Source organism: Oryza sativa, chromosome 11, assembly GCF_034140825.1.
Source record: "Oryza sativa Japonica Group chromosome 11, ASM3414082v1".
Lineage (NCBI taxonomy): Eukaryota > Viridiplantae > Streptophyta > Magnoliopsida > Poales > Poaceae > Oryza > Oryza sativa.
The window spans coordinates 3,651,659-3,779,122 of record NC_089045.1 but is presented as its reverse complement, the minus strand read 5'-3'; the positions used below and the strand labels follow the sequence as shown (position 1 = coordinate 3,779,122).

The window sequence follows — 127,464 nt, the reverse complement described above, 5'->3', positions numbered from 1 at the left end:
AACAAACGCAGCCGTACTGCAGCCGTACTGATCGAGCGGGGGTCGTTGGTTCGTTGAGATTTTTTTTTGGAATAAGTCCACTTTGACTTTCTTAACTAGTGCCCGAATCTGATTCGTATCCCTACACTATAATACCGGATATCTTGACCCCCTAACTATTAAAATCGGTGCAATTTGACTCCTCCGACGGTTTTGGAGAACGGTTTCGCTGACGTGGCGTCCACGTGGCATCTCAGTCATCAAATAAATTTAAAAATAAAGTGAAGGGCCCACCCTAAATTAAAAAATAAAGCGGCCCGCGGCGTCGGTGGCGATTACGCGAGTGGTGGCCGCCAGAGCTGGGCGGTGGCGGTGATGCTCGTGCTGTCATGCGCTGAGAAGAAGAAAGAAGGAGAGAGAGAGGGGAGGGGGGAGGATGGGAGAGAGGTAGAGGAAGAAGATGACAGGTGGGGCCCACTCTATTTTTAATTTATTTGATGACTGGGATGCCACATGGACGTCATGTGGACCCCCGATTTTGGAAATCGGAAATCATCTGTGTTTATCCGTACCAATCCCTGGATCAGTAGTTGGTACACACATAGTTGAATCACAACATATCACGAATGAATTCAGGCTAAAAGATTTAAATACTTACATTAGGGCCAGGTAGGCCAACAACTATCAGAGAACAACAGCGGAAGACCAAATAATATAAGGGCCCGGTTAACATGCCACAGGCAGTCGACTGGGGAATGAGACCTAGAACAAGACCGCACTCCGATCATCTTGTTGGATACGCAAGCGTACCGACAAGGGCTTCTCTTCAACACTCTCCTAAAAGATATATAATTAGCAAGGGTGAGTACCAACCGTACTCAGCAAGCCACCACAGCAACGATGCATATGATAGAGGGTATTTCAAGGAATGGCTTCAGGTTCTTTTGCATAAAGCTAGTTTTGCAGTTCTTTTCACAAGCCTAAGACCTAGCATAGACTGATCAAATTTTAGTACCAGTATTCACATTAAACAACGACGGTTCTGTCCACTATCCATTATGATCCCAAGGATAGCTTCCCGCCATTGAGTCGTTATGGTTTTCTGAGGACGTCCACATTCCCGCCTCTCAGGAAGTGGCTCCATCAGCATAAAAATCATCATGCAATATCCCATCCCACACAAGTTAAAGAATTTAGAGTCTAGCCAAGTGTAATACATGTCCCGGTGCTCAATAACCGCGAGCACGGCTATTCGAATAGATCTGGTTTACTCACACTGCAGTGGATGTACACTTTACCCGCACTCCGCGACTGCCCAACACATGAGCCTCGTCCCAACACATGAGACGCGTCACGGCAAAGCTTTTCGATAACCTTGCATTGGCAGTACCCGCTCCATGAACTTAAATCCTCATGCACTCTAGGCATCCATGTTTCTAGCAGTGAGAGGAGTTCTGGCGCTCCCGGGGAAAGAGAAGTCTCACACGCATATTAAATTATGGTTCAAGTTAAGTTCTCTCTCTCACACACTCATGGCAGTCCTACCAATGGCAACACCGATGTAGGGCACGCCTCTCGGCCCTACCTCAACGGCTGTCCCATCGTAGCGCACCTGCCTCACTCAGGGGTGAACCATCTATGCAGGGATACTGCCTCCGCTCGGCTATCTAATCTGCTAGGTCTATACCCATTCGAGAAGTACGGTTGTACGGGAGTCGTTTCATGCTTAACTTCATGGCTCGGTCCTTAATTGACTGGGGACGGTACTAGCCTTTTCCAGATACCACCCAAATCCTCCGTCCGCCCCAGTCGAAAACAGTTGTTTTAATTTTATTTCTCCTTTCACAAATCATGTCATCAACATCATGGCAATGTGGCGCTCATGTCTCCACATGCCGCATCTCAATTACCTTCCCGAAGGTAATTGCCCAAGCATATAGCATTTGATAAATATGAGTATGCATGATTCTAGAATAGCATTTCTAAGCAATTGTCATAGTTGACTAGGGACTCATACGTAAACATGGTTACAAAGATTTAAGGGTAAACAATAATCAAGGCATGGCATAATCACAAGTAGGATGTTCATCATTGCATGCAATTTTTACTTGTAAACAAAACAATTTCGCAATTAGGATCAACATGTTCGAGGAATAGTGATGACTTGCCTTGCTCAGGATAGTCCTTATTCTTGATATAATTCTTGATCAACCTTCACCTCCTGGAAGTTGCTGACATTGCCTCACGACTAACCGATACACAAAGTCTATAATACGCGAGAAAAACCAATATTCAAGCAACAATCAAATATGCACAAACAAAATATATTTGTTGAGGTTGAACCTAAGGTTGCTCATATTATTCGCGCTTGCTAATGGTTTCCAACATGCTAAGGGCTAAAGTTTCTTAATCTTTCTGTTATCATGGTGGTCTATTTAGGAGCTAGCCAATGTAGTATGAATGAGATACGTATCTGGCTACTATGTGGTTTAGTCTAGCAAATGGCTATTCATGCATCTATCTAGATAGAACGGTTATACACTAGAGGTTTTGTTGCCGGATGGATTTGGATCGGTCAAATAATTACTGTGAATCATTTGTATTATTATTTTATTGATGGAGGCTTTATTTTAATTATGTACATATTTTACTTGTCAAAATAAATTATAAAGGTTAACAATTACCCTTGCTTTGTATGTTAGAATTGTTTAGGTTAATCATAGTATGGTTACAGATTATCCCATCACATAATTTTACAATGAATAATCCTAATTTACAGTTGAACTATAATTATAATTATATGAGGTCAAGATTTATAACTAGTATTTATCTAATATACATGTTTGTCATACACTCCCTCTTAATTTCATATATGCAATACGCAAATTAATACTATACCGTACCACTATAATGGGATGTATAGTATATGTGTAAGCAACAATATCTTATTATTGGATCATATATTTGAGTAGTTTCTTTTTACTGTAAGCTATACAATACATGTTGATTTTAAGATGGCTCTATTTGGTTAACTAATGGATATCAACCGACTATATATATATATTCTACTTCACATGACATTGTATCAACTAATTTTTTTAAGTGGTCCAGATACAACTAGCTCTGTGATTACTCTCCTAAACAAGTTAAAGACTCATCTATGTGTGTTTATATTTTAGTTACAAAATATGAGGCTAAACTTTATGTAAATAATTTATAAGTCATGGAATTAGTTATATTCGGACATAGGCTAGTAAATGGCACTAACATTTTCCTTTACACCCATTAATTTGAAGGATTGATTATAACTAATTTATTTGGTTGCTACAGTGACAAGACATATTAAAGATAATTATGCTACTGTACAATATCCATTTTTTTTATTTATTGGCACACTATTTAGGTTAACTATTATCTAATCATTTGATATTAATTAATTTATAATTATAAATATATTTTATTGAATAGTGAATTATATATCATTGGAAAGCTTATGAATTTAGATGAATTTAGGTTCAAGTTTCACTCAAATCCGAGTTAAAATGAATAAGTTATGCTAGTGTAAAGATTCAACTTTGAATTAATCCGAGAAATTGCGAAAAGCTACTGTTCATAAACGATTTATTTTTAATCCAAGACATATCCATTGACAAGTGGGACCCCGGGTTTATTCCTTTTTCCTACCGAATTATTTTCTAAAGGGAAATAGGAAGAGCTAATAACAAGTGGGGCCCACATGTCATGAACTCGAGACCATAAAACTTCTATAATTTGATTTTTAACCACCCGGACCCACATGTAATAGACTCAACTAATAAAGATTAAGAAGGGGATTACTATTCACTAAACACGTGGGGCCCACTCTAATCTCTCCTCTCCTTTTTCTCTCCCTTTTCTTTTCTTTTCCTTTCTCTCTCTTTTCTTTTCTTCTCCTTTCTCCCTCTTTTCTTTTCTTCTCCTTTCTCTCTCTCCTTTCCGGTTTCTCTCCTCCTTCCCTCTTCTTTCTCTCCCTCGGCTTCTCCCTTCCTCTCTCTTTCTTGGCTCCCTCTCTACCCGGCGGCACGACGACAAATAGGGGGGCAGCGGCTCACCGACGGCGGCGACGACGGCGCACGGCGCGGCACACTGAGGCGGCAGCGCGGCGGTCACGAATGCGGCGGCACGACAGCACGAGGGCGGTGGCGCGGCGGCGCGTGGAGAGGGGGAAGAGGGAGAGGAGGGGGAAGATGGAGTGAGGAGAGGGGAGAACGGTGGCTCTTATAGGGGAGAGAGGGAATAAGGGGAAGAGGGAAGAGAAGGGAGGGGGTGACGCGACGGCGGCGCGGCGGCGCGGGGCTCGGGACGGCGCGGGGCTCGGCGCGCGGTGAGGGCGACGGGCGACACGACGACGACGGCGGAGCGTCGACGGGACGGCGACACGGCGACGGGACGGCGACGCGGCGACGGGACGGCGCGGCACGGCACGGGGCTCGGCGCGCGGCGATGGCGACAGGGCGGCGCGGGGCTCGAGATGACGGCGACACGACGGACGCGACGCGCGGGCGCAGGACGGCGTGACAGCGGCGGCGCGCGGCGCGAGGCAGTGACGGCGACGGCAGCGCGGGGCAGGGACGGCGATGGCGACGTCGGCGCGGTGGCAGGCGACAGAGAGAGGGGGAAAGAGGAGGGGCTGGGTTAGGGGACCACGTCGAACACCTGGCGGCCGATGAATAGTGTCTTTTCCTATTTAATCCCCATTTTAGCCTATTTTTTGTGTAAATTTGATTTTATAAATCCTAGATTTTGTATAAAGAAGTTTACCCAATATTTGTGTCATTCCAACCAATGGATTTATTCTAGATTAATATTACTCATATTTTATTTATATAATTTATTTGAATTTTTAATTAGGGTTAATTCTTATTATTATTATATATTTTTCAAAGTTTTCCTATTTTTCTTCTTTTAGGGTTTTGGTTGATTTATAAATTGAGAAAAGTTGCAAATTAAATTTGTATTTACTCCCAAGCATTTAGGTGACCGTATTAAGTGTTCAAATGTGAATTTTTCCCAAAATTTAATATTGTCCAATATTTAAGGTTTATTAAAGATTCTATAATTTTCTAATGAGACCGTTATTAACACAATAGCACATTAGCTCAATTTATCTATATGTTAGTTTATTTTATATGGAGGGGTTTAATATATCAAATTTCAATCCCTAAATGCAATTAGGAACTTGGTGCAAAATCGATCTACATATCGAATTAAATACTCCCGTAATTCTATTATATATACAGAGAGCTCAGTTTATTTGAATGATCATCATTTCATGTGTACACATATTATGGCACCCACCTACATTATTCAAATATTTTAATATTTGATAAAATAGGTTAATAATAACTTTTCTTTTATTTGATTTTAATATCTTGTGCATAATTATTTGTAGGATTAAATATATTCCCGTAAATCATATCTATTGCTTAAATGTAGTTCTTTTCTTTACTTTCTTGGTGATCATTTACGGTTTGGCAAGTAATAGCAATCATAACAACCAGCATGATGCAAAAGTTTTAAAAAGTTCGAAATTTTCGTGATTTTCATTGTCTTGAATTTTCAGGATGTTACACGTCACGTCAGCGAAACCGCTCTCTAAAACTGTTGATGGAGTCAAATTGCAACTGTTTTAATAGTTGGGAGTCGAGATATCCGGTATTATGATTCAAGGATGCGAATCAGATTTGGCAATTAGTTAGAGTCAAAGTGGACTTATTTCTTTTTTTTTTTGCCCCCGGGCCGGGGTTCAGAGTGGATTGGGCCGAAACCCCTGTCAAACCCGGCCTAACTAAAATCAGGCAGAATTCCGTGGAGCCCCGAACACAGCCGGGTGCGGGTGCAGAGCCTCTCGCCGCCGCCATCGCCGCTCATCGAAACCCTAGAGCCCTTGGCGATGCCGGCGGCCAGAGATTCAGGCCTCAGGCTACCACCCACCCAGGGTGGGTGATGCTCGAGGTCGTCGACGGCGATGGCGCCAATCACCGAGGCGACCTCCCGCTCCTCCTCCGGCCATCTCGTCCGCGTCTCCTTCCGCCCCGAGCTGACACTACTACAGATCCGGGCTTCAGTGACGGGTCATCTGTGACGGGCCAACGTAACTCGTCAAAGATGAGTCATCTCTGACGGGCCGAAAAAATATCCTCTTCAATATATGGCTACCAGGGAGGACCCGTCACAGATGTAAAGTCATCTGTGACGGCTTGCACTTGTAACCCGTCACAGATCGTCTGTGACGGGTCACAACCATGGCTCGTCACAAATGACATGTCATTTGTGACGGGTGTAGTATTATGAACCATCACAAAAGAGACCACTCATCTCTGACGGGTCTTTAACTAACACACGTCACAGATAACGTTATCTCTGACGGGTGGTGGTTATGACCCGTCAGTGATGAGTGAAAATTCAAATTTGTAAATTTTGCAAAAAAACCTCGGATTGAAACATGTCCTATATAAAAGTTGTAGCTCTCAATGATATCCACAACTTTATAACTAACAACATTTCTATTAGAGATCGTTTACATCCCCGAACATGCATTACAAGTGATCAGATCTACTTTTAAAAACAAAATTTTGAGTTTTTTTTCAAATGACATGGATGGATACATGCCCCGTATCAAAGTCATAGAACTCAATCAGATCTACAACATTATAATTGAAAATATTTTCATTTCACAAAATTTACATGTTATAAAGTGAGATATATTTTTAAAAATGAAATTTTGAATTCTTCAAACAACATCGGATGAAGATATTTTCTATGTAAAAGTTATAAAACACGATGAGATAACTATTTAGTTGATAATATTTTCATTTGAAGTCATTTAGGGTGTTAAATATATGTTAAATGATTCAGACAAGCATAGACAAAATAATAACATTGGGTTAGTAGTCAATATGTGTTGAGTAGGTGAGTTGGTAAGAGAGCTCTATATGGAGGTTGAGGTCTGAGTTCGAATCTCACTTGTAGCATACAAGTTATATTGCGTGAAAAATTGTGAATTTGTAGGTAGTGATGTGTAACCATGTATAGGATTGCTAGTAAAATTCAAAATATTTTTTTGAGGTTTTTTGTTGCGTTTAAAATTCAAAAATTATATTTCTTACTTTGTCATCAGTGACGGGTCGTAAGTTACAACCCGTCAGAGATGAGTCATCAGTGACGGTCAGGTAGTTACGACACGTCACTGATGACTCATCTGTGACGGGTGACAAGTTTTAACCCGTCAGAGATGACTTATATACCGGTCAGAGATGGGTTATCTGTGACGGGTGTTTCATCCGTCACAGGTGATTTTGTCATCAGTGACCACTAATCACTGACCAAGACCAAACCCGTCAAAGGTGAGGGTTTGGGCCCGTCAGAGATGACCTGGTCCGGCGTAGTGTGAGCTTCCGCTGCTCCCCGTGCGGCAAGGACGGACCCTCGATGGACCTCGTCGCTGACCACGACGACCACTCCGTAGTGCTCCTCGAGATGCGTTACGACAAGGAAGGCTACGACGAATTCGGGATCGATTACTTCGTCTACAATTACGCCGCCGCCGACGACGACGGCGACGACGATGACCCACCACGGCCGCCGTCGTTGTCGCTGCTCCCGTCCTACTGGGATCCATTGGACGAGGACGAAAGAAGGCGGCGTCAGGATCCGAAGGTGCACCAGCTGGACGCAGATAGCACCGGCCTCCTCCGCCGCCGCCGCCGCCGCCACGGCGAGGACGACCTCGTGGTGGCGGAGCTCATCACCACCAGGGAGAGCGAGAGCAGCAAGCTGGAGGAGGTCAAGCTCCTCGTGCTCCGCTCCGGCGAGTGGAGCGTCACGCGGGCGGAGATCATCCACGACGGCAGCAAGGGCGAGGAGCTCTCCTACTGGGAGACCGACATGGCCGTCCCCGTCGGCGACCGGCGGCTCTGCTGGGTCGACCTGTACCGCGGCGTCATCCTCTGCGGCGACGACCTGTTCGACGAAATTCCCCCGCGGCTGCAGTACGTGCCGCTCCCCGTGGAGGCCCCCGCCGGCGAATTCGAGGAGGACAGCGACGACGAGAGCACGCGGAGATGCCTGATGGCGAGCTCAAGTTCATCGACGTCTTCCCCCGCTGCTGCTGCGGCGACCCCGGCGCCACCCTCTGCGACCATTCTCGCCACGCCTTCGTCATCAACATCTGGACACTCAGGATCGACGGCGACGGCGACCACACCATGTTGTCATGGACCATGGACGCCATGATCGACGCCACCGAGCTCTGGTCCCTCGACGCCTACGCCGGCATCCCACGTGTCATCCCGGAGTACCCTGTCATCAGCACAGACGACGCTGACGTCATCTGCTTCCTCGTGACCGAGCCATACAATCACAAACAGGGGAAACCCTATTTCGAAAGAACGACATGGGAGATGACGATGGACACCAAGAACAAGACACTGCTATCAGTATGCACATACGATGATGATATTTCCCAACGAGAGCCATCTTATGGACACACTTACATTCCAAACAATTTTGCTACAAAGCCACCACCGGCCATCATCTGCGAGGCAACGACGACGATCACAACCGAAATCAACGGTAATAATCTGTCGCAATCTTTGCCATCTGCCAAACATCTGCAGGTGTCAAGGATGGCTCCTGAGGAGATATTGGTAGCACTTGAAGAGATTCCTGAGCTTTCTCGCGATGATTTGCTGAAAGCGTATAGTATTCTTTGCCGTGACAATGGCCGCCTATTTAGGTCTCTTCTTGGGCTCCCAATGAGTCTGAGGAAGAAGTGGCTGTTGATAGAAATTAAGGCTTGTCGAGATTGTCCCGTCTGCAGTGCATGTACAACTGATGGCCTATAACATGATTGATTAAAATATTTGTTATAGTGGTACTTGTATACACTTGTGGGATTAACTGTGCTAATTCTGCTGAATTAAGTTCCTTATTTGTTGTTTTTATTACACTTTGAAAAGACCGATGCCAATATTTATTACGAACTTGGGGTTGTCAAGGTAGAAAAAAACTGACTGTTTATTTTTTTTACTAACTGCTTAGATATAAAGTGACCTAATATTAAGGTAGAAAAAACATAGTGCCCGAAAATTCCATTCAAATAACTATTAATCAAAGTTCAGACTAAAAAAAAATAGTGCAGTGACAACATATAAATATATAATTGTCCCATGTCCCATATAGGTCATTTCAAGAAACAAAAATCCAATTTATCAAGATTTGCATGATGATACACCGTAATTTGCAGTCTTACATGCATGTATATAACTAGCAAACATACGCCCGTGCGTTGTAACGGGATATCTAAATTATATATAAGTATTATCCAAGCGATCAGCTGAGGTAAAGCATCAATTATTGCAGGCCGTAGATACATGTTTTTTTTAAAAAAAAGAATAACTCTTTTTTTAACAGTCCATGCATACATTTTTGTTTGCCAAATATATTAATTTTCTGTAACAGTACATTAACAATATGAGGCAAAACAATCATCAGTCTAATTGTGTAACTTAATTACTGGACGAACTGATACTTCGAGATCGTATACCGGACATATATATGAATCTGCTCCATTAGAATTCAGAAGAGAATCTGCTGGTGACAAACAGCCCTCCGAAGTCCGAACAAGGGATGCACATCAAACGACAAACGAATCCAAAGCTGCCAGCACGTCGTAGGAAACACTTAATTAGCTCGTAATAGAAGGTTGTTCAATAACAGCCAATAAAATTCTGAAACGCAACAAGTAGCATATAGAGGACTCTGACCAAAAGCAACACAATTACTTGTTTTAGCCCTGCTACAGTGGTTTACGGATAAACAAAAGGGACCGTGTACATATATATCTATTGATAAATGAAATGCTAACCGTGCTTCTATGGCTTCTGTAGCAGCAACTGCTAGGTTGCCTTGATAAGACATTAGGCTTGTGTTCATTGGTTAATGTAAAAACTCTTTAGCATGACTTGTGATGATTTTGTTATGGAAACAAATGTTGATATTAACAATTTTTTTGTTATGAATGAAATGAGAGTGAAGGTCAGCAGTTCTTATAATTTCATTTTGAAAATGACAATTCAAACAAAATGAGAACCAAGGAGGGCAATTTGCTTGCACTAAAAGAAGTTCCTTATCAATATCACATAAACGTCAGTGGCTTAGGAGGATGTTATCAGTTTATAACTACTATTGTCCATGGAAATTGAAATGAATTTATATATTTTTGTCTTGTAACATATACTAGGTAACGTGCGTTGCACGTGCATGATTACTAGTCTATTGATAAAAAATCCCACATCTCATCTTTCGAATTTTGGACTGTTAGATATGCTTTAAGATTCGTGCAAAGCCCTTAATCCTAACTCCTCTCCTCCCGTTCCCTTCAAGCATTCTGCCACCGCAAGCCCGATCCCCTACCACTACCGCGCCACCGCCTGACTCTCCGACTGGCCGGAAAACGTCAAAGAAAAACATGAGATTGACATCTCACGACTATATAATTACATAGCAATTATTACAGATATAATTCAAGAGATGCAAACATTTTCAGAGACGCATGACAATCCATTTCTAAACTGGGTTTTCCTCTTGGAAAGGCAAAAAATTTCGGTGGGCACCAATTCTGAAATTTCGGGAAATTTTTTTAGATATTTCGAATGATTTTTTTTGAAATTTTAATAAATTTTATTGAATTTGAATAAATTATGACCAAATTCACAAATTTGAAAAAAATCCAAAAAGTTTGCTCAAAATATTTGCTTGCAGGAGAGGGGCAAAATTCTTCCGAAATTTCCATCCTTGTTGCTAATACACATATATGTACATTTTGAGGGGTTATACACAATCGGATTCATACAACTATTTCAGACAGTAATTATACAACAAAATGCAAATGCAAATGCAAGGGACGAAACATTATGAACAAATCAGAGATTAAAGAGGTGGGGGAGGAGAGGAACAAATAAACAAGAGATTTGCTCCGGTCCAGCCAAAAGTATCTCGAGGTACTGTACCCAAGGTTTGAAATTTTGAAACTAAGATTTCTGCCGCAGGTGGGTGAAAGAATCGAAATTTTGGATTTTTTTCGTGCGAATTTTTTTGAAATTTTGACTGATTTTTGAATAAATTTGAATAAAATATGAGCAAATTCAAAAAAATGTAAAAAACCGAAAATTTCGGGCGAGATGCATGTAAGCATTTCGGTCCTGTCCTATATATCCGAATAAGGCGTAATTAAAATCAGAGTTCCGTCGAGCCCTGAGCACAAGTCAGCCTCTCGCCGCCACTCATCGAAACCCTACAACCACCGGCGACGATGGCAGCCGCATGCTACCACCCTGTGCAACCATTCTAGCAACGCCTTCGTCATCAACACATGGACGCTAAGGATGAACGACGACGACGACGGCATGGAGTGGACCATGGACGCCATTGTCGACGCCACCAAGCTCTGGTCCCTCGACGCCTACGCCAGCATCCCACGTATCACCCCAGAGCACCTATCGTCGGCATAGACGACTCTGACGTCATCTGCTTTTCTACGTCAACGTGACGATATGGAAGATCATGATGAACACGAAGGACAAGACATTGCTGTCAGTATGCCGATATGATAATGATGTTTACCAACAAAAGCCATCTTATGGACACACTTACATTCCTTGCAAGATCTCCACTTTATACACAAACCATAGTAGCAACAATGGTGTTACAAAGCCACCAGTAGGTCGTCAGCAAGCCATCAACAATTACAACTGAAATCAACGGTAATCAGTCGCAATTTTTGTCACCGGAGTCATCTGCCAAACATCTGCAGGTGTCAAGGATAGCTTCTCCCGAGGAGATCTTGGTGGCGCTCGAAGCGATTCCCGATCATGCTTGTGATGATTTGCTGAAAGCGTATATCATTCTTTGCCGTGACAATGGCCGCCTATTTAGGTCTCTTCTCGGGCTCCCAATGGGTCTAAGGAAGAAATGGTTGATGATAGAAATCAAGGCTTATCAAAACATTTACTCTACATGTACAAGTACAACAAATGACTTACATCATGATTGATTGAAATATTTGATTTAAATTAACTGTTGGATTGCGTTGGTTCTGCTGAACTGTGTTCCTTCACTACTACAATATCGATTTTTCATTACGTCAACATTTTTTTTGGCGGCCACACACGATCACCGCCAGCGAAAATACTCCAACGGTATAGGTGGGAAACCGTCCGCTAGTCTCCCCGTATTGCTTTACAATCTCCACACAACGCCTATCACCTAATAGTTCTTTTAGCATTACACTAGCTCATTCATGAGCAAGGTTTTAAATCTCCAACTATACCTGCTATCTCCCCACTATCTCCAGGTACAAATTGTTCAAGCAAGAACTAGCTATTTGTTGTCATATGCAATGTAATTGCTGTTAATCAATACAGCCCACTATTAATTGTATGAGAGACTGATAGCTAAATGTCGTATCAATCGATTTAAAATGCTGCTCGTGGGCTACCATATTACAGTACTCCTTCCGTCCCAAAATAAACCAACTTTTAGTGTTTGAAATTTGTCCTAAAATAAACCAGCTTCTACCTTCCTACCTACCATCAATCTGTAAATCGAGAAGCTTTATCTCTTCAATACCCCTCATATACCCGCTCATCAATATAACTTTGCTATTAATTAGGGCCATTTTGGTCCTTTGTCTCTCCTCTTATATCCACCTTGGGAAGCTAGGGTTGGAATTTTTGTGGGACAAAGGGAGTACGTCTCAAGGCAACATTTTGTAGTCATTATCTTGGACTATATACAAAAATAATGTGGAAAAGTTAAACGTGATGGAGCCGCATTATTTCTAGGACGTGTCTACAACGAGGCCGTGCGCTGGATTGTCATAACCAGCTATCCCAATCTCATACCTAGTTGCTACTAGTACACCTAAAATTGCATGCATTTTTTTCTTCTTATAGAATTTTCTCTTGAATTACACCATTACGTTCGTTGCAATTAAATCTTTAGAACAAGATCTTATGTGACTATATTTTTATAAAAGAAATATCTATGTTGTAAATTACTTTTATTATATATGTATAAGTTACTTTTTGATTTTACTAAATTACTTCTCATACATTCATAATGTTGTGAGTTGTTTATTTTATAATCATTTTTAGTTAATAACATAATTTGTGCTAATTAAATTTAATTTCTATATAGACTCATGTTTTTACCTTCATAATAGATTTACTTTTAATGTCGTGACAAAGTTACTTTCTTTTTGTTTTAAGTTACTTCCATAATATATGTAAATTACTTTTAGGCTTTATTAAATTTATTTTTATATTCAAACATATTATTAATTTAAAAATAATTCATTTAAATTGTAAAAGTAAGTTAGTTATGCAATAGAACTCTCTATAACATTAGAAGTAAGTATATTATGACTAAGTTGTAGTGAGAGACTGTGGAGTAAATTCATAAGCAGTGTAGAGAATATTTTCAAGTAAATACATTTGTGAAAGTAAGTTCAATAAAATCTGAAAGTAATTTACATAAATCATAAAAGTAACTTAGCATAAAATAGAAGTAAGTTGTTAGTACAACATTATAAGTAAATCTGTTGTAGGGATAAAAATGTGAGTCTATCTAAAAATTTAATTTAATCAGGATAAATTATGGAATTGACTAAAAACAATAATAAAGGTAATCAACTCGGAGCATTACGAATATATAAGAAGTAATTTAATCAAATTTGAATGTAATTTATATATATGATAAAAGTAACTTACATATATAATAAAAATAATTTACAAACATAAATATTTTTTCATCATAATATAATCATGTAAGATCTTGTTACGAAGATGCAATGAGCACAAAGATATAATCGGATCGTAGATCAAATAAGTAATTTAAGACAATATTTTATAAGAAGAAAAAAAACATGTATCACTTAATAACAAAAAAGGAAGATGTGTAGTATAACATCTCTCTTTTCTCTCTCTCCTGCTCCTGCTATGTGCATGTGGGCCTCCCTGTGATAAAAAGTAGAGAAAGCTACAGACTAGTGAAGAAGATCGAATGGTTGTGAGTCGTGTCGCGTGATAGGACTAAAACGAGAGACTTCTCGATTTAAATTTCACGTTATTCCTAATCAAACTCATTTCAGGTTTTTTTTGTTGAGTCCAAAACGAAACATGTCTAGGTTTTATAACTCCGTGGATCTACCGTGTTAATTAAGGACGAACTGCACGCGATCTGCGTGACTAACCGATCGATCAATCTGCTCGCCGCCCATGGAAACCCAATCGACGGCGACACCGTCTCCTGGTGCTTCGTCGGCGACCGGAGGCGGAGGCGGCGGTGCCTACCCACGGTGGGTGATCCTCGAGCAGCGAGCCGTTCACGACGACAAAGAGGACGACGACGGCGAGGACGACTCCCGCTGCTCCGCCGCCGACGTCAAGATCAACACCGAGGCAGCCTGCCGCTCCTCCGACGGCCATCTCGTCCGCGTCTACTTCCGCCGCCTCGTGGCTCCGCCGGCGGCGTCGCGCGTATGCTTCCGCTGCTCCCCGCCGTGCGGCACCGGCACCGGGAGAGAGAGAGAGCCAGATGCGACAAGCCATTCTTGTGCGTCGTCGCCGCCGCCGGCGACTCCCTCCTCCTCCAGATGACATACAATGGTCAGCTCGATCGCTTCGTCTACAGCGCCGCCGACTCGCCGACGTTGACGCTGCTCCCGACCCACGCGCGGCGGCAGCACTGGCTGGACGTGAAAACCACCGGCCTCCTGCGTCGCCGCCGCCGCGACGGCGAACTCGTGGTGGCGGAGCTCACCGTGAAGAAGGGCGACACCGACGACACACCGGAGGATGCCGAGCTCGTCGTGCTCCGCTCTGGCGAGTGGACCGTCACGCGGGCGCCGATCATCCACGACGACGGTAAGGCCGAGGAGGTGTCCCGCTGGCGAACCGACATGGTCGTCCCCGTGGGCGACACGCTCCTCTGCTGGGTCGACTTATGCCGTGGCGTCATCCTCCTCTCCGCCTCCGACCTGTTCGACGAAAGTCGTCCCCGCCGGCTAAAGTACACGTCACTCCCCGTCGAGGCTCCCGCCAAGAAATTCGACGACGACGACGGCGGAGAGTACGCGATCAACCCACGAGGATACCCGGAGAGAAACCGGAGCGTCTGCGTCACCGGCGGCGGCGCCGCGCTGAAGTTCATCGACGTCTCGCCGCGCTGCTGCTGCGGCAGCCCAGGCGCCACCACCCTCTGCCACAACTCTAGCGGCGCGTTCGTCATCAAGACATGGACACTCATGATGAACGACGACGACGACACGACGTCGACGACATGGGCGATGGACGCCATGGTCAACGCCGCCGAGCTCTGGTCCCTCGACGCCTACGCCGGCCCACCACGCCTGAGACCAGTATACCCCATTGTTAGCATGGACAACCCACACATCATTTGCTTCATGGTTTGCAAGGAACACTGGGAGTCATGCTTCCACTGCGAAAGGACAATATGGAAGATCATCTTCGACATGAAGAGCAAGAAACTACTCTCAATTCGCTACTACGATGAGTCCCAGTGTCAAACTTGGGGGGTACATTATGGAGATGATTACCTTCCTAGCATGATCTCTGATTACTTCAATTCTAATGGCAAATATACAAGTCATAATGCGACAACAAGCATTAACGATCTCATCGTCACTAATTATTTACCGCAGTCATCTCACAAAGGTTTGAAGGTGGTGTCATCAGAGGTACAAGTTTCTGATGAGGAGATCTTTGCGGCGCTTGAAGAGATACCTGACTTGGGTTGTGATGATTTGCTGAAGGCATATAGCATTCTTAGTCATGACATTGGTCAACACCGGTTTAGATCTCTTTTGGGCCTCCCAATGAGTTTGAGGAAGAAATGGCTATTGATAGAAATCAAGAGTAGAGAAGCTAGTTCCATCTGCTCTGCATGTGCAGCAAACATGCAACATTTACATGCTTGAAACTCTTGGTGTACAATTGGAGTACTTTTGCTGGTGGTAGTAGATTAATTGTGTGCTGAACGTACGGTTGTATTGTGTGGAATTGTAAATTGGAGTACTACTACTTTTGACACTTGACACTTAACAACGTATATTTTGGTATTGAAGTTGCATTCACAAAACCACACTATCGACGAATGCATCCACATGTGAGATAACGTAATTTTTTATCTACATATATTTAGGATGTGGACGTGGCATCGCAAATGTTTCACTTAGGAAGAAGCTCCCAAATCAACATTCTAGGAGGAACAACCATATCATCTTGCGGGTGGACCTGCTCATTGATAGTGTAATTTTCTAAAACTTCAATATAAAATATACTCCCTCCAGTTTTTTTTGTTTGACGTTGCCGACCGGTTCGATTAAATTAAGGAAGCTGTGAATTGACTTGTTTGCCCTTCACCCTTATCCCTTTGCACTGATACGTTTCGTCTCTGCAGGGGGGAGAGGGGAAATTTGCGGACGGGAGGAGGGCTTCTGAACTGCGAGCGTCAAACAAAAAAAAACACCTTTTGAGTATGAACTGGAACGTCAAACAAAAAAAATAGAGTATGTAGTTAAGTGTCAAGTGTCAAAATGTGTTGTTTTCTGCAACTTGGACCATAAAATATGTAGCTTTGTGAAATTATTCTTTCATGTGACACTAATTTATATAGTTGCTAATAATATAATATGAAATACATTAATAGTTAAAGGATATCGCTAAAGACCGTGTAAAAAGGAGAAAAAGGACAATACGCCATTCCATTTGGTGGGTTTCGACGAAATACCACCCAATACGATGCAAAGCATAAAATGCCACTCAATAGGTTATCTTTAATTAGGATATTTTGCCACTTTGAGAGGTTTTAAAACCAACCCTGGAGAGAGAGGAAGAGAGGGGAGGGGGAGGGGAGCACCGGCGAACGTTGAAGGCGGCAGCGTCCGTTCTCGTCGCCGATGAGTGCTAAGCGCGAGCGGTCAGCACGTGTGGGCGGTGCCGGAGGCGGTGAGCGCCCGTAGGCAGCGTCGGAGGCGAGCTGCGAGCACACGCACGGGCAGCGTTGGAGAGCCCTCCCCGTCGTCGTCGTCGTCGCCTCCTCCTCCCTCCCGTCGGCGTTGCCCTCCTCCCACATCGCCGTCGCTGTCCTCCCTGATCAGCGCCGTCGTCTTCCTCCCCCATCGCAGTCGCCGTCTTCCTCCCTCATCGCAGCCGCCGTCTTCCTCCCTCGTCGCCACCGTTTTCCTCCTTCCGTCTGCCCATTGCAGCCCGCCCCCGTGTGCTCGCCGCCCGCCGCCAGCGAGCTTGAGTGTCATCCAACTCAAACTTCCCCGCTCCTCCCTCTTCCTCTCTCGGTCCTCCCTCTTCCTCTCTATCCATAGATAGGAGTATTTTAGTCCTAAAAACCTCTAAAGTGGTAAAATATACTGAAAGTAGTCTATTGAGTGGTATTTTATCTTTTGCAATGTATTAGGTGGAATTTTGTCGAAACCCACCGAATAAAGTGGTGGCATATTGTCCTATTCTCGTAAAAAAATGGGAAAGTATAGGTTTATAATTTAGGACACAAAACGAGTTCTACGTACACGCAAGCAAATCTGTTTTTCGATTCCTAGTCAAACTCAAGTATAGTAAGTTCGTAAATTAATCCAAAACGAAGCCCCGTCTACATAAACTCCGTGGGCCCCACACCAAACCAACCAGTGTAAATACGGATTACCACATCCATCTTTCTCCGCCGATCATCTCGCCGCCGCGCGCCCATGGAGGCTCAACCGACGGCGGCGACGCTTCCTAATAATTCCGGCGGCCCATCGCCGGCGGGAGGCGGCGGCTACCCTCAGTGGGTCATCCTCGCCGAACACGTTCCTCTCGAGGACGAGGACGAGGGCGGCGACGACCCTAACTCCTGCTTCACCGCCGACGCCGCTAGCAAGGTCACCGACACCGAGACCGAGGCGGCCTCCCGCTCCTCCGCCGGAAATCACGTCGGCGTCTCCTTCCTCCTCAAGGCGCCGCCGGCGGTGTCACGCCTACGCTTCCGTTGCGTCCCAAGCGGCAGCCGCGGAGGCGATAGACGGTTCCCCTCGATGCGTGTCGTCGCCGTCCACCGCGACTCCCTGCTCCTCCGGATGCAATATCGGAAAGGGCGCGCCTACGACAACGACATCGGGGTCGACTACTTCCTCTACAACGCCGGCGCCGCCGCCACCGCCGTTGACCCGCCACGGCCGCCGTCGTTGTCGCTGCTCCCGACTTACTGGTAGACATTGCAAAAGGAAGAGGATGATGATGAAGAAGATAAGGAAGATGATGGTGGAGAAGAAACTTATCGTGGTCGTGGGTATCGGCGTTGGGCGGCCCCCAAGCGGTGGGTCCGCGATCTGGGTGTCAAGACCACCGGCATCTTGCACCGCCGCGGCGACGGCGACGACGGCGATCTCGTGGTGGTGGCGGAGCTCATCGCGAAGGAGGAGGACGGCGGGACGCCGGAGGAGCTCCTGGTGCTCCGCTCGGACGGCGAGTGGACCCTCACGCGGCCGCCCGTCGTCCACGACGACGGCAAGGCCGAGGAGGTGTCCCGCTGGAAATCCGACCTCGTCGTCCCCATCGGCGACACGATGCTCTGCTGGGTCGACCTGTATCGCGGCATCATCGTATGTGACCTGTTCGACGAAATTCCCCAGCTGCGATACGTCTCCCTCCCCGTCGATGCCCCCGCCGCCAAATTCGACAACGGCCGCGGCGACTACTCCATCAACCCGCGGATGTGCCCGCGGCAGAAGCGAAGCTTCTGGGTCTCCGACAACGGCGGCGAGCTGAGATTCCTCGACGTCTCGCCCCGCTGCTGCTGCGGCGATCTAGGCGCCACCACATGCAATAACGCCCGCAACGCCTTCGTCATCAGCTCATGGACGCTAAAGATGAACGATATGAGATGGGTGATGGACGCCATGGTCGACGCCACCGAGCTCTGGTCCCTCGACGCCTACACTGGCCATGGCCTCCCGCGCGTCAGACCGGAATACCCTCTCATGATCATGGATGATCCGCGCCTCGTCTTCTTCGTGGTGCAAGAGGAGTACCAACCGGAAATATCATTTTCTGATAGGGGAAAGTGGAGGGTCATGTTCGATATGAGGAGCAAGAAAATATTATCAGTGAGCCAGTACGATGAGTCAGACACGTCGTGGCAGCCATATTCTTGGCTCACTTATTTCCCCAGCAAGATCTCAAATTACTTCACTTCCATTGGAGCTTGTAGCAATGTTGCAAAGAGGCCGCTGATTGTCACTGACAAGCCGGCAGTAAGTTGTATCGTCAGTAGTAATTCATTGCGATCTTCCTCGTCGCGGGAGTCATCTACCAAACATTCTCAGATGTCAAAGGGAGTAGTAGCTTCTCCTGAGGAGATCTTGGCGGCGTTAGAAGAGGTTCCTGAATTGGACTGCGATGATATGCTAAGAGCGTATAGTATTCTTTGCGATGACATTGGCCGACACCGATTTAGATCGCTTTTGGGCCTCCCGGTAAGTCTAAGGAAGAAATGGCTATTGATCGAAATCAAGAGTAGTGAAGATTGTTCTATCTGCTCTCTTTGCACAGCAAACATGCAACGTGGTTGAACTTATTTCATTGTGATGAATTGTACTTTTGATCAATAATTAATCTATGTTTTTTTCCTGGGCGTGCTTATACTTAATTAAACACAAGACGACGGTTCCTTCTTAAAGGCGTTGTTTTCAACTTTGTGTTTTTGTCCGGTGGCTTGAGTTTTTTTTCCTCCTTTTTGATTGTGTGCATCCTGATGTAAGCAGATCTGCCAGAAAGGCAGAAACACAAATAATTTTCGTGAGTGTGGAAAACTGTCATGAAAACTATAAAAAACGCTAGGGATATACTTTGTGTCGGCAAGCCGCCACGCTAAAACACTCACGAGTAGAGCGACAAGGAAAATAAATTTTCTTGGTGGTCAGCCACCCGTGATTATTTTCTTGGTGGAAACCACCGCCAAGGAAATGATGCTATTGTTAGGTTCGTGCAACGCCACGGATATAAATGAAACCACCATGTTAATTCTTTTTCGTGACGGTGTTAATTAAGCCCCCTGGTTTAATCCTTTTCGGTATGGTGCAGATCCGCCAAAGTTTATTCAATTTTTCGTCGGTTCTTTTTTATCCCTCATAAAAATCCTACGCACTAATGAAAATTCAGGTTTCTGGTAGTGGAGGCTAGGTTTTGTTTCATTTACTAATGGCAATCTTCCCATTATCCAAAATATAATATATGTGATCGAATTGTATAATATATGTGATCGAATTGGTAGACGGATGATGAAATAAATATTTAGAGATGTTTTAATTAGGATTCCGAGCTCTGCGGCTGTGTCACTAGGTTTTATACATTTTAGGAGAAAGTCTAAATAACCCCCCCCCAAAACTTTGGATGGAAGACTGTCTAGCACCCTGAACTTTGAAATCGGATATTGAGCCCTCTAAACTTTATAATACCATTTATATATATAACCCCCTAAGGTTGTTTTGCATAGTGATTTTTATCTAATTTGTATATAAGTTGGATGAGTTTGATCACATGACATACACATTAGACATATATATTAAAGTTCTGAGTTAAATATTTCTTTTTACTACTTGTTAACTCTTATTACAAACAAGTACCAGTATAATAATAGTATGACATCACTATATAAGAATAAATTGATGACTAAGCAATAGACGCTTATTTCCGTGTGATCAGTTGATAATTCCTAAACCAACTTGTACAGGTTTTGAATTCCAAAAGTACGGAACACGTCTAGATTAATTTATTTTGGAACATACTCCCTCCGTCATAAAAAAAACGAATCTAGAACTGAATGTGATACATTCTAGTATAATAAATTTAGACAAAGGTATCTCCACATTCGTAGTAATAGAATGTGTCACATCAGTACTAGATTAGTTTTTTATGGGACGGAGGGAGTACTTGGTTAGTTTAATTTTGGAATACGGTAGTAAGTACGAGGGAGAGTAGTAGTATTGTATGATCGATCCGTATCCGATTCACCGTCGTCTTTCCTGTGTGTTTTATAAACGGACCAACAGGTCCTCTAATTAACTCTCTCCGGCTTAACGATAGAACCGATCCATCCATCCATCCTCCTCAGCCCCTCCTTGTCCATGGAAACCCAACCGACGGATGGCCGTGGCGCCGGCGCCGGCTACCCACGGTGGGTGATCCTCGACCGTGAAGCCGAATACCTACACGTCAACCATCCCTGCTCCGCCGCCGCGGATGCCAAGACCGAGGCGGCCACGCTCTCCTCCGGCGGCCACACCGTGCGTGTCTCCCTAGACCTCAGGGCGCCGCCGGCGGCGTCGCGCGTGTGCTACACCTGCTCCGTTCCCGTCGACCCGGCACTAGGGCCACCCTACATGAGCGTCGCCGCCGCCCATGGCGACTCCCTGCTCGTGCTTGTGTCCTTCAGTTACCAAGAAGGGTACGAGCACCACACGGACACGATAGATAAGTACCTCTACAACGCAGGCGCCGCCGCCGCCGCCGACCCGCCTCGGCCGCCGTCGCTGGTGCATCTCCCGGCTTACTACAATGGAGAAGAGACGACCCTTCCGTCGCCGTTGCCGCACGATCTTGATGAGAAGACCACCGGCCTCCTGCGCCGCGGCGAGGCCGAGGCCGATCTGGTGGTGGCAGATCTCATCGTGAAGGATGGGGGTGAAGCTGACGCGCCGAAGGAGGCCGAGCTCCTCGTGCTCCGCTCCGGCGAGTGGAGCGTCGTGCGGGCGCCGATCGTCCACGACGACGGCAAGGCCGAGGAGCTGTCCTTCTGGGAAACCGACATGGTCGTCCCAGTCGGCGACCGGCGGCTGTGCTGGGTCGACCTATGTCGCGGCATCATCCTCTGCGACATGTTCGACGACGGCGACGAGACTCTCCGGCCGCGATACTTCTCGCTCCCCATTGAGCCCCCCGCCGACGACCGAGACCGACGGAGATGCCAGATGTCAAAGAGAAGGGTCTGCGTCACCAATGGCGGAACCGTGCTGAAGCTCGTCGACGTCTCCCCGCGCTGCTGCTGCGGCCGCCGCGGCGCAACGCAGTGCGACCATTCCAGCGGTGTCTTCGTCATCAACACATGGACACTACATATGGACGGCGACGATGATGACATGGCAGCTTATTGGACCATGGACGCCATGGTCGACGCCACCGAGCTCTGGTCCCTCGACGCCTACGCCGGCGTCCCACGCATCAATCCACAATTCCCCATCGTGAGCATGGATGACCCTGATATCATATGCTTCCAAGTGCCCGAAGAACACAAGATTGGAAGAAAAATGCAATCGTGGTACATCATGCTCGACACAAGCAGCAAAACATTGATGTCAGTCTGCCGTCTCGATGAGTCAAGCTCGCTTCAATTGTCTTATGGATATGCTTACTTTGTTAGCACGGTCTCTCACTGCTTTAATTCTTCTGATGATGGGGGGTTCAACAATGATGTAACAAAGCCGGCACTGATGATCATCGATGATAAGGTGGCAACAAAAAATAATATCATCGCTAATGATTCATTGCAATCTTCATGCGAGTCATCTGCCAAAAATTCCAAGGTCAATTCTCCTAAGGAGATTTTGGCTCTTCTCCAAGAGATACCGGAGTTGTCTCGTGATGATTTGCTGAGAGCGTATAGCTTGCTTTGTTATGACAATAATGGCCGCCGGCTCAGTTCACTTTTGGGGCTCCCAATGAGTCTGAGGAAGCCATGGCTGTTGATGGAGATTAAGGCTAGTGAAGCCTGTTCGGTTTGTTGTGCATGTAGAGCAGACATGCAAAATGTGTGAAATACTTTTTGTAGTACATTAAGTGTGTGACTGTGTGCATTGCTGTTTGGTTGATTAATTGCGCTAAATCGAGCAGCTTAATTCTCGTATAATATAGTTTTTATTTTAGGATATTTTATGATTAATTAACGAGAAAAAAATAACAATTGTTTGCAATTTCCATACTGTAGCTATTCTTTTAGCTAATTGTGCTAACTCATCTTCTTCCACCTCTGTGAGCTGAAAACACAAAAAAACTAACACATTTACTATAGGCGTCGGTTAAAAAATAAACCGGCACATTCCACATATAATATAGATGAAAAACTGACACTTATAATATATTATAGGTATCGGCTTTTTTAAAAATAACGCCACCCTTAAATCGAGCCAAGCCGAACCGCACCACACCTTCTCATCCACCGCATCCTCTCCTCCTCATCTCTTCCTCATCCACCCTTCTCTCTTGGCTCTCTCTCTCTCTCTCTAGGTTCCCCCCTCTCTCTCTCTTTCGGCACTCTTAGTCGCAACAACAACGGCAATGGGAGGAGAGGCGGCAGTGGCTGGCGGCGCCACCCCCTCCGCCAAATCCAATGGGAGGAGATGCGACGGCAGCTACGTGTGGCGACAGGAGGTAGGCGGCGGCAATGGCGTGTTGCGGCGGGAGGAGAGGCGACAGCGTTTTGGGTGGTGCCCTCCCCTCCGCCAGATCCGGCGGGAGGGGAGATGACGACAGCAACGTGCGGCGGTAGGAGGCAGGCAGCGATAGTGGTGGCGGCGGCAGACGACGCCTTCCAACGTGCTGCGGGATCCGCTTCTTTGTCATTGCTGATGAGCTGTGTTGCTCATCTGCAGCTCCATCCTCTCCACGGAGGCTGTTGTCCATCCTCTCCATCTTCTTTGTGCTTTGCATTTGTGTTGATGTTCTTGGATCGATGTTTTTGAATTCTTGAAGCCAATTAATTCTATGAATTAAATGTTGGGTAAAATTGGGTGAGGGGGGCACCACGATTCAAGCCGATGAATTGATCCACTTTTCTTTTAGATTTTTGGGATCTTAAAGGTGTCCGTTTTAGAACTGACACCTTTGATTTCTATCATCTGTGCCACTTTTCAGGTTATCCGGCACCTAGTTGGGTTTCCAACCGACACCTATCTAGGTTTGTGTAGTAGTGGAGTTGGATACCAATTGTAGGTTTGTGTACACCATGTATGACAAAACCGCTCTGGATTGGGCCGAGGGGAGGTAATTTGTCGGGTATTAGAAGTTGAGGGTGAACAATGTCTGATTTTCGGATTTAGGGGGTAATTCGGTCGACCACGATAGTTCGGGGGGGGGGGGTAATTCGTACTTTTTCCTTTTGAATTCTTGAAGCCAATTAATTCTATGAACTAAATGTTGGGTGAAGGGGGGCGTTGCGATTCGAACCGATGTATTGAGCCAGTTTTTTTTTTGGGATTTTTAGGATCTCAAAGATGCCGGTTCCAAACCGGCACCTTTGATTTCTATCATCTGTGCCACTTTTTTAGTGTCGGTTGAAAAATCCGGCACCTAGTCGGGTTTCCAACCGATACCTATCTAGGTTTGTGTAGTAGTGGAGGTGGATACCAATTGTAGTCCGACCCAACCGCGTTTTTTGTTTTAAAAATTAAAAAACGGACGAAGCAAATCTCCGTGTACGTGAAGATCAAATCGAGATCGATATCCTCTCGATCGCCACGGTCATGGAGACCCAACCGACGGCGGACCGGCGTCACCGCCGGCGCCGGCTACCCACGGTGTGTGATACTCAGCCGCAACGGCGACGACTCCTCTCCACCCTTGTCCACCCCGGACGACAAGACCGAGACGACCTCCGTCTCCTCCGGCGGCCACCTCGTCCGTGTCTCACTCTTCCTCGATGCGCCGCCGGCTTCGTCGCGCGTATGTTTCGACTGCTTCCCGCGCATCCACCGGGGCGCCAGCCTGATCGTCGTGGCTACCCACGGCGACTCCGTGCTCGTCCGGTTGAGCTACGGAGGACGCGGGTACGGCGATGTCGGCGTGCTCGATTACTTCGTCTACAACGCCGGCGCCGTCGCCGCCGACCCGGCCGCCACAGCCGCCATCGCTGTCGCTGCTCCCTGCCTACGTCACCAAAGCAGCGGACGATGAAGAATGTGAAGAATGGCAAGCATATGAAGAAGAGAGTGAAACCTGGCCGCGCCACCATCATCAGATTCATCACCATCTGGATGAGAAGACCACCGGCCTCCTACGCCGCGGCGACGACGACATGGTGGTGGTGGATCTCGCCGTGCTAGAGGGCCACGGGCTGGAGGAGGAGGGGGACGCCGAGCTCCTCGTTCTCCGCTCCGGCGAGTGGACCGTCACGCGGGCGCCGGTCGCCCACTTCGTCGGTAGAGCCGACAAGCCGCCGTCGTGGATCACTGACATGGCCATCCCCGTCAGCGAGCGGCGGATGTGCTGGGCCGACCTGTACCGCGGCATCATCCTCTGCGACGACGTGTTCGACCAGAATCCACAGCTGCGGTTCGTGCCACTTCCCCCCGAGGCCCTCACCGATGAAACCGACGACGGCTACAAGCGGGATTACGCCATTACGGACCGAAGAGTTTGTGCCACCGACGGCGGCGCCGCGCTCAAGTTCATCTACATCATCTCCCGCTGTTGCTGCGGCCTCCCCGGCACAACCTTCTGCGACAATTCCAAGGAGGCCTTCATCATCAAGACCTGGATACTCAGGATGGACGACGACGACGACATGGTTTGGACGATGGACGCCATGGTCGACGCCACCGAGCTCTGGTCTCTCCATGCCTGCGCTGGCCTCCCACAAGCCAAACCAATATTCCCCGTCGCAAGCATGGACGATCCCCATCTCATCTGCTTCATGGTGCAGGAGCGAGAATTCGAGGGAAGAAGAAGAAGATACTGCCACATCAAGAGAACATGGATGGTCATGTTCGACACAAGGAGCAAGAAACTCTTGTCAGTCTGCAGCTGCCGCGATAGTTGGCTCATATAACGCTCCGCTTTTCACGTGGCGTTAAAAAGCTAATGTACAAAAATCCTAATTGCGAAAATTTAGTTCTTTGAGTGTTGAGTCTAAGTTGTGCCATAGATCTCAATTTAAAATCCCTCTCTTGTCTCAATACCCTGATATCAAAGATCACCTCCTCAAAATTTCCGTTCCAAAATAATCTCGAAGTTTGAATCCTTCTATTCGGATTTCACTGTAGAAACCCTAACCACAGATATCGCCTAATTCCGGAATCCAAAACCAGACTCCAACCCTAAAACCTCTCCAATCAAATTCCCTCCTTGAGCTAGCTCTAACATCCAAGCGTCCCCCTCTCCTCGTCTCCCTCGCTTTATCTATCGTATTCTACCGCCACCTCCTTTGTTTCACCCCGAACATTGATTTCTCCTTTTGATTCCCTCTCAAATAATCCTTGAGCTGCCAAATACAAATATATCCCTAAAATATCAATTCTCGCTTTGAACTTCAACCACCCATCGACATCGAAAATCACGCCTCATCGAAATTCCTTCCCATTTCCGAAAGTATCGAATTCGCTCTTTGAATCCCCTCCTTGGCTTCTCCATATTTTGTTGAGTTCAAATATCCAATTTGAATTCAAATCCAATGTCAAATGCTCCTCAAATTCCTTGAAGAAATTCCCTTGAAAAAGTCTATTTCACCTCCCTCTTGGTCGTTGGGCCGTTTTTCCCTTTTCCGGCCCATCGTCTCCTCTCGGCCGCTCCTCCTCCTCCCCGCACGCACGTGCTCTGCACGCGCCGAGCGAGAGAAGCAGCGCCTCTCTCCTCTCCTTCCTCTCTCTCTCTCTCTCGTCGAACTCCTCTCCCTAGCGCCGATTTCCGCCGCCGCCGTTTGATTTCGCCCGTCGGTTTCCCCCGCGCGCGCGCTCGACGCTCGGTCGCCGCCGCGTTAGCCTCGACGCCGCCCGTGCCCGCGCTGCCGCTCGGCCCCGCTGCTCTGCGCGCATGCGTCCAAGGGCGAGAGCCAGCGCTCGGTCTCGCCCTCTCTTCCTCCTTCACCTTTTTCCCAAAGCGGCATGGAGCAAGCTCCCCTTTTCTCCCTCCTTTTCCCTTTTTTCTCTCCCGAACCGACGTCCTGCCTCCACCGCTTGGCATCTAGCGCCATGGTAGCGAGTGCCCCTGACGCCGCGCGCCAGGTCGCCATGCCCCACCTTGACCACGCCGAGCCGTGCCAGCCCGTGCTCGCGGTTCGATTCCCACCGCACGATCCACCGCCTCCACTGCCCAACGCATCCGCGCCATCCGCTGTTTCGTGCCGCCCACGAAAACGCCGACGTCGCCAGTGAACGCCGGCCGAGCGCCAGCTCGCATGCTCCCCCGAACCGACCTTGACGCTCCCACACCCCCTCTATAAAAACCACCCCGTGCTTCCTCCTCCCCTTGCTTCGTTTCCCCCAAGCGGCGAAGCTCTGCCGCCATGGGAACTCCTGGCCGCCGCGTCGAGCTCCATGTCCGGAGGCATCTCGCCGTCGAGTCGTTCCATCCTCGCCGCGTCCTTCTCCTTCCTTGGCCGAACGACGGTCGTTGCCACCTCACCGCAAAACCCGTCTGTGCCGCCCTGCCCTGTCCCCATATTTCCGGATACCGCGTTGGTCCCGATTCGCCGCCGCCTTCGGAAATCCCGGCCGCACTCCCCCGTCGGCCTTCCCTCTCCCACCACAAAATCGCCGCCGACGTCATTTCCTCTTGCCGGTGAGCCCCGAGCCTAAATCCTTCCCCTACATCTTCTAGCTGCTCACCTCGCCGTGGCTCTATTTTCCGCCGCTGTCGGCCTCTCTCTCCTCTCGCCGTACCTTGCGCCGCCACCCTCCTTGAGTCCCCTTGAGCCACCCCAAAACCGTCGCTCCGCCCGCTGGCCTCCTCTTTTGCTCCTGCGCCGTGCCGTCCTTTCCACCGCCGTCGTGCGCACGGTCGCGCACCGCCGTTGGCCTCCCTCCTCTCTTTGATTCCCGACGCCGCCGCCATCCCCGTGACCCCTGGGACCTCCCAGAAGTGTCGCCGCAGTCGCTAGCCTCGGCCTCTGCGCCCGCGCCGTGCCGCTCCCGCCGCCGCCGCCGGACGCCGTCGCCGGCCCCCTCCGACCCCGGCGCCCTAATCCGAGCCGTGGAATGAGTTCACCTTCTCCTCCTTTTGCCTCCGGCGCCGTCCCCTCCCTCTGGCTCGCTGCCGCTCGCTGGCGCCGTTGCGCCGCCGTGAGCCGTCCGATCTCCGGACGCGCTCCTCCTCTCCCCCTATCTCCTGCCAGCGTGACGACCACTGTCACGCCCCGAACTAGTACCGACCGGAACTAGCCCGTGACGCTCCAAATTAACCTGTTAATCGATACCAGTCCCAGGAAACAGTGCTGGTATCACAGGAAGACGGAATATCACAGCAACAGAGGTCTCTTTATTATAGAGTAGGAATACAGTCATGTTGGGCTGCGGACAGATCCTGAGCTCACAACTGCATTACAAAAGGGAAACGGAAGCCAAGACTTGGGCCAAACAACACAGGCGCGACTTGGGAACTAGGCCGAAACCCTAAAACTCATCGTAGCCGGCTTGCTCCTGGAAGAACTCCTTATCAGCAGGATCCGCTTCATCTTCTTCACCAACTGGGGGGGTGATTATTTATATAGAGCAAGGGTGAGTACGGGAGTACTCAGCAAGCCATGGGAAATAAGTGTTTAATGCAGGCTTCAAGGAAGGCTGTTGTTTTTGCAATTGATTTTATTTGAACTCTTTTCTGAAAACAACTAAGTGAGTGCTTCTCAAACGACACGGATGAGACAGTGCGTCTCGTCCGGTCGGAGTATGTGCAATGTATCAGTCTTTAGAATTGATTCAAGGTTGGCACCCGGCTAACAGCTTCCAAACGGCCACCCGGGCCAACAACTTTCAAACGGCCACCCGGGCCTAGCTGATCCCATCAGCTGCAGGTTTTTCAAACATCGAACCCATTCCACAACAGCAATTTCGCAAAGCAGTAGTCAAACAAAACTACGCTAGGAATCACCTCACATCCGCCCATGACCGTGGGCACGGCTGTTCGAATAGTTTGTTAACCTCTGCAGAGGGGGTACAATTTACCCACACGACATTACTAACCCGGATCACCCAGCCCGTGGGGATCAGCCACGTCGGGAGACCTCCAAGCTTTCATGACAAGGCATTTCCAAAGCGGACACAGGTTTACCATATGCCGACGAGAGGGGTCCCAGACCAACAACAGGTTAGGTCCCAGACCATACTGTGCCAGGAAGCCCAGGGGTCCTCCCCGACACCACCCCGGCGAATCCACATGTCTCCCGGCATCAAGGCTCCCCTGATAAGCTAGTTACTCAGCCAGGGGTGTCCCATTCCACCCATGTGGTCGTACTTGTCTTATATTCGGATGAAATTCCAAGGAAACGGTCCTTAGGTGCGAGAGCAGAAAACCGTACACCCGGTACATTCCCCGGTCCGCGGTTTTGGAAATTCATTTAGTTCGCAAGCACCGACCCAGGTGTCGGGTTTTCCAAGTCTTTAGTAAAGCAAGTTTTACCCAAGGAGTTACTCGCACAGAGTGCACGAATATCGAGGCGCAACTAGATGGTTACAAGGGAACATGGTATAGCAATTAACAAAGGAAGGGTCAAATGCAACAAACTAGGTAGGTCCACCAATCTGCCTTGCAGACGGGACAAACAGATTAAGTGCGATCCTATCAATGCATAATATTTTTCAAGCAACATAATTAAGTTCAAATATAGGCTAAAGATGTTCAAAGGTGGCTTGCCTTGCTCGAGATCTTGAGCTTGATCCTCGAAATCCTCGCACTGCGGGTCTTCGGGCTCCGAAACTACACGCGAAACGGGACAACTTAACAAACAGCGAAAATAAAGCCCTATTAATGACCTCTAAGCGTGACATTAGATAGATCTCGAGATTTGAGGAATTTTGGAAGTTGAACGGAGTCAAACGGATTTATGGTTGGGAAGATATTGAATTTCTAAGATTATTGGATTTTTGGTCTAAAGGAAAAGGATTTAATTAAATCCTTTTTGAAAAAAAAAGAAAAGAAAATAAAAGAGGGAGGGAAATTAGACTTTCCTCGGGCGGCTAGGGCGCGGCCCGAGAGAAATGGAGCGGTTCGGCCGAGCTAAATGGGCCGGCCGGCCCAAGGCGGCCCAAGCACGCGCGCGCGGGAGGGGAGGAGAGAGAGAGCCGGTGGACCAGGCTCACCACGCGTGGTCCCGGGTGGGACCCGCTTGTCAGTGACACGGTTCACCGTGCGGAGCGAGCACGCGGCGCACGCGCGCGGGCGGGGGAGGGACGCGGCGCACGCGCGCGGTTCGCGGTGGACACGGATGCGGCGGGCCTACGCGCAGCCTCACGGCTCGCGGTGGAACGCGCGCACGGGGAGGGGCTGACCGGGGTCGGCTCGACCCGGTCTTGGCCGAGCTGGCGCCGACGTGGCGCCTACGTGGCGCCTACGTGGCTGCCACGCGGGCCGGCGGGAGGTTGACGACTACGCCGGCCGGAACGGACGGCGGACGACAGCGGCGAGCGGCGGAGCGAACCACGGCGATACAGGCGAAAGCGAGCACACCGGGTGGTTGCTCAGGACGAGGGGAGACGAGCCAACGGCTCGGATTCGCCGGAGGGAGTGCGTCGGCGGCGGATTGCGGCGGCGGCAACCGGCGGGGAGGGAAGAGGGAAAAGGCGACGAGGTCACGAGGGGCCGATTCCCGGTGGCGAGAGCATCTACGCGGCTACGGGAATCCGTCCCTTGTTCCGGATTAGGAGGAAACGCATCGAGGGAGGCCGGCGACGAGAGGCGCTTCCGAGCTCGGGCGGCGACGGCGGCGAGTACACGGCGAGCGACGGCAACGGTCGGGGCGGCGCCGGCTAGCTACGGGGAGGCTACTCGTGCTACTACTCGAGTCTAAGGGGAGGAGATGGAACGAGGAGGAAGAACGGAGGGAGGCACTACCGTGCGGGCGGGCGCAGTGACGAGAAGCCAACGGCGCGGGAGTAATCTCTCTGGCCTCGGGCCGGGGAAGAGGAAGGAGAGGGCGCGCCCGGAGTCCCCTTCCGCGTCCTCGCTCGTGCCGGCTCCTCTGACACGCGCAACGACGAACGGTGACGGCGAAACAGAGGGGCAGCAACAATGGAGTGGAGGCGATGGGACAACGAGAGGAGAAGGGAGGGAGGGCGCCTGGGCTTTATAGGATGGCAATGTCGGTTTGGGAGAGGGGAACCGACTTTGGACGGTCAAGCCAGCGAGCTGGCGCTCCGGCTAGCGGCCAAATCGGCGACAGGGCGGAGGGAGGATGACGCCGGCGGGAGGAAAAAGGGGAAAAGGAGGGAGAGAAAGGGGGCTCGCCCCTTGCCTCTTTGGGAAAAGGAGGAGGGGAGCGGGGGCGACGAGCCAGAGGGAGGAGGGGCTCTGCCTCCGTCCCTTGGAGGCTAGCGCGTGGAGTGGCGGGGCCGAGGCGATGACGACGGCGATGACGGCGGGGCGGTTTGGAGCGGAGCGGCGACACGGGCGACAGGCGCGTGCAGAGGCTGACGGCGGCGGCGACCGGGCGGTCGGCCACCACGGCACGCGCACACGGGTTGAAACGGGAGGCGCGGCGGTTTGAGCGGCGCGGCTCGGGCACGCGCGCTGGCTTGCGGGGCCGAGCGGCTGCGTGGCTGCAGGCGCGGCAGGGCAGCGGGGCCGGGCGGCGCAGACGGCGCGACGTGGGCGACGACCACGCGGGCGCGCGCGCGCGAACAACGACGCGCGGGGCCGATTTCGCGGGCGGGGAGCTCGCCAGGGATGGAGGCGGGGAGAGGGAGAGCGAGGGGGAGGCGCTCGGCGCGGCGCGGCTCACGCGCACGCGCGCGCGGCGCGCGGGCGGAGCGGAGGGGGAGGGAGAGAGGGAGAGAGAGAGATAGCCGGGGAGGGAGGGGGAGATGGGCCGAGAGAGATTCGGCCCATCGAACTCGGGGGAGGCAAAATAGACTTTTGCGGAGGAATTGATTTGGGAAGGATTGGGATTCGGGATTGAACTCGACGATGGATCGGGGATTTGAGATCTGAAATGGCACGGACACTAGACAACAAGCAAAGAAACAAATTTCGCAATTAGGGTTTTTAAGAGATAATTTTCCCGCTAGGCGCCACGACGGAACGGGCGCTACAACCACGTGGCCACCACCTCAGCCACCCGGCCCTGCTTGACTCGGTCAGCCGCCTCTTCCCTCTCCCGCTCGTGAGCTCGGCCTACCAGCCGGCCCATATCCTCTCTCACTCTCTCCCGCCAGGCCATGGGCCATTTCCTTGCAGCCACCCATGAACCGAAGTCTATGTTTCCTCCCTCCACCAAATCACTTCTCTTACACAAAAGTCCATCTATCCTCCCCACCGTTTGCTGGCCCCACGTGTCAATGAGTCAAAGATATTCTAGAGAATGTCTTAATCCGGAGATTCCAATAATTCGTCCCCTCGAGCCCGCATGTCAGTGGATGTCAATAATATTCTTGAGAATATTATTTCTATAAATTCCATAAACCATTTCCCGTATTCCAGAAAATTCCGACAAATCATCTCCTTGTTCAGAAAAATTCATTTAAACTTCCAAAATTCATATCCCTTGATCCGTTCGTCCGATTGCCTCCGTTCCACTTCCAATAATTCCATTAAATTGTGATATATCTAATGGCACTATTAATTAGCCTAAATAGGATATTTTATTTGGTCTTTTTTTAGGTTTTTGATTGTTTGCGCCTAGTTGCGGTTACTGGATATTTTTCTTCAAGCGGAATTCTCGAAGATTTGTGAAGCTTCGTGAAGACCCTGAGCAAGGCAAGCCACCTTTGAAAATATTGAGCCTATATTTGAACTTCTATTGTAAATTATTATATCATGTTCCCTTGTAACCATCTAGTTGCGCCTCGATAATTCGTGCACTCTGTGCGAGTATCGACGGTCGCCTTCCAACTTAAAATTTGAGTAACTTCTTGGGTAAAACTTGGTTTACAAAAGCTTTGGAAAACCCGATGCCTGAGTCGGTGCCTTGTGAAAGAAAATGAGTTTTAAAAATGAAACTCGCGACACAAGGCCATTCCTGGGTGGAATACTTGTGCGGTCGCATTTAAGGACCGATTCCTTCGGAATTACATCCGACCATACAACATTGCGACCACATGGGTGTAATGGGACGCCCCTGGCTGAGTTATTAGCTAATCAGGGGAACCATGATGCCAAGAGACATGTGGATTCAACGGGGTGGTGTCGGGGAGAACCCTCGGGCTTCCTGGCACAGTATTGTAGCGCCCGTTCCGTCGTGGCGCCTAGCGGGAAAATTATCTCTTAAAAACCCTAATTGCAAAATTTGTTTCTTTGCTTGATGTCTAGTGTCCGTGCCATCTCAAGATCTCAAATCCCCGATCTATCGTCGAGATCAATTCCGAATCCAAATCCTTCCAAATCAAATTCCTCCGCAAAAGTCTATTTTGCCTCCCCCGGGTTCGATGGGCCGAATCTCTCTCGGCCCATCTCCTCCTCCCTCCCCGGCGCTCTCTCTCTCTCTCCCCCTCCCTCTTCCGCTCTGCCCGCGCGCCGCGCGCTCATGCGCGTGCGCCGCGCCGAGCGCCCCTCCCTCGCTCTGCCCGCGCGTGCGCGAGAGCTGCGTGGTCGCCGCCCGGCCCCGCTGCCCTGCCGCGCCTGCAGCCGCGCAGCCGCTCGGCCCCGCGAGCCAGCGCGCGTGCCCGAGCCGCGCCACTCGAACCACCGCGTCGCCCGTTGCTTCCCGCGCGCGCGTGCCGTGGTGGCCGACCGCCTGGTCGCCGCCGCCGTCAGCCTCTGCCGCGCCTGCCCGCGCCTGCCGCCCGTGTCGTCGCGCCGCTCCAAACCGCCCCGCCGTCATCGCCGTCGTCATAGCCCGGCCCCCGCCACTCCGCGCGCAAGCCGCCAAGGGACGGAGGCAGAGCCCTCCTCCCTCTGCCGCGACGCCCCCGCTCCCCTCCTCCTTTTCCCAAAGAAGAAAGGGGCGAGCCCCCTTTCTCTCCCTCCTTTTTCCCTTTTTTTTTCTCCCACCGGCGTCATCCTCCCTCCGCCTTGTCGCCGTTTGGACGCGAGCGCCGAGCACCAGCTCACGCCTTGACCGCCCAAGTCGGTTCCAAACCGACATTGCCGCCCTTAAAGCCCCGGGCGCCCTCCCCCTCTTCGCCTCCACGCCATTGCCGCCGCCTCCCGTGCTCTGTTCGCCGTCGCCGTTCGTCGTTGCGCGTGTCGGAGGAGCCGGTGCGTTCGTGGACGCGGAAGGGGACTCCGGGCGCTCGTCTTCCTCCTCTTCCCCGGCCCGAGGCCGGAGAGATTACTCCCGCGCCGTCAGCCTCTCGTCACTGCGCCTGCCCGCACGGTAGTGCATCTTCCCGTTCTCCCTCCTCGTTCCATCTCCTCCCCTTAGACTCGGGTAGTAGCACGAGTAGCCTCCCCGTAGCTAGCCGGCGCCGCCCCGACCGTTGCCGTCGCTCGCCGTGTACTCGCCGCCGTCGCCGCCCGAGCTCCGTAGCACCCACTCGTCGCCGGCCTCGCTCGGCGTAGCTCCGCCCAATCCGACGCTAGCAACGGATTCCCGTAGCCACGTAGATGCTCTCACCACCGGGAATTGGCCCCTCGTGACCTCGTCGCCGTTTCCCCCTTCTCCCGCCGCCGGTTGCCGCCGCCGCGATTCGCCGCCGTCAAGCTCCCTCCGGCGAATCCGAGCCGTTGGCTCGTCTCCCCTCGTCTCGTGCAACCACCCGGTGTGCTCGCTTTCGCCTGTATCGCCGTGGTTCGCTCCACCGCTCGCCGCTGTCGTCCGCCGTCCGTTCCGGCCGGTGTCGTCGTCTACCTCCTGCCGGCCCGCGTGGCAGCCACGTAGGCGCCACGTCGGCGCCAGCTCGGCCAAGACCGGGTCGAGCCGACCCCGGTCAGCCCCTCCCCATGCGCGCGTTCCACCGCGAGCCGTGAGGCTGCGCGTGGGCCCGCCGCATCCGCGTCCACCGCGAACCACGCGCATGCACCGCGTCCCTCCCCTGCCCGCGCGCGTACGCCGCGTGCTCGCTCCGCACGGTGAGCCGTGTCACCGACAAGCGGGTCCCACCCGGGACCGCGCACGGTGAGCCCGGTCCACCGGTTCTCTCTCTCCTCCCTCCCGCGCGCGCGCGTCTTGGGCCGCCTTGGGCCGGCCGGCCCATTTAGCTCGGCCGGTCCGCTCCATTTCCCTTGGGCCGCGCCCTAGCCGCCCGAGGAAAGTCTATATTCCCTCCCTCTTTTCTTTACTTTTCTTTTTCTTTTCCAAAAAGGATTTAATTAAATCCTTTTCCTTTAGACCAAAAATCCAATAATCTTAGAAATTCAATATCTTCCCAACCGTAAATCCGTTTGACTCCGTTCAACTTCCAAAATTTCTCAAATCTCGAGATCTATCTAATGGCACGCTTAGAGGTCATTAATAGGGCTTTATTTTCACCGTTTGTTGAGTTGTCCCGTTTCGCGTGTAGTTTCGGAGCCCGAAGACCCGCAGTGCGAGGATTTCGAGGATCAAGCTCCAGATCTCGAGCAAGGCAAGCCACCTTTGAACATCTTGAGCCTATATTTGAAATTTAGTTATGTTGCTTGAAAAATATTATGCATTGATAGGATCGCACTTAATCTGTTGTCCCGTCTGCAAGGCAGATTGGCGGACCTACCTAATTTGTTGCATTTGATCCTTCCTTTGATAATTGTTATATCGTGTCCCCTTGTAACCATCTAGTTGCGTCTCGATATTCGTGCACCCTGTGCGAGTATCGACGGACGCCTTCAAACTTAAAATCTGAAAAACTTCTTGGGTAAAACTTGGGTTTTACAAAAGACTTGGAAAACCCGACACCTGGGTCGGTGCTTGCGAACTAAATGAATTTCCAAAACCGCGGACCGGGGGACGTACCGGGTGTACGGTTTCCCGCTCTCGCACTTAAGGACCGTTTCCTTGGAATTTCATCCAAACATAAGACAAGTATGACCACATGGGTGGAATGGGACACCCCTGGCTGAGTAACTAGCTTATCAGGGGAGCCTTGATGCCGAGAGACATGTGGATTCACCGGGGTGGTGTCGGGGAGGACCCCTGGGCTTCCTGGCACAGTATGGTCTGGGACCTAACCTGTTGTTGGTCTGGGACCCCTCTCGTCGGCATATGGTAAACCTGTGTCGGCTTTCGAAATGCCTTGTCATGAAAGCTTGGAGGTCTCCCGACGTGGCTGATCCCCACGGGCTGGGTGATCCGGGTTAGTAATGTCGTGTGGGTAAAGTGTACCCCCTCTACAGAGGTTAACAAACTGTTCGAACAGCCGTGCCCACGGTCATGGGCGGATGTGAGGTGATTCCTAGCGTAGTTTTGTTTGACTACTGCCTTGTGAGATTGCTGTTGTTGAAAGGGGTTCGATGTTTGAAAAATCTGCTGCTGATGGGATCAGCTAGGCCCAGGTGGCCGTTTGAAAGTTGTTGGCCCGGGTGGCCGTTTGAAAGTTGTTGGCCGGGTGCCAATCTTGAACAATTCTAAAGACTGATACATTGCACATACTCCGACCGGACGAGACGCACTGTCTCATCCGTGTCGTTTGAGAAGCACTCACTTAGTTGTTTTTAGAAAAGAGTTCAAATAAAATCAATTGCAAAAATAACAGCCTTTCCTTGAAGCCTGCATTAAACACTTATTTCCCATGGCTTGCTGAGTACTCCCGTACTCACCCTTGCTCTATATAAATAATCCCCCCCAGTTGCTGAAGAAGATGAAGCGGATCCTACTGATGAGGAGTTCTTCCAGGAGCAAGCCGGCTACGATGAGTTTTAGGGTTTCGGCCTAGTTCCCAAGTCGCGCCTGTGTTGTTTGGTCCAAGTCCTGGCTTCCGTTTCCCTTTTGTAATGCAGTTGTGAGCTCGGGATCTGTCCGCAGCCCAACATGACTGTACCTCTACTCTATAATAAAGAGACCTCTGTTGCTGTGATAATCCGTCTTCCTGTGATACCAGCACTGTTTCCTGGGACTGGTATCGATTAACAGGTTAATTTGGAGCGTCACGGGCTAGTTCCGGTCGGTACTAGTTCGGGGCGTGACAAGTATGGTCTGGGACCTAACCTGTTGTTGGTTTGGGACCCCTCTCGTTGGCATATGGAAACCCTGTGTCGGCTTTAGAAATGCCTTGTCGTGAAAGCCTCAAAGTCGCCAGACGTGGCTGTTCTGCACAGGCTGGGTGACCCAGGTTAGTAACGTCGTGTGGGTAAAGTGTACCCCCTCTGCAGAGGTTATCAAACTGTTCGAACAGTCGTGCCCATGGTCATGGGCGGATGTGAGTTGATTCCTTAGCGTAGTTTTTGTTTTACCCTGTTTTATGAAAAGGTGTTAAGGTTTGGGAAACCTAATGCTTGGGAAGCATTTAGCTGTCCGGGGGACAGCGGGACCGGGAGTCCCTGGAAGTGATTGGTCGTTTGGGGACCACTATTATCGGGAAGTTTGGAAAATTGGTTTGGTTTGGGAAAACCAAATTTGAAGCCAACTCTAGGAGTTGTGCAAATCTTGATAAATAAATTTGTTACTTCTCACCTCCCGACCGAGCTGAGACTTGTCTCGCTCTGGTTGTGGAAAGCACACACTTAGATTGTTGAAAACTTGAAAACAAAACTGTTTGCAAAATAACAGCCTTCCCTTGAAGCTTGCATTAACCACCTAAGTTCCCCTGGCTTGCTGAGTACGTAAGTACTCACCCTTGCTCTCTATATAAATATAGTTCTGCCAGCTCCAAAGATGAAGTTGAAGTGAAGTGAAGATTAGGGTTTCGTCCTAGTTCCCTGCCGTTGCCTGTGGCGTTTGGTGTTAGTCCGTTGGTTGGTTCTGCTGCTGCTGCTGTTGTTGGTGTTTGCCTTGTCCGTGTCGCCGGTTGCATTCTCAGGCTGTCTGAGCTGCAACCTAAGTTAAGGTAAATAAGTCCTCTATTAATTATAAGGATTTGCAATGATTCATGTTTGTCACCGTGGGTACCAGCGCTATGTCCTAGGACTGGTACTGAGATCGCGGTTTCGTAGGACGCGGTTCACGCCGTTTTCCTACGACACGCTCCTGTCAGGTGCCGTTGTACGGTGGTGCCAGATTGGGGTGTGACAGCTCACTCTTCCTAGCAAGATCTCCAGCTACTTCACTTTTGATGATCCAAGTTATTGTAGCAATGCTGCGACATCATCAGAGCCACATGTGGTTGATCATGATACTGTCATCGATGAGTCGGTGCGATCTTCTTCCGAGTCATCTGCTGGTGGCAAACATCTGATCAGAGTGTCAGGAGTGGCTTCCCCTGATGAGATCTTTGCTGCACTGGAATAGATACCGGAGTTGTCTCGTGATGATTTGCTCAGAGCGTATAGCTTGCTTTGTTCTGACAATGGTGGCCGTCGATTCAAATCTCTTTTAGGGCTCCCAATGACCCTGAGGAAGCCATGGCTGTTGATGGAAATCAAGGCCAGTGAAGCTCGTTCTGTTTGGTGTGCATGCAGAGCAGAGCTACAAAATGTATGAAATACTAGTGTTTCCAGCTGTTTGATTGTTCTGAATTATTGTACTATTGCTGCTTGTTAAGAAGAGGACTCTAGTACTCTAATAGTCTACTACTATCCCCATCCCAAAATAAATTTACTTTTAGACGTAAATTTGGACATAGCCTCGTGTCTAAATTCAAGGGTTGTCAATTTCGGTTCGAAATTTCGCCCCCCAGCAAGCAATTATGTCAACCGAAATTTCCAAATTTAACCAAATTTTTGAGAATTTGTTTTTTATGCAAATTAAATTATTTTCAAATAAGCATGTACATGGGCACATGGATATCGTACCCATTAAAATATTTATTTTTGGTTGAATAAGAGAGAAAAACAGTTCTAAATATATGCCCGTAGTTCTAAATACAAATAGAAAAGAAAATTTTCTATTTGTATTTGTATTTTTTAACCCAAAACTGTGGGACCCAACTAACGGCCTTAAAAGTGAGGGCAAACGGTGGGTTCGTTTTCAAAAAGATGGGGCAAAATTGTAAACCCTAAAAAGTAGGATAAAACAACATTTGGGGTTCGAAGTAAGGGCATGCATGCACTTGTCCCATTTTTAATTGGTGCTATTTAATGATTCATTTATTAAATGGTGCCTTTTATATTAGATTAGCGTAAATCCATAGAAGGAATGTGACGTTTTGGATGAACTGTCAGAGAGAAAAAGAGAGGATAACAAGGGAAGAGGGTGGCTTGGCTGGTCTGTTGAGGTTATAGAGGACTAAATAGGCCGCCTGGGCATGACCCAGCCTAAGCACGACCAAGGCTGCGGTTGGCAGCCATGCCCGCTCACGGGCTTCACTTATGGCCCAATAAGACTTAGACCATGTTGTGTCAGCCCAAAGTCACGACCAAATTATTATGCTCGTCCTTAGAATATATTTACTTTGCTTCTCTTTTCTTTTCGGGTCGTGTCTTATATTGGTAGAATAACTTACTAATGATATGTTCCATATAAATCTATCTTGCTAAAAAAAATTTCAATTTCCCCTCTTAGAGTGCTCTACCGTCGGCCACCGGAGAACAGGTCAATTAAGGCAAGGGGAAAGAATTCAAATTATTTAATCCTAAATAAAAAGAAAATTTAAATTGCTCTTATGAAAGACATGTAGGAGTACGTACAACGAGGCGGATTCCTATTATACGATTCATTAGTTTGTTTCATAATCAAACTCTTCTATATAGTCAAACACCTTCTTCTTTTTTTTCGTAAACCGAGGAACCGATCTCTCCGCTTACGTTACGAGACAGATCAAATCGTTTGTTCCGGCCTCTCACCGGCGGCCCATGGAAACCCAACGGACGGCGGACCAAGGCGGCAACGGCGGCGCCGGCGCCGGCGGCTACCCACGGTGGGTGATACTCTGCCGCTACGGCGAGTACCAGGGCTACGAGCGCGACGACTCCTTCCCGCCCTTCTCCACACCGGACGCCAAGACCGAGGCGGCCTCCGTCTTCTCCTCCGGCGGCCACCACGTCCTCGTCTCCCTCTGCCTCGACGCGCCACCGGCGTCGTCGCGCGTATGCTTCGACTTCTTCCCGCGCATCGGCGGGGGGCGGGGCGCCAGCCTGGCCGTCGTGGCTGCCCATGGCGACTCCGTGCTCGTCCGGTTGAGTTACCAAGGAGAAGGATACCGGTACGGCGACGACGGCGTGCTCGACTACTTCGTCTACAACGCCGGCTCCGCCGCCGCAGACCCGCCACGGCCGCCGTCGCTGTCGCTGCTCCCTGCCTACGTCACCACCGACGCGGATGAAGAAGAGAGTGAAACCTGGCGGCCGCGCCACGATCTGGATGAAAGGACCACCGGCCTCCTGCGCCGCGGCGAAGACGACATGGTGGTGGTGGATCTCGCCGTGATGGAGGAGGGCGACGAGCTGGAGGAGGCCGAGCTCCTCGTTCTCCGCTCCGGCGAGTGGACCGTCACACGGGCGCCGGTCGTCCACTTCGACGGTAGAGCCGAGAAGCTGCCGTCGTGGATCACCGACATGGCCGTCCCCGTCGGCGAGCGGCGGATGTGCTGGGCCGACCTGTACCGCGGCATCATCCTCTGCGACGTCGACGACGTGTTCGACCAGAATCCGCAGCTGCGGTTCGTGCCACTTCCCCCCGAGGCCCTCACCGATGAATCCAACGACGACGACGACGACTACGACGACCACACGCGGAAATACGTCATCGCAGAGCGAAGCGTCTGCGTCACCGGCGGCGGCGCCGCGCTGAAGTTCATCGACGTCATCCCCCGCTGCTGCTGCGGCCGCCCCGGCCCGACCTACTGCGGCCATTCTACCGGTGCCTTCATCATCAAGACCTGGATACTCAGGGTAGACGACGGCAGCGGCGACATGGCCTGGACCATGGACGCCATGGTCGACGCCAGCGAGCTCTGGTCATCCCACGCCTACGCCGGCCTCCCACACGCCATTCCAGAACACCCCATCGTGAGCATAGACGATCCCCACCTCATCAGCTTCATGGTGGATGAGCGAGAATCCGAGGGGAGATATTGCCGCATCAAAGAAACATGGATGATCCTCTTCGACACAAGGAGCAAGACACTCTTGTCAGCGATCTCCTGCAGCCATGGACGCAATTTCCTTCCTAGCAAGGTCTCCAGCTACTTCACTTCCTCCAATGGAAGCTGCAGCAATGGCGGAGCGATGTCAGAGCCAGCTGTGATCATCGACAAGGCGCCAACACATGATGCCATCATCGGTGATTCAGTGCGAATTTCATGTGAGTCATCTGGTGCTAAACATTTCAGAGTGTCAGGATCAGTAGCTTCTCCTGATGAGATCTTTGCTGCCCTGGAAGAGATACCGGAGTTGTCTCGTCATGATTTGCTAAGAGCTTATAGCATGCTTTGTCATGATAATGGCCGCCGATTCAAATCTCTTTTGGGGCTTCCGATGAGCCTGAGGAAGACTTGGTTGTTGATGGAAATTCAGACGTGCGAAGATTGCGCTGTCTGCTGTGGTTGCATGACAGACTTGCAAAATGCATGAAATACTTTGTTGTAAACTTGCTTTGGTATTGATAGTATACATGTGCTTACTGCTTAACAGTCGGATTGTGCTTAATTGTACAATTGCTTGGGTACTTTAGGTTTTTTTTTTCAATGATCATAAACGATTTGGTACCATGAGGTACCGGCACCTTGAGATACTTTTTTTTTGACTTGAGCAAATCTCTAAGGGCATCACCAATGTATATGGTAAAGTGATCCATATAGATGGGACCCGCATAAATAGTTTATCCTTATGGCAATCTCCATAACGTATACAGATACAAGGTATCATTAGGAGAAGAGAGAGGAGATAGATAATATAATTTATTTCATATGGGTAGTCCATATGCATATGGGTATCTTTTGCTATTTTTTCTATATGGACTAGTTGCACAATGGTAATAGGTGGCTGAATGGAATATTATATTGCTTATGTACTACTTTTACACCACATTGTGGATGCCCTAATCCATAACATGTGGCGCATATGTCCCGATTAATTTAAAAACAATCCATATGGAGCTTTTCCCATCCATCCAAACATCCATAGAAGGCTAAAGGTAAAAAAAGGGCACCTATAAGGAGACTGGATTTTAAACTTTTGAGGGAATGTCCCCTCGTTATTTGCATGTCACTTAAATATTTAGGAAAAAAAATTAAGAAGATGTATCAATATATGATATATCACTCCAAAAAAATACAAATTAAAATTTAACTTTTACATATCGCAAAGAAAAAAAAGCAAATTTGACTAGCTGTAGTTTAATTTGCATTTTGTTGCAATATGTAAAAAATTAATTTGAACTTGCATGTTTATGGAGTGATATACCGCATATTAATATATTTTTTCAATTTTTCTCATAACCATTTGAGTGATGTAAACAACGAGAGAATATCCCATCGAGAGTTTAGAGTAGTTTCCTTATATATAAGTATCAATATGTGCTGGTCCTCCATAAAAACATATATTCCATCCGTCCCAAAATATAAGCATTTTTAACATAGTGACAAGTCAAACAGTTTTAACTTTGACTATTAATAGAAAGAAAAAAAGATCAACCATGTAAAATTGATGTTACTAGCTAGATTTATCATTACACAAACTATAATAACATGCAACTCTTTTTATTCAAAACGTCTTACTTTTATATATCGTTGACCAAAATAGCATCTCGGAGATCGTGTTAGAATCCAAAAATACTTATATTTTAGGACGGATGGAGTAGTATTTTCTTTAAGATAAACCAACATTATAACAAACTAATTTATAGGTGTCGTGTCGTTTTTTTAAAAAACTTGTACTCGTAAACCGCAAAGCCGAGTCTGAGCCGGGCCTCATCTGTGAACGTGATTAGCTGATCTTTGCTGACAAGCTAGAGAAACTAATTGACGGCCGGACTATCCGTGATTAGCTCGTTTACACTATTTGTGAGGGCATTTCTGTTTCTGCAAGATCAGCTTACGATCCAGCTGATCCTTCTCCCTATTATTCAGATTATTTCCCCCCATAATATCGATCCGTAATTAAGTCAGCAATTAGTAGTTTTTTTTCATTGATGATCTGCAAGTCATACACGAGGTTATATTTGCAATTTAAAGAAGATTACTGTCCATTATATATGGCCTCAGATTTTGTGTCACCCTAAGCTTCCACCAGTCGCCGCCGCCATCGCCGCCGACCATGGAAACCCAACCGACGCCGGCGACTCTCCGACGCGTCGGCTGCTACGACCCACGGTGGGCTTTACTCGAGCGCGACGTCCGACGCAAGCACAAGAAAGGTAGCGATGATCAGGGAGACCGGGACGACTCCTCCAACCCCTGCTCCGCCGCCGGCGGCAGCTGCGCCGAGACCGAGGCGAGCTGCCGCAACTCCGCCGGCCATGTCGTCCGCCTCTCCCTGTGCCGCGAGGCGCCCCCGGCGTCGTCGCGCATGTGGTACACCTCCTCCCCGAGCCACGACGAAGGAGGAGGGCCCCTGGTGTGCGTCGTCGCCGCCCACCGCGACTCCGTGCTCCTCCAGATGCACTATAAAAACGAAGCGCGCCGCGGCGGCGAGTACGGCCTCTATCACTTCGTCTACAGCGCCGGCGATGCCGCCGCCGGTGACCCGCCATCGTTGTCGCTGCTCCCAATTCACTGGGTTCACTACGGGTTGAGTGACAGGACGCCGAACCGGCTGGACGACGCTAGAACCGGCCTCCTGCGCCGCCGCCGCCGCCGCTGCGGCGACAACGACCTTGTGGTGTCGAAGCTCACCGTGACGGAGGGCGACGACGGAGTGGACGCCGAGCTCCTCGTGTTTCGTTCCGGCGAGTGGAGCGTCACGCCGGCGGAGATCATCCACGACGACGGCAAGGCCGACGAGCTATTCCATTGGAAGACCGACATGGTCGTCCCCGTCGGCGACCGGCGGCTGTGCTGGGTCGACCTGTATCGCGGCATCATCCTCTGCGACATGTTCGACGACGATGAGCCTCTCCGGCCGCGGTACGTGTCACTTCCCGTCGAGCCCCCCGCCGGTGAATTCGACGACGACGACTACGGCTACCGCTACTACGAGTACGAGAGCGGCGGCGGCCGCGGCCGCAACCCTCGGCTTTGCCTGATGAAAGATCGAACCGTCTGCGCCACCAACGGCGGCGGCGGCGGCGGCGACACGCTCAAGTTCGTCGACATCTTCCCCCGCTGCTGCTGCGGAGGCCCCGGCGTCACCACCTGCGACCATTCCAGCTCCGCCTTCGTCATCAACACCTGGACACTGAGGACGAGCGACATGACATGGACCATGGACGCCATCGTCGACGCCACCGAGCTCTGGTCCCTCTCCCTCCACGCCGACGCCGGCATCCCACCACACAAAAGACCGTACTACCCCGTCGTGAGTACACGCGACTCTCACATCATCTGCTTCCTGGTTTACGACCACGATTACTGCGTGAAAGAGAAATTTTGGAAGATCATGCTTGACACGACGAACAAGACGCTGCCATCAGTCTTTGCCTACAAAAATCAGTCTTCGCCATGTTTACGGTGCATTCCCAGCGAGATCTCCGGTTACCTCCTCACTTCATGCAGCAGCGATTCAACAAAGCCGGCAGCCATCGTCGTCGACGTACTACCTGCAGCTGCAGCGACGACGACGACGACGACTGCCGTCATCAGTAAGAAATCACATGAACTGTCCACCAATGTGTCAGAGATGGCTTCTCCTGAGGAGATCTTGGCTGCTCTTGAAGAGATACCTGATTTGGGATGTGACGATTTGCTCGAGGCGTATAGCCTTCTTATTAACGATGGCAGTGGACGCCGATTCAGGTCTCTCTTGGTGCTGCCAATGGGTCTCAGGAAGAAATGGCTGCTGATTGAAGTGAAGAATAGCCAGGCTTGTTCCATCTGCTCCGCATGCACAACCCAACCCACAACATGGATGGGGGCTGAAGCTGAACTCCAAGGCTCTGATGTGCTGAGCAAACATCTCTCTCGAGTTTTATGAAGACTGTACTTGATCTAAATTTGCAAGAAAAAGGGGCAAAAGTGTGTGCATGAAATTGCTGCTGGACTACATGTCTTCATCTCCTTAAATTTCATGAAATTTGCTTTTGTTTTATTGTTCCTTTAGATCGATGCAATGTGGTTAAGTGCCTGCTCTTGTATTTGTGCTAGTGGTGGGAACTGGGGATGGCATCATTTTTAGCATAAATTAGATGAGAGGAACGTCCTGGCGCCGTAAAACTTTTGATGTTTCGTTTGAACTCTGTAGTTTTGTTCTCTAATGGAAACGGAGAGGCTTTAATTACCTCTTTCTCTGAAAAACTAAACATGTACATCGATCAAAGGTTTAGAATTTAATTTTTATTTAAAATATAGGTGCCATATATTTTAGTACGAAGGAATATATTACACTGCATTTTTATTGTTTTCTGTAATGGCATATACCACCATCTAGCTAATGTATTTTGCCAGCACGAGAGATATCTCCTGGAGTTAAACGTAACGTATGGTAATTTCTAGTAGACATATTTTTTTGTAGTTTTGTTATCTCAAGGATATTGCCGTGTCAGCTACAAACTCAAGCAGGTAATTTTTTTTTCAAAAAAAAAAAGAAAAAAGACACAAGCTGATCCACTCATCAGGTTTATTGCCACACCCTGCCTTAGCACCACCTAACAATGACACCGGAGAGGGTGCGCCACAGGAAATCGGTGTGAACCGACTCCCACAGAACCACGATGTCGATAGGCACAAGCACTAGTTTCGGCAGTACTGAGATGCATCATTCCAATAAATAAACTATATCTTTTGGAAGTCACATATTCGGAACATGACTGCAAGCTCTATAATCGATAATTAGAGAAGTAGCAGCGAAACTTAGCGCAACTAGACCTAATCCACAAGCAAAGATTTAGTATTAGGAAGGAAACCCTAACCTTCAACTTTACTTTTGTCTTCCCAGGGGAGGGGGAAAACTACAATGGGTGGTTACATGCGAGTATGTCGGCTTCAAAGGATTGATGGGTTTGTTTCGGAGACTTTTGAAAACATTTTCGAAACACTAATTTTGGATCGAGGTGATTGGTAACTCCGTTAACACCGCAAATCATTAGATGAGTTTCACGGAATGCAGAAGGGAGCATAAGGAAATAGATTTTGTAGGGAAGTAGGACATAAAGTGTTTATCTATGCCAAGAAAAGGCCATTTGAAGCCGGCCCAGAGAGAAAAAAATGGAAAAAGAGTGTCCTTTTATTCTCCCAAAAAAGGCGATCAAGTTTGAGAAGGAGATAGATAAGTTCCTTGTGGTCAAAGCTTCGGAAAACCTCATGGCGGCCGGCCGACGTGGAGTGGGAACTTCACTACTACTGTTAGCCAAAAAGACGCCAACAGAAATACTATAATTACATTCAATCGCTATTTTTTTTTACAGTGAAACCAATGTGGTGCGGATAGCCTGATGTATAGATGGCCAAAGGGCCCGCCTGGCACAGCCCTGCCCAGGCACGGCTGGGCACGGCCCAGAAGCCATCGGGCCGGCACGGCCCGATAGGCACTTCGTGCCAGCCCATGGGATGCACCTCCCGCCCAGGCACGGCCCGACGTGCCATGCCGGCCTGAAGGCATGGGTGGCCCATCGTTCCTTTTTTAAAATAAGTCTAATTTTCTTCCCTCCTCTTTGGGCTATTTCATATTTATAGCTAAAATAAGTCTATTTTCCGTCCCTCCTCTTTGGTCTGACATATGCATAGCTAAAATAAGTCTATTTCCGTCCCTCCTCTTCGGCTGACATATGTATAGATAAAAAAAAGTCTATTTTAGATCCCTATTCTTTCATCCATGGAATATAATATGTCTATTTTTACTCCCCTATTTTTTGTGTATTGGGCCTAGCTGCCGGCCCATCGTGCCGGGCCGGCCCAACGTGCCGGTGGAGGGGCCCAGGCACGGCTCGGTGGTCAGGCCGGGCTAGCACGGCTCGACCTCCGTCGGGCCGTGCCGTGCTTGGGCCGGGCCAAAATGCCGTGCCATGGGTTGGGCCATCGGGCCTCGGGCCTTTTGGCCATTTATAGCCTGACGGCAACAATTTTTTTTTTTTTTGAGAAACTGACGGCAACAATATGAATGAGTGAGGAGAGTGGATTCTAATCTCGAGGGAATATCCTCTCGTTATTTGCATATCATTCAAATGGGTTATGATTTTTGTTAAAAAAAATCAAAAAATAGATTAATATATGATAAATCACTCAACGGCAATGTATTTAACCTAACATATTTGATCGGTCCAAAATCAAATCTGTACGGCAAAAGCCAAAGGTGAAAAAATCGTTTTTAAAAAATCACAAGATAGATATGTAGCAAATTTGTGCTCTAAATAGGTGTTTGGATCGTTAGTTTTCATAATAAAATTCATTGGGGATTGGATAAAAAAAAGAAAATAAAAGTCCTCCACAACCCACACAAAAAAAAAAAATCGACACAATTAACAGTAAATTCGGGCTAGAGTGTTTTTGATGACACGATAGGATCTCTAACGATAAACGTGACGGTTATTTATACCCTGTTAAATCTTAACAGAAAACACAGACATACATTCATCTGTTACGATCTTTTATATAACTCCGATAACTAGAGCCAACCGCAAGGCGCAAGCAACTAATCACCGGCGACGTTGATGGCCACCGCCGGCGGCGGCAGTTACCCGCGGTGGGTGATGCTTGAGCACAAAGGTCACAACGTGAGGAGCTTGAGGAAGCACTCCGCCGCCGGCTACACCGGCGACCCCAAGACGGCGGCGAGCGCCTGCACCTTCTCCGGCGGCCCGTGCGTCCGCGTCTCGTTCTGCCTCGAGCCGCCACCGGCGGCGTCGCGGATGTTCTTCGACTTGGAGCAAAAAGATCTAGATGCCTCCATGTTTGTCGCCGCTGCCCACGGCGACTCCGTGCTCATCAAGATGGAATACTACGACGAGCATAACGCCGACGACGCGCTCGATTACTTGATTACTTCGTCTACAACGCCGGCGACGCCGCGCGGCCGCCGTCGTTGACGCTGCTGCCTCACAACTATGTCGATGCGACAGAGCAGGACGAGCCAAATCCAGACATGGATGTACGTGCCACCGGCATCCTGCGCCGTGGCGACGACGAGCTCGTGGTGGCGGAGCTCATCACCAAGGGGAGCGACGACGACATGCCGCCGAACGAGGCCAAACTCCTCCTCCTCCGCTCCGGCGAGTGGAGCCTCAAGCGGGCACCGATCATCCACCGCGACGACAGCGGCGGCTAGGGCGCTGAGCTGTCAGCGTGGGAAACCGACATGGTCGTCCCCGTCGGCGACCGGCGGCTGTGCTGGGTCGACCTGCACCGTGGCATCATGCTCTGCAACCCGTTCGACGAGAGCCCCCGACTGCAGTACGTGTCGCTCCCCGTCGAGCCCCCCAAGAGCTTCGACGACGGCCGCAGGGACTCGCCGGCGACCAAACGAAGTGTGTGCGCCGCCGCCACCACCACCGGCGGCGGCCACGCAGATGCTAGGGAAATCATTTTGCTGCTTACATAATTTTGTGATGCAACAGGCATACTGATTCGATAAGTGTTCCATGGATTAGCCTAACAAACATCTGTTGATACATTGGCGCATTGCTAGCCTGTGGCTTACTTACTGCTACTCCTAGACAACAATGTAATGCCGTGATACGCATATACATATGCTGAGAAATACTCCGTATAAAAATGTTACCCCCAAACAGCCCATGGCGGCCAAGCCATGCGGCCAGCGTCCATGGAGCAAACACTGGACGCCGCGTCATCGTGGCGGAGGATTTGATTGATTCTTGTCGCCGCGTTCGGGCGTCACGCTAGTGCTGGCTGTGCTGCTGCTACCGGTTCGTTGGAGAGAGGAGACGAGCCACCGAGACGGAGCCCGAGGAGGAGGAGGCTCCCTGGCGCGTTCGCGGGTTCGGTAGAGATGATGATGGCGGAGGACGGCGTGCCGTTGGCCGAGTCCGAGTGGCTGCGTCGGTGGTGGCGGCGGGACTCTGGCCCGCTCGAACACCGGCCGGCTGGTCTTGTAGGCAGATGGCCTCCTATGCACGTATAGCAAAGGAGGAAAATGATGTAATCTTGCGCATTTGTCACATGTTTTTCATTCAGTTTGTTAGCTTTGGATTCTGCGGAATCATCTTGGGCAGACTGGATCTGGAGAGAATTTGATGGGCAATCTTTGATGAAAACCTTACCTCTGGGCCAGCACTGGAACTCTATGCAAAAACTCTTACCTGCCCTTCAAAATCTGACGAGAGTAAAGGTTGGAGATGGGCAGATGGCTCGAGGACTTCTTTCTGGCATGACCGTTGGCTAGGTATTCAGCAACTTGCAAACCTATTCCCGGCACTCTACTCGCACTCAACAAGCGGTCATGCAAATGTCAAAGAAGTGCTTAGCAGGGGAATCTTATCGTTTTTGGTACCAAGACTATCGCAAGCAGCCCAAGCTGATCTTCATAATTTAGAGAATATGCTTGCAGCTTGCTTTCTGAATGAGGAACCTGACATCAGGCAAAATGATCGTTCTGGCATTCTTACTTCCAAGCAGATATATGAGGCAAAATTCCCGGCAGAGTTTATCTCACCAAATTGGAAGATTATCTGGGCATGCAAAGCACCGTTGAAGGTAAAACTTTTCGCTTGGATGCTGATCCGAAATAGACTGTCCACAAAGTCAAATCTATTGAAGAAAAAGATTGTTCAGTCAGCAACTTGCGCGATTTGCAACTGTGCGGACGAGACGGCAAACCATTTATGCTTCTCTTGTCCTTTTGCTGTAAGGTTCTGGACTAAGTATTGGAATTCATCCCTCAATCCAAGACCTTCGACTTTTTTATCGGCTAAGTCCATCGCAGCTTCTGCCGGCCAAACACTTCCATGTATTCTACCTACTTTGCTTCTGGGTGCTGTGGAATCACAGGCATGATGTGGTTTTCAGAGGGCTTCAACCTTCTTTAGCTGCTTCCCTTTATCGTGCTGTTAGCGAAGCAGGTCTTTGGGCAGAATTGCTAGTGGTGCAGGATAGAACTGTAATAGATGTGTGGAAACAAATTTTCTCCTCCTGTCTTCAATCTCTCAATCTAGTGTAACAGAACTATATTCTCCCTATTATGAAATGACAATTCAGGTGGGGAATCTCTCCCCCCAGTGAGTTAGTCAAAAAAACGACTTGGTTGTTTCAGAACCGGTCATATAGCTTAGTTTTTCAGTTCTGTTTTCGTAGAAAACTAGTAAGGTGCCCGTGCATTGCAACGGGTAATTTTATTAAGTGAAAAGAAATTGAGTGAAAATTTGTTAAACTATCAGAAGCAATCTGTCAGCACGTACATTTGTAATATCTCCAAGCGGGGCTGCTCATATCCAAACAGATTAGAACGTATTTGGTACGAAACACCTAACAAATTTCTACATGTTACCATATTACACATCAACCTGAAACAGTTGAGGACACAGGAGTAGCCATTTTGGTCGTGGAATCTTGAGATCAATGATCTGAAAGAGTTGAATTAATTCAATAATAATAAGGTGTTGTGTTCAAAAAGTCCAAATTTTGATAACAATAGATGTGTTAATTTATAAAAACCTATTGATTCATCCTTCCTCCGCTTTCTGGAATCACGTCTCTTCTTGTTTCCATCTTCCTTTAGCTCTTTTGTCAATGATGCGTACCTCTCTCTAGCACGCTTCCTTTTTAGTTCAGCCGTACTGAGATTAGTAACATCTTCATGCATGTTGGGTGTACCGTACGACAATTCGGCTTTGTCTGTACATGGTAGCCGCACATGCCTAATGACAGAAGCGTTATTTTCATTGCCTGCACCACAAAATCAGAATGCTGATGTTAGCCTAAAACAAATATCTCATATATTAAAAAAAAAAGAAAGCCAATATAAGTATGATACCAAATCCAATAGTTGAGGCTCTCTGAATCTTAGATGTAGAGTTCTTGTTGATCTGTTGATAGTTCTCACGGTCTTTTGGAACATTGATTTCACTTTGGATAACCGCGGCATGCTTATTTGTCAACTTGGCATTAATCACATTAGTTATATCCACAAAAAGACCTAAAGGAAGAGTGTACGTAAAATTAGGAAGCAAAAATATATCAATTGAGCAATGGATATTACCATGGCTGGATGGATGAAACAATGACATGATCTTTTGGACGATATTGGTGCTGAACCGCCACCATTGTTATCCATTGCAGAACTAACTTGTTTAGAAGTTAACCGCAACTGTGGAAAATCATTGTTCGGTTTCAATTTAGTTCTTCACACCAAAACTGGCACCTAAAACTGAAAATCATACATCATGATGTGGGGATAATGACATGCAAAAGCTACCAGCAAAGTAGATGAGTAGACTGTACTGCAGAAAATGAAGAAAAAAACACATGGTGCATGTACTGAAATAGGTAAGATACATTGCAAGAATGCGGATTTCTGAACTTGAACTAATGTTCAGAATGTGGTTTTCAATACTACAAAATATTCAAGATACCATTCTTATAATAGTATTCAAATTTAATGTCCATGGTGTTGTGCAGCAAATTATAATGTTGTTTGAGTGTCCTTAGGCAAATTAGTGCAAGATTTGCAGATCCAAAAATGTAGAGGTTAAGAAGTGCAGGCCTTCAAGTTAGTAGTAGTAGATTGCATTCTGTATCTTTGCTACCTAACTAAATTGTACAGATAAACCCTATTCAGGGTAATAGGTTATTTCAGAAATACTTGCCGCAACCAAAATTGTAGTTACTCAATCCATGATGCTAGGATGCCTAGTGATGAAAGCAACACAGCATGCATGGATTGGGGATATAACATCAGAACTTCAAACTTATTACATTTTTTTTTTTAAAAAAAAGAAGAGCAGAGTCCAGATTTGAGCTGTTATCTGAACAACTCCACAAACCATACCAAATGTCAAGAATGGATTAAAAAAATTAAAAAAACCAGAGTTATTCAGATAAAGGGATGATGGTCTGGATAAAGGAAATGTCCTTCATTTTGTCATCATTTTATCAATTTTAGGTCATGTTCTCCAGGCAACTACACAACATTGTAGTGCTTCTATCCCGTTAGAATGGCTAACGGAGTAACAGTCTGAAACCCCTCTAACAACCAAACCACGATAAATTCTGAACCATGATATCTTAATAGATAAAGATTTGTGATGAACGAGAGCAATTGTTTTTATTCTAAATTCCAGCACATGCAAAAAAAAAACAGGAAAAATATTATCTTCTCATATCAACCACTCAAGGAAAACAGGGAAAAAAGAGAGAAGAAACTGCTTTTACCTTCAATTGAGGTAATGATGAACCAAGGATGTCGACCGGAAACAACAGGATATGGACACATGAGATCTCTGATCTGCGGGGTTATGCATGGCGATCTGCTGAACTTGCTCAAATTAGCGAAATTTCTGAGAATCGAAAAGAAGCTAAGACGTCTATTTTCAGTTATTTACTTAGAGGGTAGAAAAGGGGAATGTAAATAAAAATATATTAGCCTAAAACATTTCATCCCAAATAATACCACTGAATATTGTCTAGTAATTTGTTTTCTCATCCTTCTCCAATTCATGGCATTATTAAATGAAGTTTATCTTCCAAAAAAAATATTGATCAATGGTTAATTGGGCCAGCTTGTTAACATGAAATCAAGAATAAAATGATATGATTGGGCCAGCCTTAATACTTACCAAGAATAAATTGTTATGATTTGTGAAATGATCCATTTCCTATGACATTTCTCAAGAATACTAATCTACAATATGGCTGCCATTCCATGAAAGATTGGAAGTGAGGAAGCACCTAGAAAGAGAAAAACCAAATCATGGGACAAACTCTTAGTTCCAAAAATGCATGGTTGTACCTTCCTGATATATTTTTTTTGCAGGACTCTTAATAGGATTTGAACAATTGAAAAGCCATGCGTGTACAACAGGAAATGTAAATTCAGTATGAACCCCACAATAGATACAAAGGAAGAATCTGTACTACAGAAACACCTCTGAACTTTTTGAAGATACAAACGAAAATATGAATTCAGTACGAACTCAGTAATAGATCATAGGTTAGCTCTTGCAAAGTACAAGTACAAAGAAAAATCAAAGGAACAAAGATCCCTCTTGGAATTCAGAAGATCTACTCCTATATTCAGAATGACCAATAATAATTCAAAAGGTAGATGTCAGAATCAGCTTTTTGTACAATTTATAATAGGGGTAAATTTGCAATTGCCCCTTTATAATATCAGTAGGTTTCAATAATAAATTATGAAAAGAACATTTTTTTTTCAAACTAAACAGTAGACCACCATATTTTTATCCAAACTGAACAGTAGACCACCATATTTTTATCCAAACTGAACAGTAGACCACAATATTTCCATTTCATCTTTCCCCGGGACAGCATATGTTTCTTAAAGATGAAGTGATGAACCGACATTCATTTACACAAATCGCAGGTAAAATCTAACCCCGACACATTAACTTGCAAATAACTACAAAAGGTGCATGCATGCATGTAGATTTTACTCTAATCTAGACTACAAAAGTGTTGCATCTGCATTTTCTTTCTTAAAATGCTCTATTTTTCGCTGAAATAGTAGCCACTGGCAGTGAGGCATGTTATGTACACTCAGCCATCAATTTCAACCAGAAAATTATCTTTCTCACAAGTACATGGACTCAATTGTTACATAAAAAATACACAATTGACTGTACATTAACAGAATAGGATGGTACTTAATCATGCATAGGTGGTACAATAGCAAACAACAGAAACAGATCAATAATAACATAATTCTGACCCATATTCTTCTAAACTGTTTAACTCCCTTATAAAAGGAACAACATTGCAGGAAGAAAGTGACTCAAACTTTGAGCTATCATTGTGTTGTTATATTGTGATAGTATCTGTCCAGCCAGATGGTTTATATCGGGAACAAGATCTTCCTATTAAACTTTGAGGAAAAAAAATCATATATTGGTACACAGAAAGTTAAACAATTTAGAAGGCAAACACATAATACACAGATCCATGCTCACTTCAAATATGAATGAATAGAATTGCCCGCATAGCAAAACGATTCACAGAAAAAGGCATCCACCACAAGCTTTAATTTTCTATGTGGAGATATACATTCGAATGTGGCAAGGTTTAATTTTGTAATTCCACAACAAGCTACAGTTAGATGATCACCTTATTGATAAGCCCATCGTCGATCACAGAACCATTAATGCTCTTGAACAGCTCGAACAAAGCCTCCACCTCACTAACGCTAACTACACATCCAAGACAACTAATTCAGAATTTTCAGTACGCCCATCGAGATAATCAGACCGGCGGCCGGCGGGCTTCGTAAAGCTTTAGGCACATTACCTGAAAGGGTTTGAGGCACATTACCTGAAATCCGTCTTCGGTGGGCAGGGGGCGACGGGCGGATGGCTAGGGGAGGTTGGAAGGGGAGGCGGCCGGTGATGGTTAGGGGAGGGATGAGAGCGCGCGGAGGAGATTTGCGAGGGCGGCAGCGAGGGAGCGTCTGGAGAGTAGGCCGGCGGCCGTGGCTGCTGAGGAGGCGATGCGGCGGCGAGGTGAGGAGGCGACGCAGGGAGGAGGGCGAAGGTGGAGGATCAATCCGATGCGAGGTGGAGGCGCGGAGGAGATTGGAGAGGGCGGCGGCGATTGCAGGTCTGGAGAGGAGGCCGGCGGGCATGGCTGGTGAGGAGGCGACGAGACGGCGGGGCAAGGAGGCGACACAGGGAGGAGAGCGAAGGACGCGGCGTGGGGGAAGGAGGAGTGGGCGTGGGGAGGAGATCGATCCGAGAGAGGAGCGAGCGCGTGATGGGGAGAGGAGTGATCGCGTGATGGATAGGAGATGGACGATTGACGCCGTTGGATATGGCAATTGGATGGTTGAGATTACGCGTGTCTGTCAGACGCGTCTGCTATGTCAGGAATCAATACCACCACTACGGATTTTTTAAGTAGTAGAGAGATGGAGCCAGAATCGGAACGTGGGATGGTGCGGTCAGTAGTTTGATCCAATAAAATTGTGCATGTAACAACCTCCTAGAACCTAGATGGAGAGAAATAAAAAGAAGAAGAACACAGAAAATGCTGCAATTAGTTCGCAGCCAAAAAAAAACTCTGTTTTTGGCACTCTGTTTGTTGCTCTGCATTCTGCATTCAGTTAACTGTTTATCATCCGAAATATTCAGAGTTCTTCATATTAGCCACTAAAACTGTGAGTGAAAGAGAGGGAGTGATTTCTCTAAGCGCTTTCTAATAAATAAGCAGCTAACCATTTACACATGCAAAGTATTTTTTAAGCATAGGCAAGAAAGCGCCTCAGCATGCAAGAAAAAATGGTTGCCAAATTTGCCAGATCCGCATAACGCAGAACACTTGTCAGGCAAAGGGGCCAACACTACTGCTAGAGCATAAAACTCATCGGCTCGACGGCGATTGCCGCGGCCGCGGCAGCCACCCGGCGAGTAGGGAAGCGGAGACCGCGGAGGTGGAGGCGGAGCGAGGCGCGGGCTCGTGGAAGATGGAGCGAGGTGCGGTGCCGGAGGAGCAGGAGGCCGCGGCGGCTGCTCTGACCGCGAGCTCCATGGATGACTGCGACATGGAAGAAGAAGTCGAGGCAGGGGTTGCCAGTTTGCCACTTGCCAGAGTCGGCGTAGGTGGCGGAGTCGTTCTCGGTGCGGCCTTCCATGGCTTCGGCTTCGATCCAGAGGTCCTCCCGCTCCTCCGATGCCTATTAGCCTATCTGTCACCGCCAAGAAGCTCGTTGACGGTTGCCACAGCGCTTGCCTCCACCTTCGCGTCCATTACCGCGGCGCCCGGCTCCGCCTCCTCCGCCAGAATCCTAATTTGTTCGCGCGCCGGCAGCGCGCACTCCCGGTCCACATGGCCCACGTAGGGCGCGCGCGCAATTTTTTTCGCTAACCTATCGTCGTTTTCTTTTTTTTTTTCTCGCAGTTTGATGCCGTATGGGTAGGAGAAAAAATTGTAATTAGTTTTAGTAGTGATTAGTTTCCTATTTTTACTAGTGATTAGTTTACTAGTAATTTTTTAATTTGAACTTAAAAATTGTTAAATTTGGACTTGAAAGTTTTCAAATCTCGAGTTGAAAGTTTTTAATGTCGAGTTAAAAATTTTTAAATCTCAAGTTAAAAGTTTTCAAATTTGAACTTGAAAGTTTTCGAATCTTGAGTTGAAATTTTTCAAATCTGGGTTAAAAGTTTTCAAAATCTGAGTTGAAAGTTTTTAAATCTAAGTTGAAAGTTTTTCAAATTTAAGATGAAAAGTTGAAAGTTTTCAAATTTTGACTTAAAAAATTCAATTTTCGAGTTGAAAGTTTTCAAATTTGGGTTTAAAATTTTGAAAAATTTGACTACAGATATAAATTTCATTTTCAATTTGTTAGTTAAAAAATCTCACGAAAAAAAGAAAATCCTAACTACTACCGTCATTATCTCTAACTAGATTAGTTAACTGCCTTAAGTGTGGAAAAAAACGTGCGTCCCTGACGCGTACGCGCCGACTAGGACCCCCCTCCTCCGCGCCCACCGCCGTGGTGCCCGCCTACGCCTGGCTCGCTGCCCGTTCTTTCCTGCCTCGCCCTGTCATTTTTGAAAACAAGGAGAAAAGTGAGAAAGAGAGAGATAGGAGGAAGTGAGAGAAGAGGGGAGAGAGATGAACTGTTGAAGAGAGGGGGGAGAGAGGAGGAAGAAGAGGAGGGTTGAGAATGACACATGGGGCTTACGTGGGCCCCACCATTTATATATTTTTTTTGAAGCTAATATGTGGGTCCCATGAGGTTTATTATTTTTTCGAATCAAATTACCACGTAATCGACATGTCAATGCCACATTAGATGAAGACCAAAGTCAAATTAGCCACGTCAGCCAAAACCGCTGTCCAAACCACCGAGTGATCTCATCTGCACTGGTTTTGACAGTTGAGGGACCCGTTGTATCTGGTTTTGAAGGACGAAAATTGGATTCTTTGAAGGATGAAAATTGGATTCGTTAACAAGTTAAGGGACCTTAGATGAACTTATTCCTCTGGATAATGACAACCTTACCCTTACCCGATTGCATCCGGCCCGTTGTTCGTATGGCGTAATAGTCCGAAAGACCAGGCTGCAGAAGGCCGTTTGTTTTAATGGGCCAAAATATATCGGCCTTTTTCATTCGGCCCAAGAAGAGAGAGAGCGCGTCTACCGGTGGGTGCCCCCCCGCACCGCACCGAACAGCCCACTCTTTTTTTCTCTTCTTCGTCTTCGTCTTCCCCGTGCCGCATAGGCATAGAGAGGCTTCTCCCCCCCAGATCCGATCCCCGCACAGAGCCCAGATCCACCGACCACTCCCCCAGATCCACCCCCCACCGGCGGCCGTGCAGCGGCGGCGTCGGCGGCCATGGAGAAGCCATGCACCCTCCTGGTCCACTTCGACAAGGGCTCCCCCTCCATGGCCAACGAGATCAAGGCCGACCTCGAGGGCAGCGACGTCGCCGCCAAGGTCGACGCCATGAAGCGCGCCATCATGCTGCTCCTCAACGGCGAGACCCTCCCCCACCTCTTCATCACCGTCGTCCGCTACGTCCTCCCCTCCGAGGACCACACCATCCAGAAGCTCCTCCTCCTCTACCTCGAGATCGTCGACAAGCGCGACGTCGCCTCCGGCAAGGTACTCCCGGAGATGATCCTCATCTGCCAGAACCTCCGCAACAACCTCCAGCACCCCAACGAGTACATCCGCGGGGTCACGCTGCGCTTCCTCTGCCGCCTCAACGAGCCCGAGCTGCTCGAGCCGCTCATCCCGTCCATCCTCGCCAACCTCGACCACCGCCACCACTTCATCCGCAGGCACGCGCTCTCCGCGATCTCCGCCATCTACCGCCTCCCGCACGGCGACCAGCTCCTCCCCGACGCGCCCGAGGTCGTCGAGCGCGCGCTCACCGGGGAGCAGGACGCGTCCGCGCGCCGGAACGGGTTCCTCATGCTCTGCGCCTGCGCGCAGGAGCGCGCCGTCGCGTACCTGCTCACCAACGCCGAGCGCGTCGCCGAGTGGCCTGATCTCCTCCAGATGGCTGCCGTCGATCTCATCCGCAAGGTCTGCCGCTCGCCCAACCGCGCTGACAAGGGAAGGTATATCAAGATTATCATCTCCCTCCTCTCCGCGCCCAACAGTGCCGTCGTGTACGAGTCCGCCGGCGCGCTCGTGTCGCTGTCGTCGGCGCCCACTGCCGTGCGTGCTGCTGCCAACACCTACTGCCAGCTGCTGTCGTCGCAGAGCGACAACAATGTGAAGCTTATTGTCCTTGACCGCCTGCACGAGCTGCGTGCCTCGCACCGTGATGTCATGGTGGATGTGGTCATGGATGTGCTGCGTGCGCTATCTAGCCCCAATGTGGATGTCAGGAGGAAGGTGCTTGATTTGGTGCTTGATCTGCTTACCCCCCGAAATGTGGAGGAGGTGGTGATGTACCTCAAGAAGGAGGTTGTTAAGACACAGGCCGGGGATCTCGAGAAGGGTGGTGAGTACCGGCAGATGCTGGTGCAGGCGATCCATTCCTGCGCTGTCGAGTACCCAGAGGTGGCTGGATCGGTGGTCCACCTCCTCATGGACTTCCTTGGTGACACTAATGTTGCTGCAGCGGTTGATGTTGTTTTGTTTGTGCGCGAGATCATTGAGACCAACCCCAAGCTCCGTGTGTCAATGATTCAGAGGCTGATTGATACATTTTATCAGATCCGTGCATCCCGTGTCTGCTCATGTGCTCTCTGGATCCTTGGGGAGTACTCCCTTTCACTATCTGAGGTTGAGAGTGCCATTTCCACCATCAAGCAGTGCCTTGGTGATCTGCCATTCTACACTGTCTCTGAGGAAGGAGAATCAACTGATGCGTCAAAGCCAGCCCAGCCTGTGGTGAACTCTGTCACAGTATCTTCTAGGAGGCCTGTTGTTCTTGCAGATGGTACTTATGCCACACAGAGTGCTGCCACAGAGACTGCCATTTCGTCTCCAGCTGTTGCTCCAGGGTCACTGAGTTCCACACAGAATCTCAGATCTCTCATTCTGTCTGGTGATTTCTTTTTAGCTGCTGTTGTTGCCTGTACCCTCACCAAGCTTGTGCTGAGGCTGGAGGAGGTCCAGCCATCAAAGGCTGAAGCAAACAAGGCTTCTACTGGGGCCTTGCTGATCATGGTGTCCATACTGCAGTTGGGGCAGTCCTCGTACCTTCCCCACCCTATTGACAATGACTCATATGATAGGATTGTGCTCTGTGTGAGGTTGCTTTGCAATACTGGTGATGATGTGAGGAAGGTCTGGTTGCAGTCATGCCGCCAGAGCTTTACAAAGATGCTTGCTGAAAAACAATTCCGAGAGACTGAGGAGATGAAGGCCAAGGCGCAGATCTCTCATGCCCAGCCTGATGATCTCATTGATTTCTACCACCTGAAGAGCCGGAGGGTAAGCTTATTTCACTGTTTGCTTTATAGAATCCACATCATCCATATGTATTGGCTAATAGTGGGTATCAGCTGTTTACAAACATCCAAAGCTTAATCAAACCACATAATGACACGTGCATTGATAATGCCAATTATCGGTCATCTGTTGATGTTGCATATCCTTAACAAATGAAAGAATGATTAAGTCTAGTGTTCAGGTTGAAATGAAGCATTTCCTATTGGTGAGTGCTAGACATAGAATTTGAACAATTGTGTACAATCGAGTGTACTGCTACAAGTAACTTCTAAACATTCAAAAGAAAAAGGCCTATCAATATCCTTCTCCTGTCTCAATTAGATTTTACTTAACCAGATGTCAGATGTCATTAACAGGTTCTGTGTGGGTGTTTACTTTATTGTTCCACGAATATTATACCCGATAGACAATATCATTTTCCTTCTCTGTTTTGTGTTTCAGTGAATGGTCCCAATACTCCCATGCCCCATCAAATTATAAACTGAATATGTCTTGTAGTACTAGTAAGTATTAACATGGATAGTTAAATACTTCAATTGATGGCTACATAAGTGTTCTGTTGGATTTGTTATTATTCTGGTTCAGGAATCAAATTATCCAAATATTCTGCATGCTTTTAAAATTTAAAGGTAATAATTAAGCAGAAAACTTGATTCTCTGTAAGAATATTTGGATAGGCTTGTGTAGACTATTCTGACAGAAATGGGCATGGAACATTTTGTTTGTACAGTAGAGATTTAATGTTATTGTTTAATATGGTAACACATGGACTGACGTGTTACTATGTTACTGTTTTTTCCTGTCTAGTATTTGAAAAGATGGCCTGCGGTTCTTTCTTCACTAAAACATGCCATTCATTCTTGCAGGGAATGAGCCAACTTGAGTTGGAAGATGCAGTCCAAGATGATTTGAAGGCTGCTACTGGTGAATTTACAAAAGATGCAGATGACGCAAACAGACTGAATCGCATTCTTCAACTAACAGGGTTCAGTGATCCTGTGTATGCTGAAGCATATGTAACTGTTCACCACTATGATATTGTGCTTGATGTTACAGTCATAAACCGAACAAAGGAAACACTTCAGAACTTGTGCTTGGAGTTAGCAACAATGGGTGATCTCAAACTTGTTGACCGCCCCCAGAATTACACGCTGGCTCCTGAGTCAAGCAAGCAAATTCGGGCCAACATCAAGGTTTCATCAACAGAGACGGGAGTTATATTCGGTAACATTGTTTATGAGACCTCAAATGTAATGGAGCGATCAGTGGTGGTCCTAAACGATATTCACATTGACATCATGGATTATATCTCACCTGCTACTTGTGCCGATGTTGCTTTCCGGAACATGTGGGCAGAATTTGAGTGGGAAAACAAGGTAGGGTTCTTTCTCAAGCTTCAGCTTTTGCAAATGCTTGTTTTACAAGATTCTTTCATGTATTATTTGCAGCTGCTAGATTTTCTTCTTCACTGTGATCTTTTTGTCTGGCTCCTCTTTATTAACATATTCTTTTACTTCTGTTATTAGCTTGTGAACACCAAAATTGTAATTCACTATTTGTGTTATGAAGAGGTAACATTGTGGGGGACTGGTGGTGGGTTACTTCTGTTTTATTTTGGAATGACTTTGTCTAGTAATTCTGACTAGCGGTTTGTTTATGCTGGTTGTTGTCGATTTGTTGTGATCATGTCCATTTGTTAATGTATAACTGATCTTTTTGGCTTAATATGACTATTATTATTTCCTTGTTCATTAGGTGGCTGTGAACACTGTCATTCAGGATGAGAAGGAATTTTTGGATCATATCATCAAATCGACAAATATGAAGTGTCTAACACCACCGTAAGTTACAATGAAACTATTCTTCCACATTAACAGGCAGTTAGGGTTATTTCTTCTTTGATATACTGCATTTGTCTCCATGGGTACAGCCTTGTACATACACAACTGTTAATTGGAAAGTCGCCCACTTTTCTCTTATGCATGTGCCAGATAAACTAGAGTAATGGTGTGCACTTGCGCTGTACATTAAGCATATAAGGCTGGTCAACTTGGGCCAAGAGTAGCTTCTGCATTATTTCCTAGTTACTTAATAAAGATATACCAGGTGCTTTGGTTTATATACTAGAATGGGATGGTTGTGGACCTGTTTTGCTATTGAGAACTGGGCGTAGGGTCTCACAAACTAGACACGTGATTTAGTTTCCATCCTACCAAACCAACATTGCACGCGTAATAAATCAAATATGCTGAATCTATTTTTAATCATTTTATTAGCAGCTATTCTTTTGAGACACCTTTATAGGATATCAGAAACTAGAACAACCCAAATGGTCAAAATATCTGTACATGGCTTGTAGTAAGTACATGGTTGGTTAGTTTGGTGTAGCTAAACAGAATAATCTCACTGCAAGAACCCCTCTTTTGTCTTGATGGAGTGAATTGGTTGAATCATGTTCTTTTTCCCTCACCAATTTATTTATCTGAGTGTCATATTTACATTTTTCCAACATCAAAGCTGGGTTCTTCATAGCATGTCTAATGCCACTGCTGCTTGGTTGCTAATACCGCTGACCCTATTATACTTGTATATGATAACATCAGATCTGCGCTTGATGGAGAATGTGGGTTTATCGCTGCTAATCTCTATGCCAAGAGTGTTTTTGGTGAGGATGCATTGGTGAACATCAGCGTTGAAAAGCAAGCCGATGGCAAGCTGAGTGGCTATATCAGAATACGGAGTAAGACCCAAGGAATCGCCCTCAGCTTAGGCGACAAGATCACCCTCAAACAGAAGGGAGGCAGCAGTTAACTGAGCTGTGACGAAGACGTCACACGTATATCAAATTATTACAAAGGCCCATCCGAACTCAATTTTTGCTACTCCCAATTTTCATGAGTTGTCAGTTGTTGTCAATTTGTTTGAGTTGGAATGACAGGCAGTAGAGATTATCCTACATGAACATCATTGTGTAGCCTTGTATTGTTTTTAGCTTACAAAACCGTGATATGTGCTCCCAGATGTTTTATGATACTGTCTATTCTTTGCTCACCTTTGTACTCCCCCTGAGACTTCGACTTCAATCCTGGTGTTGATCTTTCTTGATGTCCCCTAAATGCCATGTACCTGATCAAAATAAAATATGAGAAGGCAATTGTTTTACACTTCAGTATTTTGTCATGCGAGTTATTTCATTAGCATAATTTGATAAGCAACAATATTAGTTTCCGTTTTCTTGACATAGCAGATGGAACACTGTATTAACAAGAACTGATATCATTACAGAAACATTTGGAACACAGTAAATTATGTACCGGATGCATCAGTGGCATGTGATGCCGGTACTCCATGCATCAACTACATTTATGATGGTACAAAAATCATGCCATTATAGTTCGTTCACAAATTATCCAGGGAAAAAGTACTGATCTCAGATAATTTTCCCCTCGTATCCATCAGTGATCTGTTTCTTCAATCTCAGATGGAATCATCAGTGATCTGTTTCTTCAATCTTCAGTCTCCTCTCAGATATTCATCCCTGATTCCATGCAGCTTGGAGGCCACCTCCTGCATGCTCATGCGCTCGCTTGGGACCAACCTGGTGCAATTAAGTCCAATATTTAGCACAGAAAGCAGGCAATTGACTTCATTCTTCTCAACATCCGTTGGGGTTTCGTGCCAAATGTGCAACTCCTGCAGCAGCTGAGGATCAACAATCTGCAACATCTCAGGCAAGTTGATCTCTGTATACTTTACAATGCTCAGTCCGTCCTTAAACATGTCATCCGTCGGCTTCTTTCGAATGAATATCTCGAGGAGAACAATTCCGAAGCTGTAAACATCCGAGGCAGTTGAAACTTGACCATCCTCAGCACATTCTGTAGATCAGAAAAGGAAGAGTTTAGTTCCCACTAATTCACATGCTCACATTAATATGAAAAAATTGCAATGTGTCAGTCAAATAGCAAGAAATGTCAATGCATAATTCACAATACCTGGAGCAACATATCCTATAGTTCCCTTTATTGCAATAGAAGAGGTCGAATTTGAGTTGACAAAAGATGATGTGGCAGAATCAGATTTGAACCTTGCTAGTCCAAAGTCTCCAACATGAGCCGTCATGTCATCATTTAGAAGGATGTGGCTAGGTTTTATATCACTGTGAACAATGGTTCCTTGGTGGTTATGATGCAAGTATGCCAATGCATCTGACACATCCACTGCAATGCTTAACCTTTGAGCAAGTGAAACATTGCGCAGATTTGAAGATCCATCACCATCTCGAGTTGAGTATAGTAAATTATGCAAGTCCCCTTGTGGCATAAATTCATAGACTAGGGCTTTGAAATCATTTCCAGCTGAATCAATACTGGAGCATGCAGTAAGGATAGTGACTAGATTGCGATGTCGTACATTTTTCAGGGCATTACATTCTGCGATGAAGCTCTTTCCTGCTCCCCTAGTTTCAAGATTGAAGACTTTCACTGCAACCACATTTCTCCCTTCAAATAATTTCCCTTGATATACAGAGCCATATCTTCCTCTGCCACTTAGATTGGATGTGGAGAACCCCTCAGTTGCTCTGACAAGATCATGATAAGAAACTTTGGGAAATTTCCTACCAAATGAGGGTGAAGAGATAGACTGTCTCTTATGTTTTCTCTTACAGAACCACATAATAGAGATCGCAGCAACAAGTGACACCATGATGGTCATTGGGAGTACTACTTTCAGCAAAATAGATTGTTTATGCTTAACTGAATCCAAAGGCTTGTTAGAACAGGTGAGTAGGTGTAGCTCCAGTGACCCCCCACAAAGTCCTTCATTTCCATCAACCCGCATAGCAGTTGCATTCTTGAAGATGCCTTTGGTTGGGACCTCACCCTTAAGATTATTGAATGATAAATCTAGTTGCTCAAGAAGTTGTAGGTTTCCAAGAGAAGCCGGTATCGATCCAGTCAGGTTGTTGTTAGATAATTTGAGAACTTTTAGAGTCTTTATGTTGCCCAGAGTTGTAGGGATGCTTCCACTGAAAACATTATGGTCCAATTCGATGTCTTCCAAACTTTCACAATTACCCAAAGTGCTAGGAATATACCCGGTTATATTATTTGACGAAAGCTGCAGATATGTGAGTTGTTTTGCGTTGCCAATGTCATCATGAAGGGGTGCATCTAAATTATTGAAAGATAAACTAATCTTCCTTATGGTTGGAATTCTGAATATCTCCTCTGGTATGCTGCCATGTAGACTATTGTTGGACATACTCAATACACTAAGAACGTTGAGTTTTCCCAAACTAGAGGGTATATATCCATATAACTGGTTGGATTCTAGAAAGAGTTCTTCCAACATAGATATGTTTGCTAGGGATGATGGAATAAGTCCTGTGAAAAAGTTGTTTGCCAACTCTATTCCCTGTAAATTTTGTAGAGATCCAAGCCATTCAGGAACAATGCCGGTAAATTTGTTATCTTCCAATCCTAACATCGTTAGGCCAGGAAGGTTTGCTATGCCAAAAGGAAAATCTCCTGATAATTTATTTGTTCCCAAGAGCAGATGTTGAAGTTGAACAGAAAGGTTGCCTAATGAACTTGGCACATGGCCTTCCAGAAGATTGTCCTTCATCGAGAAAATGTTCAGCTCACTGCAGTTGGCTAAGCTTGTCATAAACTCCCAATCTTGCTTGCTACGAGCTTGGAGTCGGTGGTGCTCAAGATTTAACCATGATAGTTCGGTAAGTTTGCCAATGGAGGTAGGTATGATTCCAGTGAAATAATTCAGTGCTATATCCAACATATATAGTTTGGAAGCATTTGCAAGTGAATTTGGGATATGTCCTTGAAAGAGGTTCGCGGCTAAACCAAGATCTTGGAGATTTGGTAGATATGTGAAGAGATTTGATGGTAACTCACCACTAAGATTATTATAAGCGAGGCTAAGACCGGTGAGAGTAGAAATGTTTAAGATGGCTTGTGGAAACTTACCTTCTAATTTGTTCGCACCGGCATACAGGACCTTCAGATTCGGCAACTTGGCAAACTCATTTGGGATGTTTCCCTCAATTTGGTTGGAAACAAAGATAAGTTCTTTCAGAGATGTGATATTGGCAAGATAAGAAGGAATGGTTCCGGTGAGGTTATTGTTGTAAAGCTGCAATTGTTGAAGATGAGGAGGGAGAATATTAGGTATCTGTCCAACTAGATCATTACTATCCAGCCATATCGCCTTCAGGTTGGAACAATTTGTCAGATCAGGTATCATTCCTTGCAATGTGTTGTTACTCAAGTAGAGGAATTGGAGGCGATGCAGGTAACCAAAGGATGAAGGAATCTCTCCAGTTAACGAGTTTGTTGGCAGGAGCAGAAACTTCAGAAATGTGAGGTTTCCAAGTGAAGGAGAAATCTTCCCTACTAAACCTCGATTTGTAAGATTCAGAGAAGTGACACGGCGAGGCGTCTTCACCCTGCACAAGACTCCTTCCCAATTGCAAAGGAGAGTGCTGTCATTCCATGACATGAGGGCTTTCTGTGGATCCATGCTGATTCCTTTCTTGAATTCAAGAAGTGACCGTCGATCTATCTCACTTTCATTTAAGGAGTTGCAGATAACAGCTTCTGAACTCCAGGCTATGAGCACGAGGAGAAGCAGACCAATTGGCATGACCTTCATATCTGGCTAGCTGAAGCTATCTTTGGTGATCTTAGACCTTGGTTACATGCATAAACAAGAGCAGATGAAATTTAGATATATTGAATTTATTTTAGCAAGTGTTCATTTGTGTTATGTGGAGATTATTCTTTTTACATTGTTCTTCCATATGCTTTAATTTCTTAAACCAAGATTCAAAAACAATGGAGGAGGTGATGGGCACCAAAACCATTTGAAAACTAACTAAAACCTTTCAAAAAAGCATCATGTTTCTTTGATTTGGAAGTTTGGCACATAGGCGTAGCCTCAAGCATGCAACCATTATCTAATGTTAAATATTCAGAAATCCAGAAAACACAAACATATCCAGATGGTCCTTTTTTTAGAAAAAAAAATCTTGCAGAATGAGATGACAAAGAAAACTATCTGGGCATGTGTGTGTTTGTTTACTGCCTGGGATTTGGGAGTGTGGAATTCACCTTGTTACTGCCAATGACTTGAGTGCAGGGTTTGCTTCCTGTTACTGACGATCCGGCCGACTCGTGCTGGTGTTCTTGACCTCTGCCAGCTGCTTGCTAGCTCTGCTCTCATGGAGTCATGGTCAGTTTCCTCCGGTTCACAGGTTCTTCTCTCTCTCCTACCTTGGTGGGGAGGCCCTTAGCTGTACATTTTCCATCTCTCTCTGGTCAGGGAGCTCTTGGATGTAATTGCTTGGAAGGGTTCCTTGGTTGCTCTGGTTAATCTGCTCTGTGGTTGTGGTCGTGGTTGGATGCTGCTGGTTACTCCCTCTGTCCAAAATAAAACTCAAATCCTAGGGATAAGCCTAGACACATATCTATCTAGATTCATTCCTAGGATTTAAGTCTTTTTTAACATAGGGAGTAGATATGAAAGGGCGACAGATATTTACCTTCCTCCCTCTTTTTCATCTCAATATCTAGTGCTAGCTCTCACTAATTGATGCAAAAAAAAAATCATCAGCATTTCTTAGAGAACATTTCAAAATCACTTGTCAACTCTCTAATATTTAGTTTATGGGCAAATTCCTTGTGTGTCCATAAGTTTTCACTCAACCATTTCTATGCCCCTAAATTTTATACCATCCCTTGGATTGCCCTGAGTTTTATTATTTGATCCCTTCTATACTCATTTCGTTAGTTGACCACTAGTTAACCATTAGATTTTTCTTAAATGACTATGTTGCCCCTCTATTAGTCTCATAAGTATATATATCAACTACTTTTAAACACAAATATCAATGTGAAAAAAATAATTTATAATAACACCAAGTAGGACAAAATTATTTGAAAGCAAATTTGAATTCAGAATTTAAATCTTCATACAAAACTATTCTTTTTATCAAACCCATACAAGAGTTTTACCAAGAAATTGAAAACCATGATTATTTTTTATTTAGATTTAAATTTTGGTGAAAATATTCTATGATTTTCATCAAATCTGATTTGAAATTTATTAAAAAAGAAATAAATTCCGATTTCCAAATTTTTTTGTCAAATAATTATATCCCCATCATTTTTCGTACAAAATAATCTTTTTTATATCGAGGATTGTACTTTTCTCAATAAGCTTGCATTTTTTTTAGATAATAATAAGCTAGTACATGAGTATAAGAGATGGCAATATAGTCATTTTGATGAAAAGTCAAGAGTTAGCCCATGAACAATTAGCAGAATGTGTATAAAGGAGATCAAAATAAAACTCAGAAGCACATAGGGGATTAGATAAACTGACTATCCATCGGGTGATTTCTAGCAAGAAATCACCCATATTTTTTCTACCATTAAATTTACATCCAACGGACTACAAAAGAAAATAACAAATATATATTTACTTACACGGTATTTTTATTAAAATACAGTGTACTTACATGTTATATCAACTGAATTTACAAATGTAATTTTAGCTATATAGGACTGTAATTTTATATTTTAAAGAAAATAACAAATACATATAACATTTTTATCAAAATTACAGTGCACTTACATGTCATATCGACTGAATTTACAAATGTAATTTTAGTTATACAGGACTGTAATTTTGTATTTTAATTAAAATAACAAATACATATTTACTTGCACATCATTTTTATTAAAATTACAGTGCACTTATATATCATATCAACTGAATTTACATATGTAATTTTAGTTAAATAGGACTGTAATTTTAGTTAGAGAGAAGAACGTATGAGAAAGAAAGAGTGATTCCGGGCAAAGTTAGCGAGAGAAGAAAAAAACAGACGCAAATCGAAAATTGGTACCGTGAAAAAAAAACCGGGCCCAAGGATCGAACCACGGCCTTATCTACGCTGACCATGCATGTAGCCTCCACCATCGTGCACAAATCTTGGCGCACACATAGTGCGGCCAAAAATACCATGAAATCGCTCGGAAAGAATCACGCGACAGATTTCTAGCGAAATCGATTAGTTATTATTAGAAGCATATTGAGCGGAAACTCATGAACACATGAGTATATTTTTTTCTTAATTTATTTATTTGTGCATTTAAATAATTATTATACACTTAATTTCATCCATCATTCATCGACACTTTAGAACATACCTGATGAATGCCTGCGGATACGACCTTATTCATCATGCCAACGGCCAACCGTATAGATGTATACTTCTTTAATGCTAACTATTCTATCACGTGTGACGTGGCTGCCTCATCGCCAAATTCTGAACAAGAGTAAGGACTGACATATCACTGTTGAATACGAAGACATACCACAGAAATACTCAGGCTTGTAACATCATGCATTAAATATGAAAAACTCAGTCGCACCAACTCATTTCATATGTCTGTCCTACTGGCACGAGCTCATAGTCTCTAAAAAAACAAACCTAATACGACACGTTTTAGTACTGTATATTTAGAAAGAAGATATGTTCTATCCAAATTCGTTATACTCCTATTTATTACTACCACCATCCTAAGATATAAGAGATTTTAGAGGAATGTGATGTGACACATCCTAGACTACTACGAATCTAGATAGACTCCCTATCTAAATATAAAAGATTTTAGAGGGGTGTGGTACATCGGTCGGCATCTTCGCCGTCCCGGTGAAAAAAGAATTGCTGTCAACACAACACTCACTGTCATGGAGAACTGTTGTCATTACATAAACTTCGACACATTGTAAATTATGTACTAGATGCATTAGTGCCATTTGAGAAGATGGCGCCGGATCTATGCATAATTTGAGATTTTCTACTCCATGCATCATAAACAACACTTTTCATGGCACAAAATCGTGACATGTGTTCGTTGGTTCTAGTTGTGACTCACACAGACAAATGATCGTTCGTTCGCAAGTTATTCAGGAAAAAACTGAAACTATTATCTGCTTCTTCAGTATCCTCTCAGATATTCATCCCTAATTCCATGCAGCTTGGAGGCCACCTCCTGCATGCTCATGCGCTCGCCCGGGACCAACTTGGTGCAATGAAGTCCAATATTTAGCACAGAAAGCAGGCAACACACTTCATTTTTCTCAACATTAATTGAGGTTTCTTGGCAGATGTCTAGTTCTCGGAGCAGCTGTGGGTCAACAATCTGCAACATCTTATCAGGGAAATTGATCTCTGTATACTTTGAGATGCTCAGTCCATCCTTGAACATGTCATCTGTCGGCTTCCTTCGAATGAATATTTCGAGGAGAACAATTCCAAAGCTGTAGATGTCCGAGGCGGTTGAAACTCGACCACCCCCAGCACATTCTGTAAATCACAAATAGGAAGGGTTTACTCCCCATTATTTCACATGTTCACATGAATATACAAAAATTTGGAATGTGCCAGTCAACTTCAAAGAGAATTCAATGTGAAATGAGCAATACCTGGAGCAACATATCCTATGGTTCCCTTTATTGCAAAGGAAGAAGTCAAACTTGAGTCACCAAAAGATGATGCTGCGGAATCAGATTTGAATGCTGCTAGTCCAAAGTCTCCAACATGAGCTGTCATATTATCATCGAGAAGAATGTTGCTAGGTTTTAGATCACTGTGAACAATGCTTCCTTGATGGTTATGGTGTAGGTATGCCAATGCATCTGATACGTCCACCGCGATGTTTAATCTTTGAGCAAGGGAAACATAGGACAAATTTGAAGATCCATTGCCATCTCGAGTTGAGTATAGTAAGTTATGTAAGTCCCCTCGTGGCATAAATTCATACACTAGGGCTTTAAAATCATTTCCAGATGAATCAATACTGGAGCATGCAGTAAGGATAGTGATTAGATTACGATGTCGCACATTTTTCAGGGCATTACATTCTGCGATAAAACTCTTGCCTGCACCCCTTGTTTCAAGATTGAAGACTTTCACGGCAACCAAATTCCTCTCTGGAAATAGTTTCCCCTGATATACAGAACCATATCTTCCTCTGCCAATTAAATTGGATGCAGAGAATCCCTCTGTTGCTCTCACAAGATCACTGTAAGAAACTTTGGGAAATTTCCTGCCAAATGAAGGTGAAGAAATAGACTGTCTGTTTTGTTTTCTATTCCAGAACCACATAATAGAGATGGCGATGACAAGTGAAGTCATGATAGCTATTGGGAGAGCTACTTTCAGAAAAATAAATTGCTTATGCTTAACTGAATTCAAAGGAGTGCTAGAACAAGTGAGTAGGTGTAGCTCCAGGGAACCCCCACAAAGTCCTGGATTTCCACCAACCCTTATAGCAGTTGTGTTCTTGAATATACCTTTTGTTGGGACCTCTCCCTTAAGATTGTTGAATGATAGGTCTAGTTGTTCAACAAGTTGTAGGTTACCAAGTGATGCCGGTATTGATCCAGACAGGTTGTTGTAAGACAAGTTGAGAACTTTTAGAGTCTTTATGTTTTCTAGAGATGCAGGGATGCTTCCACTGAAAACGTTGTGGTCCAACTCTATGTCTTCCAAACTTTCAGAGTCACCCAAAGTGCTAGGAATATATCCAGATATATTATTTGATGAAAGCTGAAGATATGTGAGTTGTTTTGCCTTGCCAATGTCATTATGGAGGGGTGCATCTAGATTGTTGAAAGATAAGCTAATTTGCACTATGGTTGGAATTCTGAAGATCTCCTTTGGTATGCTACCATGAAGATTATTGTTCGAGACAATCAATACTTGAAGGATTGGGAGGGTTCCAAAGCTTGGTGGTAATTGGCCAACTAACTGGTTTGAGTCTAAATATAGTTCTCCCAATTGAGACAGATTTGAGAAAGATGATGGGATGGCTCCAGTAAAGAAATTGCTACCCAAAGATACCTTTTGCAAAGTTTTGATGGTTCCAAGCCATTCTGGAAGCACACCTGTAAATAGATTAGCACCCAACGCCACAATAATCAGGTTCTGAAGGTTTGCTATACCTGAAGGAAAATCACCTGAAAGTTTACTTTCTGCCAAGTGTAGCTCCTGGAGTTGATCAGAAAGGTTACCCAACGAACTAGGCACATGCCCTTGTAGACGGTTCCCAGTCATGGAGAAAACTTGTAGCTCAGTGCAGTTGCCCAAGCTTTGCAGAAACTCCCAATCTTGTTCTCTATGTGCTTGGAGCTGATTCCATTCAAGATTCAACATCTGGAGCTTGTTAAGTTCCCCAATTGTTCTAGGCACCAATCCGGTGAAATTGTTATTTGATAACTCAAGGAAATATAAATTGGAAGCGTTTGTCAGTGAACTGGGAATACGCCCATGAAAGAAGTTGACAGGCAATTCAAATATCTCAAGATTGGGCAGAGCGCTACCGAGATTGGATGGAACCTCTCCACTTAGATGATTAAGGCCAAGGCTAAGGTTAATGAGAGTAGAAAGATTCAAGAGGACTTGTGGAAAGCTACCTGACAGTTGATTAGAACCCACATAAAGAGTCTGAAGGTTGGGTAACTTCGCAAACTCATTCGGAATGTTCCCTTCTATGTGATTATACACGCAACTAAGCACATTCAGTGAGGTGATGTTGGCAAGAGAAGCAGGGATTGTACCTGTCAGATTATTGATTGAAAGTTGCAGCTGTTGAAGATTAGGAGGCCAATCTGCAGGAAACTGCCCAGTTAGGTTGTTCCTGTGCACCCACAGAACCTTGAGCTCTGAGCAGTTTGCAAAGCTTGGTATGCTTCCTTGCAGTGTGTTGCCACTCAAGTAAAGATACTGGAGGCGACGCAAATGTCCAAGGGAAGGAGGGATTTCTCCAGAGAGTGCATTTTTGAGCAGTGCAAGATACTTCAGGAATGTTAGGTTCCCAAGTGAAGGAGAGATGTGCCCTACTAGAGCTCGGTTTGTAAGATTAAGGGAGGTGACACGACCTGGATTCTTCAGACTGCATGAGACACCTTCCCAGCTGCAGTAGTTGGTGCTATCATTCCAGGAGATCAAGGATTGCTGCGGATCAAGACTGATTGCCTTCTTGAATTCAAGAAGTGACAGCTGATCTGTTCCATTTCCAAAAGTTGAGCAGATGACTGCATGTGAGCTGCAAGCCATCAGAACCAAGATCAACTGTCCAACTGCAGTAATCTTCATGGCAATCAAGTTCTGGCGAATATTGATCAATCCTGCTCGTATGCATGGACAATAGAACGGGGAAAGTTCAGATATTCAGGAAACATTGCCAAATACTCAGACATTCAGACTATCTGAAAAAAAATGAAACAAGCAAAACAAACATTCAGTGGTTGGTAATTGATGTACCTGAATGATATAGCTTGTGATACGTTCCTTTTTGTGAAGACAAATGCTTTCTGCTATGTTCCATCGGCAAGATTTAAAAGAAGTGGCAGTGTTGACTAATGCAACCATGCAAGTAAAAAAGAAAAGGCTGGATACGAAAGGAGGTACTTTCATATCGATGGTATTAAGCATGAGTGAGTCACTGAGTCTCGAACCCGGGCCGGCTAGCCCACCAACTTTTAGTGCAAGTGAGACATGGACGGGCTCATCTTGTACCTACTACGGAATACCAATGCTTGAAACCAGCAAGGTATGCATTATCTAAAACCAAAGAAAATATGTTTGCAACCTAATCCAGTCCGCGTGCTGAGCTTAGCTTTTACATCCAGTCCGCGTGCTGAGCTTAGTTTTACTTGGACATCATAGTCACCATCCAAGAGTCAAATTCAGAGGATCTCATTCCGAATTTTTTTCACATGATAACCTGGAAGGCATGCTTGCATTATCTAATAATAAACTGATTAAACAAAAGCTTGCAAGTTGCAACCCTGATTCAACCTGCGTGCTTAACCTAAGTTTGTTCGGACTCCATTGTCGCCATCTAGGAGTCAAATTTCAGAGTATCATTTCGAATCCTCTACACATGAAGACATATTCTCCAACATATAAAATGCACTAGTTTAGTCATTAGCAGTGAAATGTTGACTTGGGAGGAAGAACTAGAAGAGAGGCACCTGTTCACCACGATTTCCGGACATTTTTACTCGGGTGGAATAAAATAGGCTTCGCTTCTTAAGCTTCTCCGAAACGCGGCCATGCTCCTCCTAGGTTAGAACAAATCACCAAATTAACAAAATTCCCCAACTCCAAATCAACCTTCGTCCTCTCTTTCGCTCTCTCTCGCTCTCAATAAAAAAAAAGGATAAGAAACTCCCTGTGGTGTGCTGCGCGAACCGCGAGCTGGAGCAGGCGGCGGACGGCCGGAGTCCGGACGGCGCACGGCGCGCGGCGCGGGAAGAGGCCCTCATCCAGGTGGGTCGCGTGGAGCCTGAGGAATGTAGGAGAGGCTGTGTGAGGAGCAGATGAAGCAATGTCGACCAGGAGTGGCCGCGTGGAGCCAAGTACTCGACTCTTGAGGCGGCGGCGGCGGCGGCGGGGGTTTGCCGGAGGGCGGACGGGCGCCGCCGGTTGCCGGAGAGGAGGTTGGGAGGGAGAGCAGCGCGATTTGACATAAACCCCCATCTTCTATTATATAATTAAAGGAATAAAAAAAAAAGGAGACTTCACGTTCGCTCTCGTGGCCTAAAAATTCTCATATTAATCGGAGAAAAAGAAAATACAGAGTCCATATAGAAATACAATTTAGAAATAGCTTAAATTCGAAATTAAAAAAATAAGGAATATTAGAAGAAGAGACTAGAGTCCATATAGAAATACCATTAGAAAATAACTTGAATTCGGAATTAAAAAAATAAGGAATATTAGAAGAGGAGACTAGAGTCCCTATAGAAATACAATTAGTAAATAACTGAAATTCGGAATTAAAAATAAGAAATATTAGAAGTAGAGTATAGAGTCCATATAGAAATACAATTAGGAAATAACTGAAATTCAGAATTAGAAATAAGGAATATTATAAGTAGATATAGAGTCCATATAGAAATACAATTAGGAAATAACTGAAATTCGGAATTAAAAATAAGAAATATTAGAAGTAGAGTATAGAGTCCATATAGAAATACAATTAGAAAATAACTGAAATTCAGAAGTAAAAATAAGGAATATTAGAAGTAGAGTATAGAGTCCATATAGAAATACAATTAGGAAATAATATAAATTTGGAATTAAAAATAAGAAATATTAGAAGTAGAGTATAGAGTCCATATAGGAATTTAAAATTAACTAAAATTTGGAATAAACATAATAAAATTAAAAGTATAGTTTATAGTCCGTATAAAAATACAATTTACAAATAACTAAAATTCAAAATTAAGAAAAATATGGGAAGAAGAGTTTAAGGTCAATATAGGAATGCAAATATAGGAATACAATTTAGAAGTAACTGAAATTCGAAATTAAAAATTAAAGAATATTGAAATATGAGTTTAGGGTCCACATAGAAATACAATTTGAAATAATAAAAATTTAGAAATAAAAATAAATAATATTGGAAGAAGAGATAGAGTCTATATAGAAATATAATTTACAGAAAATTTGGAATTAAAAAAAGAAATATTAAAAGACGAGTCTAGAGTCCATATATATATATATATATATATATATATATATATATATATATATATATATATATATATATATATATATATATATATATATATATATATATATATATATATATATATATATATATATATATATATATATATATAATTTACAAATAACTAAAATTTGATATTAAAAATAATTAATAACTAATACGTATATAAAATATAATATGAAAATTCAGAAATAAATAATATTGGAAGAAGAGCATATAGTGTATATAGAAATACAATTTACAGAAAATTCGGAATTAAAAAAAATATTAAAAGACGAGTATAGAGTCCATATAGGAATATATATAATTTACAAATAACTAGAATTTGATATTAAAAATAATTAATAACTAACACGTATATAAAATATAATATGAATATTACACATTAGTAGTTTTGTAAAGTTATTGCAAAATTTAAAATTATGTTGTCATTTTAATATATTTGAATAATATAATGATAAAACATATATGCTATTATATGAGAGAAAATATAATGATGCTAGCCGCGCAATCTGCGCGGGCCAGCCTAGAAATTCTCACATTAATCAGAGAAAAAAAAAGCAGAGTCCATATATAAATACAATTTAGAAATAGTTGAAATTCGGAATTAAAAAAATAAGGAATATCAGAAGAGGAGACTAGAGTCCATATAGAAATACAATTTAGAAATAGTTGAAATTCGGAATTAAAAAAAAGGAATATCGGAATAGGAGACTAGAGTCCATATAGAAATACAATTAGGAAATAACTGAAATTCGGAATTAAAAATAAGGAATATTAGACGTAGAGTATAAAGTCCATATAGAAATACAATTAGGAAATAACTGAAATTCGGAATTAAAAATGAGGAGTGTTAGAAGTAGAGTATAGAGTCCATATAGAAATACAATTAGGAAATAACTTAAATTCGGAATTAAAAATAAGGAATATTAGAAGTAGAGTATAGAGTCCATATAGAAATACAATTAGGAAATAACTTAAATTCGGAATTAAAATAAGGAATATTAGAAGTAGAGTATAGAGTCCATATATATAAAAATACAATTAGGAAATAATAGAAGGAATATTAGAAGTAGAGTATAGAGTCCATATAGGAATTTAAAACTAACTAAAATTTGGAATAAACATAATAAAACTAAAAGTAGAGTTTAGAGTCCGTATAAAAATATATTTTACAAATAACTAAAATTCGAAATTAAGAAAAATATGGGAAGAAGAGTTTAAAGTCAACATAGGAATACAATTTAGAAGTATCTGAAATTCGAAATTAAAAATTAAAGAATATTGAAAGATGAGTTTAGAGTCCACATTTAAATACAATTAGAAATAACAAAAATTCAGAAATAAAAATAAATAATATTAGAAGAAGAGCATAGAGTTATATAGAAATACAATTTACAGAAAATTCGGAATTAAAAAAAGAAATATTAAAAGACGAGTCTAGAGTCCATATAGTAATATATATAATTTACAAATAACTAAAATTTGATATTAAAAATAATTAACAACTAACACGTATATAAAATGTAATATGAATATTACACATTAGTAGTTTTGTAAAGTTATTGTAAAATTTAAAATTATGTTGTCGTTTTAATATATTTGAATAATATAATTAGTTTAGTAGAAAATAGATCTTTGATCACCTCGTATGGAAATTTGGGTGTGACAACATATACACTTTGTAGATAAATTTTTCTATACGTGTAAATATGGTATAATTATAGTGTAATTATGTTATAATTTACATGTAGTTTTAAATTTACTTTTAAGAATCTCACAATAATATTTATTATTTCAATGAGCGAAGGTCGTGTGATTGAATTCCCTCACCTATACGCATGCTGTGATTTTTGGTTGCACGAATAGTGAAACAAATATAACGGTTTTAAATTACATGAAAGTTCATACAAGTAAAATATAATTAGACTAGCATTATGTGACAAATTTTTAGAAAAAAAAAATTATGGATAAATATATATAGCAAAACTGAATTTGAGATGATATGTAACCGTTAGATGGGAGAAATGCAGTTGGCCCAAAATTCCACTTGGCCCATTCTGGGATGATAGATTTCCCGGCCCAATAACCCTCACCCCAGGTGAGATCTCTCCACTGGGCCCACCTCGTCTCTCGTCATTCGCCTTCCGCCGGCCGCCGCCTCCGAGCGCCGCCGGTTGCCTCCTCCCACCCTCCCACCTCACTCCTCCTCCGGTTATCCCTCCTCCTCTTCCGCCCTCGCGCATCGCTCGTCCTCCGGTTGCTCCCCGGGAGGGCCTGCTCCTACCCCTGGCGGTCTCTGGCCTGAGTGCGTGCGTCCCAGCTGCCGCTGCCGGAGGAGGCGTTGACGGCGGCGACGGCGATGTGCGCCCGGTGGCGTTTTGCGAGGACGCCGTCTCCCCGTGCACGTACTTCTTCGCCTTCTCCGATGGCCACGCCACGGAAAGCCTCCACGTAAGTCTTCCACAGATACTCACCATTTGCTAAAAGGAAAACCTGGATCCCCTGCTAATCCCATTCAGTTCCTATCCACCATGATCGACCAAACAAAATAAAATAAAATAAATAAAAATTCTGAAGATGCTGTCATTGACTCGGTCTCACTTTTCTCAAGATTTTCTTTCTGTTCTGTCACATTCTGAGAGAGATTCAGTGGAAGTGAAAATGTTGATGAAATGCGATTGTGTACTTTAGAGCTTGGCATTTTCAGTCTAATTAATGAGTGATGCTTAATCTGGTTGATCTGCTTAATTTTACATTGCAGCAGTCAAGAAATGTTGACATGGGAAGCAGTAATACTGGAACGTCACTTTTGGAGCTGATATTGTTGTGGGGAAACAGGTTAGCAATCATTTTCTTGGAAGTCGGAAGTAGTATTCATGTCAACTAAATTGCGTCAAGTATTGAGCAATGCTACATGATGAACATCAAGTCTTCTGAGGATTGTTCAGAGCTTGAGACAACATAACAACTGAAACTGAAAAGGCATTGCTCCAGTGAGTTTCAGACAAAGCAGAGCAACTGAAACTGACTGCTTCAGTATCCTCTGAGATATGAATCCCTGATTGTGTGTAGCTTGTCGGCCGCCTCCTGCATGCTGATGCGCTTGCTTGGGGCTGAATCGGTGCAGCAGAGTCCAATGTTCAACACAGAAAGAACACATTGTGCTCCATTTTCATCGTTAATGACTGAATCTTCTTTGCAGAGGCTCAACTCTTGTACTAGCTGAGGATCAACAATCTGCAGCATCTTATCAGGGATGTTCATCTCTGTGAACTTTGCAATGCTCAATCCATCCTTGAACATGTCGTCTGTGGGCCTCCTCCTTATGAATATCTCGAGGAGAACAACTCCGAAGCTGTATACATCTGCAGCAGTTGAAATTTGTCCACCTCCGGCACATTCTACAGATTGCATGTAGGAAGAGTTTATTTCAAATGCTCCAATAAATAGACAAATGATGAAACCATTATATTAATCACTTAATAAGAAAACACAGTGTGAAGTGGACCACATGTACCTGGAGCAACATATCCTACGGTTCCATTTATCGCAAATGAAGAGGTCAAATGTGAGTTACCAAACGATTGTCTGGAATCATTTTTGAACCTTGCAAGCCCAAAGTCTCCGACATGAGCTGTCATATTATCATCCAAAAGAATATTGGTGGGCTTGATATCACAATGGATAATTGTCCCTTGATGGTTGTGGTGTAGGTAAGCCAATGCATCAGAAACATTGACCACAATGCTTAACCTTTGAGCTAGTGAAATATAGCACAGATCTGAAGATGTTTCGTCGTGTGGAGTTGAGTACAACAATTTATGCAAGTCTCCTCGTGGCATGAATTCATATACCAGTGCTTTGAAGTCATTTCCACTTGAATCAATGCTTGAGCACGCCGTCAAGACAGGAACCAGATTGCGATGCCGCACATTTCTCAAAGCATTACACTCTGCAATGAAGCTCTTTTGTGCTCCCTTTGTCTCTAGACTGAAGACTTTGATAGCAACTACATTTATGTCTTGAAATAACTGTCCTTGGTATACAGAACCATATCTTCCTTCGCCAATCAAATTGGATGTTGAGAACCCATTAGTTGCTCTGGCAAGATCTTTATAAGAAACTTTGGGAAATTCTCTACCAAATGAGGGCAAAGATATCGAGTTTGTCCTTTGTTTTCCCTTCCAAATCAAATACAGGACCAATATCACTACGGCAAGTGTCACCATGCTAGCTAATGGGATCACTACTTTCAGTAGTACTGGTAGCTTGCCTTTAGTTGTATTTGAAGGTGTGATAGGACATTCAGGTAAGTGTAACTCCAGTGCACCTCCACAAAGAGCCAAATTTCCATCAATTTGCATGGAAGTTGAATTCTTGAAGATTCCTTTAGTTGGGACCTGACCTGTAAGATGGTTGAATGACAAATCTATCTGTTCAAGGAGTTGAAGGTCACCAAGTGACACTGGTATTGATCCACTTAACTTATTGTGTGACAGGTTGAGAAATTTTAGGCTAATTAATTTGCCGAACGAGGTGGGAATACCTCCACTAAAATTATTTTGGTCAAGCTCAACATGTTGCAAATTTTCACAGTTACTCAAAGTATTAGGTATATCTCCTGACAGATTATTGGATGAAAGCTGCAAATATATGAGCTGCTTGGCATTCCCTATTTCTGTAGGAAGTTCTCCACTGAGATTGTTTAATGCAAACCCAACTTCCGCTATTGTTGGAATCCTGAAGATCTCCTTTGGCACACCACCATGAAGATTGTTATCAGTAATGGTGATTGTTGTTAGGAACTGAAGGTTTCCAAAGCTTAAGGTATGTTTCCAATGAACTGATTTGTGTCTAGAAGAATCTCTGTCAAGTGTGACAGATTGGAAAGGGAGGAGGGAAGATACCCTGTAAAACTGTTGGTAGACAAGCTTAGTTTCTGCAATGTCTTCAGACCTCCTAGCCATTGTGGTACAGAACCTGAAAATCGGTTGTAATCTAGTCCAAGAATTATCAGGTTGGGAAGATTTGCAATGCCTGAAGGAAAACTCCCTGACAATTGATTCTGTCCCAAGAAAAGATACTGTAGCTGAACTGAAAAATTGCCTAATGAACCTGGTACCTCTCCTTCCATTTGATTCCTCGCTATAGAGATTCCTTGTAGCTGAGTACAATTGGCTACGCTATCCATGAACTCCCAGTCTTGCTTGCTACGAGCATGGAGCTGGTTCATCTCAAGATTTAACCTTGTAAGATTGGCAAGCTTGCCAATGGAGGCAGGTACAACCCCAGTAAAGTTATTTTCAGATATATCAATCTTGACCAGATTGGAAGCATTCGCCAACGAAGAAGGGATGTCTCCATGAAAGAAGTTGATGCCAATGGCAATCTGCCTAAGATTGGGCAGCAAGCTACCGATGCCCGATGGCAGCTCACCACTGAAGCTGTTCGTGCTGAGGCTAAGCGCAACCAGCACCGACATGTTCAGGATCGCCTCTGGAAACCCACCTAACAGCCGGTTGCTGCTGGCGTAGAGGATCTCCACCCCACTTAGCGTCGCTAGCTCACCGGGGATGCTGCCGGTGATGCCATTGAACGCGAAGCTGAGCTTCCTCAGCGCCGTGATGTTGCTGAGCGAGGGAGGGATTGTCCCGACAAGTCTGTTCGACGAGAGCTGTAATTCCTGAAGGCCAAGAGGCAGGCCGCCAGGGAATCCTCCGGCGAGATCATTGTGATCCAGCCATAGCACCGTGAGCTCAGAGCAGTTGGCGAAGCTCGGTATGATCCCCTGCAGCGTGTTGTTGCTCAGGTAGAGTGACCGGAGACGACGCAGGTGGCCGAGAGATTCAGGAATCTGTCCGGTGAACCCATTCGTCGCTAGTGACAGATTCCTCAGGAATGTCAGGTTGCCAAGTGAAGGAGAGATGTGGCCAACCAGGCCTTGATTCCTAAGATCAATGGCGGTGACGCGAGGTGGGTTCTTGGAGCTGCATGAGATGCCTTCCCAGCTGCAGAAGTGGGTGCTGTCATTCCAGGAGATGAGAGATTGATGTGGATTGAGAGTGATCGAGTTCTTGAATTCAAGCAGTGACAGTCGATCCGTTTCGTTTCTGAGAGTTGAACAGATGACTGAATGGGAGATGGAGGCCAAGAACACCCAGAGGAAATGTGCAGTTGCAGTGGTAACCTTCATGATGACCTAGTTTTGTAGAATTTTGATGGACCTTGTACATAGAAACAGAGGAAAAAAATATCCAGATATTCAGAAAACGTTGTAAAATGTTCAGACATGCAATGAGTGGCAACTAAGGTACCTGGATTGTTTAGCTTAATCAGGCTGGAACTCCTCTGCAAACTTGCCTTCTGTTCTGTTCTGTTTACAGCCCTGCACAGAAGAGCAGATAGTAGGATTACAGCTCAAAGCCTCAAGGTCAGTCACACACAATTTGAGCTAGTATTCTTCAACTACTCGATGCATACATGAGTTGCCTAATTATAGGCATCTGAATCGACTGCACAAGTGTACATGCCTCCAGATTACTGAAACTTGTATTTGGGTCTATCTCTATCTACAGCACACAGACACCGCTGGTGTTCTCCTGTTTCATCCCTGCCGACATGAGAAACCAGTGGCAGTTTGAATTTCTCTATCTAGTCCATGATCGATCACATTCATTTTGAATTTCCATACGCAAGAAAAAATAAATTTCAATTCTATCCGATGCCACACACAAACTGTTATACTGACAGTTTCAGATTATGAAAACCCAGCTGCATGAATGCAGTATTAATTTCAGTTTATAACTGAAGCATATATATATATAGAGAGAGAGCCAGGCGATTGCCTGACTGAAAGATGAACAAGAAGCTAGAGAATATAGGCTTACGGCTGATCGGTGGGCATGCAGCGGCGACAGGTTCCCCGGCCGGCCGGCCGGCGGCGAGAAACACCGACGGAGAAGAAGACGTCGAGTTGGAGATTACCGGATTAGCTTAGCATCAAAATGAACCTGCTACTACTACGGCTAATAACCTTAATATAAAACGACAAAGTCACAAAAACTAATTACAAGAACAAGGGCTTTGGTGCGTCCGGCGGCAACTGGCAATGGTGTTTTCTTCTACCGGTTGTGTACGTAGCCGCTTCATGTGAAAAACTGTCGATGGTGGTTGTTTCATGGTGTTTTCTCCTCTTTGACAGGATAATCCCAGCTAGGGTATGGAGTTTCATTTTTTTTAAAAAAATATAATGGAAAGAATTTCATTAAATAAAATTACACCCGGCCTCTGCATCAACCAGGATGTGCACACAGCCTAACCAGGATGTGCACACAGCCTAAAAAGAATAAGGAAAAGACTAAGGCAAACATGAACATATCATGTTGCCTTCTAGCAACTCACCCACACATAACCAAGACAAACGCATAGAGTATTATTCGCCTACTCCCTCCGTCTAAAAAAAAAAGACAAATCTTGGGTTTCCGTGTCTAACGTTTGACCGTCCGTCTTATTTGGAAAAAATATGAAAAAAATTAAAAAGACAAGTCACGCATAAAGTATTAATCATGTTTTATCATCTAACAACAATGAAAATACTAATTACAAAAAAATTTCATATAAGACGGACAGTCAAACATTAGACACGAAAATCTAGTCTTTTTTTGGGATGGAGGAACGGAGGAAGTAGTCCACAACAATGCCTTTAAGGACCCAACCCATATTTGCCATTCTCACCCAAAAATAGGGGTAGATTTTCATCTAGAACCTTGATATGACACCTTCAATAAGGAGGTGACACACAGCTCAATCCAAATGTCTAGATCAGAGCTTTCACCCTAGAGTCATTGATGCTTGTACTTTATGTCTCCGTGTGGCTAAAGCGAGCACATAGGAGCAACAAATGCCCCCCCATCTTTTAAATGACGGGTGCCCACCAAAAAAGATACGCTCACGAGTAGTCATAGCCGCTGAGTCGATTTTAGTTGTCACCTACTAATCTTTCCAATTAAGACAGCGGTCACAACCAGGGTTTTCAATTTTGATTTCGGCCATTTTGGTTCTTCCAAAATTTCCAAAATTTCGGTATTTTTGGAAATTTTGAACCAAAATTTTCTGAAATTTTGACATAATTTAACTGAATTTGACTAAATTTTGATCAAATTCGTAAAAAATTGAGAAAAAAACTGAAGATTTTGGCTGAGATAATCACTTGTTGGGGGGTCCAAAATTTCAAACCAAAACTGCAATCACTGGTCACTACCCACCTAGCATCTCCGTATGATCGCCAACCATCGAGGACAATGTGTCGGTCTCCATTACCTCCTTCGGACGAATGGAAGAAACATACGGGTAAGGCTAATGGGCAGCGATCACCCGTCCGGCCATCCCCCTATACGCATATACGCTCCTCCCTCCTCTCCCCCTTCCTCCTCCTACTACAGTACATCACAATTTTTTTTTAAAAAAACAAAAAGTTAGAAAAAAATTTATGTATAGAAATACTATATATAAAAAAATTGAATTCAAATTTGAAACAAGTATGTAAACTTTTGATTTATAAACTTTGGGTCTATAAACTTTATATGCATAGAAATACTATATATAGAAAATATTTGAATTCAAATTTAAATTTGAATCGGATATAATTCAAATTCAAATTTGAAACAAGTATGTAAACTTTTGACTTATAAACTTTGGGTCTATAAACTTTAGATTCATAGAAATACTATATATAAAAAATATTTGAATTCAAATTCAAATTTGAATCGGATATATAAACTTTTGACTTATAAACTTTTGGTCTCTAAACTTTAGATGTGTAAACTTGAGGTGTATAAACTTTAGATGCATAAATTTACTAAAATAGGAAAGTAATGTGGTGCCAAAAAAGGAAATCAGGTGGAGCGAGGGGGAGGGGTGAGTCCTGATCGCTAGGGGCGATCGATCGCCCCTTAGCAATCTCGGAAGCATACCATGTTATCAAAATAAAAAAAAATACAGTAATTAAGAAGATATGAAGTGGCCTCTTAGTATCTCGATGGCCACGATGTATAAATTTCACACTACAAGATGTAGATGTGATACCTCAGCTCATGGTGCGTACTTAGCAATAGTAATTAAATTAAATTAATTACTCTGTCAAATGCTAGCGTTTTACTCCGTATGTAGTAGAAGAAAAAAAAACTATTAACAATAGCGAGTTGTGTAGCCAGCCTTTTACAATAAAAAAGATAAACTAATTATACTTTTTTTTATTTTCTGGTGACGTTTCCATTGGTCAATACATACAGCACCGTGTCCATGGCTCCATGCATGCCACCATATCAGTCAGGCGAGTTGTGCTCATTGGAACTTCTATATGTTGCTAAATTGATCTATAAACTTAATCAAATTTAAAAAATTTAATTTGAGAAAAATGTTAAAATGACTTATATTACGTAATGAAAGGAGTACTCCAAAATCTCATAGTTTGGTTGCGTATGCACCCAAGATAATATAGGACTATTATCACTACATTAGGGCATGTTTAGTTGAGGAAAGGGAAATTTTTTTTTGTCACATCGGACGTTTGACCAGATATCGGAAGGGGTTTTCGGACACGAATAAGAAAACTAATTTCATAACTCGCCTGGAAACCGCGAGACGAATCTTTTGAGCCTAATTAATCCGTCATTAGCACACGTGGGTTACTGTAGCACTTATGGCTAATCATGGACTAATTAGGCTCAAAAGATTTGTCTCGCGGTTTTCTCCCTAACTGTGTAATTAGTTTTTGTTTTTATCTATATTTAATGCTCCATGCATGTGTCCAAAGATCCGATGTGATGTTTTTGGGAAAAAAATTTTGTGAACTAAATAGGGCCTTAGTCATGGAATGTTGACATGTCTCAAGTCGAGTTCGTGACCGAACAAATTTAACGTTGTTAACTTGTCATTAGTTAGCATCTTATGTGAAGATCAAACCGGCCGGCAATTAAAGATTTCATAGTAATTATGTAAAAACGTCGTAATCCATGAAAACGACCTTAATTAATCATCATAAAGTAACCAACGATATGTACTTTTTTCCAGGGTGAGTGTGTTTGGTACCAAGCATTACCTGCAGCCGAATGATGACTCAAATCAGTCATGCTTAATTTCGTTCTCTGCAAGCCATCCAAGAGTCAATGTCAAAGGCATAGCTCGATCTACTCCAAATCTCGTTCCGTGACGTGTACGTACCGTTCGATAATTATGAAATGTTGACATCTTTTGAAAAGATAATGTTGAACCCTTCGTTGATTAAGGTTCTTCTCCCCATCCATCTCATTGAACAAATAGCTTGCAAACACGCATTCCTTCCGGCTAATAAAGTATCTGTAAACTATCGGCACGTGAGGCAGCTTCCTCTTAATTTAGTCTTTTATCTCTTTCGCAATTTGCATAAATAATAGCAGATTTTTTTTTAAAAAAAAACAGTCATGCTAATAAAATTATATTACGAGAGGATTAGTGTATCGTGGCACCTTTTTATTTTAATGATGTAAAATCGAGAATAGCGACACGGGCAGAGATGCCACCCACCAAACCACGCGTGCTCTCCCCTCCTCCGCCTCACCGCCACTACTACAAAACTAGTTTTTGTTGGCAAATGGACCGCCTACAACAAAAGGCTAGTGAAAATCAATGATTTTCGCACGAGGAACCGAGCCCGCCAGAAAAAAAAAGAGACTTTGGCAGACGGTCTCTTAAGAGGACCGCCTGTGAAGATCCGATTATCACAAGCGTTACCGAATGAAGCGATCGGTAGAGGTGTTGGCGACAATGATGGTTGGAGGGGGACATTGGATGTAGAGCCTAAGTGTCTTTGGATCAGATGTGTAAGTGTCGGGATCTGTTCGTGCAACAGCAAACAACATTGGCTCTTCTCTGCGTCCCTTGGACAATGTCATCCAGCGAGGCACTAGGGACCAGGAGCTATCGGGTCTGTTGAATGGATCCGATCGTCAGTAGGGGTAGGGCGGTGGACAAAAACGATTGAAGGTGAATGGAACACTAACAAAGGATTACATGAATTTGGGCCGCTCTCAAGATCGCTTAAGTGTGGTTTTTTTGAGTGGTGAAGCTAGTTGGAAGTAATTTTCATGCCTAGTCTTCTCACTCCATTTCTTTGTTTTTTATTTTGCTGTTCTTCAGTTATAAGGCTTGGAGTCTGAGTGTTCCTATAACTTTTGGCTGTGTATATCTACTTATATTCATAGAGGCCATATTTCTATCTATTATCTAAAGTAATGAGCTATGACCAGTTAACACTTACTGAAAAAAGAGTGATTTTATGAACTTTGAGATGTGTCACACAATTTCAAGTGCTCATTTTTAGTGCATACCCCTTTCTGTACCAAAATATAAGCACTTTTGGAATATTTCACAGGGATTAAGGAGATATGTGAAACTAAATGAGTGAAGGGATATGATTGGTTGAGATGAGAAAGTAAGTGGAGAAATTAAATAAGAGATGGTTGTAAATGGTTGAAATGAGGTAGGAAATGGAGAAATAACTATATTTTAGGACAAAATCTGAACACTACAAGTAGCTATATTTTGTGATGGTCGGAATACGAGCCAAAACTTACACTATAGAAGTAACTCTCAGTGTACCTTCAAGGATAAAATATCACTAAAAACAATGTTGATCTCATTAAAAAGTACACACAAACGCTTAAAAAAATTGAACAAAACAGAATATCACAAAGTAGCATATTGCTGCTTTAGCCTTTAATTTAGTATCATCTGAGATATGCACCTCTGATTCCATGCATCTTGGAAGCCACCTCCTTCATACTGATGCGCTCGTTTGGTGCCAATCGAGTGCAACATAGTCCAATATTAAGCACAGAAAGCAGGCAACGCGCTCCACTTTCTTCATCAGCCATTGGAGCTTCTTCGCATAGACCCAGCTCTTGAGCCAGCTGAGGATCAACAATATCCTGCATCTTATCAGGGATGTTGATCTCTGTGAACTTTGCAATGGTCAATCCATCCTTGAACATGTCATCTGTTGGCCTCCTCCTTATGAATATCTCGAGGAGAACAACTCCAAAGCTATAGACATCTGCAGCAGTTGAAACCTGGCCACCCCCTGCACATTCTGAAAATCACATATAAGAGAAATTAGTGCTACACTAGCAGGTTAACACAAAAAAATAGATAAATCCAAAGAAAAAAAATACAATGAAGAGATGATCACTACCTGGAGCAATATATCCAATTGTTCCCTTTATCGCAGCAGAAGAAGTTGAGTTCGTGTCTCCGAGAGATGCTGTTGTGGAACCAAAATTGAATCTTACCAGGCCGAAGTCTCCAACATGAGCCGTCATATTATCATCGAGAAGAATTTTGCTTGGCTTCAAATCACAATGAACAATAGTACCTTGGTTGTTATGGTGGAGGTAGTCCATCGCGTCTGCTACATCTGCCACTATTCCAATCCTTTGAGCTAGTGTAATGTGTCTCAAATTTGAATCACATTGAGGTGCGTATAGTAGGTTATACAAGTCTCCCATTGGCATGAACTCATAGACCAAAGCTTTGAAATCATTTCCATTGGGATCAATGCTTGAGCAAGCAGTTAGAATTGGAACTAGATTACGATGTCGCACATTTCTCAAAGCATTACATTCTGCGATGAAGCTCTTTTGTGCCCCCATTGTCTCTAGATTGAAAACTTTGATCGCAACTACATTTGTGCCTTGAAACAGGTTTCCTCGATAAACATAACCATATCTTCCTTTGCCAATTAAATTGGACTCGGAGAACCCTTCAGTTGCCTCAGCAAGCTCATTGTAGGGAACTTTTGGAAACTTTCTACCAAACGAAGGCAAAGATGTGCTATTCCCTTCATGTTTTCTCCTCCTGAGCAACATGATAGATATGGTTGTTCTATAGCAAGTAATATGATGCTTGTTGTTGGGATCACAATTTTGAGTACCATAAATTGCTTAGATTTGGTTGGATTTGGAGTCATAGAACATTCTGGTAGGTGCAACTCCATTGCTCCACCACAGAGCCCATGATTTTCCATCAATCTGTATGGCAGTTTCATTCATGAAAACACCATTTGTCGGGACCTTGCCCTTAAGATGGTTGAATGACAAATCAAGTTGCTCAAGAAGCTGTAGGTTGCCAAGCGATACTGGTATTGATCCAGTTAATTTATTGTGAGACAAGTTGAGAACTTTTAAGCTTCTTATGTTGCCTAATGAAGTAGGGATGATTCCAGTAAAAGCATTTCTATCCAACCTGATGTCTTCTAGACTTTCACAATTGCTCAAAGTATTTGGTATATCACCAAAATAACTTATTGGAGGAAAGCTCTAAAGATGCAAGTTGTTTGGCATTGCCTATTTCAGTAGGAAGTTGCCCAAATAGCTTGTTGAACGATAAATCAATTTCCGTTATTGTTGGAAGGTTGAAGATCTCCTTGGGTACCCTACCTTGAATATTGTTGTTGGAAATACTCAATACTTGAAGCATTTGGAGGTCACCCAAGCCTAGTGGTATGTTCCCGTCAAATTTGTTAGAGCCCAAAAAGAGTTCACTCAATTGAGACAAATTTGAAAGGGAGGTTGGAAGAAACCCTATGAAGTTGTTGTCAAGCAAGCTTAATTTTTGTAATGCTTGAAGAGTTCCAAGCCACTCTGGAACAACACCTGTAAATTGATTGTGATCCAATCCTAAAATAATTAGGTTGTGGAATTTTGCTATTCCAGAAGGAAAACCTCCAGATAGTTGATTTTTCCCTAAATATAGATACTGAAGCTGAGAAGAAATATTACTTAGTGAGCTTGGTACTTGGCCTTGTAAATGATTTCTCGCTACGGAGAAAACTTCTAGCTCAGTACAATTGGCCAGGCTATCCATGAACTCCCACTCTTTCTTGGTGCCAGCTTGAAATTGATTCAACTGAAGACTCAAAACGTTGAGTTTTGCAAGCTTTCCAATGGAGCTAGGGATCACCCCAGTGAAATTATTCTCTGCCATGTCAATAAGGTTCAGCTTGGAAGAATTTATCAATGAAGAAGGGAAATGCCCATGAAAGAAGTTGTCTGACAATATGAGATACTGGAGGTTGGGCAAAGAGTTTCCAAGATTAGATGGTACCTCCCCCCGTAGATTATTCGCACCAAGATCAAGAGTAACAAGAGTGGAAATATTTAGGATGGCTAGTTGAAACCAACCTGCCAACTTATTGGTATTGACTGATAAATACTGAAGCCCAGGCAACCTTTCAAATTCAGTTGGGATGTTACCCTCAATATTGTTAAATGCACAACCAAACTTAGTTAGCGTTGTGATATTGCCCAAAGAAGGAGGGATAGTTCCACTCAGGTTGTTAACATGAAGCATAAGCTCTTGAAGCCGAGGCGGCAAATTTGGAATTTTTCCGACAAGATTATTGCGATCAAGCCATAGGGACCTGAGGTTAGAACAGTTTGCCAGATCAGGTATCCTCCCTTGCAATTTGTTGTAACTCAAAACAAGAGTTTGTAGGCGATGCAGGTGGCCAAGTGATGCAGGGATTTCTCCAAAGAATGAATTTTTACCCAGAGAAAGAGACTTTAGGAATGTCAGGTTGGCAATTGATGGAGAGATATTGCCTGCTAAACCACAATCTGTCAGGTTCAGAGAAGTGACACGGAGTGGAGCTTTCGCCCTGCACAAGACGTCCTCTCAACTGCAGAAGTGGGTGCTTTCATTCCAAGAATTCAGGGATTGCTGTGGATCACCACTGATCGCCTTCTTGAACTCAAGCAGTGACAGTCTGTCTGTCTCATTTCCAGGCAACGAGCTGCAGACGACATGTGCACAGCAAGAGCAGGCTATGAACACCAAGAGAAGCTCTCCAACTGAAGGAGCTTTCATGGCTAGTTCCAATTTTGGTTCTGGTTCATGTGTATAGACAAATAAAAACACAAAGGAGTATTATTGTTTAGATGGTGATGATGAAATGTTGGCAATTATTAACTGTTGATACCTGAAGCCTGAAGGGTTGTTGTTCTCTGAACTTCAGCTGTTACTTTACTGAAGAACGGATTGCTTTCTTCTCTGCTTCTTCTTCAGCTGGATTCAGAGTAAGTGAAAGCCTTGAGTAATATGCAAGATCAGTGACACAGGGTCAGATACAGAGAAATAAACCGATTGCAACAAACTACCCAAATATGGAGCACACAGCACACTGACAACAGTACAAGTTATTTGATCAGTTTGATGAATTATCAACTGCATGGACACCTAAAGCTAAACAAGATGTTGATGAACAAGATGCTTACTATACCAGTAACTTACCTGATAGGTCAGAGGCAGATATGCTCTCATGAATGGCGAACGCGCAATAGTGCAATACGCATGTCTGTCACAGGACTTAGCTTAGCTTGGGCAGAATGCCTGATTCACGCAGCTAGCATCCATTAATTTATCAGTGTTCAAGTCAGTCAATCAAACACTTGTATCTTAAATTAATAGAAGTACATGGTTGGTAGGCTGAAACAGAATGACTAGCATTTGGACTTCCTGATGCTGATGCAACCGACCGGCCGGTGAATGTAAGATGACATATCTTCGTATGCTATTTGTTTTAGTAATCATATGCGATCAGGCTCTGTTATAATCCGTAGTAATTTAGACCCATGCCATCATGTTTTACAGTGTTTACTAATGACATCCATGATCGTTTATGGGTATTGATAAGAGTGTGAATGCATTGGCATCTTATCAGCTTCTTTAATCTAATAGATCACCTACGTCATCCCTAAATCTCTCATTTTTAATGGTTTTGGCTAATCAAGCAGTATTGTATTGTTTTTAATTCTGGACGTCCTTGTCACCATTACAGAGTTAAGTGATCATGATATTAATATTGTAAGACGGTGAGGAACATACCTGGATTACTATACTCAACAATTAATCAACATCCGCCCGCCGCAAGACACATTCAGTCTGTACAGTTGCTAATGGTTCAGAATTTCTGAAAAAAAAAAGATTCAGTTTTTGTGGCTGATGATCACAATAGTCAACAGTCCATAGTCATAAAATGTTGAAGACGGCATTACTTGACCGGAGAGTAGGGGTTGTTTGGTTCACTACCACAATTTGCCTCACCTTGCCACAACTCAAGTTAGACAAGTTTAATTAAAGTTAGGCATCTGTTTGTTTCGTGCCACACTTATGGCAAGATTCCTTCACCATGATGTGGGTTCCACATGTCATTGGCACATAAAGTATGGCAAGCTTGCTCTCCTATGGTTGAAGTATGGTTTCAATTTTATTGGCCACATGTTAGGCATGTTACCTAAATAAAGTATGGCAAGCTCTGGCAATGTGGGTATGCCAACCAAACAACCCCTTAGTGCTCTACTGCTATTTCTCACTGAGGAAAATTGGAATGAAATTCCAAAATCTTTGAGAGCATCTCCAACAACATCTCTAAATTCAACTCTCCAAATGCCTATTTAGCCAGCTTGCCAAAGAGTTGGAGAATCAAATTTGTATTTCACTCCAACAGTCTCTCTATTACCTTCTCTAATTTTAATAGTGGGTCCCACATGTCAATCTCTGCCATTCTTCATCTCTCATCACGTCTTTCCCTTTCCCCACCCACTCTCTGGTGAATGTGGAGGTGGTGGCGCGGCGGCTGCTACTGCTCGAGGCAAGGGGGCTTGCGGCGATGCTCGGCGGCGGTGACGGTGACAACAATGACTGCCGCGGCAGACGGTGGCCCAAACGATGACAGCCGCGGCAGGTGGTGGCTCAGACATCGGCGACGCGCTCGTGGCCGGCGTGCCCTCTAGTTCGCCCCCAGCCGATGCGCTCAAGTTGCTAGTAGGTGACTGGCAGAGAGAGGAAGCATGAGACTAGGAGTGGGTGGGACCCACCTTTGGTCAGTGGAGTGGGTGAGACCCACCTTTGGTCAGTGGAGGAGGCTGGCTACATTTGGTTAGCCAGAGGAGCAATTTGGCCAACTGGATGGCTTGGTCATCTAGATGGCGAGTCTGTTGGAGCTCGTCTTTTCCCTGTGTTGTTAAATTTTAACTTGAAGAATTAAATAGAGATTCTGTTGGAGATGCTCTAGCCATAAGGATTTTTTAGCCTGGAATGATATAACACTGTAAAAGAGAGGTTTTGCGTGGTTCTAGAAAGGTATTGAGAGGTATATATATAAATACATCATAGTATCAGAGGTATATACCTCCTGATTAACACAAAAAAAATTCGATAACTGATAGTAGGAAAAGTGTTAGTTTTCTCTGAGATATGCATCCCAAATTCTATGCAACTCTATAGCCACCTCCTTCATGCTGTTGCGTTCACTCGGGGATGATTTAGTACAAGAAAGACCAATACTTAGGACTGAAAGCAGGCAATCTGTGAGTTTCTTTTTTATGGCCATCGGGGTTTCTTGGCAAGTCTCCAGATCTTGCTGCAGCTGGGGATCAACAATCTGCAACACCCTATCAGGGAGGTTCAACTCTGCAAATTTTGCGATGCTCAGTCCATCATTAAACATGTCATCTGTTGGCCTCCTTCGGATGAATATCTCAAGGAGAACGACACCAAAGCTGTAAACATCTGTGGCTGTTGAAACTTGACCACTCTCTGCGCATTCTGTTGATCATATATGACATCAGTTCAGATGTTAGCTTGGTATTGTTGTTGAAAAATCTGTTATCAAGTATGAGTATAAAAAAAGATTAGCAGAGGAAGTTACCTGGAGCAACATATCCTATGGTTCCACTGATTGCAACTGAAGAAGTTGAGCAACCAAAAGATGATGTCATGGAATAAATTTCAAACCTTGAAAGGCCAAAGTCACGAACATGAGCAGTCATATTATCATCCAAGAGAATGTTGCTAGGCTTCAGATCGCAATGAACAATAATTCCTTTGTTATGATTGTGCAGGTACTCCAATGCATTGGCTATATCCATCACTATGCTAACCCTTTGGGCCAAACCAAAATGGCTAGTTGAAGAATTTTCATCAGCACAGGTTGAATATAGGACTTGATACAGGTCACCTCTGGGCATGAATTCATAAATTAAAGCCTTGAAATCATTTCCTTTCGAATCAACTGTTGAGCAAGCTGTTATAATCCGTACAATGTTGCGATGCCGAAGATTTCTTAAAGCATTACATTCTGATATAAAGCTCCTCTGTGTTCCTCTTATGTCAAGATTGAAGACTTTCACAGCAACTGGACATTTACTATGAAATAACTTCCCCATATATACTGAACCATATCTTCCGGTGCCAATTAAATTGGATGCAGAGAACCCATCTGTTGCCCTAGCTAGATCCCTATAAGAAACTTTGGGAAACTTCTTACCAAAAGAAGGTAACGAGACAAATTCTTTTTTCTGTTTTTTCCTCCAAAACAGGATGATACATGTGACCATAGCTAGTGAAACCACACTGGCAAATGGGACAAAAAACATGAGTAGATGAGATGGTTTGTGCTTACTAACACTAGAAGATATAGTAGCGCATCTGGGTAGGTCCAGCTCCAGTGCCCCATTACAAAGCCCATGATTTCTGTTTAACCGTATGGCAGTTGCATTCTTGAAAACCCCTATGCCTGGGACTTCTCCTACCAGATTGTTGAATGACAAATCTAGTTGCTCAAGAGATTGCAATCTACCAAGAGAATCTGGTATGGATCCTGATAGGTCATTATAAGACAGGTTGACTGCTGTTAAGCTTTGCATATTTCCTAATGATGTGGGGATGCTTCCATTAAGAAAATTTTGATCTAAGTGTAGTTCTTCCAAACTATCACAGTTACTCAAGGTGCTAGGAATATGCCCAGTAAGCTTATTTGCTGATAGATGCAGAGATCCAAGTTGCTTGGCATTGCCAATTTCAGTGGGAAGTGCCCCGTCTAGTTTGTTGAAAGATAGCATACAACGTGTCAACGTTGGAATGCTGAAAATGCTCTCTGGTATGCTGCCAAGGAGATTGTTATCAGAAAGTTCCATTAGATGAAGGACTTGGAGTTTTCCCAAGCCTGCAGGTATTTTTCCTCCAAATAGATTTGTGGAAAGGCGGAGATCTTCCAGGTTTGATATATTGGATATGGATGATGGAAGAAAACCTGTAAACTTGTTGTTATCTAAGTATATGCCTTCCAAATTTGCAAGTGTGCCAACCCATTCTGGAACTATCCCGGTAAAATGGTTTTCATTCAAACCTAGAGAAATCAGGTTGGGAAGGTTTCTTATGCCAGAGGGAAAGCCCCCTGATAGTTGATTGCTTCCCAGAAAGAGGTACTGAAGCTGGATAGAAAGGTTGCCTAATGAATATGGTATCTGTCCCTTCAGTTTATTGTCATACAGTGCCAGCACTTGAAGGTCAGTGCAATTGCTTAGGCTGTGCAGGAACTCCAAATCTTTATTATTGAACGACTCAAACTGATTCCACTCAAGATTCAACAAGGAAAGCTCCTTAAGCATACCGATGGAACTTGGCACCACCCCAGAGAAATAATTGCTTGAAAAGTCTATGGTGTAAAGACTAGTAGCATTTGAAATGGAATAAGGGAGGTGTCCTTCAAAGAGATTAGAAGCTATTTCAAGCACCTGAAGCCTGGGTAGAGAAGTACCAAGATTTGGCGGCAGACCACCATGAAAATAATTGAAGCCAAGTCCCAGTTCAACAAGAGAAGAAATGTTTGTGAGAGCTAGTGGAAATCGACCAGATAAATTGTTTCCACCCACATACAAGTTTGTCAAGACAGGCATCTTTCCAATTTCATCCGGGATACTGCCTTCAATATAATTGTATGAAACAATAAGTATATTTAGTGTCGCAACATCGCCAAGTGAAGTGGGGATGGTACCAGTAAGGTTATTATCGTTTACTATCAGTTGACTAATACTTGGTGGTAAATGAACATTTTTGGGAATACGTCCAACAATCTGATTGCGGCTTAGATGAAGTATTTTGAGAGCAGAACAATTAGCAAAGCTAGGTATGTTGCCTTGTAGCGTGTTGTTTGCTAAGTAAAGTGATCGAAGGTGATGCAAGTGACCAAGTGACGGAGGGATTTGTCCGCTGAGTTGATTGGTATTCAGGAAGAGGTGTTCAAGAGATGTCAGGTTTCCAAGTGAAGGAGATATGAGCCCCACCAAACCTCTGTTAGATAGATCAAGGGAAGTGACACGACGTGGATACCTCAAACTACATGAGACACCTTCCCAGCTGCAGAAATGGGTGCTATCATTCCAGGAGAGCAAGGCATGCTGTGGGTCGAGGCTGATAGCCTGTTTGAACTGAAGCAGTGACAGCCGATCTGTCTCATTTCCATCAGAGCAAATGACAACACTCACAGTACTAAAAACCAGTAGCAGAACGAACGACTGTCCAATTGCAATAGGCTTCATGCCAACGCTATGAGTATTGTGTATCACCTTCCTATTATATGCAAAGCTGAAAAAAGGACAGCACAATTTAGATGTCCCTGGAAGCAGATATTAACATTAGTTATTTGTTAAGTACGAAAATACCTTAAGGATCTTTTGAACTTACTTTTACCATAAGAGCTATTTATATTCCTCAGTAAAAGTCCAACAATGGTAAATTTTCACTCTTTCTGGCAGAAACTAACTCATGAGGAGTGAGTGACAAACCAAACCCTGATGAATAGTACTAAGCTCCATGAGATCTACACAAGCGAATACTTGATGAGGGAGGAAAAATGACTAGATCGAGCTGTGTACCTTGCAGAATACGATGCAGGCCAGTTGGAGCAGCAGCAGTGCGTAGGTCGTCATGTACTTGTGGCCAGCTGCTACTTACTTATAGGTGTTTTCATTTGGACTAGGTTCCTCTCTCCTCTATCCATCAAGCCTTAAATCTGCCTCTTCTAGCAGGTCATCTTTCCAGCTGCAGTCTAGAAGGATCTATCAAATTTGCAGTCCATTCACTTCTAGCCACTGCTCCAGATAAGCCTCCAAATTCTGGAAGTGGAAGCCACTGCTATCGAAATAATCTTTCACATGGAAAAATTGCAAAAAAACATAAGGGAGTTCACTCTCAAGCAGAGCAGAACAGTATGTGATTGGGACAGAGATGGCGATGGCCAATTGGAATGGATTCCCATCAACCCTTGGAAACTCTACTATTAGAGGATAGGATTTAGAAAATGTACGTGGAATGGTAACCAGGAGTCTCCTCTGTCCCTACTCGGATACTCCGCGCAAATCTTTCTAATCTACTTGATACGTCCATGAAACTTCTTCAAATCATGTCTCTCTTTTTTCAAACACAAATTATGCATTTCTGAAACACTGGTCATGTGATTTACTTGACGCTTGTACTGTAGGTCCATTTTTTATGGATCGAATGCCATGAAAGCTAAAACTATAGAACCCCATGAAACATGAATTATGTCACAACAGGATCCCATGAGATATCAGCAGTCAAAGATAGGCTCAATTAACCAGTGACTTGGTCCGACCTCCATAAGAGAGGCTACAAGCTACACAGTTTGGTTCAATTACCTGTGATAGTGATGTTCTACCGTGAAGAAGCAGAGGAGCTCCTCCATCTCAACTAGCATGCGCTTCTCCCTGTAATGAGTGATGTACCAAGTTGCACGCCAAGTTGCCAACAACCAGCTATCACCCAAGGGTTCAGTCACCCACCTATCCATCTTCATCAAGTCTCTCCAGCCATTTCTATTATTCCCCTGAAATTAAATTGTTATGTACGATTGAAGGTCAGGAACATTCGATATCAAGCATACTTTCAGGAGAAATTTTATGGTCCTTGAGAAAGTACTTGGAGGTGGCTAGAAAATGTGATAACTCCTGGTACCTTTTTAAGGATGGTAAAATTACCCTACTTTCAGTGACCAAATACATATAGAGTAATCATATTGGTAAATATGTTCACAAATATCTTACACTGGTATCCTCACTCAAATCAATGAAACTTATAGATCATCACCATCTAATTTAATCTAAAAACGTTGTACTATTCGCATGAATTGGTACCTTCAGCCGCTGAACTGAAGGTACACCTGAGTTACAGTAGTCAACGATATATTAACATATACCAACTCCCAAAGTTTTAAGAATTGTGAACATGCTGTCATGGTTCAGAGTTTCAGATAGTAGAGATTCGGTTTTTTGGGCTAACCTCGGAAGTAATCCCAGCGCAGCTGATAGGTCTCGTTGATGGGCGTAGATTTGGCGATAGGAGGCCTAGGTTCTCCAAGACGGCGATACTCCCCGGCTCGGCGTCACCCGGAGGGTGTGGAGCCCTGAAACCATGGAACGCCTGTTGCAACCTGCTGCCATCTCCTCTCGGGCCGCCGTATCCCGAGTAACCCTCGCCTCCCGCCTCCGCCTCCGCCGCCGCCGCCGCCGCCGCCAGCGGTCACCGGCTCCGGCTCGCCATGAGGAGCTTACAGTTACCGAGGGACGGAGAGTGATTCCGGGGCCCATCACAGCCCACATAAAACCCAGCCTGTTTACACGGCCTTGCTGATGCACTCCTATGTTAACTTTTTACCATTCAGTCCATTCGACAATTTTTTAAAAAAGTCAAATATAATTATACTCCCTCCGTCCTATTTCAAGCGTTCCAACTTTAATCTTATTTAAATTATTTTTTAAAAGTACTATTCATGTTTTATTATCTAATAACAATAAAAATACTAATCATAAAAAAATTCAAATAAGATGTAATATCAAAGTTGGATAAAAAACTCATGGCTATACTTAAAATGGGATGAAGGGTGAAGTATTTATATCAGTATAATTATATTGTAATTACACCGTACTTACAATATACTCCCTCCGTTTCTAAATATTTGACGCCGTTGACTTTTTTAAATATGTTTGACCGTTCGTCTTATTAAAAAAATTTTAAGTAATTATTAATTCTTTTCCTATCATTTGATTCGTTGTTAAATATACTTATATGTATACATATAGTTTTACATATTTTACAAAAGTTTTTAAATAAGACAAACTGTCAACCATGTGCTAAAAAGTCAATGGTGTTAAATATTTAGAAACGAAGGGACTATATAACTTGCATATAAGGGGGTGTTTGGGAGAGAGGGGCTAAACTTTAGCCCCTCTCTCAAAAACATAAGTCCCTCCTCTAGAGACTTATGTTCCCTCTCTCCCAAACACCCCCTAAGACATCAAAATGAGGTGCTAACCCAGCGGTGAGATGTGCGCCTGAGAAAATTTGGTCCGTATGAGAAGTCACATCATAGAGTGTAACCTTGTATCAACAAGAAACAAATCAAACTAGGAGTACAAACTATATACACATTATTTGTCCCTATGTAACAGAGGAACATAATGGTTTCACTAGGATAATGAATTAATGACCACTTCTTTATACAATGTACGTAACCAGAGGATGCACAAGGATGCAAGCGGGCAACCCGCGGACTCATTTATAGGTCAAATTAATAGGTAACCGTGCGGGTTACCATTAATTTTGTTTATAATTGGGTTTATGGATCGATCCACTTACATCTCTAGATGCGGCAAGCTAGGCTACGATACGGAAACCCGCGGGTTACCACTTATTTGACATATAAGTATACTCGCGGGTCGGTCCACTTGAATCCCTAGATGGTCATATGCTCTATACTCCCTCCGTCCCATAATATAAGGGATTTTGGAGGGATGTGACATATCCTAGTACTACGATAAGTCTGTCTAGATATGTAGTATGTGTCACATCCCTCCAAAATCGCTTATATTATGGGACAGAGGGAGTATATGACAACCGAATCCACTGAGGTAATTGCATTGCTTGTTTAGTTTTCTCTAAGATATGCATGTTTAATTCCGTGCAGCTTGGCAGACGCCTCCTGGATGCTGATGCGTTCACTCGGTGTTGGCTTGGTGCAGCAGAGTCCAATATTTAGCACACTGCGCAGGCAGTGTACACCTTTCTCCTTTACCGCCATTGGAGTTTCTTGGCAAAGGTCCAACTCTTGTTGCAGCTGGGGATCAACAATCTCTAGTATCCTGTCAGGGAAGTTCACCTCTACATGCTTTGCAATGCTCAATCCATCCTTAAACATGTCGTCTGTTGGCCTTCTCCGAATAAATAATTCCAAAAGAACAACTCCAAAGCTGAATACATCTGAGGCAGTTGAAACTTGACCGCCCTCTGAGCATTCTATAGATTGCACATGACAAGTGTAAAACTAACATATATAGGCATGCTAAATAAACATGTAGCATCACAAAACAAGATAAAAGCTCACCATTACGTGGAGCAATGTATCCAATGGTTCCCTTTATTGCAAAGGAAGAAATTGAGTTTGAATCACCCAGAGATGTTGACGAATGAATTCTGAATCTTGCAAGGCCAAAATCTCCGACGTGAGCAATCATATTGTCACCTAGAAGGATGTTGCTTGGCTTCAGATCACAATGAATAATAGTACCTTGGTTGTTATGGTGCAGATACTCCAATGCATCTGATACATCCACAACAATATTTATCCTTTGAGCCAATGTAGTGTGGTTCAGATTTGAAGCATCCCCATCATCCCTGGTTGAGTACAGCAATTTATGCAAGTCCCCTCGTGGCATGAATTGATACACGAGTGCTTTGAAGTCATTTCCACTAGAATCGATGCTTGAACACGCTGTTAAGATAGGAACTAAATTGCGATGCCACACATTTCTCAAAGTACTACACTCTGCAATGAAGCTCTTTTGTGCTCCCCTTGTCTCTAGACTGAAGACCTTGATAGCAACTACATTTAAGTCTTGAAATAGTTGTCTTTGGTATACAGAACTATATCTCCCTTTGCCAATTAAATTGGCTATCGAGAATCTGTTAGTTGCTCTAGCAAGATCACTATAGGAAACTTTGGGAAATTCAGTATCAAACGAAGGCAAAGGTATTGAATTTGTCCTTTTCTTCCCCTTCCAGATAAACAAGATCAGTATCACTATGGCAAGTGCCACAATGATGGCCAATGGGATCACTACTTTAACCACGACAGATAGCTTGTGTTTACTTTTATTTGAAGTTCTGATAGGACAGACAGTGTTCCTGTAGTATTCATCTAAGATATGACTCCCTGATTCTATGTAGCTTGGTAGCCACCTCCTGCATGCTGATGCGCTCACTCGGGGATGACTTGGTGCAGCACAGTCCAATGTTCAGTACAGAAAGAAGGCAATGTGTTGCAGTTTCATCGACACGCACTGGATCTTCTTGGGACAGGCCCAACTCTTGTACTAGCTGAGGATCAACAATCTGCAGCATCTTATCAGGGATGTTTATCTCTGTATACTTTGCAATGGTCAATCCATCCTTGAACATGTCGTCTGTTGGCCTCCTCCTTATGAAAATCTCAAGGAGAACAACCCCGAAGCTGTATACGTCTGCAGCAGTTGAAACTTGACCACCTATGGCACATTCTGCAGTATGCATGTAGTAAGAGTTTAGTTCAAATGTTCACATAAATTAAATTTTTTGAAACTGTTCCCTTAAGTAAATCAGTAAGAAAGTAAAGAGTAAAACAGACCACATATACCTGGAGCAACATATCCTATGGTGCCATTTATTGTAGAATTTGAGTTACCGAAAGATGTTTTGGAATCAATTCTGAACCTTGCTAGTCCAAAGTCTCCAACATGAGCTATCATATTGTCATCCAAAAGAATATTGCTAGGTTTGAGATCACAATGAATAATTGTTCCTTGATGACTGTGGTGTAGGTATGCCAATGCATCAGACAAGTCAACCGCAATACTTAACCTTTGGGCCAGTGAAATATAGCATATACCTGAAGATCTTTCATCATTTGGATTTGAGTACAGTAATTTATGCAAGTCTCCTCTTGGCATGAATTTATATGCCAATGCTTTGAAGTCATTCCCACTTGAATCAATGCTTGAGCATGCCGTTAAGATAGGAACTAGATTGCGATGTCGCACATTTCTCAAAGCATTGCACTCTGCAATGAAGCTCTTTTGTGCTCCCCTTGTCTCTAGACTGAAGACCTTGATAGCAACTGCATTTATATCATGAAATAGTTGTCCTTGGTATACAGAACTATATCTCCCTCTTCCAATTAAATTGGATGTTGAGAACCCATTTGTTGCTCTAGCAAGATCCCTATAAGAAACTTTGGGAAATTCTCTACCAGATGAGGATAGAGATATTGATTTTTCCCTTCGTTTTCCCTTCCAGATAAATATGACCAATATCACTATGGCAAGTGTCACCGTGCTGGCTAATGGGATCACAACTTTCAGTGTTACATATAGCTTGTGTTTACTTTTATTTGAAGGCACAATGGGACATTCAGGTAGGTGTAACTCCGGTGCACCTCCACAAAGCCCCAAATTTCCATCCATATGCGTGGCAGTTGAATTCTTGAAAATTCCTTTAGTTGGGACCTGACCACTAAGATGGTTGAACGACAAATCTATCTGCTCAAGAAGCTCAAGATCACCAAGTGACACTGGTATTGAACCATTTAATATATTGTGTGACAGGTTGAGAGATTTCAGGCTAATTAATTTGCCAAGCGAAGCAGGAATACTTCCACCAAAATTATTCTGGTCTAGCACCACTTCTTGCAAATTTTCACAGTTACCCAAAGTATTAGGAATATCTCCCGACAGATTATTAGATGAGAGATGCAAACTGCGGAGTTGCTTGGCATACCCTACTTCTGTAGGAAGTTCTCCACTGAGATTGTTGAATGAGAACCCAACCTCTGCTATCGTCGGAATCCTGAAGATCTCCTTTGGCAGACTACCATTAAGACTGTTATCAGAAATGTCGATTCTTGTAAGGAACTGAAGTTTTCCAAAGCTTGAAGGTATGTTTCCAAGCAACTGATTTGATTGCAGATAAAGCTCTACCAAATGTGACAAATTGGAAAGGGAGGAAGGAATATACCCTGTAAAATTGTTGTTAGTCAAGCTTAGTACCTGCAATGTTATCAATCCGCCGAGCCATGGTGGCACAGAACCTGTAAACCTGTTGTAATCCAGTCCAAAAACTATCAGGTTTGGAAGGTTTTCAATGCCTGAAGGAAAACTCCCTGATAATTGATTCTGTCCCAAGTAAAGACGCTGAAGCTGAACAGAAAAATTTCCTACTGAATTTGGTAAATGTCCTTCCAGCTGATTCCCAGCCATAGATAATGCTTGTAGCTGAGTGCAGTTGGTTAAGCTATCCATGAAATCCCAATCTTGCTTGCTACGAGCATGGAGCTGATTCATCTCAAGATTCAACCATGTAAGATTGGCAAGCTTGCCAATGAAAGCAGGCACCACCCCAACAAAGTTATTCTGAGAAATATCAAGATCAACAAGATTCGAAGCATTTGCCAAGGAAGAAGGGAGATTCCCTTGGAAGAAGTTGCCGCCAATGAAGAGCCGCCATAGATTAGGCAGCGAGGTACCAATGCCGGATGGCATCTTGCCGCTGAAGCGGTTGGTTTCGAGGCTGAGCCGAATGAGCACCGACATGTTCATGATCGGCTCTGGAAACCCACCTGACAACCGGTTGCCGCCGATGGTCAGTATCTCCATCTCGCGCAGCGCCGCGAGCTCGCCTGGGATGCCACCCTCGATGCCGTTGAACGCGAAGCGAAGCATCCTCAGCGTCGTGACGTTGCCGAGCGAGGGAGGGATAGTCCCGACGAGAGTGTTCGACGAGACCTGCAATTCCTCGAGGCCAAGAGGCAGGCCGTCGGGGAGTCCTCCGGTGAGCTCGTTGTGATCCAGCCATAGCACCCTCAGATCGGAGCAGTTGGCGAAGCTCGGTATGATCCCCTGGAGCGTGTTGTTGCTCAGGTAGAGTGATCGGAGACGACGCAGGTGGCCGAGAGATTCAGGAATCCGTCCGGTGAACTCGTTCGTCGCCAATGACAGATGCTTGAGGAATGTCAGGTTGCCAAGTGAAGGGGAAATGTTGCCTGCAAGATTTTGGTTGCTGAGATCAATAGAGGTGACACGAGGTGGATTCTTGGAGCTGCACGAGACACCTTCCCAGCTGCACAAGTGATTGCTGTCATTCCAAGACATTAGGGATTTCTGTGGATCGTGAGTGATTGCATTCTTGAATTCTAGCAATGCAAGTCGATCTGTTCCATTTCCTGAAATTGAGCTGACGGCTGGGTGGAAGATGGAAGCAAACAACACCAAGAGGAGATGTCCAGATGCAGTAGTAACCTTCATGGTCTGCTTATTTGATCTAATTCAGATATTTAAGAAAACGGTGTAAAATATTCAGATATTCAACCAGGGGCGGGCAGGCCCAAGGGGCTCGTGGGTATTCAGTTGAATACCTTTAGAAAATTCTCCCTATTTCCCATAATATATGACACGCACGTATTTTAATATTTAACATTTAAAACATTTGGCCAACACTTAGTATAATATAAAATTAATTTTATTTGTTAAAAATTATATCATTATATTGAGATTTAAATTTATTTTCATATCGTTATAATTTTATTACTACAAACCTTATCCTCCCTCCGTCCCAGAATATAACAACTTTTAGCTGTCAGGATTTGTCCCAAAATATAACAACTTTTCTACCAACATTCTTTTCCCAACCAATCACAACCCTCCACCATTCGTTTTTCCCACCTACCTCCACTACTCATCCAATCACAATCCTCCACCACTCACTTCTACCTACTTTCTTAATAACCGGGTCTAACTCTAAAACTTCTTATATTTTGGGGCGGAGGGAATAGTATATGAAAAATTATTAGCTAAAGATTAGTTCTAAAAGTCGTATCAACTTTGACCGCGTCTTATATTATGGGATAGAAGGGATAGTTGTCTATCCAAGTATAAGCATAGAACTTAAGATATATATTTTATTTTTCATCAATGGCATATTATAATGTGAATTTTGAATACCCACCATCAAAATCTTGTGCCCGTCTCTGTATTCAACTGGTAGTAATTGAGGTACCCGAAGAATGTTTAAATTGATAATGTTGTAAAATATGCAGACATTAATTAGGATATTAAGAAAACGCTGTAAAATGCCAAAGTATTTGCAAACCCTAATAAATTATTAAGATATAAAACTCCATGGCAAATATAAGGCGTACATGTTTTTAGCAAAAAAAAGTGTTTGTTACTTTTGGCTAATAAGGGAAACAATATGTGCGTGCGTGCGCACACTACTATATACATACGGGATGAAAACGGTCGGAAATGGTATTATTATTTTACTATTTTTATGGAAATGGATAAAAACAGTTGGGAAATTTCCATATTTATGAATTACTTCAATGCCACGCTGACATGACAGAAATTGGAAAAACTATATTTTAGACACGGTAACACTTGGTAAAAATACTATATTATATTAGCTTTTCGGAAATGGTATCGGTCCGTTCGGAAATTTTCATATGTTTTCATCCCTGCTACTACACAATTGGTACCTTTTTTTTAAAAAAAAACAATCATTTGATATTAATTTAGGTTGATAGTAATGATGCACTCTAGATGACGCCATTCACTTTTATACATACATTTAACAATTCATCTTATTAAAAAATATGTAACTATAATTTATTTTACTATTACTTTGTTTATCATTAAAAGTGCTTTAAGCATGATTTAAATCTTTGTATATTTGCATAAAATTTTAAATAAGATGAATGATTAAATGCATATAAAAGTCATTTATGTCATCAATTAAACACCGGAGAAAGTACTTTAAAATAAACTAATGGTTAAAATACTATTATTATTGAAAACCGTAGCAAAAGCTTTATTCGGGTTGTATTAATTTGGGATGAAGGGAGTATTATATGTCACAATTGTCTTTGAAATAAAACTAGCTATACCTATGCACCCAACGTTTAGACTCATTTCAAAGCATCTAGTGGTAATAACAGTGAATCTGCCACATACATACTCACATTAAAAAAATGCAAATTATCCCTTCAACTTATTAATATTAAGAAGAAAACAATCAAATATTAGTGGATATCCATATACAAAATCAAACTAAGGTGGATATTCCAAATAGAAAAAAAAAGATGGGAAACATGTTTCATGATTTTTTTTATTTTAGATAATATTATAATGTATTTTTTTTATTCGTGGCAAAGTATGTGTATCCAACTAGCTAGTCTAGATTTAAAAAGACACTGTTGTTTAAAGCTTTTTTTTTTGTAACTTCAAACAAAACGACATGTTCCTATGGCAAATGAGACTTAGAGCCGAGAAGAAGCTTACAGAGTTACAGCTCGCGATAGCAGGGGCACTCGAAGCCGGCCAAGGGTGGATGGAAACCCAACCTTACTGCGTGCCTGCGGTAAGCAACGCAATAGCCATACAGATCGATCGACCAGCAAATAGCAATCTCCAGATTAGAATGGCACGCGAGTTCGATCAGACACGCGGTTCCTTGATTATATAGATAGATAGGCCTTGGTATAATGCTCATTCAATCTTGACTGACTGACTCAGGCAGGGCGTCATCGCTCGTCAACAGCTGCCAATTGTTTCTGTTATGACGCCAATTATTAGTTGGGTTCCCTGAAAAAAAGAAAAAAAATTAAATAGTTGGGTATTGATGGATCGAGGCAATTTATTCGGGCCGTGAGGCTGTGCTGTCTTGGAGGGGTTGGGAACGGTAGATTAACACGTGATTAATAAAGTATTATAGCATAAAAACTTGAAAAGTGGATTAATATGATTTTCTAAAGCAACATTCATATATAAACTTTTTGCAAAATGCGTACTGTTTGACGGTTTGAAAAGCGTACACACGGAAAAAACGAGGGAGATGAGTTGGGAACTGATGTGAAAGAACACAACCTTAATGTTGGGAACCCTTCCCCGTGTAAAATAAAAATAATAAATTAACACATGGTTAATTAAATATTAGTTAAAACAATAAAAATATAGTTCAATACGATTTTTCAGCTATTCTATAAAAAGTTCTATAGGAAAATATTTGGAAAGCGTATGCGTAATAATGGAAAGAGCAAGATGTTGGAGTAAGAAGTCGGTCGGCGGAACGACCGACCGAGACGACGTGGAAGAAATTTCCACACCAATTGACTCCGAAATTTCGAGAAAATTTCATTTCGTATGGTTTCAACAGCTTTTCAGTTCAGCGCTCAGTCAAAAGACGTCCGACTGTCATGTCCTTTTCTGCTGTACCTAGGTTGATCGGAGGGTCTCGAGTCAAGTCAATATGCCTGTACCATATCCAGCTTGCTGCAACTGTCTTCACCCGGCGCCGCAACTTTCAGAGCCGGGGATAGGAAAACCAGAGCTGCAGAACCGTTCAAGCCCGGTTCAGGGGCCACACCTCTGTTTATATCTCGGTGATAACAACCATCACCGTGGTTTACAATAGATAGCACATGGGACTAGATAGATAGCAAGATAGCAGCTAACACTACTACTAGAAAAATAATTTTCTACAGTGAGGCACATATATTTTCACATACAGACATTATTTTTTACTACAATTATCAGCCTGCGAAAATATATAAAGAGTGGTCTAATGGTTGGCCACCAGAAAAATCTATTTTCATAGGCAGACGGCTTAAAGATGCTATCTACAATAATACACTTTTTTTTTTGCAGGTGGGCTTTTTAAGCTGTCCGCATGTGAAAATCGGTTATGGCATTTAAATAGGTGCGAGAGGATACAGAGCTCCACATGATATTTCTAAGTCCTCAGCTCCTTGTCCTCTTCTCTCCTCTCCTCTCCTCTCTCAAACTCCTCTCTCCTCACCCAAACGGCAGCAAAGGCGGAGCTCGACGATGTGGATGCCCACGAGAGCCCCATGTCATAGAGAGCGAGTGGCAAATCCTTAATTGCCATATCTTAAAAGTGGCAATTCTTTAAGCAGGCTTGGGATATTATCAAAACAGATCTCATGAACACGGTCTCCTTCTTCGGAGACTTAGGTTCCTTCAGACTGCATGACCTCAACTCTGCCAACATTTGCCTCGTCCCTAAGAAAACCGATGCCTCTAAAGATGAAGATTATCGACCTATAAGTCTTATGCACAGTTTTGCAAAAATTTTAGCTAAAATTTTAGCTAACAGACTTGCTCCCAAACTAGGAGCCTTGGTTTCCCAAAGTCAGATTGCTTTCATTAGGAAAAGAGCAATTCAAGACAACATTTTGTTTGTTCAAAACATGATTAAGTATTTCCACGGAGCCAAAAAGCCAACTCTTTTCCTCAAAGTGGATATATTGAAGGCCTTTGATACTGTCAATTGGGCCTATCTCTTGGAAGTCCTGGAAAATTTCGGCTTTAGCCAAAAATGGTGCAATTGGATCTCTAACCTGCTTGGAACTTCCTCCTCGATGGTCCTTTTGAATGGCACACCTGGCACATAAATCAATCATGCAAGAGGACTTCGACAGGGAGATCCTCTCTCCCCCTTGCTTTTCATACTTGCTATGGAGCCACTCCATATCTTGTTTGAGAAAGCCGAAGATCACGACCTCCTTGCAAGTCTTCAAAGACACAGGCGATTCAGATGTTCTCTTTATGCAGATGATGTGGCCCTTTTCTTGAAGCCAACTCGAGAAGATTTGCTAACCCTTCGTGAGATTCTCTATGCTTTTGTAGAGGTTAGCGGCCTACACACAAACATGGACAAAACTGAGATTTATCCCATAAGCTGCAGTGGAATAAACTTAGAAGACTGCCTCAATATATTCCCTGGAAAAGTTTCAGACTTCCCCTGTAAATATTTGGGACTCCCATTGCACACAAGGAAACTAAGGAAAGTTGATCTCCAGCCACTGGTTGATAAAGTAGGCTCAAGAATCCCTGGCTGGAAAGGCCGCTTTTTCACTTCGGCAGGGAGAGAAGTTCTGGTTAAAAATACTTTGTCCTTGACCCCAATCTACCATCTCACAATTCTTCAACAAAACAAATGGCTTTATAAAAGGATTGACCTTTTAGAAGAGCTTTCCTTTGGAAGGGTGATGAACCTGAAAAAGTAAGTGGGGGTAGTTGTCTCCTAAATTGGACTGCCGTCTGTAAACCAAGATCTTTGGGAGGCTTGGGAATCCTCAATTTAGAGAAGTTTGCCGGGCTCTGAGACTCAGATGGCTGTGGTATGAATGGAAAGATGAAAACAAGCCTTGGATTAATATGGAGACCCCATGTGATGAGCTTGATAAGAGTTTATTTAGAGCAAGTACTAAGATTACGCTTGGAGATGGAAAGAAAACATCTTTCTGGCATGATTTTTGGTTGTCCGGATGTGCCCCCAAAGACGTAGCGCCGTCCATTTTCAGACTTGCAAAAAGGAAAGGAAACTGTGTTCAACTCGAACTGGAAAACAATCACTGGCTCACCTCTTTGAGACTGATCACTACTTTAGCTGAAATTAACGATTTGGTGCATCTGGGCAGCCAATTGCAACACATCGTCTTGCAAACCAACTCTCTGGATAACATCACTTGGAAATGGACCCAACATGGTGATTACACAGCGAAGAGTGCTTATGAGGCATAGTTCCATGGAACTACTACGAACATTAGCTTCAAGCCCCTGTGGCAAGCTGAAGCAGAACCAAAACAACGTTTCTTTGGTTGGCTAATTCTGCACCAGAAAATTCTCACGGCAGAAAACTTTTTGATTCGACATTGGCCATGTGATTGGATCTGCAGTCTCTGCACTGATGCATTCGAGGACACAAACCACCTAGCAAAAGAATGCAGTTTCACTAATCTTGTTTGGAATCAGGTTCGTGGCTGGCTAGATCTCAATCAAGCGCCAAATCAGTCACAACACTTATGCATTTTAGATTGGTGGGAAAAGATTGCTTCTTTGATGCAAGGAGAAAGAAAAAGAAATTGATAGGGGCTTTGCTGGTAACTTGGTGGCAGGTGTGGCTTGAACGTAATCGCAGGGTTTTTCAACAAAGTTACCTAAGTGCCACCCAAGTAGCTTTTCTGGTTAAAGAAAATATAGACCTCATACAGCTTGTGCGCCAAACCTGACGGTTTTGAGTGCGGTCTTTAGCTGCTTTTATTTTGTCTGTAATCTCTGAAAGTGCCTCTGTTTTTAGGGTGCTCTTGACTCTCTCCCTGTACTTTTCCCCCTTCTAATATATCCAGCAGATCTCCTGCTGTCATTTGCTTCAAGAAAAAAAGTGAATACACTTATGACGGGCGGCGACTTTAATGCGGACAATTGAGATGCTCTAGGTGAAGGGAAAGCAAGTACTCCATGCTATTGTTGTCTTATTTTAGTATTATTTATTTAGCTCCATATTAGTTATTTAATTTGTTATTTGCAAACTAGCTTGTGCTAGTACTTGATGATCCTTAACCAACCAACCAAGCTCGTATCCAACCAAGCTCATGCACACAACCAAGCTCGGTTGGGTCCACCATGTATCAAGTCTTATACGAAATCAGACCCCGCATGCGAAAGATGTTCCGAATAAGAAAGAAGAAACATAGTTCAAGTTGGAAACTACAAGGATTACTCCGGTCGTATCCATACTTGTCTACTTAGTTCTAATTGAACAAGGGGACATCTATGGGTGTAAATACAAGATCCAATAGGAGGAGAGGGGACATGGTCAGTCGAAATAGACACCAATACACGCCGCCAGACATCGACATCGGAGATAAGTCTAGACATACCCAATCTGGTGCCACAAAGGCCGACAAGAGGGATCTAGCGCCATCTCTGATCTCGTCTGTATTCGAGGAGAAAGGCTATCGCGTCATTAATTATATGTTGGTGTTCTATGCCGCCAAGTCGACGACAGCTAGATAGGTTATCCCAAGTACTGTATTTGTGTGATTCTGATGAATAAAAACAACACCGGTTTCGGCTAACAGGAGTAGGGCTATTACCTGTCAGTTAAAGGACCCGAACCTGTATAAAAATATTTGTCTCTTTTTATCTCATTCTCGCGTATGCCTTGGCACTAATAATCCCTATAGTATGCAAATACCGTAGTCGTGATCTACTCCGTCAACAGTACCACATCAGGGACAGAACTGACACCCCGCAGTACCAATCTCTGCCAGCCGTTGGATTTGCTCGGATCCAACGGTAAAGAATTGGTACCGCCAGGTACCTTTGGACGGTAAAAATCCTCATAAATGTACAAGTTTTTTTAGACATATGGGACTGTTAAGCCAATATAAGATCCGGAATATCCGGAATATGGTGAACTCCGTATGAAGGATAAAGGCCTTTTCTCTAGAACTCTGTATGAAAGATGCAAGATGTCATGCCACCCTCTATCAAGGAAAAACAAATCAAACAGTATATTAGAGCAGAAACATCTTGCCGCGCGTTGTAACAAGGAACAGCACATTCTAGTAGGACAATGGCCACTTCTTTACCCAATGTTGTACCGAACTACTTAAACAGATGATGCACACGATGCTACGAGAGATCCCTAGTATTCCCTGAGATATGCATCTTTGATTCTGTGCAACTTGGCAGCCACCTCTTGCATGCTGATGCGTTCTCCCGGTGTTGGCTTGGTGCAGCAGAGTCCAATGTTTAGCATAGAGCGTAGACAATGTAGGCCTTTCTCCTCAACTGCTATTGGATTTTCCTGGCAGGGGTCCAAATCTTCCTTATCTGTAGAACAGGGGATCAATTCTTGTTGCAGCTTGGGATCAACAATCTCAAGTATCCTGTCAGGGAAGTTGATAGCTGTATACTTTGCAATGCTCAATCCATCCATAAACATATCGTCTGTTGGCCTTCTCCGAATAAATATTTCCAAGAGAACAACTCCAAAGCTGTATACATCTGAGGCAGTTGAAACTTGACCACCATCCGAGCATTCTAAAATTACATATGACAAGAGTTGAGTTCACAAGTTGGCATATATCAGACAATAAATTAAATATGTAGCAATGCAAAACAAGGTAAAGTTAACAGTTACCTGGAGCAATATAACCAATGGTTCCCTTTATTACAAGGGAGGAGGTTGAGTTCAAATAACTTAGAGATGATGTTGTCGAATCAAATTTGAATCTTGCAAGGCCAAAGTCTCCAACATGAGCAACCATGTTATCATCTAGAAGGATGTTGCTAGGCTTCAGGTCACAGTGAACAATTGTTCCTTGGTTGCTATGGTGCAGGTACTCCAGTGCATCTGATACATCCACCATAATGTTTATTCTCTGAGCCAATGTAATGTGGTTTTGATGTGGAGCATCTCCATCACCTCCGTTTGAGTATAGTAATTTATGTAAATCCCCACCTGGCATAAACTTATACACTAAAGCTTTGAAGTCATTGCCTTTAGAATCAATACTGGAGCATGCAGTTAGGATAGGAACTAGATTACGGTGTCTCACATTTCTTAAAGCATTACATTCTGCAATAAAGCTTTTTTGTGCGCCCCTTGTCTCTAGGCTGAATACCTTCACAGCAACCACATCATTGCATTGAAATAGTTTTCCTTGATATACACAACTGAACCTCCCCTTGCCAATCAAATTGGACATGGAGAACCTCTCAGTTGCTCTTGCAAGATCATTGTAAGAAACTTTGGGAAAATCTGTATCAGACAGTGGCAAAGATATAGAGTGTCCCTTTTGTTTTCCCCTCAAGAGCAGTAAGACCAATACAACCAAAAAGAGTGATACCAAGATGGCCAATGGTATCACTATTTTGATTGTCAATGATTTGACATGCTTTCTTGAACTTAAAGGTGCAATGGAGCATGCAGGTAGGTGTAACTCTAGCACCCCACCACATAACCCCTGATTGCCACCAAGTTGAATGGCAGTTGCATTCTTGAATATTCCTTTTGTTGGGACCTCACCATTAAGATGGTTGAATGAAAAATCAAGCTGCCCAAGATACTTCAAATTGCTAAGAGAATCTGGTATTGGTCCTGTTAAGTTGTTGTAAGACAGATTAAGCAAAGTCAGGCTGAGTAACTTGCCTAACGATGTAGGAATGCCTCCTGTGAAAATATTATGATCGAACTTGATTATTTGCAAGCTTTCAGAGTTGCCCAAGGTGTTAGGGATCTCTCCAGATAGATTATTTGATGAAAGTACCAGATATATCAGATGCTTTGCATTGCCAACGTAAAAGGGAAGAAGTCCCTCTAGATTGTTGAAAGATAAATCAATGTATTGTATTGTTGGAATTCTAAATATGTCCTCTGGAACAGTACCATCAAAGTTGTTATTTGAAATTCCCAGTCTTTCAAGGGCCTCAAGGTTTCCAAAACTTGCCGGTAGCTGTCCACTAAACTTATTTGAGTATAGAAAGAGGTGGACCAAGTTAGTTAGATTGAAAAGGGAGGATGGAATGAGCCCTGTAAAGTTGTTGTCCCCGACAGTTAGTTTTTGCAAGCTTTTGAGAGCCCCTAGCCAATCTGGAAGAACACCTGAAAAACGATTTCCAGACAATTCTATCACAACCAGATTGTGAAGGTTTGTTAGGCCAGAAGGAAATTGCCCTGATAGCTGATTTTGTCCCATGTGCACATATTGCAACTGAAAAGAATGGTTTCCAAATGAATTTGGCAGACGGCCTTCTAGACGATTCCAAGATATCGAGAACATTTGCAGCTCAGTGCAATTGGCAATGCTGTTCAGAAACTCCTGGTCTTCATTGTTACGTCCATGGAGTTTATTTTCCTCAAGATTTAACCAAGACAGTTTAGTAAGTTTGCCGATTGAGCTAGCCAATCCCCCGCTGAAATTATTGTTTGATACATCGATAAGGTATAGGTTAGAAGCATTTGTTATTGATGATGGGATTTTCCCATTAAAGTGGTTGCCGCCTAATTCAAATGCTTGGAGATTGGGCAGGGAGTTACCCAGGTCTGGTGGCACCTCTCCATGAAGATCATTAATAGCGAAGCTAAGTTCAGTTAGAGCAGAAATATTCAGGACGGCTTCTGGAAAGCTACCTGTTAGCTTATTGATACCCAAATGCAAGAACTTCAGCGCAGACAACTTTGAAAACTCATCTGGGATGTTGCCCTCAATACTAGTGTTAACACAAGCAAAGTATTTTAGCCTTGTGATGTTGGCAAGAGAAGCAGGTATGGTTCCCATGATATTATTAAATGAAAGTCTCAGCTTTTCTAGGCTATGAGGTAAATCTGCAGGAAATTTCCCAGCTAGATTGTTTCTATACAGATCTAGCACCATGAGATCAGAATAATTTGCAAGGTTTGGTATCCTTCCCTGTAAGGTGTTACTGGCCAAGGAGAGGGTTTGGAGACGGTGCAAGTGGGCAAGGGATGCAGGGATCTGTCCAGTGAAAGCATTTCCTGTTAGGTTTAGATGTTTGAGGAATGTTAGGTTTCCAAGTGAAGGGGATATTGTCCCTACTAGGTCTCGATTTGTAAGGTTAAGTGCAACAACATGGTTTGGGGCCTTCACCCTACAAAAGACACCTTCCCAACTGCATACTTGATTGCTGTCATTCCAGGACACTAATGCTTGCTGTGGATCCAAAATGATTGCATTCTTGAAATCAAGCAGCGAAAGTCGATCTGTCTCATTTCCATGTAACGATTGGCACACGATTTGGATTACACTGCATGCCATAAGGACCAAGAGAAACTGTCCAGTTGCAGCAATCTTCATGACCAGCTACCTCTGTACAATTTAAGGTCTTGATTATATGCACGGGTAAAGACATGACATCTAAACTAACAACTGTGAATCTATATATCCTTTTGTGAAAAAGCAGCCAAGAATGCTGTTTATCATAATAACTACTTCCCGAATTCAATATGACCTTAATTGGATATTTTCTCAACTCATCAGGAATCAAATTAAATTAGTCATGACCTTAATTCTTTTGATTCCTCATTTCACTTCACTATTAATTTAATTTGCAAGACTAATGAGGAATCAAAAGAAAAAAGACGAGCTTAATTGGATATTTCTCAACTCATCTTGGATCATACAGAGTAAAATATTGACTTGAGAAAATTAAAATGACCTATATTTTGGATCTGCAGAGTAATAAATAAGGTGCTCAAAAAGTGTAGTATGGGTAAATATTAACTCCATTCGATAAAAAAAATATAGCATTGAATCTTTTTTGGACTTTGAGTTGTAATCTTGAGCGCAATTTTTAATTAGAATAAGTTATAAAATCAGTTTATGATATCATGAAAGTATTTTTCAATACAAATCTATACATACCAATTCTATGTTTTCAAATCAAGTATTTTTAAATTCGATGAGACAAAGTTTCAAAATTTTGACCAGATGTGTTATCCAAGGCGTAATATATTTATTCTGGAGGGAATGGTATTTAATTTGTAGTGAGTACCTGGTGGAAGAATTATCCAGCTCCACCTTTTCCCTCTCAAGAATTGCTTGATTTGTTACCTATTCATACAACAACTATATTAGTTCAAACGAAGTGAAAATTTCTACCGTGTAACTATTTAGTTGTAACTAGTAAATATTTGCTGCTCAGAGTTGCATAGCCTTTAATTCTAGTACATGATCATGAACCGGAAGTAAAACGGAGTGGATTTGGATGGATAGTGGTCATACCAAATCCTACACCACATTTCTTAAACGGACTGGAAGCAGGGTGCTGATATGGAGTGGATTATTTCGGGTGCCTGAAATTAATGATGCAGAGTCGGTGCGACTGTGGCTTAGAAACAGAGTAAATTGCTGGATTGTTGCATTTGAGATTGTTTAGGGGGTCCAAATATTCGTTACAAGCTCTTGGATCTATTTTTTAAAATGATTTTTTTTAGTTTTTACAAATGACTTGGGATGGAGACAAGTTTTATATCAAAATTATAGAGCTCGATGATGTCTACAACTCTATAGTCGAAACATTTTATTTTTAAGATCGTTTAGGTGCACAAAAGTTTGTTGCAAGTTCTAATATCCAGTTCCTTATAAAGTCCAAACTTTAAAAATGTATAGAAAGTCATTTTAAGTCCGATTGTGATAAACCAAAAGTTTTTTTGAGACCCTTACAATATTTCTTTTAATATGGCCTAAGTATTTTCTCTAGACAGGTTCTACAACTTTATAGGTGAAAACTTTTCATTTGAGATTGTTTAGGGGCCCAATATTTTTTGTCTATTTTTTAAAAGAATATGAGAATTTGAGTTTTCTAAATAATCTTGGATGAAGACATTCTTATCCACGGGGGATACCTGTAACGCCCCGCTTTTCGCGAGACGTTAAAAGCTAATTTACTGAAAATCCTAATTGCGAAAATTTTTGTTCTTTGAGTGTGAGTCTAAGTCGTGCCTTGGATCTCAATTCAAATCCTGTTGTTTCCTCTCATCGCCATCAAAATCCTCCACCTCAAGATTCTAATTCCGAGTTCAATTATTCCAAAGGTTAATCGCCTCCTTTGAACCCTCGCCAAATACCTGTTCCCGTTTCCAAAAATATCAAATCCCTACCTTGAATCCCTCCCTGCCTATCGATCGATCTATCTACTTATCTAACCTATCTATCCATCTATCCTTCTACCTATCAGTCTACCTATCGACCTGTCTACCCAGCTATCTATCTATCTATTGACCTCTCTAACTACCTTTGAAATCTATCCCATACCATTGTCCCAACCCCAAGGATACGGAGTCTCCTTTGAATCCTTACCGAATATTCGCTCCGACTACAAAAATATTCAATTCCCGTTTTGAATCCATTCCTTGACTCCACCCTATGTTCCTAAATATCATCTTTGAATTCAAACCTAAACTCCAAATTCTCTCCAATTCAATCTCTTTGAAAAAGTCTAGTTTGCCTCCCTCTGGCTTGTGGGCCGTTTCTTCTCGGCCCATTTCCCCCCTGCCTATCCCCTCCCTCAGCCTCGCACGTGTGTTGCACGCGCCGAGCCGAGCCAAGAGATCGCTCTCTCGTTCTTTCTCTCTCTCTCTCTCTCTCGCTCGCTCTCGCTCCTCGCCGCGCCAGCGCCTTGCCGATTCGAACCGCCACCGCCTTCGCGTGCGCTCGTGCATGGCCGACCGACCAGTCACCGCCACCGTCAGCCTTGCCGCGCCTGCGCCGCCTGCGCCGCTCGGCCCCGCACCCCCTGCGACGTGTGCCCGGCCGCTCCAAGCCACGTGCGTCCAACTCCCGGAGGCAAAGCTCTCTCTCCCTCCTCCTTTCTCCCAGAATGGCATGGGCAGAGCCCCCTTTCCTCCCTCCCCTTTTGCTTTTTCCCCGACCGGCACCATCGACCCCCCCTCTACCGCCCGTGACTGCCAAGTTCGCCGCCCCCACCTTGACCATACGCGATAGCCGAGCTCCCTTGACCATCTAAGTCGGTTCCCCCTCCTAAACCGCCTCTTCTCCGCCTATAAAAGCCAAGCCGCTCCCCGCTCTTCCTCTGTTCTTGCCGCCTTGCCGCCACCACCTTCCTCGCCGTTGCACGTGCCGGGAAGTCGGCGTGCGCGCGGAGCCGAAAGGGACTCCGATCGCCTTCTCTCCATCTCCTTCCCCGGCTCGAGGCCGAGGCGGTCCCGCCGCGCTGTCGGACGCTCTTCCCAGCGATCTCCCGACGCGGTAGCCCCCGTTCTCCCTCCCCGCTTTTCCTCTTCCACTCCAGCTTGCGTAGCGGCTCGATAGCCCTCCCGAACGCGCGTGGATGCTGCCCCAAGCCCTGCCGCCGCCCGGCATGGCCCCACCGCCATTGCCGTCTGATCCCGGAGGCCGCCGCTCGTCGCCGGCCCTCCTCGGTACTTCTCTACCCCATCCGACGCCGGGAATGCACCCCTTGAACATCGGAGATGCTCCCACCCCGCCGAATCGAACTCCCATTGCTCTGGTGGATTTTCCCCCTTTTCTCGCTGCCGGCGTGCGCCGCCGCGATTCATCGTCGCCGGCCTCTCTCCGGCGAATCCGAGCCGTTGGATCGCTCCCTCTCGAATCCCTCGTCACTCCGGTGTGCTCCCCGAAGACCAAATCCGTCCCGCAAGGCTCCGGTGAACTCGGCCGCTGTCCGCCGTCCGTCTCGGCCTCCCCTTTCTTCCTCCTCCCACCGGCCCGCGTGGCTGCCACGTAGGCGCCACGTCGGTGCCAACTTGGCTAGACCGAGTCAAACCGGCCAGCCCCGCTTTCCCCTCCAAGCGCGCGGACCACGGTGCGCCATGGGGCTGCGCGTGGGCCCGCCGCCGTTTGTCCACCCAGTGCACCGCTCCTAAGCCACACGCACCCGAAACCCTAGCGCCGCAACCCGCGTGCGCCCTCCCCACCGTGAACCCAACCACCGCCACGTGGGCCCCGCGCGGTGGACCGCGTCCACCGGGCCGCCTCTCTCACCCCCCCCCCCCCCCGCGCCCCCTTTGTTGGGCCGCCTCCCCGTGGCCGCGCTCAGCCCATTGGCCGGCTAAGCCTTGTAAACCCCTCGGGCCGCGCCCTAGCCACCCCGAGGAAGTATAAATCCCATCCCTCTTTCCTTTTCTTTTCCAAGGAGGAAGTATAAATCCCATCCCTCTTTCCTTTTCTTTTCCAAGGGATTTATTGAATCCTTTTTCCTTTGCCTCCATAAACCAATTCTCCATTCCAAAATTCCCTAAATAATTTCCCTTGGTCCCGCACGTCAGTGACTGTCAATAATATTCTTGAGAATATTATTTCTATAAATTCCAATAAATCATTTCCTTTGTCCATAAATTCCAATTAAACCTCCAAAATTCATATCTCTTGATCCGTAACTCCGATTTACCCCGTTCCACTTCCAATAATTCCATTAAATTGTGATCTATCTAATGGCACTATTAATTAGCCTAAATAGGATATTTTATTTGGTCTTTGTTTAGGTTTTTGATTGTTTGCGCCTAGTTGCGGTTACCGGATATTTTTCTTCAAGTGGAATTCTCGAAGATTTGTGAAGCTTCGTGAAGACCCTAAGCAAGGCAAGCCACCTTTGAACATATTGAGCCTATATTTGAACTTAATTAATTTGCTTGCAAAATATTATGCATTGATAGGATTGCACTTAATCTGTTTGCCCCGTCTGCAAGGCAGACCGGTGGGCCTACCCAACTTGTTGCATCTGATCCTTCCATTGTTAATTGTTATATCATGTTCCCTTGTAACCATCTAGTTGCGCCTCGATATTTGTGCACTCTGTGCGAGTATCGACGGTCGCCTTCAAACTTAAAATCTAAGTAACTTCTTGGGTAAAACTTGGTTTACAAAAGCTTTGGAAAACCCGACGCCTGGGTCGGTGCCTTATGAAAGAAAATGAGTTTTAAAAATAAAACTCGCGACACAAGGCCATTCCTAGGCGGAATACTTGTGCGGTCGCATCTAAGGACCGATTCCTTTGGAATTACATCCGAGCATACAATAGTGCGACCACACGGGTGGAATGGGACACCTCTGGCTGAGTAAATAGCTAATCAAGGGAGCCTTGATGCCAAGAGACATGTGGATTCAATGGGGTGGTGTCGGGGAGAACCCCCGGGCTTCCTGGCGCAGTATGGTCTAGGACCTAACTTGTTGTTGGTCTGGGTCCCCTCTCGTTGGCATATGGTAACCCTGTGTCGGCTTTCGAAATGCCTTGTCGTGAAAGCCCCAAAGTCACCAGACGTGGCTGTTCTGCATGGGCTAGGTGACCAAGGCTAGTAACGTCGTGTGGGTAAAGTGTACCCCCTCTGCAGAGGTTATTAAACTGTTCGAACAGCCGTGCCCACGGGCATGGGTGGATGTGAGGTGATTCCTTAGCGTAGTTTTTGTTTTACCCTGTTTTATGAAAAGGTGTTAAGGTTTGGGAAACCTAATGCTTGGGAAGCAATTAGCTGTCCGGGGGACAGCGGGACCGGAAGTCCCTGGAAGTGATTGGTCGTTTGGGGACCACTATTATTGGGAAGTTTGGAAAAATGGTTTGGTTTGGGAAAACCAGCTTTGAGGCCAACTCTGGGAGTTGTGCAAATCTTGATAAATAAATTTGTTACTTCTCACCCCGACTGAGCTGAGACTTGTCTCGCTCTGGTTGTGGAAAGCACACACTTAGATTGTTGAAAACCTTGAAAACAAAACCGATTGAAAAATAACAGCCTATTCTTTGAAACTTGCATTAACCACCTAAGTTCCCCTGGCTTGCTGAGTACGTAAGTACTCACCCTTGCTCTCTATATAAATATAGTTCTGCCAGCTCTGAAGATGAAGTTGAAGTGAAGTGAAGATTAGGGTTTCGTCCTAGTTCCCAGCCGTTGCCTGTGGTGTTGGGGGTTAGTCCGTTGTTTCCGCTGCTGCTGCCGTTGTTGGTGTTGCCTCGTCCGTGTCGTCGGTTGTAATCTCGGGCTGTCCCGAGCGGCAACCTAAGTTAAGGTAAATAAGTCCTCTAATTATTTTAAGGATTGCAATGATTCGTATTTGTCACCGTGGGTACCAGCGCTATGTCCTGGGACTGGTACTGAGATCGCGGTTTCGTAGGAAGCGGTTCACGCCGTTTTTCCTACGACACGCTCCTATCAGGTGCCGTTGTACGGCGGTGCCGGATTGGGGTGTGACAATACCCGTAGACCGGATAATGTGGGTATTGGGATAAGTTGGTACGAGGATCTACACGATATGATATCAAGCAAACAAGAAAACAAGGGTTATACTAGTTCAGTCCACTCGTAACGTAACAACCTAATCCAGTTTATATGAGATTAATATAGAAAACCGCAGAGTACAATGAAGAACAACTGATCCCGAGATTACCGACGAGATCCTTTACGAGATAGTCTCGATGAGATCTCTAAGCGAGTAGGCTTCAAGTCCTACAGATTGCTTATGTGGTGACGGGTTGGCTAGTGATATGATTCGATACCTTGGACCCCTTAGGGGGTATGTATTTATACAATGGATCACCTTGATCTCCAAGTAGAACTCGGAGACCTCAGACCTTGCACTATATGGTAAAATCCTAAACCTCTCCGAGCAGGACTCTGTTATGTGCCTACCCGCGCGATTATTTCCATAGTCTCTTGTCGATTTCCTTTTTATATACGGAATATTGTCGTACATACGAAGGTGTGCCATATCCGTATATCCCGTGAGTCATAGGATAAAAGTTATGACTTATCCCTAACCATGATAATTCTCTATATTTAAGTTGTACAGCTCGACGGGGTGTAGTTGATGATTTTTTTTCCATTTGATATTATTTGTAATACCAAATGTGTTATAAGTCCTAGAGAGATTAAGTCAAAAGAATGTCATCCATCCCACGGTCACGAAGTGCTTTATATGTGACTTGGTAAGGAGGCTACATGACGTGAAGTGAAATATCGTGTGTTAATTATGCTTAGACTCCTGCCTTTTGAAGCATGTGTTAAAAGATGCAAGGATATGAGTGTGGTGCTTGTGATTACATTGTGCGTTTTCTATATATAACAAAGAAAAAGAATCCGTGGTATAGTGACTTGCTATATGAAGCTACTCCCTCTGTTTCACAATGTAAGTCATTCTAACATTTTCCACATTTATATTGATGTTAATAAATCAGTCATTCTAACACATTTCCTACATTCATATTAATGTTAATGAATCTAGACATATATATGAATATGAGAAATGTTAGAATGACTTACATTGTGAAACAGAGGAAGTAGATGATATCCAAATCCACCGACGGAATTGGAAAAACACATAAAACGTAAAAATTAAATGTCATGCCCATGCATTAATATTGAATTTCTACGTTGAAGAATATTAAAAACTATCGTAGGATTGACCCATAGTATAAACAAAGGGAATTTGGAGTAATTGGAAAGAGAAAACATGAGGTATAACCTTGTGCTTATTTTTCTTTAAAAACTTTATACGGTTGTTTATTTTATAAGATTTTCGTGGAAAAGTATATGATTCGATCATTTGTTTCGATGCGTTTCTAACCTGTTCACTAGAATCAAAACACAAGAATATAAATATCGGAAAAATAAAACATATAAAACTATAAGTGTAAGTGATTATATTTATTTAACACTACTAAATAAAACGATTTTTATGTACGAGAACCCATATAGGTTTTAGGGGGACCATAGCTGGTAGCGTCTGTAAAAATAGACTTCCATTTTCGTATACGACTCTTTTAAAGGCCTGCATGCAAAAAAATCTATTTTCACAAACGAATCTCTTATGGAGCTGTATGCGAAAATAAGCCTATTTTCCTATGCGGCAAATGTATTTTCGCGGGCGAGGCTCTTCAAGGTCCATCTAAAAGTCTAACTTACATCCTCTTTCCCTCTTAGCACTAAATTTTCTTTTCAAGTTATCATTATTCATTCATCCCCTCTCTTCATCATATTACTCCTCTCTATCTCATTTCTCACCTTCTCTCCTCTCTCTCTCTCTCTCTCACTCGACTTCCCTCCTGAGAGCCGTGCTGACAGCTGACTAGCTAGCCAGTGGCGGTGGGTGGGCTTGAGCGGTGGCAGGCAGCAGCGACCTCGTGCAACGGGCAGCGACAGTAGCGGGAGGAGCACGACCGGCGGCGGTCGCGCGGCCGCCCCCACCATCGACGCGCAGGGGAACATTCCTCCCCCACTTGGCAGAGAAGGCGAGGGCGATGGCGGCGAGGCCACCCGTGCGTGGATCTGGTGGCGGCGGCGGACCGCACCTAGCTACGGTTTTGATTTTTTTTAGGATTTTTATTTTTGAGTGAGGATGATATAAGCATCCGCAAGCGAAAATTAGATTTTCGTGTACGGGTGCGCCATCCATATAAAAAAGTAGCGATTTTCGCAGACACTTTTGATCTGACTGTGGCTCAATTGCATGTAAAAGTAGATTTTGATCATTTGGGAAAAAAATTATGTAGTGTATCTCATCTTAACCTTAACCCGGATCTCCCCCTATCTCTCACACGTGACACGCCCTCCAATGGAAATGGAATCTCCCACGGCCGCGGCGCGGTCTCCGAACACCGATCGACGTCTGAATATCGGATCGGAGCTTGGGAGAGGCGGCGCGGCCGGGTGTGGGATCCAGCATCGACGCTGGCTTCAACGTCTCGAGCTTGGGAGGCGCCGCAGCCGGGCCGGATCACCGGAGCTGAACTGCTCAAGGTCTAGCGGCGGCGGCCGGCGTACTGGACGAACTCGCTGCGGCGGCGCGAGCTCGAGCCATATACAAGGTTGAGCTCGTACGGAGGCTGCATGTCTCGCTTCTTGATTGCTTCACCAGTGTGTGTGGATGATGCTTGACATCAATGCTAATGACGACGCATTTGCCTCGTCCCTTCGCGAAACGAGAGATCGGAGTGGTTTTCTTTCTGTTTTTTTTTGTTTCCTGAGTTTTTGCTAGAATGTGGAGGGAGGAAAATTTACTGAGGGTCCTCTCTTTTTCTTTTATATCTGTACATTGTTAAGAAAATACTGATGTATTCTTTAATTTGGTTATTTACTGTTATCCATACGCCTCTACAGTAGCCATTCTAAAGAACTAGCATGTAACATCGTTATTTTTTCTCATATAATATAGCATATTTTATTATCAAAATATATTACAAATAACAACACAATTTTGAATTTTGTATTGTATTGATAGTTATTAATTATTTTCTAATTTCGAATTTACTTATTTCTAAATTGTATTTCTATATGTACTCTAAACTCTTCTCCCAATCTTAGTTAGTTTTTAAATTTTGAATTTTAGTTACTTATAAATTGTATTTTTATATAGACTCTAAATTCTACCTTTAATTTTTCAAATTTTTTAATTCTGACTTTCAACTGATCTAAATTCCTATATGAACTCTATATTCTTCTTTCAATATTCTTATTCTTCAGTTCCAAATTTCTGTTATCATTGTATTCCTATATGGACTCTAAGTTTTTTCCACTATTCCTTATTTTTAAAATTATAAAATAAATTATATTCTTAGAGTCTAAATTATATTCTTATATGGATTCTAGATTCTTCTCCCAATATTATTTTTTTTAATTTTGAATTTTAGTTATTTCTAAATTGTATTTCTCTATGGACTCTAAGCTCTATTTTTATTTTTTTTCTCAATTTGACTTTCAAATTGTTCTAGATTCCTATATGGACTCTGGACTCTTCTTTCAATATTTCTATTTTTTAATTCTGAATTTCTGTTGTTTCTAATTGTATTTATATATGGACTCTAAACTCATCTTTTAATATTCTTTATTTTTTAATCTTGAATTTAAGTCTTTTTTTCTAAATTATTCTGTATGAGCTATGAAATCTTGTTCTGATATTTCGTATTTTCTAATTCCAATTTTAGTTATTTTTAAATTATATTTCTATAGGGACTCTGACTTCTAGGTTTTACTTTTCTTATTTTTTAATTTCGAGTTTCAATTAGTTCTAAATTGTATACTTGTATGGGCTCTAGTCTCCTCTTCTTATATTCCCTATTTTTAATTCTAAATTTTTATTATTTTTAAATTTTATTTCTTATGGATTCTAATTTTCTTTTTCTCCGATTAATATCAGAATTTCTAAGTCATGAGAGAGAACGTGGGGGCTCCTTTTTTTTATTACTTTAAAAGGATAATAGGTTTTTCTTATAAACGGCTGGTGAATTATTCTTTTGGGATCAAGGTGCATTTCATATGAACGGGAGGTATGGAATTGGCAAAGCCTGAACAGAACCAAAAGAAATTAGGGAGTCGATGAGATGTGTGCTTACAGGTCAGCAGAAATTTGCAAAATATTTGCAAGCACCGGCGGATCCAGCAACAACCGCAGATATTGCGTGGACGGAAGAGGCCGCGCAACAAGCACCAGAGATGACCGCCTAACTGGGCGATTACTTAGCGCACACACAAACTAATATGCAGCCATCAGTAAACGCACGCACTTAATTTATAGGGGCGACGCACGTAGTTGAATTATATTCTGTTGACCAGATTCATGGTATTGATGAATAGTACTACTTTGTATACTTCGTACTTCCTCCGTTTTAGGTTATAAAACGTTTTGACTTTATTTAAAGTCAGAACTATTTCAAGTTTGACTTCAAGTTTGACTAAGTTTATAGACAAATATAGTAATATTTTTAATACTAAATTAGTTTCATCGAATCAATAATAAAATATATTTTCATAATAAATTTAACTTGCGTTAAAAAAATTACTATAATTTTCTACAAATTTAATTAAACTTAAAAAATCTTGACTTTGACCAACATCAAAATATCTTATAACCTCAAACGGAGGGAGTATCCTTTTTTCACCTTGATTAGAGGCGATGGGCCCCATACGGCATGGTGGGCCATCTGATGGCCAGCTTACCTGCTGCCAGGACCCTACCGCCCGTCCGGCCACATTATTTCAAGTCATATTCGGGTATCTAGATCTTACCCGTCTTGGTATATATTCGTTCCATATTTATACTCGATATTATCCATGCTTCTATTCGTATCCGATAATATCCGTGCCCGATCCAATCCCGATTACAAAATCGACCACTCTGCTTGCCTACCAGAAAGATAACCGAGTGGTCGATTTTTTCCGGTTTGTTGCTTGGTAGTTAAGGAAATCCCATCAGTGGCACCTAATCTCAATGATTTTCTCTCAGTTACTGCTACTTAGTGCATGACATCTCATCAGCTCGACAGCTCCCATGAGTTATTTTCAATCACTTGCTAAAACTATTGCTAATTACATTTCAAAGTCGCTTTTATGCTACTGCTACACACTACTCCAATATCTGATCAGAACGAGAAGGCTTTATTTTGTTCATTACAATTTAATCGTCAGACAAAACTAGCACGTCTCCTAATTCCTGATGAACAACACATTAATTACGTTAGATAACTTGATTTTTTCGTGCGATGCCGTTGGTGACCCGCTGCGGTAACCATCTCAAGCGATCCAAACTTGAATAGCTCGACGAACACACATAACCACCGAGGCACTCACCAATGCAGTGAGGAATTTAACCCTAGCACTAGCTTCATCTATCGCCACTGCCGACTGCTGCCAGTAACAAACCTTTAACAAAAATTACGTAGGTTTTGGTACATACTAATAATCTAATTATCAAGCAATATTGTAATTAATATACTATCATAAAACAACTAAAAATACACATGCTACCCAGTATACCTTGCATCGGCTAGCTAGGATTAGTGTAGGAATGCTACTAACTACCACCCCATGTATAACCCACCTAAAATTTTTTAGGCATGCTCCGCCACTAACCCAGGTAACATTATGAACTACTCTACGTACTAGCTAGCTAGTTCATTATATTATTATTCCAATTTTTAGTTACTAGTTAGCTGTCCGTACGTTGCAATGGGAATCATTTCAATAATACCCTGCTCCCTCTGTCCCATAAAAAAATAATTTAGTATTAAATGTGATATATTCTAGTACTACAAATCAGGACATACTTATGTCCAGATTCATTATATTCATTATACTAGGAAATGTTACATCCAATCCTGGTTCATTTTTTAGAAGGAGTACGACCTAGATTATTAGCTGACTGATAAAGCCTCCAACCATAGTCCATGCACAAAACATGCTTTAGAAAACAATCCATATCAAAGTATCGTGAAAAAGGTGAAGTATTTATTGGAAAATAAGAATTCACAACAATGGGTCACAAATGCATTGAAACATATTTATATTAATTTGTAGACAGTTTTTTTCCAGGTGAGATTTTCCTGTGTTATTCCAGTGAGTGGTCACAACAGTCTACTAATGTTCTGTCTTGACCCGCAGAGTATCCCTGTGTTAAAGAGACTTGATTAGCAGCTTTGTCGATGTTTTAGATCACAACTACGGTATTTGCATAGTATGGGTATATGCAAAATTGTATAAAAAGATGGAAACAAGGATTTTTATATAGGTTCCGCCTCTTCATTAGAAGGTAACAAAAGGTTCCGCCTCTTCATTAGAAGGTAATAAACCTACTCATGTTGGCTAAAGCTGGTATTACTCTTATTCATCAAAATCATACAAGTATAATATATGTAATAACCTACCTAGCCGTTGTCGACTAGTCACCTGAAAACTTCACATAGATGCTGGATTTCCCAACATGCACCCATCACTAATGATGTGTCTTATTAGTGTCATTGCAATTTACGACTGCCACCTATAGAGATGCACACCCTTTTTATTTAGGTTAATTTGATCCATGCCACTGCGGCAAATTAAAAATATACCACCACTATTTACATTATCTGTTGAGTACCATTATAAATTTATAAAATTGGAACTATGCCACTCTGTCACTCTTTTTGTCCTCCCCATCCTCTCTCCGTGACGACGTGAGGCTACGCGCTCGGTGATGACATCGTGTCATCGTCGACAGCGGGCACGGCATCGCCAGCGAGACCCCGACGAGTCGCTGCGCCGCGAAGTCCAGGATCTGCGCCAGCGCCGCGCTAGCTGCAACTCCGCGCGTACCGCATCAGGTCGGGGAACGGCGCTGCCACGGAGGACACCGATGCCGGGCCATGCTGCGGCAAACGGGGCACGGCAGGGGAGATGCGGGGGGGGGGGGGGGGAGACATGAGGACGAAAAGAGTGATGGAGTGGCATGGTTCCAATTTTAGAAATTCACAGTGGCACCAAGCAGATAACGTGAATAGTAGTGGCATATTTTTGATTTGTAACATTTACAGTGGCATGGATGAAATTAACCCTTTTTATTTTTACGGGCATGAAGAAAATCCAAAGAATATTTTGTATTTTACTAAGCATCTAGCCATGGTCACACTTTCAGTATAAAATATTAGTACAAGACATGCACGCACGTAATTGACTGGCTATACTCCCTCCGTCCCAAAAAAAAAGACAAATATTGAGTTTCCGTGTCCAACGTTTAACTGTCCGTCTTATATAAAAATTTTTTATATTAGTAATTTCTTGTTGTTGGATGATAAAACATGATTAATACTTTATGCGTGACTTGTCTTTTTAATTTTTTTCATAATTTTTTCAAATAAGACGGACGGTCAAACGTTGGACACGGAAACCTAGGTGTGCCTTTTTTTAGACGGAGGGAGTACATTTGTTCCTTCCAAATAGAAAGACATTAAATGGCTGTGTTCCTTCAGGATGGTTGGTAACTGCTCCCTCCATCCCATAAAAAACCAACCACTGGATGTGATACATCCTACTATTACAAATTTAGACATACCAGAATGTGTCAGATTTGTTATACTGGAATGTGTCGCATCCAGTACTAGATTCGTTTTTTAGGACGGAGGGAGTAAGCTCTTCGACACGTAAACGGAGTGGCTCATTAGTGCATTATTAATATGAATTTTTAAAGTAACTTTTATATATAATTTTTTTTGAAAAAAACACATCATTTAGTAGTATGAAAAGA

General features: G+C 44.1%; 8 protein-coding genes, 2 long non-coding RNA genes and 3 pseudogenes across 21 annotated transcripts; 5 read left to right on the top strand and 8 right to left on the bottom strand.

Moving 5' to 3' along the window:
- Nucleotides 1-7,267: 7,267 nt before the first annotated feature.
- Nucleotides 7,268-8,959, top strand: LOC9270068 (uncharacterized). Its single transcript, XM_015761270.3, has one exon. The coding sequence runs from the start codon at nucleotides 7,450-7,452 to the stop codon at nucleotides 8,251-8,253; it is 804 nt and encodes a 267-aa protein (XP_015616756.1). The 5' UTR covers nucleotides 7,268-7,449; the 3' UTR covers nucleotides 8,254-8,959.
- A 5,715-nt stretch (nucleotides 8,960-14,674) lies between these two features.
- LOC136353969 (uncharacterized) lies at nucleotides 14,675-19,666 on the top strand. The gene is made up of 3 exons (XM_066305414.1): nucleotides 14,675-15,853; nucleotides 17,918-18,256; nucleotides 18,320-19,666. Exons 1-3 carry the CDS (start codon nucleotides 14,675-14,677, stop codon nucleotides 19,664-19,666), a joined length of 2,865 nt encoding a protein of 954 aa, XP_066161511.1.
- A 23,545-nt stretch (nucleotides 19,667-43,211) lies between these two features.
- On the top strand, nucleotides 43,212-44,295 carry LOC112936906 (uncharacterized). Its single transcript, XM_026021383.1, has 2 exons — nucleotides 43,212-44,145; nucleotides 44,192-44,295. The coding sequence occupies exons 1-2, from the start codon at nucleotides 43,212-43,214 to the stop codon at nucleotides 44,293-44,295; spliced, it is 1,038 nt and encodes a 345-aa protein (XP_025877168.1).
- Nucleotides 44,296-51,197: 6,902 nt separating this feature from the next.
- LOC107279514 (uncharacterized) lies at nucleotides 51,198-54,623 on the bottom strand. Of its 2 annotated transcripts, XR_010737423.1 has the most exons (5): nucleotides 54,482-54,623; nucleotides 54,278-54,360; nucleotides 52,774-52,885; nucleotides 52,370-52,464; nucleotides 51,198-51,365 (listed from the first exon to the last, which is right to left on the bottom strand). It is a non-coding gene; the product is annotated as an uncharacterized lncRNA (long non-coding RNA). The 2 variants fall into 2 exon arrangements; XR_001541397.3 differs by lacking the exon at nucleotides 52,774-52,885.
- A 2,738-nt stretch (nucleotides 54,624-57,361) lies between these two features.
- On the top strand, nucleotides 57,362-62,798 carry LOC4349913 (coatomer subunit beta-1-like). The gene is made up of 4 exons (NM_001423170.1): nucleotides 57,362-59,562; nucleotides 60,447-60,956; nucleotides 61,336-61,421; nucleotides 62,184-62,798. The coding sequence occupies exons 1-4, from the start codon at nucleotides 57,505-57,507 to the stop codon at nucleotides 62,389-62,391; spliced, it is 2,862 nt and encodes a 953-aa protein (NP_001410099.1). The 5' UTR covers nucleotides 57,362-57,504; the 3' UTR covers nucleotides 62,392-62,798.
- A 42-nt stretch (nucleotides 62,799-62,840) lies between these two features.
- On the bottom strand, nucleotides 62,841-66,938 carry LOC9268671 (probable LRR receptor-like serine/threonine-protein kinase At3g47570; annotated as a pseudogene).
- A 2,353-nt stretch (nucleotides 66,939-69,291) lies between these two features.
- Nucleotides 69,292-74,138, bottom strand: LOC4349912 (putative receptor-like protein kinase At3g47110). Of its 5 annotated transcripts, none has more exons than XM_066305942.1 (4): nucleotides 73,651-74,138; nucleotides 71,632-72,882; nucleotides 70,096-71,559; nucleotides 69,292-69,976 (listed from the first exon to the last, which is right to left on the bottom strand). In XM_066305942.1, the coding sequence occupies exons 2-4, from the start codon at nucleotides 72,767-72,769 to the stop codon at nucleotides 69,609-69,611; spliced, it is 2,970 nt and encodes a 989-aa protein (XP_066162039.1). In that variant the 5' UTR covers nucleotides 72,770-72,882; nucleotides 73,651-74,138; the 3' UTR covers nucleotides 69,292-69,608. The 5 variants fall into 5 exon arrangements, with proteins under 5 accessions (XP_066162039.1, XP_015615694.1, XP_015615695.1 ...); XM_015760208.3 differs by having other exon boundaries at nucleotides 71,632-72,801; nucleotides 72,938-73,997; XM_015760209.3 differs by lacking the exon at nucleotides 73,651-74,138 and adding an exon at nucleotides 72,938-73,149 and having other exon boundaries at nucleotides 70,096-71,547; nucleotides 71,632-72,801.
- A 3,159-nt stretch (nucleotides 74,139-77,297) lies between these two features.
- On the top strand, nucleotides 77,298-81,845 carry LOC9268767 (uncharacterized). Its single transcript, XR_010737846.1, has 3 exons — nucleotides 77,298-77,648; nucleotides 77,959-78,035; nucleotides 78,400-81,845. It is a non-coding gene; the product is annotated as an uncharacterized lncRNA (long non-coding RNA).
- Nucleotides 78,047-81,390, bottom strand: LOC4349911 (putative receptor-like protein kinase At3g47110; annotated as a pseudogene).
- Nucleotides 81,846-86,739: 4,894 nt separating the features above from the next.
- On the bottom strand, nucleotides 86,740-90,139 carry LOC107279296 (probable LRR receptor-like serine/threonine-protein kinase At3g47570). The gene is given in 6 exon segments (XM_066305609.1): nucleotides 86,740-87,324; nucleotides 87,427-88,114; nucleotides 88,117-88,251; nucleotides 88,253-88,417; nucleotides 88,419-88,452; nucleotides 89,092-90,139. Coding segments are annotated over 6 exon segments (2,391 nt in total). The 5' UTR covers nucleotides 90,099-90,139; the 3' UTR covers nucleotides 86,740-86,962.
- Nucleotides 90,140-92,359: 2,220 nt separating this feature from the next.
- LOC9266358 (probable LRR receptor-like serine/threonine-protein kinase At3g47570) lies at nucleotides 92,360-97,663 on the bottom strand. 6 transcript variants are annotated; one of them, XM_066305592.1, is made up of 6 exons: nucleotides 97,371-97,663; nucleotides 96,731-96,918; nucleotides 95,948-96,187; nucleotides 95,757-95,863; nucleotides 92,941-95,688; nucleotides 92,360-92,837 (listed from the first exon to the last, which is right to left on the bottom strand). In XM_066305592.1, exons 5-6 carry the CDS (start codon nucleotides 95,609-95,611, stop codon nucleotides 92,470-92,472), a joined length of 3,039 nt encoding a protein of 1,012 aa, XP_066161689.1. In that variant the 5' UTR covers nucleotides 95,612-95,688; nucleotides 95,757-95,863; nucleotides 95,948-96,187; nucleotides 96,731-96,918; nucleotides 97,371-97,663; the 3' UTR covers nucleotides 92,360-92,469. The 6 variants fall into 6 exon arrangements, with proteins under 6 accessions (XP_066161689.1, XP_015617691.1, XP_015617690.1 ...); XM_015762205.3 differs by having other exon boundaries at nucleotides 92,941-95,657; XM_015762204.3 differs by lacking the exons at nucleotides 96,731-96,918; nucleotides 97,371-97,663 and having other exon boundaries at nucleotides 92,941-95,657; nucleotides 95,948-96,219.
- A 2,488-nt stretch (nucleotides 97,664-100,151) lies between these two features.
- Nucleotides 100,152-103,543, bottom strand: LOC107277962 (putative receptor-like protein kinase At3g47110). Its single transcript, XM_015760490.3, has 2 exons — nucleotides 100,759-103,543; nucleotides 100,152-100,642 (listed from the first exon to the last, which is right to left on the bottom strand). The coding sequence occupies exons 1-2, from the start codon at nucleotides 103,418-103,420 to the stop codon at nucleotides 100,281-100,283; spliced, it is 3,024 nt and encodes a 1,007-aa protein (XP_015615976.1). The 5' UTR covers nucleotides 103,421-103,543; the 3' UTR covers nucleotides 100,152-100,280.
- A 6,858-nt stretch (nucleotides 103,544-110,401) lies between these two features.
- On the bottom strand, nucleotides 110,402-123,949 carry LOC9271336 (probable LRR receptor-like serine/threonine-protein kinase At3g47570; annotated as a pseudogene). Its single transcript, XR_001541005.2, has 5 exons — nucleotides 123,803-123,949; nucleotides 114,497-114,555; nucleotides 112,796-113,811; nucleotides 111,123-112,157; nucleotides 110,402-111,022 (listed from the first exon to the last, which is right to left on the bottom strand). The product of XR_001541005.2 is annotated as a probable LRR receptor-like serine/threonine-protein kinase At3g47570 (transcript).
- Between the last annotated feature and the right edge of the window lie 3,515 nt (nucleotides 123,950-127,464).

Coding starts and splice junctions, on each gene's coding strand:
- LOC9270068 (XM_015761270.3), top strand. CDS start 7,450: ATGGACCTCGTCGCTGACCACGACGACCACTCCGTAGTGCTCCTCGAG.
- LOC136353969 (XM_066305414.1), top strand. CDS start 14,675: ATGACATACAATGGTCAGCTCGATCGCTTCGTCTACAGCGCCGCCGAC. Junction 15,854..17,917: donor GTTGTGATGATTTGCTGAAG/GCATATAGCATT, acceptor GTTCCTCTCGAG/GACGAGGACGAGGGCGGCGA. Junction 18,257..18,319: donor CCGGCGCCGCCGCCACCGCC/GTTGACCCGCCA, acceptor ACATTGCAAAAG/GAAGAGGATGATGATGAAGA.
- LOC112936906 (XM_026021383.1), top strand. CDS start 43,212: ATGGAAACCCAACCGACGCCGGCGACTCTCCGACGCGTCGGCTGCTAC. Junction 44,146..44,191: donor TCGGCTTTGCCTGATGAAAG/ATCGAACCGTCT, acceptor CGGCGGCGACAC/GCTCAAGTTCGTCGACATCT.
- LOC4349913 (NM_001423170.1), top strand. CDS start 57,505: ATGGAGAAGCCATGCACCCTCCTGGTCCACTTCGACAAGGGCTCCCCC. Junction 59,563..60,446: donor ACCACCTGAAGAGCCGGAGG/GTAAGCTTATTT, acceptor TCATTCTTGCAG/GGAATGAGCCAACTTGAGTT. Junction 61,422..62,183: donor ATGAAGTGTCTAACACCACC/GTAAGTTACAAT, acceptor TGATAACATCAG/ATCTGCGCTTGATGGAGAAT.
- LOC4349912 (XM_015760206.3), bottom strand. CDS start 73,001: ATGGAACATAGCAGAAAGCATTTGTCTTCACAAAAAGGAACGTATCAC. Junction 72,802..72,937: donor TCACAAGCTATATCATTCAG/GTACATCAATTA, acceptor GCATACGAGCAG/GATTGATCAATATTCGCCAG. Junction 69,977..70,095: donor CATAGGATATGTTGCTCCAG/GTATTGCTCATT, acceptor TGTGATTTACAG/AATGTGCTGGGGGTGGTCGA.
- LOC9266358 (XM_066305592.1), bottom strand. CDS start 95,611: ATGAAGCCTATTGCAATTGGACAGTCGTTCGTTCTGCTACTGGTTTTT. Junction 92,838..92,940: donor CATAGGATATGTTGCTCCAG/GTAACTTCCTCT, acceptor TATGATCAACAG/AATGCGCAGAGAGTGGTCAA.
- LOC107277962 (XM_015760490.3), bottom strand. CDS start 103,420: ATGAAGGTTACTACTGCATCTGGACATCTCCTCTTGGTGTTGTTTGCT. Junction 100,643..100,758: donor CATAGGATATGTTGCTCCAG/GTATATGTGGTC, acceptor TGCATACTGCAG/AATGTGCCATAGGTGGTCAA.